General features: G+C 44.9%; 2 protein-coding genes across 2 annotated transcripts in view; one reads left to right on the plus strand and one right to left on the minus strand.

Annotated features, from left to right (window-relative positions):
* Nucleotides 1-2,663: 2,663 nt before the first annotated feature.
* On the plus strand, nt 2,664-59,582 carry LOC127569694 (transmembrane protease serine 3-like). The gene is made up of 13 exons (XM_052014494.1): nt 2,664-2,872; nt 3,639-3,870; nt 8,903-9,053; nt 22,648-22,764; nt 24,905-25,028; nt 28,922-29,038; nt 33,453-33,493; nt 42,484-42,649; nt 49,971-50,140; nt 53,049-53,144; nt 55,313-55,455; nt 58,367-58,519; nt 59,484-59,582. Exons 1-13 carry the CDS (start codon nt 2,664-2,666, stop codon nt 59,580-59,582), a joined length of 1,818 nt encoding a protein of 605 aa, XP_051870454.1.
* A 30,496-nt stretch (nt 59,583-90,078) lies between these two features.
* LOC127570032 (ATP-binding cassette sub-family G member 1) overlaps nt 90,079-144,179 on the minus strand; it is a 60,020-nt gene continuing 5,919 nt past the window's right edge. Inside the window, exons 3-15 of the mRNA XM_052015244.1 lie at nt 124,856-124,973; nt 119,952-120,084; nt 114,161-114,211; nt 113,609-113,754; nt 111,592-111,715; nt 108,113-108,227; nt 103,154-103,302; nt 99,970-100,071; nt 96,270-96,438; nt 93,931-94,031; nt 92,654-92,812; nt 92,324-92,442; nt 90,079-91,457 (exon numbers count right to left, since the gene is read on the minus strand). Of these exons, the coding sequence (XP_051871204.1) occupies nt 91,229-91,457; nt 92,324-92,442; nt 92,654-92,812; nt 93,931-94,031; nt 96,270-96,438; nt 99,970-100,071; nt 103,154-103,302; nt 108,113-108,227; nt 111,592-111,715; nt 113,609-113,754; nt 114,161-114,211; nt 119,952-120,084; nt 124,856-124,973 (1,715 nt within the window). The 3' untranslated portion in view covers nt 90,079-91,228. The remainder of the gene's footprint in view (nt 91,458-92,323; nt 92,443-92,653; nt 92,813-93,930; nt 94,032-96,269; nt 96,439-99,969; nt 100,072-103,153; nt 103,303-108,112; nt 108,228-111,591; nt 111,716-113,608; nt 113,755-114,160; nt 114,212-119,951; nt 120,085-124,855; nt 124,974-144,179) is intronic.

A 144,179-nucleotide genomic window follows, 5' to 3' on the forward strand; every position in this document is an offset into this window, starting at 1 on the left:
GATGAGCGTGTACCTACAAAAACAGTCCGCGTCTTCCCCAACCAGAAGCCCTGGCTGAACCAGGAGATTCAAAATTTGCTGAGGGCTCGATCTGTGGAGTTTAGGGCTGGTGACCCAGAGTCATATAAGAAATCCAGGTAACTCGTCCATGCCAACTGTGTTGCCCAGCAAGCTAATCCCATCTGCCCGCGTTTGACCCATAGTCCTCTGAACCTCTCCTATCCATGGATTTATCTAGATGGCTTTTAAATGTTGCTAATGTGCCCGCCTCAACCACTATTTCTGGCAGCTCGTTCCAAATACGCACCACCCTTTGCGTGAAGAAGCTGCCCCTGATGTCCTTTTTAAATCTCTTGCCTCTGATCTTCAACCTATGCCCTCTTGTTTTTAGTACCCCCTCCCTGGGAAAAAGACTATGTGTTTTCACCCTGTCTATGCCCCTCATGATTTTATATACCTCTATCAGGTCACCCCTCAATCTCCTACTTTCTAGGAAATAAAATCCTAGTCTATGCAACCTCTCCTTGTAACTCAGGCCCCCAAGTTCAGGCAACATCCTGGTAATTCTTTTCTGTTTAACAATATCTTTCCTATAACAGGGTGACCAAAACTGTACACAATACTCCAAGTGTGGCCTCACCAACATCTTATATAACTGCAACATAACTTCCCAACTCCTGTACTCAGTGCCCTTATGGAAAACGCAGTGAATACGTAGATGATTTCATCACAAGATTAACTCTGGCTGTGCAGGAATGCAAATACAAGGACATCCAACCGAACAAATTCGAAGAAGCAATGCTTATCCAAGCATTGGTTATCGGAGTCTGTGACGAGAAGACACGTGAGAACCTCTTGTCTGAAAAGCACGATTTGTCCGGGGACAAAACGTGCTCCACAGCTCGTCACAGGGAGGAAGACAAGAGAGGCCTTGCACAGATTCATCCGACCCCAAAACCGGTTATTCAGACAGTCCTGGAGCGAGAGCCCCCTGCTGAAAGCGTCAGTGTTTGCCAGTGTTTGCAGACCTGCAGCTTCCAGTCAAAACCATGTCAGCCTTCACAGAGGTGCCATCGCTGTGGTGAACGTCATGTCCAAAGGTCCCACTGCAAGCATCAAAAGACCGTCTGCCAGTTCTGCCAGAAGGTAGGCACCTATCTTTGTTTTGCAAAGCAACGCGCCACGAGAAAGTCACAGAATTCGACCATCAACTCCACGCGAGGAGTCAGCATGCTGCAAAGAAGTGGACACTGTCTTCCAAAGCCATGAACTGGGCAACCAGAACCAGCCTCCATACTTGGATACGCTCACAGTGGACAACCGGCCGTAATGTGCCGGGCAGAAACTGGATTAAAAACATTCCATTGGTGCAATCCGACATCAATCGTACCAGGGGAAGCCCTGTATTGAATACTCTACTGCAAAAGCATCAGCGTGTATTCCAAGCAGAGGCTTTGGGTCAATACCGCGGTCCGGTGGCTAAGTTCAAATTTAAGGAGGACTGCCAGCCGAAGGTTTACAAGGCCTGCTCGGTGCCGTGTGCTGTGGGCCCCAAAGGGAGAAGAAGAACAAGACCGCCTACAGTGAGCAGATGTGACAGAGCCGGTGCAGTACTCAGAGTGGGTGGCTCCGATCGTGCCCGTCCTCAGGTCGGGTGGATCAGTGCACATCTGTGGCAACTACAGACTGACTGCAAACCCTACGACAAGACCGAACGCGTACCCACTGCCACAGATCGAGGACTTGTATGCATCCCCGTCAGGAGGCCAACACTTCTTAACGCTAGACTTGAAACACACCTACGATCAGGTCACCCTGGACAAAGACTCTCGGGATGTTACAACAATCAATACATAGAGGCCTGTTTCAGTACAAGTGGCTGCCATTTGGAGTGTTCTGCCCCTGGGATATTCCAATGCCTTATTGATAATTTAGTGAAGGATATTCCTCAAGTCTGTGCTTATCTTGATATCTTAGTAACCAGCACATCAGAGTCCCATCATCTTGAGACACTGGACAGAGTACTTTCCCGTTTAGAGGAAGCCGGCTTTATCTAAAGGAAAAATACACATTTTTGGCCAACTCATTTGACTACCTGGGCTTCAGAGTCAACTAAACAGGTGTCCATCCACAGGAGCACAAAATCAAAGCCTTAAAAGAGGCTCCACATCCACAAAACGTGACGCAGTTACGCTCGTTTCTGGGACTAGTCAGTTCTTAAATCAATCGGCTACAGTGTTAGACCCCCTACACCGACTACTTCAGAAGGATCAACACTGGGAAGGGTCGTGAGTTGAGCAACAGGCATTTGAACAAATAAAAACCGACCTCAGTTCTTTGTCCGTGTTGGTACATCATGATCCAGAGAAACCTATAGTCATGAAATGTGACACCTTGCCATGTGGGGTTGGGGCCGTCCTCCCTCATCGAATGCCTTGCGGAACAGAGGTGCCTATTGCATTTGCTTCAAGGGCAATGTCTCAGGTGGAGATGAATTATTCAAGGCTCGACTGAGGAGCCCTAGCTATTATGTTTGGCACCAAGAGCTTTCATTTACACATACTTGGGTGGCCTCTCGAAATCCACACAGATCATAAGCCTCTGCTAAGTTTAATGGAGAAGGCACGAGGTATCCAACAAATGTCATCACTGAGAATACAACGATGGGCATTAACATTATCCGCTTACTCCTACACAATGAAGTATACCCCCGGAAACAAAAGTGTCGTTGCCGACGCCTTAAGCAGATTCCAATTGTTGAGGGCACGGCATCCGGCACACCTCCGTTCGAGGTTGTTCACCCAGTACAAAGCCCAGATGAAACACCAATCAAAAGTCACCTCATTAGGACCATGATCCACTCCTATCACAGGTAAAGAGAGCACGACAGGTTGGCTGGCCCACCAGCCCTTCACCGCAATTTCAACCATTCACAAATCGCCAACATGAACTAAGCCTACAGGATGGCCGCATATTATGGAGCAGTCAGGCAGTGGCTCCCCCTCAAGGCCGCAAACGCTTACTCCACAATCTGCATGACGCTCACCCTGAGGTGGTCAGAATGAAGGCACTTGCGAGAAGCTGTGTGTGGTGGCCAAAAATTGACACTGATATTGAGGATACTGTGCGCGTCTGCCCTATTTGTCAGAAGGCGCAAAAAGCACCACCAAAGGCCCCCTTTAAACTATGAGCCCGGCCTGATTCTCCCTGGAAGTGCATTCGCATCGACTATTTTGGACCGTTCTGGGGACACGTTTCTGGTTATTGTGGATGCCCATTCAAAGTGGACAGAGGCGTTACCTACTTGTACGTCGTGTTCCTCAACAACTACTATAACTAAACTATAGTTGGACTTTGCTATTTGGTATTCCGGAAATGGTCGGATCACAATTTCACAATTGGCTTTCAGTTTGTAGAAAAGAATGGTATTGGGCAGCTGACAATGGCTCCATAATCACTCAGCATCAAATGGCCTGGCTGAGCAAGCAGTGCAAACGGTGAAACGAGGCCTTTCTCAACAAACACGTGTGACTTGATGAGGAATTAACCCGTTTTCTATTCCATTACCGAATCACCCCAAATGAATGAACAGGCACCTCCCCCGCTGATTTAATGTTCAAGCGCACTTTACGCACCAGATTGGAACTCCTGCAACCGGCTGTCCAAGGACGAGTTTGCAGTAAACAAGAGGCCATGAAACAAAACTATGGTACCCACACTAGGTCGCGAACAATTGGTGCCGATGACAAAGTCTACACTCGACTCGTGCATGAAGAAAACTGGCAACCGGCCGTCGCCCAACACTGTAACAGTCAAATTGAAGAACTTGAACTTTCAGATGGACGGATTGTCAGGCGACATTTGGATCACGTACGCCAGTGAACCAACAGAGGACCTGCAAAACCATGGACACGTCCCCTAATGACGAAGGTACTGTTTTGTTTCACTTTTTAATATACAAAAGTTTATTCGCCTAAAAGCACCACAGAAAGACATACGTAGTCAAAAACTGCAGCATCTATCACAAGGAAAAGAACTATATAGATGCATAACTACAGCAGATGCAAACTACATACAGGAAAACACCACTTCAAATCAAAATACCATTAGCACCGTCCACGAAACACGCGATCCCCTGGGGGTGGGGCCCACCGATCCCAGAATTCTCCCAAGGTGTCCGCGGCTGCCGCGTACTCCCTCTCCAATGAAGATACTGTTCAGGCAGATGAACCAATGAATGTTCCATCAAGAGAGGAGGACCTTCGCAGCCCACTGACCTTGGCATCGGCTAATCAGAGAGAGGAGCTGCCCTCCTGCAGCGGTCCATGAGGGTCCGTCAGCCGGTCGACTGATACCAGGCGGAATAATCCTCTCAACGTTTCCCAATATTCACCGAACCTATTTTCTTCCCCTGCAGTTCCCTTCTATGGTGGGGGGGAGGGATGATCCATACAGACGAACTGTATGGAGAACACGACAAACACAGTGAATGGGCATGCGCGCACCTGCACACAAGTGCATGCTGGTCGGTTGATCACCCAGAGGATCGATGGCGTGAATGCGGTAAGTACACAGGCGTGCACCAGCCGGTCGATCGCTCAGCAGAGCGACAACGCCCTCCTACGCACTGAACATCACTTTTGGCGCGGGACTACGGGGGCTCATGTGCATTTAGGTCTCCGTCGACCTTCTCGTTGATCTACAACTGAAGGTTGCTCAGTTTCTTTATTTTGATTAATATGAATCTGTAAAGGCATTTATTGTACCACACTGTTGTCGTTCTTGCTCCATGCATACGTAATACCCATGTCAGGCAGGAGGTACAGAAGCCTGAAGTCCCACACCACCAGGTTCAGGAACAGCTACTTTCCTACAACCATCAGGTTCTTGAACCGACCTGCAGAACCCTAACCCTACCTCAGCAATGGAACACTATGGACCACCTCTTGCACTACCATGGACTTGTCTCTGTTTTTTTTTCGCACTAATGTCTTGTTTTGTACAGTCTTTTTCTCTTCACTGTCTTGCATAATTTATATTCCATGTGTTGTCTGAATCTACATGCCTGTGATACCGCTCCAAGCAAGTTTTTCATTGTACCTGTACCTCACCGTACTTGTGCACATGACAATAGGAAGGCACGCCAGTGACTCTACTTCACGGGGAGTTTGAGGAGACTTGGTATATCACCAAAGACTCTTGCAAATTTCTATAAATGTATGGTGGAGAGCATTCTGACTGATATGGAGGCTCAGACGCTCAGGATTGTAAGAGGCTGAAGAGGGTTGTAGACTCAGCCAGCTCCATCACGGGCACAACCTCCCCCACCATTGAGGACATCTTCAAGAGGCGGTGCCTCAGGAAGGCGGCACCTATCACTAAGGACCCTCACCACCTGGCACATGCCCTCTTCTCGTTACTACCATCAGGCAGGAGGTACAGGAGCCTGAAGACTCACACTCAACGATTCAGGAACAGCTTCTTCCCCTCCGCCATCAGATTTCTGAACGGTCCATGAACCCATGAACACTACCTCGTTATTACTTTTGTTTGCACTATTTATTTATTTTTGTAATTTATAGTAATTTTATATCATTGCACTGTACTGCTGCTGCAGAACAACAAATTTCACATCATATAAGTCAATGATTATAAATCTAATTCTGATTCTGATAATCTCAACTTGACATTTCCAGAAAAGATTCGGTTGCATTGGAAGGACAACTTTCAGGACCATCTACGTGCATCATGGACCATTGACACAAGCATTCTGGTGTGCACCTTTTGTTATATTAAAGTATCAACTGCAAAGTGGTGTTGGCTTACCGCATGGTTCTTATCATAATGAGGAGTCCTGTGGTGATGCCTGGTTTCTATAGCCACCTGTTCTGTGGAGGAGAAACCTGATATTCACTAACTGAACCACCTGCCGGCTCTTGACTGTCATAGTTCCTCTCACAGGGATTACCAGGCAGCGACAGGCAGTAGTAGCTGTCCTTGCAGTTTCCTCCTGGATTAAGTCATGCATTCACCCTGACTTTGTTTCAATACCTTTGTAAGAAATGTCTTCCATGGAGGTGAGTTAGCAAGAAATAATTAGCACTGTAAAAAGTCGTTTGTTTTGACAATGCTTTGTGTGACAGCTGTGTATCTAGATCGGCCAAACTTTCCATGATCTCTTAGATTATACTGTTAAAAGAAGAAAGATGTCTTTATGCGCAGTACCTCAGGAATTCCCGGTGCTTTCCAACTGATGAAGAATTTTCTAAAGCATATTTGTAGTAGTACTCTGGGAAACACAGCAGTCTATGTGTGCTGAGCAAGCTCACGCAAGTATCTTCTTCTGAGGCAGTCCGTTGGGATTGAGGGTGATTTGCCAGTGCGGTGGGTTCTGAGGTGGATGATGAGCCCATTGTAGGAACCGCAGACGCTTCCACACGTTGGGCAGGAGGTGGCTGAGGGGGCGGACGGGTGGGTAGTTTGTGAGGTGGTCCACTCCTTCTGCCTTTACACTGGGCTTCTGAGTGTCCCCGATGCATCAGCTCAATGTTCTCAATACCAACCCAAAGGCTCCTCCAGTTTGACCGGTCAAGGGCCAGGAGTCAGTGGGGATGTTGCATTTCTTGAAGAAGGCTTTGAGCCACATCCTTGCATTTTTCCCCCTGCTAGAACTTGGAATAGAGAGTTTGTTTTGGGAGTCTGGTGCAGAATCTGTGAAAGACTTGGCCGAGCTGATGGTAATTAAGGCCTCATCGTTGGGGATGTTAGACTGAGAGAGGGCACCAATGTTGGTTTAGCTCGAGAGCATGCAGTAAGACTGCCTGGTAAACTATGTGCCAGGTCTGAGCGTTTGATTTTCAAGCACCATATTCCTCAATTGACCGAAGACTGTCGTGAGATTTAAAATCTTTTAAGAAGAGCCCATTTTACAGGTCAATGCCAGAGGTCAATATGGTTTCCCCTTCTCTTGCATCCAAAAACATAACAAAAGGCAGAATTCAAGGTTAATGGCAGGACTCTTAGCAGTGTGGAGGAACAGAAGGATCTTGGGGTCCACATCCATAGATCCCTCAAGGTTGCCGTGCAGGTCAATAGGGTTGTTAAGAAGGTGTATGGTGTGTTGGCCTTCATTAGTTGGGGTATTGAGTTCAAGAGCCGCGAAGTGATGTTGCAGCTCGTTTCGATGTACATGTGACTAATAAAGATCTTATCTGATCTTATCTGATCTGATCTTATCTTATCTTATCTTATCTTTATAGGAAGGATGTGGAAGCTTTAGAGAGGGTGCAGAGGAGATTTACCAGGATTCTGTCTGGATTGGAGAGCATGTCTGATGAGGATAAGTTGAGTGATCTGGGGCTTTTCTCTTTGGAGAGAAGGAGGATGAAAAGTGACTTGACAGAGGTGTACAAGATGATAAGAGGCATAGATCGAGTGGACATTCAGAGACTTTTTCCCAGTGCGACAATGGCTAACACGAGGGGGCATCATTTTAAGGTGATCGGAGGAAGGTATAAGGGAGATGACAGAGTTAAGTTTTTTACACAGAGAGTGGTGGGTGCGTGGAACGCACTACCAGCAGAGGTTGTGGGGGCAGATACATTAGGGACATTTAAGAGACTTTTAGATAGACACATGAATGATAGAGAAATGGAGGGCTCTGTGGGAGGAAAGGGTTAGATAAATCTTAGAGCAGGAGAAAATGTCGGCACAACATCGTGGGCCGAAGGGCCTGTACTGTGCTGTGGTGTTCTATGTTCTACGTAAAACACCTAATGCAGGGTTTCAACCCAAAACGTCGACAATTCCTTTCCCTCCCACAGATGCTGCTCGACCCACTGAGTTCCTCCAGCAGATTGTTTGTTGATCCCTTTAATATCATTACTGACAATAGTTTTATTAAAAACTAGTCCAGGTTTATTTAATTGCTTAATTTTAAACTTCCTGGCGGCCACAATGGATTTGAACTGGCATCTCTGGATCAATGGTCAAGGTCGCTGATGCTTGTCCAGTAGGAATCACTACACCTCCACACCTTTTGTCAGTGAAGCCCCATACCCTTTGGCCTTCATCAGTCAGGGCACTGAGTACAGGAGTTGGGACATTATGTTACAGTTGGTGGTGGAGGCAGATACATTGAACAGGTTCAAGGGCTTGTTGGATAGGCATATGGAGGAACGTGAGATAGAGGGATATGCGGGAGGAAGGGGTTAGGTAGTGTGAGGGTGGTCTGATGGACGGCACAACATGGTGAGCCGAAGGGCCCGTTTTGTGCTGTATGGTTCTATGGTTCTATGGTTGTACAAGTCATTCGTGAGGCTGCACTGGGTACAGTTTTAGTTACCCTGTTATAGGAAAGACGTGGTTAAACTAGAAAGAGTGCAGAAAAGATTTATGAGGATGTCACCAGGACTAGAGGGCCCGAGTTATAGGGAGAGGTTGGCCAGGCTAGGTCTTTATTCCTTGGAATGTAGGAGAATGAGGGGCGACCTTATAGAAATGTTTAAAATTATGAAAGGCGTAGATAAGGCGGATGGTAACAATCTTTTCCCCAAGGGGGTCCAAAACTAGGTGGCATAGGTTTAGGGTGAGAGGGAAAACATTTAAAAGGGATCTGAGGGGCAACTCTTTCACGCAGAAGGTGATGAGTATATAGAACGAGCTGCCAGAGGAAGTGGTTGAGGCAGGTACAATAGTATAGTTTAAGAAGCACTTGGATAGGTACATGGAGGGGCGGGGAAGAACACAGGAAATTGGGATAGCTGGGTGGTTACCGTGGTCAGCATGAACTGGTTGGGTCGAAGGGCCTGTATCCCTGCTGTATTGCTCTGTGACCCTATGACCCTGTTGAGCAGTACTGCTGTGACAATGTCAATAATTTTGTTTTCTATCTCACGGCCAGGTGCATTCTGAGACACCAAAGAATGCAGATGATGACGCAAAGGTTGAAATAGTGTCGGTGACAGAAGATGAGCTCCCCACCATCGAGCTCCCCCACACCACACAGAGGGTTCCTAACATCCTCGAAGCAAAAGTTTTGCCTGTTGAGGCAGGTAATATGCTTTCTTTGTTTAGTCCTGTGACATTTACGGTGAGATCGAAACTTAAGATATCTTTATCAGTCACATGTACATCGAAACACACAGTGAAATGCATCTTTTGCGTAGAGTGTCCTGGGGGCAGCCCGAAAGTGTCGCCACGCTTCCGGCGCCAACATAGCATGCCCACAACTTCCTAACCCCTACATTTTTTGGAATATGGGAGGAAACCGGAGCACCCGGAGGAAACCCACGCAGACAAGGGGAGAACGTACAAACTCCTTACAGACAGCAGCCGAAATTGAACCCGGGTCACTGGCTCTGTAATAGCGTTACGCTTCTCAGAGCAACAGCTAATGTCGATGCAAGGGACTGCAGATGCTGGAATCCAGAGCAACAAACAATCTGCTGGAGGAACTCTGCAGGTCGAGCAGCATCTGTGGGGGGGAAAGGAACCATCGACGTTTCAAGTCGAAACATTGCATCAGGACTAAGTTGAGAGAGGAGATGGCCGGTATAAAGAGGAGATGGGTTGTGGTGAGACAGGAGCTAGAGATGACCTGTGGGTCGAGAGTTAAGGGATGACGGACAGGTGGAGCCAGGTAGTGGAGAGAAACGGGTGAAATTGGGAGACAGGTGGCTGATGGATGGAGGCAACCAAAAAAGAAAGAGGAAGATGGAGTCAGGAGAGGGGAGGGGAGGGGAGGGTGAGGGCGGAGACGGCCGCTGGAGGGAGATGAGCAGGAACACAAAGGGCTACCAGTGCTGGACTCTTGATAAGTAAAGGAGGTGAGAGTGGGAACCATTAAGGGAGAGGTGTATGGCAGATGGAACCGGAACCAGATGGGGAAGGAGGTGAGGGAGAACCAATGGGTGAAATGTGTGGGTAGTGGGTGGATGCAACCAGGAGGGGAGGGGGACAAAAATGGATGATGGGGGGGGGGGTGGAAGAGTGTGAGAAAGGGGACAAAAATAGGGGAACAGAGAAGGATCAGAAGGGGGGGATCTAGAGGCAAGGGTTACCTGAAGTTGGAAAATTCACTGTTCAACTAATGTCCTCTGACACATTCAGTGAGTCAGAAAAAGCCCCTTCGGCCCATCATGCCTATGCAAGCCATCAGGCACCTCTCTTCACCAATCCCATTTCTTAGCACTCAGCCCATGATATTCTATGGTATGCCATTTCAAGAACTCTTTTTACCTCCAACACCCCAATGCACAGTATGGTCCATATTTCAGCCAAGTTCCTTCTCAAATCCCCTTTACATCTCTCCTACCCTGTACCTTACACCCCAGCTAAGAGGAAAAGTTTCTCACTATCTACTAGCTGTATATTTTGGGTGATTTTAAGCACAGACTATATTGTTATATGAAGGATTGATAGTTTTTCCCATTTCCAGGTGAAATCGGACCGATACTTTGACTACAATTTTATTATTAAACATACTACCCAACTCTCCCTTCTAATTCATCAAATACAATTTCCATGGAGTTTTTTTGCTGTTGGAGGGAGGAGTTTAATTTTAATACGTAAATCAATGTCAGCTGTAGGAACCTCATGTAATTATAACATCAGAAAATCCTTGAACTACTCGGCAAGTCAGGCAGCATCTGTGGGAAGAGTGAAAGAGAAGGGTCCTCGATCTGAAACTTTATGTCTCTCTCCATAGATGCTAAGTGTTTCCAACATTTCTGCTTTTATTTCAGATTTCCAATGTCTGCAGCTTTTGATTTTCATTTAATTGATGTAATTATGATGTGACAATAGGAAGAAGAAGCATCACAGGGGCTCTTCCATTAGCTACGTAGTAAGGAGACACAAGAGACTGCATCTGGAATCAGGAGCAAAAGAAATATAAGTGACTGGAGGAACTCAGCGGGTCGGGCAGCATCTGTGGAGGGAAATAGACAGGCAACATTTTGAGTTGAGACCCTACATCAGAATTGAGATAAAGGAGAGAGAGCCAGCATAAAAAGGTGAGGAAAGTAGGGGCAGGAGCTGGCAAGCGATAGGTGGATCCAGGTGAGAAGGGGTTGATGGTCTTGAAGAGCCATGACCCACATCTGGCTATGGAGCAGATGTTGGGAAGTGGAATGAGCCTAAGTAGCTTTACTTTTGATCAGTATAGGCAAGATGGGCGAAATGGCCTATTCTGATTTGGTAAATGAGTATTTGGCATTGAGTATAGGAGTTGGGACATTATGCTGTAGTTGTATAAGTTGTTGGTGAGGCCGCACTTGGAGTACAGGGTACAGTTTAAATAACCCTGTTGTAGAAAAGATGTGGTTAAACTGGAAATAGTGCAGAAAAGATTTACAAGGATGTTGGCAGGACTAGAAGGGCCTGAGTTACAGGGAGAGGTTGGGCAGGTTAGGTCTTTATTCCTTGGAACGTAGGAGAATGAGGGGGCGACCTTATAGAAGTGTTTAAAATTATGAGAGGCACAGATAAGGTGGACGGTAACAGTCTGTTCCCCAGGGTAGGGGAGTCCAAAACTAGGGGGCATAAGTTTAGAGGGGAAAAATTTAAAATGGACCCTGAGGGGCAATTTTTTCAAGCAGTGGGTGGTGAGTATATGGAACGAGCTGCCAGAGGAAGTGGGTGAGGCAGGTACAATAGTATCATTTAAGAAGCATTTGGGTAGGTACATGGAGGGGTGGGGCTTAGTGGGATATGGGCCAAATGCAGGAAATTGGGACTACCTGGGTGGGCACCGTGGTCAGCATGGAGTGGTTGGGCCGAAGGACCTGTATCTGTGCGGTATTGCTGTATCCGTGCTATGGAAACTAAGGTTTTATTATATACCAGGTCCAGATAACTACTCTTTATGATCCTTGTGAAGAAGATTGTGCTTTAGGTATAGTTCTTACATTCTGCAAGCAGGAGATCAGGACTATCAAGTTTGGATCTATCTCACGGTTCAGGTATGTTTTTGGGCTAACTTTTCAGTGTTAAATCACTTCCAATTCCTATTCAGCCTCAACTCTTCCATTGTCTATAATTAAACCAAGAAACTAAGAAACACAGGGGTCAACCTCGCTCAGAGGTCTAAGTAGGTAGTAGTCAAATATGATTCAGTAACACTCCGGAATTTCCAGCCAACAAGTTGATCTCTGTCTGCACACGGTAGTGTAGCGGTCAGCGTAACGCTATTACAGCGCCAGCAACCCGGGTCCAATTCCGGCAACTGTCTGTAAGGAGTTTGTACGTTCTCCCCGTGTCTGTGTGGGTTTCCTCCGGGTGCTCCAGTTTCCTCCCACATTCCAAAGACGTACGAGTTAGGAAGTTGTGGGCATGCTATGTTGGCACCGGAAGTGTGGTGACACTTGCGGGCTGACCCCAGAACACTTTACGCAAAAGATGCATTTTACTGTGTGTTTCGATGTACATGAGACTAATAAAGATGTCTTATCTTATAAAAACTCTGGGTCTCAAGCGCCAACACAGTCCTGAGTTGGTTGACCCCGACGGCAATGCATTATGCACATCTGCAGGTCCTTCTGTGCAGAACCTGTCTCACCAGAGGTGGGATGTGAGGGTCCCAGGACAAGCTCCACCCATGAAACAGCGGAAAAAACTATAATGTGACGCTAAGCCACATCTCCTGCCTAAATCAGTCAAAACATATAGAAATCAACACATAAAATCACTGAAATTTTTAAATGAAATAAAATAACTGAAGGTGTACATTAACTAAAAATTATCAGTGTTCTTTGCAGCTGGTCTTCTCCATTCAAATGAATGGCTGAGTCTTCCTTTGCAAAGTCAAAGCAGGCATATTATTGGGGCAGGAATGTGAATGCCAGAGAATCTGACAAATTCACATTCCATCACCAGAACCCACTAGGACTCCAACATCAGAGCACATTCCTGAAATAATCAGTGGTTCACCCGACTGAAATTTCAGGTCTCCCACGTTCTTGTGGAAATCCCAAAGTTACCGTCAATTGGATAGGTAGGTATCAACATATCCCCACAATATTTGAACCATTCTGATTGAGTAAAGGAATCTGTTTCCAATTTTGTTTAGGAAAACAGGACAGAACCACTTCAAAGTGCCACATTTTCACCTCCAGGAAGTTTCTGATATTAGTTATGGCTGGAGTGGCAATCAGCACTGTGTTAGTTATAGTAGCCATTACTGTGGGTGGTAAGTACACTCTCTTTACCCTAGCTGTATAAAATGTATGCCTTTAGGTATTTAAATGTCACATCTCTCCATATATGGTTTCAAATCCCTGTTTAACATTTTTAGTCTTCCCAGGGCTGGGCATAGGACGGAGAGGTGGAGCTGTGTCCTCTAACTGACTGTGGTGATATCAGTATTGTAGCATGTTAATCTACATTTGGAGATTCGAGTAGCATTTAAGAGTATTGAAGCCTGCTATCTCCATAAAGACATTAGGTTTCAGGTTCAGTCCTAAGAGCTGAGTCTAAACTTTTGGAGTGCTTTCTTAAACAGGATGATTTGCTTCCACTATAATTCTGTGAGAACTTCAGAAATAGAAGCAAGAGGAGGCCGTTCAGTTAGTCACCTGCTCTGCTGTTCAATGAGGTCAGGGCTCAGCACTATTCCTCTCCATCAACCCCATACCTCTTGATCATCCAGTCTCATAGTCATGGAGTTATACAGCACAAAACAAGCCTTTCAGCCCAACTCATCCATGCTGACCAAGTTGCCTACCTGAGCTAGTCCCACTTGCCGAATTTGGCCCATATCCCTCGAAACCTTTCCTATCCATCTACCTGTGCAAATTTCTTTTAAATGTTATAATGGTACCCACATCCACTGCTTCCTCTGGCAGCTCGTTCCACACACCCACCTCCCTTTGCATGAAAAAGTTGCCCATCATATCCCCTTTAAATCTCTCCCCTCTCACCTTAAATCTGTGCCCTCTAGTTCTGGACAGATCACTGGAAGTTAATTACTAGGTATACCAAGCAGCTAGTAAGGTACATGATTCATGGTTTTTATTGCAAAGGGGAAGTGTACAAGGTGGAGAACCTAACTGCAATTATATAGCGTCCTGTGGAGGTTGCTCCTGGAATATTGTGTATAAATCTGCTTTCCTTACCAAAGGAAGGATATTCTTGTAAGGGAGGGAGTGCACCAAAACTTCATTGGACTGATTCCCAAGATGGGACATATGTTCTATAAAGGGAGATTATAGAATATAGAACATAGAACAGTGCAACACAATACAGGCCCTTCGGCCCACAATGTTGTGCCGACCTTTAAACCTTACCTAACACTATCTAACCCCTTCCTCCCACATATCCCTCTATTTTAAATTCCTCCATATGCTTATCTAGTAATCTCTTGAATTTGACCAACGTACCTGCCTCCACCATCGCCCCAGGCAGCACATTCCATGCCCCAACCACTCTCTGGGTAAAAAACCTCCCTCTGATATCTCCCTTGAACTTCCCACCCATTACTTTAAAGCCAGACCCTCTTGTATTGAACATTGGGGACCTGGGAAAGAGGCGTTGGCTGTCCACTCTATTATAATCACGAGACTTAGGAAAAATAAGAGGTAATCGCGATGTTGTTTCCCCTGCTGAGAGGATTAGAACGAGGCCTCACAAATATCAGATTGGCCATTCAGGTCTGAGGTCAAAAGAAATTTCTTCCCCCAGAGGTGGTAAATCTTTGGAATTCTCCACCCAAAAGGGCTGTGGAGGTTTATAGAACATGAACGTTACAGCACAGTACAGGCCCTTCGGCCCACAATGTTGTGCCAACATTTTATCCTGCTCTAAGATCTATCTAACCCTTCCTTCCCACATAGCCCTCCATTTTTCTATCATTCATGTGGCTGTCTAAGAGTCTCTTGCTGGGTTGCTGAGTGTATTCAATATCAATACTGAGTTCAGTGGAAGTTGGGACGTTATGTTGCATTTGTATGAGACGTTCGTGAGGCTGCATTTGGAATATTATGTTTAGTTTTGGTCACCCTGCTATAGGAAAGATGCCATTAATCTGGAAAGTGTGCAGAGGAGATTTATGAGGATGTTACTGGGACTCGAGGGACTGAGTTATGGAGAGAGGTTGAGCAGGTTGGGACTTCTTTCATTTGAGTGTAAGAGAATGAGAGGTGATCTTATAGAGTTTATAAGATTATGAGGGGCATAGATAGGGTGAATGCACACACTTTTTCCCAGGGTTGGGGAATCAAGAAGGCATAGGTTTAAAGTGAGAGGGGAGAGATTTAATAGGAACCTGAGGGGCAACTTTTTCAACTAGAGAGTTGTCAATATATGGAATGGTTGAGGAAGTGGTTGAGTCAGATACAATAACAATGTTTTAAAGGCACTTGGACAGGTGCATGGATCGGAAAGATTTAGAGGGATATGGGCCAAACACAGGCAAATGGGACGAGCTTGGATGGGAATCTTGGTCGGCATGGACCAGTTGGGCCAAAAGGCCTGTTTCCATGCTGTATGACTCTATGACTCGATAATAGGGTTTTTGACCTTAAAGGAAACATGGGACTATAGTGCTGGAAAGTGTTGCAAAAAGACCGGCCATGGTTTTATTGAATGGCAGAGCATTCACAAGGCACTGAATGTCCTGCTTCTACATCCATTGCTTCTTATGGGAGCTTGCTGCATGCTAATTGGTTGTTAATTGGGAATCGAACCCCGATTGCTGGCACTGTAATAGCATCGCACTAACCACTACGCTACCGTGCCACCCCAAACAGAAATGCAACTGGGCAAGTTATAGAGTCAAACTGCAGAGAAAAGGGCCCATTAACCACCATGCCTATTGGTCTGTAGCCTTCCATGTGTTAGAACATAGAACAGTACAGCACAGGAACAGGCTCTTTGGCTTACAAGGTCTGAGTCAACCATGATGCCAATCTAAACTAATCCCATCTGCCTGCATATGGTCTGTATCCCTCTTATTCCCTGTCTGTCTAAATGCCACTTAATCATATTTGTTCCTACCACCTTCCCTAGCAGTGCGTTTCAGGCACCTATCACTCTCTGTGTACAAAAATGCCTTGCAAATCTCCTTTAAGCTTTCCCTCCACCTGTCACCTTAAAGCTATGCCCTCTAGTATTTGACATTTCCACCCTGGGATAAAGGCCCTGACTACCGTATCTATGCCTCTCATAACTTTATAAACTTTTATCAGCTCATTCCCCTCAGCCTCCGACGCTCCAGAGAAAACAGTCCAAGTTTGTCCAACCTCTCCTTATAGCTAATCCTCTTTAATCCAGGCAACATCCTGGTGAACCTCTTCTAAACTCTCTCCAAATCCTCCACGTCCTTCTTATCATGTGGTGACCAGAGCTGCACACAGTTCTCCAGTTGTTTAACCAATGTTTATTAAAGTTGTATCGTAACCTCTCTGTTCTTATATAATATGTCCTAGCTAATTAAGGCAAGTATCCCATATGCCATCTTCACCACGTTATCGACCTGAGGTGCCACCAGACATACTGTATCCATGCACCACCATGTGTGTTGAAGAATAGTTGAATACATCTCAAATAAAATGCCATTACCACTAAACCACCAAATTCCTCACTCTTGCCCTCTGGGGAAGCGAAATCAGCTATCCTAAACTAGTCTAGCCCTGGGGCAAGCGCAAGGAGGACACCCTCCCACACCCTTATCTAGACGAATGGCAGGGCAGGTGAATATCTTTGCCCCATTACATCACAGACACACACACGTCCTCCAAAACTTGATAAGTTAAGACAAGTTATTAGTCACATGTACACCAAAACACACAGTGAAATACATCTTTTGCATACAGTGTTCTGGGGCAAGCCCACAAGTGTCGCTACACTTCTGGCGCCAACACAGCATGCCCACAGCTTCCGAAGCCGTACATCTTTGGAATGTGGGCAGCACGGTAGCATAGTGGTTAGCGCGACGCTATTACAGCGCCAGCGATCGGGGTTCGATTCCCGTTGCTGTCTGTAAGGAGTTTATACGTTCTCCCGTGTCTGCGTGGGTTTCCTCTGGGTGCTCCAGTTTCCTCCCACATTCTAAAGACATACAGGTAGGTTAATTTGGGTTTAAAATGGGCGGCGCTGACTCGCTGGGCCGGAAGGGCCTGTTAACACGCTGTAAATAAAAAAAAACGGAGCACCCGGAGGAAACCCACACAGATACACAGGGAAAACGTACAAACTCCTTACAGACAGTGGCCAGTATTGAACCTGGGTCTCTGGTGCTGTAATAGTGTTACACTAACTGCTACAGTACCGTGCCTGCCTTAGATAGCTGCATACAGGCCTATATGGATCCATGTCTTAACTTCCTGTGAGAATGGACCAAAAAGCTACTCAGCCACTACAGAGGAACAACTACAGTTACTGCAATGGTTCAGGTAGGTAGCTCAGTCCAGTCAGGGATAAGCAATAAATGCTGGCCTTGCCAGCAACACCCACAGTTCTGTGAATTTAAAAGAAAACTTTCGTGAGGGTTCGACTGAAAAGCAAGGGGAACATTTTACACCATTTTGCAGAGTTTGACACAGATATCCAGGAGGCATCCCAACAGGCCAGAAAACTAACTAGGAAATTCCACTCCAAGTGATTATATGTTTCCTCACCTCCTGCATTCCTCTTACATTTATATTAAGTCTATGTTAACTTACGTTTGTTGTGTGTGTAATGTGCTGTGCTGCTGCTACAAAAAGATAACGTTCATGACATTTATACCTGGGGTATATATGCCTATGGCATTAAACTAAAACTTGAAACTTGAACTTGACAATGAACTTAAACCTGAACTTGAACTACTGCAACATTGAGTCCATCGCTTGTGCCTCATTCCCATAGTAATTTTCCAGGAGCTACAATGGCTAAGTTAGAAAGACTGTCTAATTTCCCTCCTCTGTTTCTGGTCTAGTAATTTTCCCATACATGTGCAAACCAACATTTAAGTAATCCTTTTCTAAAATACTTGGGATGCTTGCTTCAACGTTAGCAATTCTGTAAGCTGCATCCTGTTACCTTTGGCTCTCTGTCTGCCTTACTGCAGCAGGTTGTTAAATATCATCTCAGAGACATTAAACTTCAAAACAGGCTAAGTAGTCCAGCTGGCAAGGAAACGATGAAGCGGAGGGAGAGAGGAGGGTGGGAGATAGAGGTGCGAGAAGGGGTGTATTAAGGAACACAAAGGGATTCTAAATTTATCTAGAAAAAGACTGACTGATTTTAAATGCTGAAGAAAATAGATTATGCTCAGTTAGATGGGACAGTTAAGCTAAATGTTACGTTAGATGGACAGGAAATACTTTTCTTTACAGACATATGGCTCCTTCTGAGGCAAATTAACCCTCAGGGAGTAAAGATTCCATGCAATCCATTGTAAGGAAATCAGACAACATGGAGTCAGCTAATTCGGAACTTTAGCTTCTTCACTCCTTAATGACCGGACTCCTCACCCAAACAGATTGACCCCGGCTAATCAATCACCAAGTCCTATTGTTCTGGAGAACCCACTGTGGTTAAGTGGGGGGGGGGGGGGGGGGGGGGGCGGTTTATATTTCACAGAACAAACAAATTATCTCAGTAAGTTGCTTTCCTCTGAGAAATATTAAATATTTGTTAATAAAAGAGCTCCTTGAACATCGGAGAGTGGGGATACTGATTGAATTTTGACCTGAACATAAATTACAGGGGTGGGAGTAAAATATATTCAGCTAACCACAATAAGAGGTGTCAGCATTTAAAAAGTATACAGCCTTCTACACATTTTTCACATGACTAAAGGCATCTCCCAGAGGATTAGCAGAGTGCAGATGTGGCTCACATCTTTAAAAAAAGAGCAAGGATGAATAATCAGGATCACAGATCAATATGGCACTGAAGGAGGCCATTCAGCCAATCATACCTGTGCTGATTCTTTCAGAAAGCTCTCTATAATCTCGATTCCCCACTCTTTTTCCATACCACTGCCAAAACTCCAGTTATTGATTGGACTCTCTTCTGAAGGTTACAGTTAGCTCTGCCTTCAACAAACGTCGTGCATCACAGTCCAGATTCAACAAAAATAAAATGTACCACATTGGGGTCTCCTCTGAACTGGGAAACTAGACACAGACTGGGCGACTGCTTTGCAGACCAACAATGTTCAGTTCACAGGGCTGACCCTGAGCTTGCTGTTGCTGCCACTTCAATTCCCCATCCCACTCCCTCATGGACCTATTGGTCCATGGCCTCCTGAACTGTTACGACGAGGCCTGACACAAACTTGAGGAACAGAACCTCAGCTTTCTGGACTTTCCGACATAATTTACATGTAACTATCCCCCGCTCTACATTTTTTTTCTGGAGAAATTATCCAGCTTTTATTGGGAAAAGTTGCTGGAGTTTCTATTTGAATAAATTGTTTACTGAGTAACTTTACTTCTTCTACAGATACAATTACAATATTTAAAAGACATTTGGCAGGTACATAGAACGGTACAGCACAGAACAGGCCCTTCAGCCCACAATGTTGTGCTGACATAGCTATTCCCTCCTACCTACAGAATGCTCACATCCCTCTATTTTCCTCTCATTCATGTGCCCATCCAAGCCCCTCTTAAAAGCCCCCAATGAATTTGCCTCCACTGCCCTATCAGGCAACGCTTTCCAGGCATTCACCACTCTCCCAGTCTGTTCTGAACCTACCCCCTGTCACCTTAAATGCATGCCCTCTGGTATTGGATCGTTCGATAATGGGAAAAACATATTGCTTGTCCACCCTTTCTATGCCCCTCATAATTTTATACACCTCCAACAGATCACCCCTCAGCCTCCACCACTCCAGAGAAAAGAGCCCAGGTTTGTCCAGCCAAGCTTGTACATGGATAGGAAAGGTTTAGAAGGATTTAGCCAAATACAAGCAAATTAGATTAGCCTAGATAGACATCCTGGTCGGCATGGACGAGTTGGGCTGAAGGGCCTGTTTCCTGATGTATAACTCTATGAATTTCTAAAACAATCTGTTAGTCCTGAGTCATACACCCTTTCACACCCAAACTCATTGGTAAGCAAGATAGAGCCCTTCCTCTTGTGTTTGAAACTGAGACACAGTTATGATAAATCAGGAAAATTAAATTCAGCCTGTAGCTGACAACTTAAATTAGAACTGAGTCAATCAGACTAATGGTCAGGGAGTCATAGAGTCATATAGCACTTTGGTGCACAATGTCCATCTACACATCATTTGCACACATTAGGTCTGTATCCCTCTATACACCTTGCCTATTTAAGTGAGTGTCTAAATATCTCTTGGACCCATTCATTGTTTCTGACTTCATTCACCACCTCTGGCAGCAAGTTCCAGATATCAACCACTCTCTGTATGAAAAACCTTCCCCTCAGATCGCCTTTAAAACACCTTCCTCTCACCTTAAACCTAGACCCCCTTGTTTTTGATATCCCTACCATAAGAAAAAGATTCTGAATATCCATCCTATCTATACCTCTCATAATCACATGTACCTCTATCAGGTCACCCTTCAGCCTCCTTTGGTCCAGGAAAAACAAGCCCATCTGATCCAATCGCCAACCCATGGCTAAAGTCCTCCAATCCCGATACATCCTGGAGAATCTCCTCTGAACTCTCTTCTCGCTTCATTTCTGACCTGTGTTACATTAATACCCCTCACAGCATAAACAATGCAAGGGGTTGGGTGACCCAGGGAGGGGATATTATTTCAGTCCTCCAATCTTCGAGTGAATGCTGTTGGAAGCAGACATGTGGTGGTCCTCATGGTAGAATGTCCTTGCGATTATGATGCATGAATGCCAAGTTGAGTCAACTACATACAATGGGAATGTTTCAATGAAGAAGAACAAAGCCTATGTTAATCAAATTTCAAAATGAGCTCTTTGCTGGGTATTAGGTTTCTTTACAATGCAAAGCTAAACTTGATCTGTTCATCTAACCTTAGGAACTTATCATCTAGCCCTTCTATATAGCATTGTCCTGGTTAGGGTTACTCAATCTCTCTCACTCACGTTTCAAGAGAAACTCCATCAGCTTATTTTCAAAGCATTCAAAAAATCTGTATCATTTGCTTTAATTTTTGTGTTCAATACTTTCAATCGAGTCATTCATTTTAACAGCTAACCTCAGAACTATTATTTTATAATCTTAGACCACCCTCCCTCTCCCTCCCTCCCACTCCCTCTCCCTCCCACCCTCCCTCCCTCCCTTTCCCTCCCTCCCTCTCCCTCCCTCTCCCTCCCTCCCTCTCCCACCCTCACTCCCTCCCTCCCCCTCCCATCATTCCTCCCTAATCTAATCCCACATGCCTTCATTAATTCTATATCCCTCTGTGCCCTGCTCATTCAAGTACCTGTCCAGGTGCTTCTTAAATGTTGTTACTGTTCCTGCCTCCACCACTTCATCTGGCAGCTCATTCCTGATACCAGCTACTCTTTGTGAGGAAAATTTACCCCTCAGATCCCCATTAAACCTCCTCCCTCTCACATTAAACCTATGACCTCTAGTTTTAGACACCCCCCACCATGGGAAACAGACCCTGGCTACCTACCCTATCTATGCCTCTCATAATTTAAGATGGCAGGTGTTGAGAGCAAGATGGTGCAGGAGTGTGGGGACTCATTACAAGTGACTCTCTGCAGATCTACCCCTTACTTCTATTACAATTGTTCTACCCTTTTACCTCAGCGTACTGATGTGATGAAATGATCTGTATGCATGGCATGCAAAACAAAATTTTTCACTGTACTTCAGTATATGTGACAATAATAAACCAATTTGCCAGTGTATCTTCACTAACAGAAGCAATATAATGGAATATAATGGAATATTTCCTATTAACATTAGCCTAGTCATTGGGTTTTCCAGATCGGTATACCTGGAGGGCCAATGAGGCAAGGTGTGTAGGCTGACCATTTACAGAAGAATAGGTGAGCTTAAGAATGTTAAGGCTACAATCTGTCATTTCCATTAATGAAGAAATGTCAGTTTCCATGAGCAAAATAAATGTCCAATTAACTTAAACTTGAACCTGTATGTGTCCCATAAATTGCTTTCTCCTGTTTGAGATTCTCCAATCAAAGTCAAAGTCAAACTCAAGTCTATTGTCATCTGCACAAGTCCATGTATGCACAGGTGCAATGAAAATCTTACTTGCAGCAGTATCACAGGCACATAGCATCATTCACAAGAAAAGCATAAATTAAACATAAATTATACACATTATTTACAAGAAAGAACACAACTAGAACAGAAAAAAGTCCATTTTCGTGCAAAGTGATCAAAGTGGTCATAGTGTTGTAAACTGTAGTAATTTAGGGTTGTGCTGGTTGGTTCAAGAACCAAATGGTTGAAGGGAAGTAGCTGTTCCTGAACCTGGTGGCGTGGGACTTCAGGCTTCTGTACCTCCTGCCCGATGGTAGCTACGAGAAGATGGCATGGTCCGGATGGTGGGGATCTTTGATGATAGATGTTTGATGATAAATGTAGTGTAAAAAGTGACTTAGATCATCGATTTCAGAGGACGGAAAGCAAAGACCGTCACATATTTCAGCTAATGCCATTTTTAGGTTTTATCTCTCTGTAAGAGCATAGAATATTAAACACGGTAATGGATATTTCACCAATGTAAATCTTTTTAGTGACATTCAGCTGCATCGGCAAATTCCAGTGTCCAGCATCCTCATTGTGTCTCTGGTACTCAGCCCGATGTGACGGGGTTAAAGACTGTCCTTCAGGGGAAGATGAGCTGGGATGTGGTAAAGTAGTGAATTAAATTCCTTAACATGTGTATCTTCTAAAAGGGTCAAGTTTAACTGGGGAGTAAAATATAATGTGTGATTAATGCACAAATTGCTACCAAATTCATCAGAACCTATTAGTTGCTAATTGCACTTTACTGTTTGTTTCATGAAAACAACACCTTGTCTTTAGCCTCCTTTTCATTCTGAAGTAATTGCTGTATTTATAAGTTAACTGGGTGGCCCATATACTGCTAAGTAATTGCTGGTATTCTTTTGACAACGTGACCATTGTTGGTACAATACCAATGAAACTCCCTGACTCAGAAAGGGAAAATCTTACATAACTGAGCCTTATTCCTGCATATTGTGCATTCTTTTAACCATTACAAATCTTGCTTTTTCCTTCCTTATTTCAATTCACTATTTTGCTTTTCTCCTTTAAGGGTCTTGAATGACTGACTGTATACATTGAGATGTGACTCCCCTGGTTCTGGAAAGCCCAGCCAGTGGGAACATTGTCCTTATATTTAGGATGTTGAGCCCTGTAAGAATTCTGTACATTTCAGTGAGATCACCACCCAATCTTCTAAATTCAAGACTGATTAATCTCTTCCCATCTGACCAACCCACTATCCATCAATCTGGTGAACCTATTACAAGTATTTCATCCCCTGGGTAGAAGACCTGATCTACACACATTCTCTCCAGGGCCTTATACCATTGGAACAGGACTCAAAACCTCTTAGGATAAAGACCCAACATACCATTTCCTTTCCAATTGCTAGCTTAACCTGCTGTTGTGCTTCAGTGATTTGTGTACAAGGAGATGCAGGTTCTTCTGAACACCTACACCTTTTAGTCTTTACAATTAAAAATACTCTTCCCTTCTAGTATTTATAACCCTCAGCTTGGTTAGTTAAAGCACCTTTGAGACCTTTGTTGTGTTAAAACAGACTTTTGTTTCGATATCAACTCCCATAGAACAAGAGAACATAGAACAGTGCAGCACAGGAACAGGCCCTTCTGCAATTTAAACTGCACAGGGTCTGTATCCCTCCATCCCTTACCTGTTCATGTGCCTGTCTAAAATGCCTCTTAAATGTTGCTATTGTAGCTGCCTCCACCACCACCCCTGGCAGCCCGTTCCAGGAACCCACCACTCCCTGTGTAAGAAACTTGCCCCACACATCTCTTTTAAACTCCCCTCTCCCCTCACCTTAAAACTATGCCCTCTAGTATTTAATATTTCCACCCTGGGAGAAAGACTCTGACCGTTTACTCTTTGCCCCTCATAACTTTAAATACTTCGATCAAGTCACCCAAGGCTAGCTCATCCACAACACAGCTCCTATCCAGTTTGATACTTCCAATCAATTTGCCCATTGGGTTACTTTATATTTAAGCATTATTCTCAACTATTATTTTAATGTGACTAAACACAGTAGGCTCTGTGTATGGTGGGTTCTCTGTTCTCTGTGGTTTGGTGGGGTTACATCTGGTCCAGTTACCTTAAACTCTCCTCCTCTTGGGATGAGAAGATTGGGCATGACCATGAGGATTTTCTTCAGAAGCACGATGGAAGGTAACCTGATGGGTTGCATCTCAGCCCGGTACGGCAACTGCTCTGCTCTGGACTGACGGGACCTGCAGAGAGGGGTAAACACTGCCCAGTCCGTCACAGGCTCCTCACTTCCTTCCATCCAGTCCACCTTCACCGTGCGTTGCTTTAGGAAGGCTGACAGTATCGTCAAGGATGCCTGTCACCCTGGCCATTCCCTTTTCTCTCTTCTACCTTTTGGGAGAAGATACAGGAACTTGAAAGCTCAGAAGTCCAGCCTCAAGAACAGCTTCTTCCCCACTGCTGTCAGACTCCTGAACCAGTCCCCTCTTTCACATCCCCTTCCCGATAGTGCTGCCACGTTCTCGGTCTCTTAATTCTACATTTTCCGTTAGTGTCACTTTAACATTTCTTTTTGCACTACCTCAGTTTGCACTACAGTCTTTGCACCATTCTGTTGCTTTTGCACTCGTTGCTGTAGTTATCGTTGTATTTATTATTAACATGTAAGCTGTTTACTCTGTGGGCTTCAAGTGAGCAGGGAACTTAATATGACAATAAACAAATTTACCTATCTACCAATTTTGTCCACACCAGTACGGGTTAGCGGGAAGAGTTCAGTGGTGCAGATCTACGCGGGCGGTGTGTGGAGGACCGTGTGCTGGGAGGGATGGAACACACTGCACGGGACCGCGGCCTGTAAACAGCTGGGATACAGCAGGTAAACTCACTCAGAGCCTTATTGATAGTCCTCCATCGTTCAGCCCTGTCTCTCCTCTGCTGAGATACTGTACAGTTTCTATCCCACTGTTATCAGACTCTTGAACTGACCTCTCATTAAGATAAGATAAGATCTCTTTATCAGTCACATGTACATCAAAACACAATGAACGGTACACAGGCACGGTTGTGTAGCGGTTAGCGTAATGCTATTACAGCACCAGCGACCCGGGTTCAATTCCCACCGCTGTCTGTAAGGAGCTTGAACGTTCTCCCCGTGACTGCGTGGGTTTCCTCCAGGTGCTCCGGTTTCCTCCCACATTCCAAAGACATACAGGTTAGGAAGTTGTGAACATGTTATGTTGGCGCCGGAAGCGTGGCGACACTTGCGGGCTGCCTCCAGAACATTCTATGCAAAGATGTATTTCACTGTGTGTTTCGATGTACATGTGACTAATAAAGATATCTGATCTTATCTTATCTTAAATGCACCTTTGCGTAGAGTGTTCTGGGGGCAGCCCGCAAGTGTTGCCACGCTTCCAGTGCCAACATAGCATGCCCACAACTTCCTAACCTGTACGTCTTTGGAATGTGGGAGGAAACCAGAGCACCCGGAGGAAACCCACGCAGTCATGGGGAGAACATACAAACTCCTTACAGACAGTGGCCGGAATTGAACCAGGGTCACTGGCGCTGTAATAGCGTTACACTAACCGCTACACTACCGTGCCACTAAAAGGTGAACTATTGATCTCCTTCTTTACCCTGTCGTGGCTCTTGCACTTTATTTGTCTGCCTGCAGTGCACTTTCTCTGTAACTGTAACACTATATTCTGCATTCTGTTTTCCTTTTTACTACCTCAATGTGCTTATGTATGGCATGATCTGTATGGATTGCACACAAACAAAATCTTTCCATTGCATCTTGGTACATGTGACAATAATAAACCAGTTGCAATAACAATAACAAGCATTAACCCAAAGTCCTGCCTGTGTATTCAACCCTAACCCTCACCCCCAGAAGGATTTGGGGGCTGTGCTATTATGTATTATTATCTAGTTATAATAAAGAACTACAGTTCCCAGTAGGCAATGCAAAGGGTCACATGGGGGAACAAGAAATAACTGTAAAAAGAGAGGGAAAGCAAGCCACTCGGGTGTTGGTTAATAAAATGTTCAGATGTTAAAACCACGTGAAGTTTGTCTATTGATGAAGAACAAACATAACAGGGGCTACATCACCAGATTACTGTATGGAGGGAAGGTGATTTATTGATGAGCAGTTCCCCTCAAAACATAACACCTTCAACCCCGTTCCCAAACTTGTGAAAGGTGACAGCATCTTAGAGTCATAGGGTCATAGAGAGATACAGCAGGGAAATAGGGCCTTCGGCCCACCAATTCCATGCTAGCTATCCACCACCATGAGGTGTACCAAATATTTAGAGGAATAGATAGAGTGGACAGCCAGCGCCTCTTTCCCTGGGCACCAATGCTCAATACAAGAGGGCATGGCTTTAAAGTAATGGGTGGGAAGTTCAAGGGAGATATCAGAGGGAGGTTTTTTACCCAGAGAGTGGTTGGGGCATGGAATGCGCTGCCTGGGGCGCTGGTGGAGGCAGGTACATTGGTTAAATTCAAGAGATTACTAGATAAGCATATGGAGGAATTTAAAATAGAGGGATATGTGGGAGGAAGGGATTAGATAGTCTTAGGTGAGGCTTAAAGGTCGGCACAACATTGTGGGCTGAAGGGCCTGTATTGTGCTGTACTGTTCTATGTTCTATGTTCACCCAATTACACCAATCTTACATTAATCCCATTTTATTCTGCCCAAATTCCCATCAGCTTCCCCACACATTCCACTACTCACCTATATACAACTGGCTATTTACAGTGTCCACTTAACTTAGCAATCTGCACATCTTTGGGATGTGGGAGGAAACTGGAGCACCCGGAGGAAACCCACGCTGTCACGGGAGAACGTGGAAACTCCAGACAGTCAGCACTGGAGGTCAGGATTGAACCCGGGTCTCTGGTGGTGTGAGGCAGTGACTCTACTACTTGCCCCACTGTGCTACCCTTGTATAAAAGAGTAGGTATTATGCAGGGAATTTCCCATTTGGGATGAAAAAGTGGAAGGCAGTTGATATGAGGTGAGGGGTGGGGCATGGTGGGAGGGAAGGGTCAGAATTTCTTTTCCTTAAATTAACCTGTGTTTGTATCCAATTCCCCCAACTCCCCTGAGAGGTTTGGTGTTTGATAGTCGAGTGGACATGTGTTTGACCAAAGGCCTCCAAAGTAATGGGACAGACTAGATGAACAAGAATATGGTTGCCTCCCCACCCTCAAGGAGAACTTCTATCATGCTGCTATTAGGTTCTTGAATGGACTTCCTGTATGATAAAGTTCTCTCAATCTACCTCGTCATGGCCCTTACACCTTATTGTCTGCCTGCACTGCACTGTAACTGTAACACTATATTTTGCATTCTGTTTTCTTTTTACTACCTCAATGTACTTATGGAATGATCTGTTTGGATGGCATGCAAACAAAAGCTTTTCACTGTATCTCAGTACATGTGACAATAGTAAACTAATTACCACTTCTCATTTGTTCAACACCCTGGGTTGATCCCAGAATGTCACCTGGTACCCCGTCCCTGCCAGAATACAGTCCTGATGCAGGGTTTCCCCCACAGATGCTGCTCGACCCACTGAGTTCCTCCAACATGTTGATGTTTGCTACAGTTTTCACAAGTTGTGTTTGCACACAGCACAATTCATACCTTCTTTGAGGGTAGGACTTTAACAGTGAATGGTAGGGCCTGGGCAGTGCTGTAGAACAAAGGGAGCTTGGAGTACAAGTAGACAGGGTGGCAAAGAAGGCTTTTGTCACGCTGGCCTTCATCAGTCAAGAGCATTGAGTGTAAGATATTTATTTATTAGTCACATGTTCATCGAAACACACAGTGAAATGCATCTTTTTGCGTTACCAAGAATGATCTGGGGTGCAGCCTGCAAGTGTTGCCATACTTCCGGCACCAACATAGCATGCCCAGAGCTCCTAAGCCAAACATCTTTTGAAATGTGGGAGGAAACCGGAGCACCTGGAGGAAACCCATGCAGACACGGGGAGAACGTACAAACTCCTTACAGACAGCGGTGGGAACTAAACCCGGGTCACTGGTGCTGTAATAGTGTTATGCTAACCGCTACACTACTGTGCCACATGGAAATCGGGATGTTATGCTGCAGTTGTACAAGACGTTGGTGAGGCCGCATTTGGAATATTGTGTTCAGTTTTGCTCCCCTTGCTATAGGAAAGATGCCATTAAGCTGGATAGAGTGCAGAGGACATTTACGAGCATGTTGCCAGGACTCGAGGGACTGAGTTAGGGAGAGGGGGAGAGCAGGCTGGGACTTTTTTCATTGGAGTGTAGGAGAATGAGGGGTGATCTTATAGAGGTGTATAAAATCATAGGGGCATAGACAGGGTGAATGCACACGGTCTTTTTCTCATGGTTGGGGAATCAAGAACTAGAGGGCAGAGGTTTAAGGTGAGAGGGGAAAGATTTAGTAGGAAACTGAGGGGCAACTTTTTCACCCTAAGAGTAGTCAGTATATGGAATGAGCTGCCAGAGGAAGTAGTTGAGGCAGGTACATTAACAACATTTAAAAGGTACTTGGACAGGTACATGGATGGGAAAGGTTTAGAAGGATATGGGCCAAACACAGGCAAATGGGACTAGCTTAGATGGGAATCTTGGTCGACATGGACCAGTTGGGCTGAAGGGCCTGTTTCCGTACTGTATGACTCTATGATTGTTTGTTTGGGTTGTGGTAGAGTGCTGTTGGTTCAACCTTTCTTGCCTTCCCCCTTTTGCCTTCCCAGCTACATAAACTCCACGGAGCTTCCCATCACATCCGTCGAGGAGACGCTGAGGCACAACTTTGTGGAAGTAAATTTCAGCCGGCGTGTATTCCAAGTACAAATGGTCGTGTCCCTCAGGTACATCGGAACGTTTCGTTGGATTTGCTGCGTGTTATTGGTTCATAACATGCATGTAAGTTACTTCAAATGATGGAACAGTTCCATCACAGAATGAGGCCATTTGGCCCATAGTCTCCATGCCAACTTTCTACCAGAGCTACTTACCAGTCCACTCCACAGCCTTGCAAATCTTTCCTCACCACATATTTATCCTGTTCCCTCCTGAAGACCACAATGGAATCTGCCTCCGCCACATCTGCTGGCAGTGAGTTCCAAATTCCAACCACAGCTCATTCCACACTTACATGCTCGGGGAAAATGAAGGTGTCTGGAATGACCCAAAGGTCAGGTGTCGGCATAAGTGACCTCCCGCTCACCACTGGACCCAGTCTGCATCTGCCCTTCAGCTTTGCGCTAAGGATGTGTGGTGCAATGAATGTAGAACATAGAACAGTATTGGTATTGGTTTATTATTGTCACTTGTACTGAGGTACAGTGAAAAACTTGTCTTGCATACCGATCATACAGTTCAATTCATTACACAGTGCATTGAGGTAGTACAGGGTAAAAACAATAACAGAGTAAAGTGTCACAGCTACAGGGAAGTGCATTGCAGGTAGACAATAAGGTGCAAGGTCATAACAAGGTAGATTGTGAGGTCAAGACTCCATCTCATTGTATAAGGGAACTGTTCAATAGTCTCATTACAGTGGGATAGAAGCTGTCCTTGAGCCTGGTGGCATGTGCCCTCAGGCTCCTGTATCTTCTGCCTGATGGGAGAGGAGAGAAGAGAGAATGACCTGGGTGAGTGGGGTACAGCACAGGAACAGGCCCTTCAGCCCACAATGTTGTGCCAAATTAATTAAGCTAGTAATTAAAAGCCTACTAAACTAGTCCCTTCTGCCTGCACAACCATATCCCTCCATTTTCTGCACATTCATGAGCCTATCTAAGAGCCTCTTAAATGCTTCTATTGTATCTGCCTCCACTACCACCCCAGCAGTACATTCCAGGCACCCACCACTCTCTGTGTAAAAAAAAAGTTGCCCCGCACATCTCCTTCGAACTTACCCCCTCTCACCTTAAATTCATTCCCTCTAGTATGAGACATTTCCACCCTGGGAAAAAGATATTGGCTGTCTACTCTATCTACGCCCCTCATAATTTTATCAGGTTTCTAATGAGGGAGGCCCTTCAGGGAATGGTTGCGGCCAAGTGTTTGAATTATTTTTAATTAAGAACAATAATGCTGAGAGCGCTCAGCATCTGTCAACATCTGTAGAGAGAGAAACAGACTCAGTCCTTCACATTAATAAACCTGCATTATTTGGTTGGACAGGTACATGGATAGGAAAGGCTTTGGAGGTTATGGGCCAAACGCAGGCAAAAGGGACTGGCTTGGATGGGCATTTTGGCCGGCATGGACCAGTTGGGCCGGAGGGCCTGTTTCCATGCTGTATCATCTATGACTCCACATTCACTGCCTGTCCCGTTGAACATTTCCAGCATTTTCTGGTTTTATCTCATTTGCTACATCTGCAATGTTTTTTCTTTTGAATTATTTTGTTTTAATTCTTTTTTTTTTAGCTTTTGTAGTGTTGTAATACTCTTATACGTTATTTGGAAAATTACATTTATTTTGAAAGTTATTCAAATATTTATCAATAATTTATCGATGTCTTTGAGCCTCAGACACATTTAAAAGTTGTTGAAAAGCCTTTGGGATGAGGCTTCAGAATCTGACTCCTGTGGCCTTGTTGTTGCTGGAAAGTCATTGCAACTCACGAGGACTGAAGGTCAACTTGCTCAATCCTTCACATCCGAGCAGGCAGCAAATCTGAGCAAGGTCCTGGTTCCAGGACAATGTGGCCTTTTCCTTCTGTGATCAGAAAGTCGGAGGTGCAGTAGGGATGAAGGAAGTTAAAGGCTATGATATCAAGGGACTGAAGATGCTGGAATGTGGAGCAAAAAGCAAACTGCTGGAGGAACTCAGCGGGTCAGGCAGCATCTGTGGAGGGAAATGGACAGTCGACGTTTCGGGTCGAGACCCTTCATTGAGACTGAAGGAGTAGACGGGAGGTAGCCAGTATAAAGATGTGGAGGGAGGGGTGGAGCAAGAGCTGGCAGGTGATAGGTGGATCTGGGTGAGGAGGGGTTACAGGCAGATGGGGGAGGGAAGGGTGGAAATGGTGACAGAGGCTGGGAGGTGATGGGTGGAGGTAGCAAAGGGCCGCAGATGGTGGAATCTGATAGGAGAGGAAGGTGGAGCGTGGAACCAAATAAGGGAGGTGGGGAGTGCAGATGGGAACAGTGGGGGGAGGGGTGCCAGTGGGAGGAGTGTGTGGGTGATGGACAGATGCAGTGGGTGGGGCAGGGTAAAGAAACAAAGTGATAGGAGACTGGGGGTGTGTCGGAGGACCTGGGTCGATCAGGAAGAGAGAGGAATTGACAGAGGGAGAGTGGGTTACCTGACACTGGAGAATTCAATGTTCATGCTGTCGGGTAGTAGACCACCCGGGGGGATTATGAGGTGTGGTTTGAGGTGCAGCAGTCTGTTTTTTGCTATTTGATATCAGTCTTGAAGAAAGTTGGAATTATTTCCAGCTTGTATTTAAATGTGTTATACAGATGTGGTGGGGATGTTTGTGGTGGTTGCAGTTGGTGGCCAGGGTTGTCTAATGGGAACTCCAGAGACATCTGTAATTCTAACATCATAGAGTAGATGTGGAAGTGAACTGGTGGCCTGAAATGATGGAACATAGAACAGTACAGCACAGGAACAGGTCCTTCAGCCCACAATGTTGTGCTGAACTAATTAAGCTAATGACAACTAATCCCTTCTGCCTGCACGTGGTCCGTATCCCTCCATTCTCTGCACATCCATGTGCCTATCTAAAAGCCTCTTCAATGGCTCTGTTGTATCTGCCTCGACTACCACTCCTGGCAGCCCGTTCCAGGCACCCACCGTTCTCTGTGTAAAAACCTTGTCCCACACTCTCCTTTGAACATAGAACATAAAACATAACAGCACAGTACTGGCCCTTTGGTAGATCTTAGAGCAGGATAAAATGTTGGCACAGTTGGTACTTTGAATTGGAGTGATGCTCAGCGCTTTGAACATAGAACGTAGAACATTACAGCACAATACAGGCCCTTCGGCCCACGGTGTTGTGCCAACATTTTATTCTGATCTTTCTAAGATCTATCTAACCCTTCCCTCCCATATAGCCCCCCATTTCTCTATCATTCATGTGTCTATCTAAGAGTCTCTTAAATGTCCCTAATGTATCTGCCCCCACAACCTCTGCAGGTAGTGCATTCCATGCACTCACCACTCTCTGTGTAAAAAAATTACCCCTGACATCCCCCTTATATCCTCCTCCAATCACCTTAAAATTATGTCCCCTTGTGTTAGCCATTGTCGCCGTGGGAAAAAGTCTCTGACTGTCCACTCGATCTATTGCCTCTTATCATCTTGTACCCCTCTATCAAGTCACCTCTCATCCTCCTTCTCTCTAAAGAGAAAAGCCCGAGCTCACTCAACCTATCCTCATAAGACATGCTCTCCTGGTAAGTCTCCTCTGTACCCTCTCTAAAGCTTCCACATCCTTCCTGTAATGAGGCAACCAGAACTGAACACATTACTCCAAGTGTGGTCTGACCAGAGTTCTATAGAGCTGCAACATTACCTTGCGACTCTTGAACTCAATACCCTGACTAATGAAGGCCAACACTCCATATGCCTTCTTAATAACCCTATCGACCTGTGCAGCAACCTTGAGGGATCTATGGACATGGACCCCAAGATCCCTCTGTTCCTTCACACTGCTAAGAGTCCTGCCACTAACCTTGTATTCTGCCTTCAAATTCGATGTCCTGAAGTGTATGACTTCACACTTTTCTGGTTTGAACTCCATCTGCCACTTCTCAGCCCAGGTCTGCATTCTATCAATATCCTGTTGCAATCTACAACAACTTTCTACACTATCGACAACACCACCAACCTTTGTATCATCAGAAAACTTACTAACCTACCCTTCCACATCCTCATCCAAGTCATTTATAAAAATCACAAAGAGCAGGAAATCACAAGAAATTTCCCTCTCTCACCTTAGATCTATGCCCTCTAGTATTAGACATTTCAACCCTGGGAAAAAAGATACTGGCTGCCTACTCTATCTATGGCTCTCATAATCTTATTAACTTCTATCAGGTCTCCGCTCAGCCTCTGCTGCTCCAAAGAAAACAACCCAAGTTTGTCCAACCTCTCTTATAGCACATGCCCATGCCATAAAACCCCTCAAAGTTTATGTCCTTAGGAATAATTGAAACTTCAGGGAAACTCAATTTTCTTTTACTGCAGTGTTATTCCTAATCTCGATGTCTTAATACAAATATATTTTTGATTTTTGTCTCTTTATTCTCCCCACAGTGAGTGTAATTCAGGGAGGGTGACCTCACTGAAGTGTCTGGGTAAGTCGTTTTCAGGTTAAATGATGTTCTATCACTAAAAACATTTTGCATTGACATGGTTGTTTTAACCTTGAATAGAAAAATACCCCACATCACGTTGAAAAATCAGTGGGCCATGGATAACTGAGGAAAAGATAGAGGGCCGCACAATGGCAGAGCTGCTGCCTCACGGCTCCAGTGACCCGGGTTCAATCCTGCCCTCTGGTGCTGTCTGTGTGGAGTTTGCACGTTCCCCTTGTGTGGGTTTCCCCCAGGTGTCATGGAGTCATAAAGTTGCACAACACAGAAGAAGTCCCTTCAACCCACCACAACCATGCTGAACTTTCTGCCCATCTACCCTAATCCCACTTGCCCTCCCTAGTAGTGTTCCCTTCCATGCCTTGCCTATTGAAGTGTCTGTCTAAATGCCTCTTAAACATCGTGGTAGTATCTGGTTCCACTGCCTCCTCTGGAAGCTCGTTCCAGATACAGACCATCCCCTGGATAATGAACGGGATCTGTTTTTACAGACATCCATAAGTCGATCTGCCCATATGTTGGAAAATACACAAACATCACTCGATACGGCAACCATACGTCCTCAGTGTTGTAAACAACAACATCAAATGCACATGACTGATAAGAAAGAACAATCACTAAAAGTGGAGAGAGACCAGGAAACCAGTTCTGCTGTTCATAGGAACGAATGTTTGTACCTACGTCGGACTTTTGAATTTAATAATATTTGAACATAGAACATAGAACATTACAGGAATGCACAGGCCCTTCAGCTGACAATGTTGTGCCAACATTTTATCCTGCTCTAAGATCTATCTAACACTTCCCTCCCACATAGCCCTCCATTTCTCTATCATTCATGTGTCTATCTAAGAGTCTCTTAAATGTCCCTAATGTACCTGCCCCCACAACCTCTACCGGCAGTGCGTTCCACGCACCCACCACACTCTGCGTAAAAAAACTTACCTCTGACATCCCCCAATCACCTTAGAATTATGCCCCCTCATGTTAGCCATTTTCGCCCTGGGAAAAAGTCTCTGACTATCCACTCGAATATTACGGGAGCTCGTTCGTATGTAGGGGTGTCCGTAAGTCAGGTATTCGTATCCCGAGGACTGCCCGCGTCAGCTGGGCGCTTCGATTTCATCCCTCATCCCAAAGAAGTGCAGGTTGGTAGGTTAATTGGCCACTGTATTTTTTTAGTTAATTGTTTCATTTATTTTTTAATTGCTAATTGATTTTTTTAATTAAATTAAAATTTAATTGTTAATTGCCCCTAGTGTGCAGGTGAGAGGTTGAATCTAGGAGGAGTTGATGGGAATTTGGGGAGAATAAAATGGGATTATGTAGGATTGGTGTAAATGGGTTCTAAAGGAGCTGTTTCCTTGCAGTATGACTCTGTGAGAGCTCACCCAAAGAGGTGAGTTTGCAAGGTAAAGAATTGGGTCGAGAGAGAGAATGGGGCATGTCGATGGGAAGTACAGGTATCAGTGATTTGATGGTGGGTGAAGAGAGAGGGGGTGCAGTAGCAGCCAAAGTCTGAGGAGAGAGAGTCCAGGGAGGTTCAGAGTTGGAGGAGAATACAGAGATTTAAAGGGGATCTGAAAATGAGGATGAGAGGTATTGATGTGTGTCGATAAAGTCAAACTAAAAGTCGAGTTTATTGTCATATGCATCACAAGCACATAGTATTAGATAAACAGCATTCACAAGAAAAACATAAATTAAACATAAATTATGCACAATTTTTCCAAGAAAGAACACAATTAGAACAAAAGGAAAGTCCATTGTAGTGCAAAGTGGTCACAGTGTTGCTATACTGAGGTTGTGATTAGGGTTGTTCAAGAACCAAATGGTTGAAGTAGTATTGAAAAGTTAAATGGTAGCTGTTCCTGAACCTGGTGGTGTGGGACTTCAGGCTTCTGTACCTCTTGCCCGATGGGAGCTGCAAGAAGGTGGCATGGCCCAGATGGTGGGGATCTTTGATGATAGATGCTGCCTTCTTGAAACAGCACCTCCTGTAGATACTACCGAGAAGTGAAGAAGCAGAGTTCTGGGGGAGTTCCAATGTATTGGTGTGGACATTGAAATGTACTGGTTGTGCTTGTAGCTGTAAGCACTGCGATAGCGAGCACCCGAGGAATGTCAACAAGGGGGATAAACTTAACTATGGACTAACCACAACCAAGAGAACACACGGTGCTTACTTCATTATACACACGATGAGACCATTGCGTTGTATGCCCACATGATCTATTTACATAAATACACCAGTTGTTCATGGGTTGAAGGTTAATAAATCATTCAGTGTTGGATGGTAGTCACCTTTCAGTGGAAAGAGGCAGCTTAATACAGGGTCATGATGAATGGCCCTCTGACAATGCAGGAGAGGTAATGCATCCAAAATCCCGATCCCCACCCCCCTGCCTTTATACCCAGAGGCTCCCTGTTGAAGAATTCAAATGGAAGCAAGCAGCATAGCAATGGAGGCAAATATCTTAACGTGGAAGATATCAGATCATCTGAGGCAACATCATGAAGTTCCTTGTGTTATTTTCTGTTCAACAACACAAACTGAATAGGAATGTTCTCAACATGTTACTCGGGGACACTGTTGACTCTGAGCTCCCCACGAGACGTTGGACACAGGAGGCCAGCCTCATTCTCCACTGTATTATTTCTCCAATGATAAAGAAATGGAGGGCTATGTGGGAGGGAAGGGTTAGATGGGTCTTAGAGCAGGATGAAATGTCGGCACAACATTGTGGGCCAAAGGGCCTGTACTGTGCTGTAATGTTCTATGTTCTATGTAGCACCGAAAGAGATCAGTACTGTAAAAGGTGTTGCCTCTCGGATGAGATATTAAACTCAGGTCCCACCTTGCCTCTGTTTGCTCTGGTATCCCATTCTATAGAAGATCGGGGTGTCTTGCAGATTCCAGACCCAAGTTATCTCTGTGTCAATATACCTAAGATCAGATTATGTAGTCACTGTCGCATTTCAATTTAGGGGATCTTGCTGTGTGCAATTTTGATGGTTGCATTTTTTATGTAGTAACAATAAGTGCCTTTTACTTCAGTGAACCTAAATCACTTCAGGATTACCTGGACCATGATGCATCCTATATCAATGCAATACCTTTTTCATTAGGCCTTAAATTTCACTAGGGCAATTTTTAATATATATATCATATTTTGGGATGTGGGTATTGCTGGCTTTTATTGCCCATTCCTAATTTCCCTTGAGGAGGTGGTGGTGAGCCACCTCCTTGACCTGTTACAGTCGTTTTGGTGAAGGTGCTCCCACAGTGCTGATGGGGAGGGAGTTCTGGGGTTTAGACCCAGTCCGAGAAAGTCCGGTGACAATTTTCCAAGCCATTATGGGGCGTCACTCGGAGGGGAATCTGCAGGCGGAGGTGTTCCCATGAATCTCCTCTTCTTCTGGGGAGTAGATATCACGTTTTTGGGAGATGCTGTCAGAATGGCCAAGGTGAGTCACTACCTGGCATTTTGCAAATGGTACATACTGCAGTCATAATGTACCGGTAGTTGGTAATTGGTAAATTGGTTTATTATTGTCACATGTACCAAGGTACAGTGAGAAACTTCGTTCTGCATGCAGATCATTTTATCACATCAGTACATCGAGGTAGTATAAAGGGAAAAGCAATAACAGAACACAGAATATGGTGTTACAGTTACAGAGAAAGTGCAGTGCAGACAGACAATAAGGTGCAAGGTCATAATGAGGAAGATTGCAAGGTCAAGAGTCCAGCTTATCTTACTAGGGGACTTGAACCTGGTGGTACGTGCTTTCAGGCTTGTGGTTGATGAGGTGCCAGTCAAGTGGACGGCTTTGTCCTGGGTGACATCAAACTTCTTGAAAGTTTGTTGCACTGAGCCAGGCAAGTGGAGAATGTTCACTCACGCTCCTGACTTGTGTCTAGTAGATGGTGGAAAGTATTGGCGCGTCAGGAGGTGAGTCGTTTACCATTTGATTCCCAGCCTCTGACCTGCCAACAATTTCCAAGTGTAGAAATTTCAAATACTACACTTAAGGTGAGAGGGGGAATGTTTAAGGGAGGTTTACCAGCATGTGGTTTGGATTAGAGGGTATTAGCTATAAGGAGAGGTTGGACAAACTTGTGTTGTTTTCTCTGGAGCGTCAAAAGCTGAGGGGAGGTTTATAAAATTATGAGAGGCAGAGATAGGGTAGACAGTCAGAATCTTTTTCCCAGGGTAGAAATGTCAAACATGTATTTAAGGTGAGAGGGGGAAAGTTTAAAGGAGATGTGTGGGGCAAGTTTTTTTTACACAGAGAGTGGTGGGTGCCTGGAACGGTCTGCCTGGGGTGGCAGTGGAGGCAAATATGATAGGAGTATTTAAGAGGCTTTTAGATAGGTATATGAAAATGCAGGGAGTGGAGGGATATGGATCGTGTGCAGGCAGATGGGATTTACTTTAGTTTGGCATTGTGTTCGGCACAGACATTGTGGGCCAAAGGGCCTGTTCCTGTGCTGTACTGTTCTATGTTCTATGCTCTTGTAGTCATGGTATCTGTATGGCTGGTCCAGTTGAGTTTCTGGTCAATGGTGACTCCTGTGATATTGCTGGTGGACACTCAATATTGGTAATGCCATTGGATGTCAAGGCTAGGTGGTTAGTCTCTCCCTTATTGGAGATGATCATTGCTTGTCACTTTTGGTCAACCTACTGGTCAACCCTTGCCTGAATATCGTCTAAGTCTTGCTTCATGCAGGCACCGACTGCTTCATCTCTAGAGGATTTGTGAATGTTGCCTGGATTGGAGAGTATGAGCTATAGGAGAGGTTGGACAAATTTGGGTTGTTTTCTCTGGAGCGTCAGAGGCTGAGGGGAGACCTGAAGATTATGAGGGGCATAGATAGGGTATATAGTCAGAGCCTTTTTCCCAGGGTGGAAATGACATATACTAGAGGACATAGGTTTAAGGCAAGAGGGGGAAAGTTTAAATCAGAATCAGGTTTATTATCACTGACGTATATCGTGAAATTTGTTGTTTTGCGGCAGCAGTACAGTGCAAGACATAGAAATTACTATAAGTTACCAGACAAATAAATAGTGCAAAAGAGGAATAATGAGGTAGTGTTCATGGGTTCACGGACCATTCAGAAATCTGATGGCGGAGGGGAAGAAGCTGTTCCTGAAACGTTGAGTGTGGGTCTTCAAAAGGAGATTTGCAGGGGATGTTTTTCACACAGAGAGTGGTGGGTGCCTGGAACAAACTGCCAGGAGAAATGGTGGAAGCAGATACAATAACAATGTTTAAAAGGCATTTAGACAGACGCAGGAGCAGGAAGGGAATGGAGGGATATAGACCACGTGAAGGCAGACATGCAGTTTAAATTAGCGCTATGGTCAGCACAGACATGGTGGGCAGAAGGGCCTGATTCTGCGCTGTACCATTTGGTGTTCTATGAATGGAAGTGAACAGACATGAACATAATATATTGCCAATATCTTCAAACAAACTTGACCTAAGACTTGGAAAATTACTGACATTTCTGTACCGTTAAATGATTCTGGATTCAATACTACTCATTGGCTCTGAGTGTCACTGTTGAGACTTTTAACATTGGTGGAACATCAGTGCCACCTACTGGAATATGGATTTAACTGACAGCAGCTTTAACATTGTATTTCTGATTGCAACTCAGAGGCTATTCGACCTTTCAGCTCAATACTGGCTCCGCTCCCCAAAGCAATCCCATCATTCCTATTTCCCCATACACTTGCAACTTACTCTCCTCCTATCAATTGTCCTCTGATTCCCTTGCCACTGACAACATTAGAGACACAAGAGACTGCAGATGCTGGAATCTGGAACAACACACAAAACACTGGAGGAACTCACGGGGTCAGGCAGCATCTGTGGAGGGAAATGGACAGTTGACGTTTCGAGTCAAGACCCTTCATCTGGACTGATCCTGATGCAGGGTTTCAATCAGAAATGTCAGCAATTCCTTTCCTTCCACAGATGCTGCTCGACTCGCTGAGTTCCTCCAGCAGATGGTTTGTTGCAAAGAAATATAAGGTTTAGAGGGGATCTGAAGAAGAACTTTCTTCCAGAGGGTGGTTGGAATCTGGAACACACTTCCTGAGGGGGTGGTGGAGGCAGAGGCTCTTAGAACTTTGACGAAGTACCGAGACAAGCACTGAATCTCCAGTGAATGGACAGCAATGGACCAAGTGTTGGTAAATGGGATTGGTATAGAACATAGAACAGTACAGCACAGAACAGGCCCTTCGCACCACAATGTTGTGCTGACATAGCTATTCCCTCCTATCTACAGAATTCCCATATCTCTCTATTTTCCTCTCATTCATGTGCCCATCCAAGCCCCTCTTAAAAGCTCCCAATGAATTTGCCTCCACCACCCTATCAGGCAACGCATTCCAGGCATCCACCACTCTCTGAGTAAAAAAAGTACCCCTCACATCTGTTCTGAACCTACCCCCCTCTCACCTTAAATGCATGCCCTCTGGTATTGGATCGCTCAATAATGGGAAAAATATACTGCTTGTCCACCCTATCTATGCCCCTCATCATTTTATACACTTCCAACAGATCACCCCACACCCTCTGCCGCTCCAGAGAAAAGAGCCCAAGTTTGTCCAGACTCTCCTGCTAGCACATGCCCTCTAATCCAGGCAGCATCCTAGTAAACCTCCTCTGCAGCCTCTCTAAAGCCTCGACATCCTTCCTATAGTGAGCTGACCAGAATTACACCTATATACAGATGGGCTGAAGAGCCTGTGCTTTATGACTAAGAACTGTACCCGGAACCGGTGCTGAATCCAGGGATAGAACACCAGTCTATCCCATTCCCCAGTACGTTCCACACCGCTGCAGTACATTGGACCAGATTGGAAGTGTACTGATGCATACACTACAGACAGCAGTTGCTTCTCAGTGAAACCATCAGCAGTCTCCAGCCCAGTAACAGGAACTAATATGGTCAGCAGAGAAACTAGGCGGGAGTCTGGGACCAGGCAGTGTTTCAGAAGCTTGTAGCATTGTGAACAGCTTCAGTCACCTGTTATAGGAAAGGTGTCATTAAGAGTGCAAAGAAGATTTATGAAAATGTTGCCAGGACTCAAGAGACCGGGTTATAGGGAGAGGTTGGGCAGGCTAGGACTTTGTTCCTTGGAACATAGGAGACTGAAGGGTGACTTTATAGAGGTGTATAAAATCATGAGGGGCAGAGATGGGGTGAATGTGCACAGACCTTTTTCCAAGGGAAAGGGAATCAAAAACTATAGGACATAGGTTTAAGGTGAAAGGGGAAAGATTTAAAATCTGAGGAGCAAGTTCTTCACGCAGAGGCTGATGAATATGTAGAATGAGCTGCCAGAGGAAGTGGTTGAGGCAGGTATATTAACAACATTTAAAAGACATTTGGACAGGTACATGGATAGGAAAGGTTTAGAGGGATCTGGGTCAAACGTGGGCAAACTGGACTAGCTTAGATGGGCATCTTAAGATAAGATATCTTTATTAGTCACATGTACATCGAAACACACAGTGAAATGCATCTTTTGCGTAGAGTGTTCTGGGGGCAGCCCACAAGTGTCACCACGCTTCCAACACCAACATAGCATGCCCACAACTTCCTAACCCGTACGTCTTTGGAATGTGGGAGGAAACCGGAGCACCCGGAGGAAACCCACACAGACACGGGGAGAACGTACAGACTCCTTACAGACAGCGGCCGGAATTGAACCGGGGTCGCTTGCACTGTAATAGCATTACACTACCCGCTACACTACCGTGCCTGCCACATGGACCCCCTTTAATTAGGCTGAAGGGTCTGTTTCTGTGCTGTACATCCATGTAAAATAGGAAACATTCCTAACACAGGCCTAGGTACTGGTTTAAACTCTCATCTAAAAATGACAAGCAATGCTGGCTCAATTATCAGCTTCAAATCTGAGACTGATGGATTCTTGCCAAGAAGGTTATTCAGCGATTAGGGGAAATGTTGGTGATTGGTACTTGGGCATGGAAGAATCACACTCATGTGGGATGGTAGAGTGCATGAGGAGGTGAGTGGCTTCCTTCTCTGTTAATGCAGTCATTGGTTATTGGTTTATTAAAGTCACATGTACCAGGATACAGTGAAAAGCTTTTGTTTGTGTGCCATCCAGACTGATAAGTCCGTACATCGAGGTAGTACAAAACAAACACAAACCAGAATGCAGAATAGCATGTTACAGTTACAGAGAAAGTGCAGTGCAGGCAGTCAATTAAGGTGCAATGAAGCCATCTCGCAAAGAGTCATCTTTGAACGAGCAGAAACACATAGGAGAAGGTATGAGTAAAGGGAGGTGGAGAGAGAAAGAGGTGGAGTGAGAGAGGGTGACTTCATAGAGCAATCAGCATGGATACAGGCCCTTCGGCCCAGCGGGTCCATGCTGACCTTGGTACACAGCCATCTAATCCCAATTTCCTGTGTTCAGCCCATATCCCTCCAAGCCCTGCCCCTCCATGTACCTATCTGAGTGCTTCTTAAATGACACTGTTGTACCTGCATCACCCACTTCCTCTGGCAGCTCTGGGGGAAAGACAGCGACCATCCACCGTATCTATGCCCCTCATGATCTTATGAACCTCTCTAAGATCACCCCTCATTCATGGGGGTGATGGAAGGAGAGATGGATTGGGAAAGGGATGGGAGGGGTGGAGTTGGAGGGAGTGGGAGTGAAAGAGGGAGGGAAAGATGGACTGAGAAAAAGAGAGAAGGAAAGAGCGAGAGAGAGACGGAAAGGAGTGAGAGAATGGAGCGAGGAGGAGGACGAGTGAGCAATGAGTGAAGGAGGGACAGTGTGCAGAACTGTGAGGGACACAGATGGCAAAAGGGGGAGGGGGGGAGAAAAATCAATGGATTGAGGAGGGAGAGGAAATAAGAATGGAAGAGACTTTGTCCTGACTCACACTTGGCTTCCCTTGTGCAGAGTGTGGCTCCAGACCCAGATACTCGCCTCGGATTGTCGGTGGGAATCTCTCAGCGGCCGGCCAATGGCCTTGGCAGGTTAGTCTTCACCTGGACGGGCAGCACCTGTGTGGAGGATCCATCATATCCTCGCTGTGGATAGCGACTGCTGCGCACTGTGTCGTCGAGTAAGTCTCTTCCTCGCAACTCAAACTTAGCGGCAGGGACCTGACTTGGTGTGTGAGTGTGGGACCGACGGCTCTTGATGGTATCGAGAAAGGAGTGTTCCCTCAGGGAAGAGGCAAGCAGAGGACATACCTAGCAACTCTCCGCTCTTTCACAGAACACAGAACAGTACAGCACAGGAACAGTTCCTTCGGCTCACAATGTCTGTGCTGAACATGATGCCAAATTACACTGAATCTCTTCTGCCAGTACATGATCCATACCCCTCCATTCCCTGCATGTTCATGTGTCTACCTAACAGCCTCTTAAACACCACTATCAAACCTGCTTCCACCCCCACTCCTGGCAATGCATTATCGGCATCTACCACTCACAGTGTAAAAAACTTGCCCCGCACATCTCCTTTAAATATCAAAATATATTTGACATTTCTACCCTGGGATAAAGTTTCTGAGTGTCTACCCTATCTATGCCTCTCATTACTTTATAAACTTTATCAGGTATCCCTTGACCTCTGACGGTCTAGAGAAGACAGCCCAAGTTTGTCCAACCCCTCCTTATAGTTCATACCCTATAATGCAGGCAGCATCCTGGTGAACCTCTTCTGCACCCTCTCCAATGCCTTCACATCCTTTCTGTAATGGCGTTACTGGAACTGAACAGAATATATTCCAAGTGTGGCCTAACCAAAGTTGTATATAGCTGCAACATAACTTTACGACACTTGTACTCAGGTCCCTGACCAATGAGGGCAGGCATGTCATACGTTTTCTTTAGCGCTCTATCTACTTGCGTGGCCACTTTCAGAGAGAAAAAAAACAATGATCCTTCCTTTCACCTCGTTTTCTATACATTTTATTTTAGCTCCTTTTATTCCATGGTCTGCACTCTTGTCCATTATGTAACTCCTGATCAAATGCCATTTGGAAGTCCATACATACCACATCAATCACATTTCACTCATCGACACTCCCTATTACTCATAGAGTGATGGAGTAGTACAGCACAGAAATGGGACCTTTGGCCCATCACGTTCATGCTGACCCTTTTGCCCATCTGCACAAGTCTCATTTGCCCGCATTAGGACCATATCCTTCTCAGGACCACATCTTTTAGTTTCTCTTTGCCGTTCCTATTTAAGTGTCTGTCTAAATGCTTCTTAAATGTAATAATTGTATCTGACTCAATCACCTCCTCTGGCAGCGTGTTCCAGATATCAACCACTCTATGCAAAAAGTTCCTATTTAAAACCCTTCCCTCTCAACTTAAGCCTATGCCCTCTTGCTTTAATATCAACTGCTCTGCCCAAGACGGCAAGAAATTGCAGAGAGTTGTGAACACAGCTCAGTCCATCACTAAAACCAGTCTCTCCTCCACTGACTCTGAATACACTTCTCAATGCCTCGGGAAAGCAGCCAGCATAATCAAAGACCCCACCCACCCCGGACATTCTCTCTTCTCCCCCCTCCCATTGGGCAGAAGATACAAAAGCCTGAGAACACCTACCACCAGGCTCAAGGACAGCTTCTATCCCACTGCTATCAGACTCTTGAATGAACCTCTTGTACGATAAAGATTAACTCTTGATCTCTCAGTCTATCTCATCATGGGCCTTGCACCTTATTGTCTGCCTGCACTGCACTTTCTCTGTAACTGTAACACTACATTCTGCATTCTGTTAATGCTTTTTCCTTTGTACTACCTCAATATACTGATGTTTTGGAATAATCTGTATGGATGGCGTGCAAACAAAGCTTTTCACTGTATCTTGGTACATGTGATAATATTAAACCAACTACCAACTACCCTACCCTAGGAAAAATATTCTGCCTATCTGCTTTATCTATGCCTCTCATAATCTTATATAATTCTATTAGGTCGCCTTTAAGTCTCCTCCACTCCAGGGAAAACAAGCCCAGCCTATCCAATCTCTCCTCATAACTAAAGTTCTTCAATGCAGGCAACTTGCTGGTGAATCTCCTCTTCACTGTCTCCAGAGAACTTCACCAAAAGCTTGCATCAACTTGGTAAGGGCATGGTTTGCCTTTTGCAATTCCACGCCAATATTCCTTATACTATCCGCTCTTGTCTGGCGCACTGCTAATTCAGTGGCTGTTTATTGTTTCTGGAATCACTGACTCACAAGCTTGTAGTTACTGGGTTTATCCCTGCAAATTTATTTTCGAACAGGGTTGTAACATTTGCAACATCCCAGTCATTAGGCACCAGTTCTGAAGCTCTGGATGTTTGGGAGATTGTCACCAGGGCCCCTGAAACTTCTTTCCTTCCTTCCCTCAGGAACCTAGGATACATCCAACCTGGAGCAGGTGACTTATCCACCCTAAGTGCAACTGGCCCTTCTGAAGCCTCCCCTCAATCAACTCTTAACCTATTCAGGATCTCAACTACATCTTCCTTTGCCTGCAGCATCATCTACCTTGAGGAAGATTGATGCAGAGCATTCATTTGTTACCTCTATCTCGAGGAACAGATTTCCTTTTTTGGTCTTTGGTTCTTGGTCTCCTCTGTCGGATCCGGTTATTTTCGAATGCGCAGGTTCTTTCAGGAGTCCAGGAATGAGTTGAAAACAACTTGGTGCTTCACAAAGTTTTATTGGAAAAGTTTAAAACAAAGAAACAGTCACAGAGCACATGGCACTAGCTTTACTACTGGGAGATGAGCCGAGACAAAAGGAACTAAAGATGAGCTAGGGCCAGGGGTGGGGGGGAGAAAGAGCAAGAGAGATAATCAAGAGTGAGATGGGAGGCAAGAGAGAGATTAACAAAAAAATGACCCCTTTTATACCCGAGATAAGAGGTACTCCTTAGCAACAATAGTCCAATCTGGAAACCTATTAGATACCTGTGGCCAAACCAAGCAGTGAGAAAACACACATTCACCTGATGGACGAATCAATAAGCTAGGAAGTGGCCATTCCTTGTGCAGCCACTTGAGGTGTATTAAACACTATACATGCTAAAAAACTGATTAAAACAGTTGAATCCACACCTCTTACAACCTTTTTTCCTTTTCATGTGCCGATAACAGCTTATTTTAGATTATTTGTTATATGTGGGTCCCTCCCCCCTCTTTCCCTTTCAGTTCCATTTTTTTTTGCTCCCTCTTTGAACATCCTGCAATCAGTTTGGTTTCCACTTGTGTTAAACAACCTGGTGGTCTGTCACATACAACAAGCTGCTGGAGGAACTCAGCAGGTCGAGCAGCAGCTGTTGGGGGGGGGGGGGTGCAAAGGAATTGTCGAAATTTCGGGTCGACACCCCTGCACCAATCCTGATGCAGAGGGTTTCGACCTGAAATGTCAACAATTGCTCTCCCCCCTCAGATGCTGCTCGACCCGCTGAGTTTCTCCAGCAGCTTGTATGTTGCTCCAGATCGCAGCACCTACAGTTTCTTCTGTCCGTCATATTCTCTTTATTTCCACTTTGAGGAGATTTGGTATAGAACCGTAGAACACTACAGCACAGAAAACAGGCCATTCAGCCCTTCTAGTCTGTGCCAAAACTTTATTCCGCTAGTCCCATTGACCTGCACCCAGTCCATAACCCTCCAGACCTCACCCCTCCATGTATCTATCCAATTTATTCTTAAAACTTAAGAGTGAGCCCGCATTTGCCACATCAGATGGCAGCTCGTTCCACACTCCCACCACTCTCTGAGTGAAGAAGTTCCCCCTAATGTTCCCCCTAAACCTTTCCCCTTTCACCCTAAAGCCATGTCCTCTCGTACTTATCTCTCCTAATCTAGGTGGAAAGAGCCTACGCGCATTTATTCTCTCTATGCTCCTCATAATTTTGTAAACCTCTATCAAATCTCCCCTCATTCTTCTACGTTCCAAGGAATAAAGTCCTAACCTGTTCAATCTTTCCCTGTAACTCAACTCTGTTTTACTCTCTGCCATCTTGGTCATCCATGGAGGTCCATCATTCATTTCTCTACCTTTCTGCCTCATGGCAATGTACCTCAGCTCTAGCTGAATAATCTCTACTGTATTTCGATAACAGTTTTGCCTTCCAAGCTTTGTTTCCATTTTAACCAGACTTGAATATTTCTCATCCCATTGAAATTTTCCCTTCTCTAATAGACTATTTGTTTTTATCTTGGAGAGGTCTTCATCCTTTTCCATAGATATTCTAACCATATGATATGATTGCTGTTTCTTAGATGCTCCCCCTCTATAACTCAGTCATAAGAGTTATCGCATGAAAACAGACCCTACAGCCCAAAGTCCATGCCAACCAAGTTGCCTACCTGATCTAGTCCCATTTGCCTGCATTTGGCCCATACCCCTCTCAACTTTTCCTATCCATGTACCTGTCCAAAAGTCTTCTAAACATTGTAATTGTATCCACTGCTACCGCCTCCTCTGGCAGCTCATTCCATATACCCATCAAGTGAAAAACTTGCCTCTCAGGTCCCCTTTTAAATCTTTTCCCTCTCACCTTAAATCTTTGACCTCTAGTTTTAGACTCCCCTACCCTGCAAAAAAAAAACACCTGTGGCCAGCCACCTTATCTCTGCCCCTCATGATTTTATAAACCTCTATAAGGTCACCCCTCAGCCTCCTGTGCTCCAGGAAAAACAGTCCCAGCCTCTTCTTATATCTCGCCCTCCAGTCCTCACAACAACCTTGTGATTACTTGCTCTTTTCAGCTCATTCCTTGCAACCACATCCGGTCATGCCATCTCCTAATTGGGCCAGAAATGTACTGATCAAGAAACTTCTCCTGAACACATGATGCAACATCGTTCTTTCCTTGTCCTTCTACTCTTGCCATTCTTATCTATGTTTGAAGATTTGAAGACCCACCATTACCACTACTTCTGTATATCTCTGTGGTCTCCCTCATCAAAATCTTATGGGGCTTGACAGAATAGATGTGGAGTTGATAGGATGTCTAGAACAAGAGGTCGCAGGCTAAAACAGTGGTTGACCATTCAGGACTAAGGGGAGAAGAAATCTCATCACTCAGAGGGTGGTGAATTTTTGAAATTCTCTACTCAACAGGGGCATGGAGGCTCAGTGTGAAAGTCAACCTGCGCTCTGTAATAAATCAGACAACAGCAGAACTAAAGAACTTACGATTAATGTTTTATTAGTTTAACGCTAGTGGGAGTGAGGGATACAGAGAGAGTGAACAGTGTAACCCAAGCTCTGTACTGATCCCCACTCAGAGATTTGCAGGTTAATGTCCCTACTTTTATACCCAATTCGTGGGAAACCTCCATGGGAAATTGCACTTACTAAGGCAATTGCTTACAGCAAGCTTTTAGCAAAACAAGATATGTCTTAAAAACTTTTCTTTCTCACCAGCACCTGGAGACTTTACAGTCACAACTATAATCACATCATGGTTGAGGCAATATCACTCCATGGGAAGAGTAACTGCACACTATTGACCCTTACATTTCCGGTCATTAACCCTTGCATTTCCAGATCTTTTACATCGGTGGCCACAGATATTCAAGACAAAGAGTGATAAATTTTTGGATATTAGGGGAATTAAGGAATATGGGGTTAGTATAGGAAAGAATAGGTGAAATCACATAGTTTTCCCAGGGAGGAGGTGCTAAAGCAAGAGGGCATAGGTTTCAGATGAGAGGCGGGAGATTTAAAAGGGACATCAGGGGCAGCTTCTTCACACAGAGGGTGGTGCGTATTTGGAACGAGCTGCCAGAAATAGTGGTTGAGGTGGGCACATTAGCAACATTTAAAAGCCATCTAGACAAGTACATGGATAGGAGAGGTTTAGAGGGCTATGGGCCAAGCACGGGCAGATGGGACTAGCTTGTTGGGCAACACAGTTGGCACGGACGAGTTGGGCCGAAGGGCCTGTTTCCATGCAGTAATTTGCCCCTCGATATTGTCCCTACTAATTGGCAGCCGATTGAACAGTCCAACTAATGTATTCACACCTCTGTTGTTTCTTAACTCTGAACAGATACATTTTCTCCTTGGTCATTCTAATTTATCCTCTCTTTCCAGCAATATTCTCTGTAATCAATGCTGCCAATCCATCTCCATACTTCCCATCTCCATCCATCCCAAACACCTTGTATCCAGGTATATTTAGAACCCATAGCAACAACAAAGATGCTGGAGGAACTCAGTGGGTCAGGCAGCATCTGTGGAAAGAAATGGACAGTTGACATCATATTCATATTACAGTATATTCACTATAAACAGCCAAAATCAAAAGTGCTAGAAACCCTCAGAAGGTCAGACTGAGACTGCAGGCCAAGGACTCTGTCTTATGACCAAAAGATGATCAAGTTTTAAGATGCCGAGGGAGTGTGAGCAGGGAAGGAGAGAGGTGAGAGAGTAGAAGGACCTTTACTCTTATCCAGGCTCCAGAGTTGCGCTACAGATGAAACCACTGGTGGGTTCTCCATGGCTGACATCAGTGGGAACTCACTGAGTGACCCAGGCAAGTTTCCAAGACAGAGACTGCAGGCCAATTTTCTCTGTAATCAATGCTGCCAATCGATCACCTCTCTCCTTCCCTGCTCCCTCTGCATCTTAAAACTTGGTCATCTCTTGCTCATAACACAGAATCCTTGGCCTGCAGTCTCTGTCTGACCTTCTGAGGGTTTCCAGCACTTTCGATTTTGGCTGTTTATAGTGAATGTATGGTAGACAGCCAGAGCAATGACGTCAACTGTCCATTTCCTTCCACAGATGCTGCCTAACCGTCTGAGTTCCTCCAGCATCTTGTTTGTTGTTATGGGTGCTAAATATGCCTGGATACAAGGTGTTTGGGATTGATGGGGATGTGAAGCATTGGGATTGGCAGCATCCGTCACTGTAGAGCAGGATCAGGAGAAGGCATGGAATCTGGAATTTACAGAGGCCCAGTCCTGGTAGATGGAGAGTGTGGAAGGCAGGAGGGATTAAACATTGCAAGTCATTGGAAATGGGAACAGGACACATGAAGAAACGAAATGCGTGTCTAGAGATGATGCAAGTAAGAACTGCAGAATCAGTGGGTTCACACAGACACAGGAGACTGCAGATACTGAAATCTGGAGCAACAAACAATCTGCTGGAGGAGCTCTGTGGGTTGAGCAGCATCTGTGAGAGGGAAAGGAATTGTCGATGTTTCAGGTCGAGACCCTGCATCAGGACTGGATTCATTGTATTAACTAATTTATCAATTCAAATATTGATTTTATTCAGCTAATGCTTGACTTAAAATGACTTTCTGCTTCTATGGGATTCACATTCCTCTGAATCCAAATTCTTGTTCTGGAGAGAGATTCTTGCAGAAACTAATGGCTTATTTCACTTCACCCCACTGGTTTCAGGTTTATATTTCTCTCCTCGTGGAAAGTATATGTTGGCATCATAGAGCAGCCTCTGACGGAAAGTTCGTCGTACATTGTGGAAAGAATCATACACCACAAGAAATACAAAGGCCACACTTACGATTACGACATTGCACTTATAAAGCTGGAAACACCACTGACGTTTAACGGTAACTTTGCCCACTCATGAAAAATACCTCTAACTTTGTTGGGTTCTTTCTGGAAGTTATAACTAAAACCAATTGTGTTATGGACTGTGCTAGCAATCTGCTCTTTCTCACTGGTAGTCTGGATCAAGGATAAGTCCTGATTCTCAGGATCAGGTTCCCTTCTCTCCACATATTATAGATTAGTTATCAAAAAAATGAGCATAGTTCCATTTTGGACATAGTTGCTTCTAAGTCAGGCCCCATCATACAAGGGTTATTCATAACTGGCATAACAGAGGAAACACAAAAGGTTACTGCTGGAAAACAGCAAATCACAACTGTTCCCAGGTTAAGAGGGGAGAAAATTGTTTTTGATCACCAGAGCTAAATGCAGTTTAACTGCTGAAGAAGTGTTTAAGTGTTTAGGAATAAAACTAAAATACTGCAGATATTGGAAATCCAAAATTAAATAGAAACATGCTGGAAGTACTCAGCAGGTCAAGCAGCATCCGTGGAGCAAGAAACAAGAGTTAACATTACAAGTTGAAGGTATTTTACCTGAAATATAACTCCACGTCTTCCTCCACCGATGCTGCCTGACCTGTTGAGTACTTCCAGCATTCTTTGTTTGATTTGGGACAAGTGGTTGTTGACTGTACTCTCCTCCTGGGATATTACTCTATTGATTAGTATTGGTTCATTATTGTCAGTCGTACCGAGATACAGTGAAAAGTTTTTGTTTGTGTGCCATCCAGACAGATCATGCCATACATAAATGAATCAAGGTAGTAAAAAGGAAGAACAGAATGCAGAATATAGTGTTACAGTTACAGAGAAAGTGCAGTGCAGGCAGACAAATAACGTTCAAGAGCCACAGCAAGGTGGATTGGGAGATCAAGAGTTCATTTTTTAGTGTATGAGAGGTCCATTCAAAAGTCTGATAACAGCGGGATAGAAGCTATCCTTGAGCCTGGTGGTTCATTCTCTCAAGATTTTGTATCTTCTGCCCAACGGGAGAGGGGAGAAGAGAGATGGGTTGGGAGGGGTCCTTGATTATGTTGGCTGCTTTCTTGAGGCAGCAGGAAATGTCAACAGCCAATGCCCTCACAAATTTTAAGCCAGCGTTCAGAGATGAGTTTCACCCCTAAGGAGAGTTGAGCCTCAGTTCAGATCAGTCAGAGATGCAGAGGGTCCTCACTTCTGCAATTATCATTCCTTACCCAAGACTGGTGGTGAGAGGTGGCAGAGTAGAAGGACTTTTAGTCTTATCCAGGCTCTAGAGTTGTGCTACGGACAAAACCATTGGTGAGTTCTCCACCACTAACGTCAGTCTGAGCTCACTGCGTGGCCCAGGCAAGGTTCCAAGGTCCTGATTCCTCCTGGCATCTCACTGGAGTGCAGGATTAGGAGAAGGTATGGAGTTACCCATCTGGTCTTCCCAGAGGCTCAGTGCTGGGAGATGGAAACTCAGCTCCTGATTTACCAGTTCTAAAACTCTCTGCCTTGTTTTCAGACATCGAACATAAAACAGTACAGCACAGGAACAGGGCCTTTGGCTAAGCATAATGCCAAATTAAACTAATCCCTTCTGCCTGCACATGAGCCATATCCCTCCATTCCCTGCATATTCATGTGCCTATCTAAAAGCCTCTTGAACATCACTATTGTATCTGCTTCCAACACCACCCCTGGCAGTGCGTTCCAAGCACTTATCACTCTCTGTGAAAAGAAAATTGCCCCACACATCCCCTTAAAACTTTTCCCCCTCTCCCACCCCTTGGAATCTGTCTTTGCCTCTTGTTGTCTTGGTGTAGCAGCCAGCATTAATCAAAGACCCGACCCACCTGGGTCATTCTCTTTTCTCTCTTCTTCCATTGGGCAGAAGATACAGGAGCCTGAGGGCACGTACCACCAGACTTAAGGACAGCTTCTACCCCACTGTGATAAGACTATTGAATGGTTTCCTTAGACAATGAGATGGACCATGACCTCACGATCTACCTTGTTGTGACCTTGCACCTTATTGCACTGCACTTTCTCTGTAGCTGTGACACTTTACTCTGTACAGTTATTGTTTTTACCTGTACTACATCAATGCACTCTGTACTAACTCAATGTAACTGCACTGTGCAATGAATTGACTTGTACGATTGGTTCGTAAGACAAGCTTTTCACTGTACCTCGGTACAAGTGACAATAATAAACCAATACCAATAAATCTCTGCCCTCTAGTATTCAACATTTCTGCCCTGGGAAAAAGTACTTGTGTCCCCTATCTACGCCTCTCATAATTTTATAAACTTCCATCAGGTCGTCCCTCAGCCTCTGATACAACAGAAAAGAAACAATTTAATTTTGTCCAACCTCTGCTTGTAGTTAATACCCTCTAATCCAGGCAGCATCTTTCAATTCCGGCCACTGTCTGTAAGGAGTTTGTACGTTCTCCCCGTGTCTGTGTGGGTTTCCTCTGGGTGCTCTGGTTTCCTCCCACATTCCAAAGACGTACGGGTTAGGAAGTTGTGGACATGCTGTGCCCCCAGAACATTCTACGCAAAAGATGCATTTCACTGTGTGTTTCAATGTACATGTGAGTAATAAAGATATCTTATCTTATCTGGGAGAACCTCTTCTGAACCACCTTCAAAGCCTCCACATCCTTCCTGTAACGGGGAAACCAGAACTAGAACTGCATGCAATTCTCCAACTGCGGCCAACCTAAAGTTTTATGTGCCTTCATAGTCATATCCCCACCCATCTCTGTAACTTCCTTCAGCATTGGCATCTGTCTGCCAATTTCCATCTCTCCACCATTGGTTGCACCCTCAACTGCCCTAATGTCCCTCTACTCCAATTATCTCGTTGTGCTTGGAGACTCTAGTTTTGAAACACGCTCTCAGGAAATGATCTCCGCATCTTGTTTCAAATGCAGATTGGATTCAGCCCATCTGTCTCCCAAATTCTGGTCAGGAATTTCCGGATGGCAAAGCCTGCTGGATCTCAGGCTGGGGTCTGACAAATGAAGGAGGTAAGGAGAGCTTATGTGATTGCAATCAGTTATCTAGGGGTGGCAGGTGAAGGGTCAGCCAGTGTCACCTCTGCTGGGTATAACAACACGTTCAAGTGTTTAACGAATGGCACAGTGGTGTAGCTAGTAGAGCTGCAGCCTCCCAGCTTCAGTGAGCCAGGTTCATTCCTAACCTTTCTGTAACCAAGTCTAACCATTACCCGCACTCCACCATTACCACTTCAAACCAGAATATCAATGAGAATTCAATGAGTGCAGGGAGACATACTGAGAGCAGGGTAAGGCATACCTTAAGCTGTAGTACAGGACTATATGTGTGCTTATGAGTCGTAGAGTCATAGCGTTACACAGCACTGAATCAGGCCCTTTGGCCCAACTTGTCCATGCCAACCAAGTTGCTGACCTAAACTAGTCCCATTTGCCTGCCTTTGGACATATCCCCCTAAACCTTTCCTATCCCTGCACCTGTCCAAATGTCATTCAAACATTGCAATTGTACCCGCCTCTACCACTTCCTCTGGCAGCTTGTTCCTTATACCCACCACCCTTGGTTTGAAGAAGTTTCCTCTCAGGTCCCCTTTAAATTTTTCCCCTCTCACCTCAATTCTATGTTTGAGACTCCCCTACCCTGGGAAAAAATACTGTTATCATTCACCTTATTTGTGCTCCTCATGGTTTTATAAACCTCTATAAAGTCGCCCCTCAGCCTCCTCGGCTTCAGGAAAAATGCCCCAGTCTATGCAGTCTCTCCTTATAACTCAAGCTCTCCAATCTGGTAATATCTTTGTGAATCTTTCTGCTGTGGCGACTCACCGTCTAGTCGGGCGAACCGGCTCGGCAGTCGGGTCGCGCGGCGTCGGAGCGACGAGGCCCAAGATGGCGGCGGGCCTCGTCTTTCCGAGCGACGGGGAGAACCCGCGCGCGGGAAAGTCCTGATGACGTAGGACTTACGTCATTGCCGGTTTTTTGGGCGGGAGTTTCTCTCCCTTAAAGGGCCCGCACAAGGCGGGAAAATAAACCAGTTCTGTTTGGCGATCCTCCGAGTAGAGTCTTGTTTTATTCCGCGGTAGCAACCGCTACACTGCACCCTTTCCAGCTTAATAATGTCCTTTCTATAGCTAGGTAACCAGAACTGCACACAATGCTTCAAGGTTTGTCAAATCAATGTTTTGTACAACTCTAACTTGATAACCGAATTCTTGCACTCAGTGCCCTAACCAATGAAGGCAAGTGTGTCAAACGCCTTCTCCACCACTCTGCCTACCTGTGTCGCCACTTTCAGGGAACTATGTACTTGTATCCCTCAGTCTCCATGTTCTATAACACTCCCCCGCCATTTGTAAGTCCTGCCCTAATCTAACTTCCCAAAATGCGACACTTCACACTTATCCAAGTTAAATTCCATCTGATACTCCTTTGCCCATTTTCCCAGTTGATCTCAATTTTTAGTGTCGTTCACAAACTTACTAACCATGCCAACTATATTCTCATCCAGTGAGCTATGGACTTGCAACCCAAGGAATCTCTGTACATCATTGCTTCTTAAGGTCCCTGCCATTTACTCTTTACTGTATATCCTACCTAAGCACATTCCTATATTTTGCGGCAACTTTCATTGGCCAATGTCCAAATACAGCAACTTTGTAGAATTGTTTTCAGGAGTTGCAAATTGTGGCAATTTGCAAAACATGGGAGTAGCCAACTGTTGTCACAACTTGCTGTACAATTTATCCATTAGTGACCACATAAAACTGATTGTTACTCTGGGAGTAAAATAGAACATAGAACATAGAACAGTACAGCACAGAACAGGCCCTTCGGCCCACAATGTTGTGCCAACATAGCTATTCCCTCCTACCTACAGAATGCCCGTATCCCTCTATTTTCCTCTCATTCATGTGCCCATCCAAGCCCCTCTTAAAAGCCCCCAGTGAATTTGCCTCCACCACCCTATCAGGCAACGCATTTCAGGCATCCACCACTCTCTGAGTAAAAAAGCACCCCTCACATCTCTTCTGAATCTACCCCCTCTCACCTTAAATGTGTGCCCTCTGGTATTGGATGCCTCAATAATGGGAAAAAGATATTGCTTGTCCACCCTAGAAAATCTAGCAAAATGCTTCAGATGCTGAGCTCCATCCTAACACCATGCTTTTGTAATCCAGCAGACGAAATTTCCCTCAGTCTGAGAGAGGCTGAGGTTCCCCTGATTCCCAATCACATCTGCAGCCAGCCTGATGTTTACTACAAGAGAATAAGCTCCAGAATGATTTGCGCTGGCTACCTGCAGGGAGGTGTTGATACCTGTCAGGTAAGGTTCTAACCCACACAAGGAATCTGTTCGAAGGTGCACTGTGATTTCTGCCGGTTCCTCACTAGTGCAGGCACACCACAGGAGGTCCTTTCAACTGTGGTCAGCCTCAGCTCCATGTCTTGTTTACTCCTCCTAATGCAATCATTCAACAGTACAGCACAGGAACAGGCCCTTCGGCCCACAACGTCTGCACTGAACACGATGTCAAATTAAACTAAATCTTTTCTGCCTGCACATGATCTACATCCCTCCATTCCCTGCATATTCATGTGTCCATCTAACACCACTATTGTATCTGCTACGATATCAGATATCCCATCTAAGATATCGTATCTGCTACGTACCAAACCAACCCTTGGTCTGGATTTCATTGTATTTTGGTGGGAATCCATGGGAATTGTCAGTACTTATCCGGGCAAATGCCAGCAGGTTTGGGATTTCTGCACATGCATATCCAAACATTGCAGTCCCAAACCCCCGGACCAGTTCCTGTGGGTGAATCTGTTACCACTTTCCACTCCCGACTCATTGTGGAGTTAAACTGCAGTGCGTGAAATCGCTGGAAACCGCCACTGGAAAATCTGCTGGGATCCTGCTCTGGGTCAGCCTTGAGACAGGATCCATGACCCCATTCATTGGGAGAGGGATTTTACAACTGCAAAGGAGAAAGGTAGAAGTAAAATCAAGCACTTCTTTTGATCATTAATAGCATGAACATCTTTTTGAGCATTTGTCTTGTTTTAGGTGTTTTTTTTATTCTCTTTATTTGTTTTAGTTTTTAAATATTTTAATATTTAATAATCAGTTCAGAAAGAGTGAAACTACTCTACACCTTTGACAGACAACTTTGCCATATGTCAAAGGTATCATCAGCGGTTCTCTGGGCGGATCCTAGTCTCCCCCCCACCCCCCACACGACCCGATTGTACGAGCTGAGGTCCTGCGGTCTCTCAGGACCTCAAATCCAGGAAGCTTCCAATGGGTTCATCCCAAGGTAAGTGTGGCCCAATATATACCTTTGCACTGAGCACAGCCAATGAACTAAATTCATCAAAATCCTGCCCATTTGGACATTTAATTCCATGTCTTTCAGTTGAACAATAAATTATTAGCCCCAAATTTCCTCAGGATCATAAACGTACATGGAGAATGACATCATCACATGCGTGTCTGACACTGTAGTTACATCAGGGTCTTAAGGGTCACTCACAGCAGGAGTTACCCAGTCAACTTTCTGGGGTGAAGCAAAACAACCTACAACTGATCATAATCAGTTTCTTTCTGGAAAAATCAACATAACACTGAAAAAATGGTTTTAAGCATTGAAGTTCCAGACCAGTGTGCCTATCGAAGTTTCCCCATCCACTCTGTGCCCACTTACACTTGGATGGTGTGGATGTGAATCTAGATATAACAGAATCATACACTACTAAAACAGGCCCTTCAGCCCACCTTGGATAGAGTGGACGTGGAGAGGAGGTCTCCATCAGTAGGAGAGTCTAGGATCCAAGGGCTTAGCCTCAGAGTAAAGGGACATCCCTTTAAAACTGAGATGAAGAGGAATTTCTTCAGCCGGAGGGTGGTGAGTCTGTGGAATTCGTTGCCACAGAGGGGTGTGGAGGCCAAGTCATTGGGTGTATTTAAGGCAGAGATTGATAGGCTCTTGATTGGTAAGGGGGTTAGGGGTCACTGGGAGAAGGCAGGAGCATGGGGTTGAAAAAAAATCAGCCATGATTGAATGGCGGAACAGACTCGATGGGCTGAATGGCCTAACTTTACTCCTATATCTTCTGATCTTATGATCTTGTCCATATTGACCATCAAATATCCATCTATACCGTATTCTAGCACTTGGTCCATTGCCTTCTCTGTGTCTTGCTCCTCTACATAATTCTTAAATGTGGTGACAATCTCTGCCTCCACCATCCCCCCAGGCAGTGTGTTTCAGATTTCAAAGGGAAGCAATACTTCCTCAGATCCCTTCTAAACATGCTGCTCCCTGCCTTAAACCTATGACTTCTAGTTTTTAGACACCACTGCCATGGGGAAATGTTTCTCACCATCTGCCCTATCTATGCCCCTTGTACTTTTGCATACCTCTGTTGTTGGGTCCCTCCTCAGCCTCCTCTGCTACAAGGAAGGCAAACACAGCCTATCTAGTCTGTCCTCGTAACTGAAACACAAAACCTAGCCATAGGCAACTCCCTGGTGAACCTCCTCTGCATCCTCTTCAATCCAATCATGTCCTTCCTATACTGTGGTGATCAGAACTTCACACATTACTCCGGATGTGGTCTGACCAATGCTTTGTGAAACTCTTGCTCTCTCAATCTACCTCGTCATGGCCCTTGCATGTTATTTGTCTTCCTGCACTGTACTTTCTCTGTAACTGCAACACTATATTGGGCAGGCACAGTAGTGTAGCAGTTAGCGTAACGTTATTGCAGCACCAGCGACCCGGGTTCAATTCTGGCCGCTGTCTGTAAGGAGTTTGTACATTCTCCCCGTGTCTGCGTGGGTTTCCTCCGGGTGCTCCGGTTTCCTCCCACATTCCAAAGACATGCAGGTTAGGAAGTTGTGGGCATGCTATGTTGGTGCCGGAAGCGTGGCAATACTTTCGAGCTGCCCCCCAGAACACTCTACGCAAGAAGATGCATTTCACTGTGTGTTTCGATGTACATGTGACTAATAAAGATATCTATCTAATATTCTGCATTCTGTTTTTTTTCTTTTGTACTACTTCAATATACTTGTGTATGGGATGATGTATGTAGATAGCATGCAAACAAGAGCTTTTCACTGTATCTCAGTACATGTGACAATAATAAACCAATTGCCAATTCTAAAGGTGTATCCAATGCATGGCTTTTCCCTTGACCTTGGAACTGTCCATTTGGATTTCACACAGGGAGATAGTGGAGGGCCACTTGCCTGCAGTGAAGAGAGTGGATGGAAATTGGTCGGGATCACAAGCTGGGGAGCAGGCTGTGCGAACCAGAACAAACCCGGGGTGTATGCCAGGGTGACCGAATACCTGGACTGGATCCATGAGCAAATGGAGGTACTGGCACGGCTGTATGCCAGCCTTGTATTGTGTGTGTCTCCCTCTTTCCTCGTTCTGTGACAAAAGCCAGGAGGTGAGTGTGTTGGGACGCCGTGGGGAGGTGGAAGTCAGGAAACTCGGAAGGGCGGGGTTTCCTGAATGTCCTGTGGAATTGGACCACAGGGTCCCTTTAAATGGCATTCAGGCACCCAAGAAGTCTGGAGGCCTCTTGGGACAAAGTCTTCACCAGGCCAAAGCCTCCCGGAGCCATTAGGTGCATTACAGGAGGGAGGGGGATTCACAGCATTGCCAACAGTCGGACAGAAAATCAGCCGTGATCGTATTAAATGGCCATAAATGTGCCAAAGTGCAAATGTTCCCATGACCTCCCTGTTTTTATACTTTATGCCTCAGTCACAAGGGCAAGTTCTGCCTTCATATCCAGCTGTCCTGCTTCGTTCAAGAAGAGGGTAGAGGGGTGGGGTTTGGTGATGGGAGGTGTAATGTACTGTATGTACCTGCGTCTGCATTCCTGACTTTGACAGAGAAACACAAGCGGATAACAGAGAGTATTCACAACTTATGTTCAAGTTCAAGTTCATTGTCATAGAACATACAACACTACAGCACAGTACAGGACCTTCGGCCCACGATGTTGTGCCGACATCTTATCCTGCTCTAAGATCTATCTAACCCTTCTCTCCCACATAGCCCCCCATTTTTGAACCATTCATATGCCAGGGATTTAAGCCATGAAAATTGCAGTAGCACGGTACATCATAAACATGACAAAATTACCGAAACTTAAATTAACATAAATTATTCATAACTTACACGACAAAACAAAATACAAAATAAACATGACGACACTCATTGCAAGTTGAGGGAAATAGTGTCCGAGGTAAAATTAGGGTTCTTCAGAGTTCAAGAACTTGATAGCAGAGGGGAAGAAGCTGTTGTTGACGACTGCTTTATTCAACAGCTATCTACCCTGTGCAAGCGCTTAAATAAGAGCGTCATACATGTACAACTTACACCCAGTACACACGACTACTTTCTCTTTTTTGAAATAAAAGAGTAATTATATCTCCAGGGCCTCATACATGCAAAGCAGGCACTCTCCCACTGAGCTACATCCCTGACGAACCATGATTTCAATACTGTGGAGGTTTCATCCTTATGGTTTCTTGGGAGAGTTTTGCTTCAGTCAAGAAGTGACACCTCGAGAGTTGCTTTAATAGAACCATAGAACAATACTGCACAATACAGGCCCTTCGGCCCACCATGTTGTGCTGACCTTCAAACCACGCCTAAGACTATCTAACCCCTTCCTCCCACATATCCCTCTATTTTAAATTCTTCCATATGCTTATCTAACAATCTCTTGAAATTGACCAACATACCTGCCTCCACCACCGCCCCAGGCAGCGCATTCCACGCCCCAACCACTCTCTGGGTAAAAAACCTCCCTCTGACATCTCCCTTGAACTTCCCACCCATTACCTTAATGCCATGTCCTCTTGTATTGAGCATTGGTGCCCTGGGAAAGAGGTGCTGGCTGTCGATTCTATCTATTTCTCGTAATATTTTGTATACCTCTATCATGTCTCCTCTCATCCTCCTTATCTCCAACGTGTAAAGCCCTAGCTCCTTTAGTTTCTCCTCCTAATCCATACTCTCTAATCCAGGCAGCATCCTGGTAAATCTCCTCTGCACCCTTTCCAATGCCTCCACATCCTTCCTATAATGAGGCGACCAGAACTGGACACAGTACTCTAAGTGTGGTCTAACCAGAGTTTTGTAAAACTGCAACATTACTTCACGGCTCTTAAACTCGATCCCACGACTTATGAAAGCTAACATCCCATAAGATTTCTTAACTATCCTATCCACCTGTGAGGCAACTTTCAGTGATCTGTGGATATGAACCCCCAGATCCCTCTGCTCCTCCACACTACCCAGAATCCTGCCATTAACCTTGTACTCCGCCTTGGAGTTAGTCCTTCCAAAGTGTACCACCTCACACTTCTCCAGATTGATCTCTATCTGCCACTTCTCAGCCCAGCTCTGCATCCTATCAATATCCCTCTGTAAGCTTCGACAGCCCTCCACACTATCCACAACATCTTTGTGTCGTCTGCAAACTTGCTAACCCACCCCTCCACCCCCTCATTCAAGTTATTAATAAATATCACGAAAAGTGGAGGTCCCAGAACCGATCCCTGTGGGACACCACTAGTCACAGCCCTCCAATCCGAATGCACTCCCTCCACCACAACCCTCTGCTTTCTACAGGCAAGCCAATTCTGAATCCACATGACCAAGCGTCCCTGGATCCCTTGGCCTCTGACCTTCTGAAGAAGCCTACCATGCGGAACCTTGTCAAACGCCTTACTAAAATCCATATAGACCACATCTACTACACTACCCTCATCAATCTTCCTGGTCACCTCCTCAAAGAACCCTATCAGGCTTGTGAGGCAAGATCTTCCCTTCACAAAGCCATGCTGGTTGTCCCTAATTCGTCCATGATTCTCTAAATGCTCTTAGATCCTATCTCTTAGAATCCTTTCTAACAGCTTGCCCACCACAGACATAAGGCTCACTGGTCTGTAATTCCCTGGACTATCCCTACTACCTTTTTTGAATAAGGGGACAACATTCGCCACCCTCCAATCCTCCGGTACCATTCCCGTGGACAACGAGGACTCAAAGATCCTTGCCAATGGTTCAGCAATCTCCTCCCTCGCCTTGCAAAGCAGCCTGGGGAATATTCCGTCAGGCCCCGGGGACTTATCTGTCCTAATATTTTCTAACAATTCCAACACATCCTCTCTCTTGATATCTACATGCTCTAGAACATTACCCTTACCAACACTGTCCTCAGCGTCATCAAGACCCCTCTCCTTGGTGAATAGTGAAGAGAAGTATTCATTGAGAACCTCACCCACTTCCACAGCTTCCAGGAACATCTTCCCACCTTTGTCTCTAATCGGACCTACCTTTACTCTAGCCACCCTTCTGCTCTTCATGTACGAGAAAAAAGCCTTGGGATTCTCCTTAACCCTACTCACCAAAGCCTTTTCATGTCCTCTTCTTGCCCTCCTCAGCCCCTTCTTAAGGTCCTTCCTTGCTACTCTATATTCCTCGCGAGCCCAGTCTGATCCTTGCTGCTTACACCTTATGTATGCTGCCTTCTTCTTCCTAACTAGCAGTTCCACCCCTCTCATCACCCACGATTCCTTCACCCCGCCATTCTTTCTCTGCCTCACTGGGACAAATTTATCCCTAACATCCTGCAAGAGATCCCTGAACATCGACCACATCTCCATAGTACATTTCCCTTCAAAAATGTCATCCCAATTTACACTCTCAAGTTCTCGCCTTATAGCCTCATAATTTGCCTTTCCCCAATTAAATATTTTCCCATCCTCTTTGCTCCTATCCCTGTCCATGATAATGCTAAAGGTTATGGAGCAATGGTCACTGTCCCCCAAGTGCTCACCCACCGAGAGAACTGTCACCTGACCCGGTTTATTTTGATTCATTACCTTGACTTTGGGCTGGCAAGCTGACGTTATGTGCCCTTTCTTCTGACCATTAAATTAGTTGCTACCTTGAATCAGTGGATGGTTTCCATTATACCTGACATAGATGTTTGCAGCAGTCTCAATCACGTGCTTTAAACTCTGGTTTTGAACTGTAGCCTTTTGTTTTTGCTCTGTGACAGTGAACTGCAGTCGCACTTGTAACATCCTCTGGCTGAAGTTCTTTGGAATCCCTCAGTGTCACACCTGTAGCCATCACACTTTTACACACAAGGTCAAATATGAGATTCTGTGTCTTTAATAACTGAATTTGCTGATTGATTAAAACACAATCAACTGTCATACAATGCATGCTCGAAAATATTACTGGAGTCACAGAGCTGAGACTGAGACAATGTACTTGCTGACCTATGATTCTCAGTTCCAAATCAGCAGTGCCCACAATCTCTGATCACTTAGGACTGAAACGATCCAATAACATTTCTACCAGTTGACGAAACAAAACACCTTTTCTCTTTCTATGGTGAGTAAATATTTGCTGGTGTACTGTCGGTTTTGGAGCTTGCTTCAGTTGGCAGGATGGCTCCCTTTTGGGATCATTTTGTGCAGACGCAATCCCATATTCACCATCAAGTTCCACCATGTTACTTGCTCTGAAAAATATTTCCACATGTTCTGTGTTTGAACTGAAAGCCTCTCGCACCCAATCATAGACACCAAGACTTGAGCGTAAGCACCCATTGTTCCTGTCTCTGCTTTTACAGTGACCCCGTTCCTGCCTGTGAACTAGCACACATCATGTCAGCATTGCTTCTCTGTTTTCTGTCCAACTACTCTTGTTCTGAACAACTTTTGCTATGGACTTAACAGACCTCTCTGCACAATGTTATAATTAGTCACTCATGCCCATCGGCAGACTTAAAGAATTAATTTCTTTTTCAATCTTCTACCACTGTTCTTTCTTGTGTCCTCATCACCAGCATGCATCGTGTCTGCATAGATTTCTTGTTACTGAGCTGGACATGGCAGGAAGATAAGACACAGAGAGCCATCAGAATCTGTGTAACTGGTTTATTCAACTTGGTTGAACATGGGTGCACATATGTACATACCACACATATGTTCAGACATCCTACAGGAGGGTTCTAGGAAGAAAGGCTAATTCAATGGAAGGGTTCAACATGAATGAGTTGTAGGGAGGTTTCTACAGCAGGAGCTTCCTACTTTGCTGCTACTTTACCAAAGAACATTGGAACATACATACAATATACAATTTAAAAGCAGAGGTAGACCACTTAGCCTCTCAAATCTGCTCCACCATTTAATAAGATCACGGCTGACCTGACTTGAATTTTAACTCCACATTCCCATCAAGTCCTGGCAACCTTTCATCCACTTGCTTATCAAGAACCTATCGACCTGTACTTCAAATATATACAGAGACTTTGCTGCCATTGCCCTTGGAGGGAGAGACCTCAAAAGACTCATAACCCTGTTATAAATGACTGGCCATTATCTTAAAATAGTTCATGATTCTCCCACAAGAGAGGAAATGCTCTCCACATCCACCTTGTCAAGACCCCTCAAAATCCTATATGTTCCAATCAATCGTCTCTCATTCTTCTAAACTCCAGCTGATACAAGCTGAGCCCGTTCACCATACCTTCTAAGACAACCTATCCCTTCCACATACTAGTGTAGTAAACCTTCTCTCAACTGCTTCCAATGCTTCAACATCCTTCCTTATGTAAGGAAATAAAAACTGTACCCAGTACTCCAGATGCAGTCTCACCAATTCCCTATATAACTGAAACATAACGTCCCAATTTGGTATTCCCCTAGAGTGGAAAGGTTAAAAAAAACATGTTAATATAGTTAATCATGTTTTTAATTTACTTTCATTTACAGAAGGAAGAGTCACATGACAGAAGGCAATAAAAATAAAATATTTTAATAAAATCATGCCTAAGTTTGTGTCCTAATTATAAAATGAGTCACATCTCAATGTCAACATTTCATTTTAGCATCTCTAGGTGCTTTTCGCTGGGGAGAGGGTGTGAATTAGTTATGTATTCAAAAGCTGCCAGCTTACCGGCCTGAATCTGAATACCCTTGCAGTCAGCAGCCCTCTAAAGTGGAAGGATATTATAGGCTCCTACATCTTGAGTACGTGGCTGGATGTTGATCCAGAGCCACCGGGAATCTTTAAGAGACTGTTTAGGAATGATTACTTTGAATTGGAGTGATGCTCAGCGATTTGAACATAGAACATAGAATATTACAGCACAGTATAGGCCCTTTGGCCCACGATGTTGTGCCAACATTTTATCCTGCTCTAAGATCTATCTAACCCTTCCCTCCCACATAGCCCCCTATTTTTCTATCAATCGTGGCTATCTAAGGTCTCTTAAATGTCCATAATGTATTTGCCCCCACAACCTCTGCTGGCAGCGCGTTCCACACACCCACCACGCTCGGTGTAAAAAACTTACCTCTGACATCCCCCTTATACCTTCCTCTAATCACCTTAAAATTATACCCCCTCCTGTCAGCCATTGTCGCCCTGGGAAAAAGTCTCTGACCACCTTGTGCACCTCTATCAAGTCACCTCTCATCATAGAATCATAGAACAGTACAGCACAATACAGGCCCTTTAGCCCACAATGTTGTGCCAACCTTTAAACCTCGCCAAAGACTATCTAACCCCTTCCTCCCACATATCCCTCTATTCTAAATTCCTCCATATGCTTATCTAGCAGTGTCTTGAATTTGACCAATGTACCTGCCTCCACCACTGCCCCAGGAAGCGCATTCCAGGCCCCAACCACTCTCTGGGTAAAAAACCTCCCTCTCATATCTCCCTTGAACTTCTCACCCGTTACTTTAAAGCCATGCCCTCTTGTATTGAGCATTGGTGCCCTGGTAAAGAGGCGCTGGCTGTCCACTCTATCCATTCCTCTTAATATTTTATACATCTCTATCATGTCTCCTCTCATCCTCCTTCTCTCCAAAGAGTAAAGCTCTAGCTCCCTTAGTCTCTCCTCACAATACATATTCTCTAAACCAGGCAGCATCCTGGTAAATCTCCTCTGCACCCTTTCCAATGCTTTCACATCCTTCCTATAATGAGGCGTCCAGAACTGGACACAGTACTCGAAGTGTGGGCTAACCAGAGTTTTGTAGAAACCCGTGTCTGCATGGGTTTCCTCTGGGTGCTCCGGTTTCCTCCCACATTCCAAAGGCGTACGGGTTAGGACGTTGTGGGCATGCTATGTTGGCGCCGGATGCATGGCGACACTTGCGGGCTGCCCCCAGAACACTCTACGCAAAAGATGCATTTCACTGTGTGTTTCGATGTACATGTGACTAATAAAGATACCTTATCTCATCTTATCCGCCTTCTCTCCAAAGAGTAAAGCCCTAGATCCCTTAGTCTCTCCTCATAATGCCTGCATTTGGCCTGTATCCCTCCAAACCTTTCCTATCCATGTACCTTTTAAATGTTGCTATTGTACCTGCCTCAACTACTTCCTCATGGCAGCTCGTTCCACATACCCACCAACCTCTGTGTGAACCAGTTGCCCCTCAGATCCCTTTTAAATTTTTCCCCTGTCACCTTAAACCAATGCCCCCCAGTTCTTGATTCCCCAACCCTGGAGATTGGGGAGTTGTCTTGGTAACAAAACATTCTGGCAAACAATTATGCGTTGACAATATCACCCACCAACTCGTTGAATTCAATTAAAAGCACTTTATTTGGTATGTTATTATATTTGTTATAACAGTGCACAATCTTATGACTGTGCATTCACCTGATCTATGCCCCTCATGATTTTTCACACCTCTATAAGGTCATCCCCTCAGTCCCCTACATTCCAAGGAATAAAGTCCAAGCCTGCCCAACCTCTCCCTATAACCCAGTCTCTCGAGTCCTGGCAACATCCTCGTAACTCTTTTCTGCACTCTTTCCAGCTGAAAAGAGACCACTGACGTCTCTTGCAAGAGACACTCCGTTTTCCCACTTGGCTTTGCGTGGATGGACCCTCTTCACACCATGTGAGTTTGTGAGGGCCAGATCCTGTCAAACCTTAGCAACGCCCTTCACTCAGTTAGTTTGTGTCAACATCCATCGATGTGTAATAAACAGGAATCTGGAGATGATTATATTCATTTCTGAAAGAAGGGATTCTGCAGTGTGGTGAGTTCAGGTGACAATGGATGGCATTGATTGATGTGGAAAGGACAGGTAACTGGAGCCTGTGTACTCTTCCCCATGTTACACAGCAGTGTAATTATCAGCATGAGTCTCAGCTCTCATTCGATACACTCCACCGCTGTCATTAGCGCTTGAAAATGAAGTTAGCTGATATTTCTGGGTGACTTCTGACAAGCTGGTTTTAAAATATAAAGCAAAAGAGAAGTATCTTAGTGCTTTCATCAGGTGTTTGTGTGGAAACCTTCACCTTTGGAAATGTGTTCGTTGTTTTACTATTCCCATTCTCCTCCCCAGAACTGTACCTCTTACCCTCATTTCAACATTGCCCACCAATGTTGTCATGGTAACAAAACATTCTGGCAAACAGTTATGCATTGACAATATCACACTCTTTAAGGATATTGCCCTTTTTAATGTTTACTGTTTTACTTGAGGTCATTAGCAATGTATTTACTAAAATGCCTGGGAATAAATTCAAATGGAGAGAACAATGAATCTTCCTGTGTTGTATAAGCAACCAAATGAGAAATGGAATCAACAAATGAAAGGTTAGTTGAAAAGTGTGAGATACAAGAGCAGTGATGACTAAGTCAAGCAGAATAACATCACAACCACACCATATCCTTTTGAAATAAATAATTGGCCATAGTTTTACAGATAACACCATCATTAATGTTTTTTTTGTGTATGTCAGTTATTTGTGTTTGGGAGCACCATGGGAATGATAATAAATGTTTGGAATCTGATGACCTTAGCTAATTTGCACCGTTTATTCAGTGATGTGTCTCATTGGCGAGGGTTATGTCTTTTGTCACTTAGACACTCCGTGTGCTTTCTTCAGGTGCTTGTGTGGAAGCCTTCACCTTTGGAAACGTGTTCATTGTTTTACTGTTCCCAATCTTCTCCCCAGAATCGTACCTCTTACCCTCATTTCAACGTTGTCCACCAATGGAAGAATGGGGGAGTTGTCATGGTAACAAAACATTCTGGCAAACAATTATGCACTGACAATATCACCCACCAACTCATTGAGTTCAATTCAAAGCACTTTATTTGTTATAACAGCACACAAGCATAAGAAATAGAAGAAGGATTAGGTCATGCAGTTCCTCAAGCCTGTTCCGCCGTTCAATGGCTGATCTGAAGGATCTCCTCTGCTGTGTTTCTCTGCCCATTGCTCACAACCCTAGACCTCCCATAACTCTCTTTGGGGAGTCCAAGATGGCACCTTTGGTGCAATGCTATAAAACTTTGGTTAGGCTGCATTTGATGTATTGTGTGCAGTTCTGGTCGCCCCCTTACAGGAAGGATGTGGAGGCATTGGAGATAATCCAGAAGAGGTTCACCAGGATGCTGCCTGGATGAGAGAGTATTAGCTATAAGGAGAGATTGAACAAACTTGGCTTGTTTTCTCTGGATCAGCGGAGGCTGAGGGGAGACCTGATGGAAGTTTATAAAATCATGAGAAGCATAGATAGGGTAAGCAGTAAGAGTCTTTCTCCCAGGGTAGAAATGTCAAATACTAGAGGACGTAGCACTAAGGTCAGATGGGGGAAAGTTTAAAGGAGATGTGCAGGGTAAGTTTTTTACACAGGGAGTGGTGTGTGCCTAAATGTGCTGCCAGGAGTGGTGGTGGAAGCAGATATGATAATGGCATTTAGGAGGCTTTTAGACAGGCACCATGAACATGCACGGAATGGAGGGATATGGATCACGTTTTGTTTAATTTTGCATCATGGTCAGCACAGACATTGTGGGCCGAAGGGTCTGTTCCTGTGCCGTACTGTTCTATGTTCTATGTTTAGTCCTTAATATTAAAGGGCAAATCCACTCGATTGTCCATAACACAACCTTATTGCCATATTTTCTCATGACATTGAGATCATTTCACCCCATTGAGATCGATGCCAGCTCATCAGATCAGTTCCATTCCCCGATAATTTTTCCCCATAACCTATTCTCCCCACATTCTCAACAACTCCACCCAGATTCAACCACTCACCACACACTCAGGGGATTTTAAAGTGGCCTACTTAACATACCAACCCTCACGTCTTTGGGATGTGGGAGGAAACCGGAGCACCAGGGAGAAACGAACGTGGTCACGGGGAGAATGTGCAAACTCCACACAGACTGCACCCAAGGTCAGGATGGAATCCGGATCTCTGGAGCCGTCAGCATGAGGTCCTTTACATTCAGTTGGGAGAACAGTCAGGGCCCCAGTTTCACCTCATCCAAAAGACAGCACCTTTGACAGTGTGGCACTCCCTCAATGCTCCACTGGAGCATTAGCCTGGATCTCGGTGGGTGAGTCACTGGAGTGGGAATGAACCAAGAATCTTCAGATTGTGCTACACACCCACAGTCAGCTCCGAATCAGGCCTTCAGCCCCATAAAGGGGAGGAAAAATGTGATGGGGGCGCATGCTAACTGCCTTTGTGGCAGGGAGGAAATGGGTCTGAGTAACCACCAATCCACAGCTCGACAGGTCAACGAAGTGAGGCCTGATCACCAACTTCAATCAGGCCACAGGCTTCAACTCTGCCCCGGCTGAGTCCTCAGCAGTCCTCTCCCCCTACCGGCTGAACCACCATCACTGAGAAAGATGCTGGGACACACACACAAGGGTTGTGGCCCTCTGTGCAGCAGCTTCACAAAGGGGCCCATTCCAAGAGTTGGGACTTTGATTTGCTTTGGCCTTAGGCACAGACACCCAGAGAACCTCCAGGTTCCCTAGTCAATAGAAGCATCCAGTACACATTTAGGGCAGGTGGTGTAACTGGTATTTGGCTTATTCATGTACTGAGATACAGTGAAAAGCTTTTTGTCTGCATGCCTTCCAGACAGATCATTCACTGAGGTAGTACAAAAGGAAAAACGATAACAGAATGTAAAATATAGTGTTACAGTTACAGAGGAAGTGCAGTGCAGGTAGACAATCAGGTGCAAGGGCCATGACGAAGTGGATTGAGAGATCATGTTAATCTCTATCATACAAAAGGTCCATTCAAGAGTCTTATAACAGCGGGATAGAAGCTGTCCTTGAGCCTGGTGGTACGTGCTTTCAGGCTTTTGCATCTTCTGCCCAATGGGAGGGGGGGGAGAAGAGAGAATGTCCGGGGTGGGTGGGGTTTTTGATAATGTTGGCTGCTTTATTGAGGAAGTGAGAAGTGTAGACAGAGTTAATGGAAGGGAGGCCGGTGTGAGAAGTGTAGACAGAGTTAATGGAAGGGAGGCCGGTTGCATGGGTACAATACAAGTACATTGAACCAGATGTCCATCTTTTACCCCAAAGAGTGGCTCTGGGTAAGCAAACAGATGCCAATGGCATTACGTGGAAAAACACTTCATTCCGATGGAACATCATGTTCTCTAACTGTGACTAACCCTGCTGCCTGTGGAAAGGTTCCATATACGTTTTATAAAGGGAAAGTTATTACTGAGTTATGTGACTGCTTTCCTTTTGATGCAAATTAAGGGTGACGGGCAAGTAACACCTATCCTACAACTAAACAGTATCACACTGCCTGCCTCCTGATTGAACAATTCGCAGCTCGTCTTGTCCACAGAATAACAATGCTCACTTTCATGTAATTGGATGGTTATTCATATTTATTTACATATTATGACTTAGGTGGAGGCCATTCAGGCGGTCCATGCTAGCCAGAAGAACATTCAGCTCTCAGTCCCATTCCCTCTCTGTATTTCCCTGTACTCCTGCAACTTATTCTTTCTCACACGTCCGTCAGCTGCCCGTTGATACTTTTCCCATTTGCTTGCACTAATGAGTAACTTACATTAACATGCCTGTAGATATTTGGGATGTGGGAGGAAAATGGAGTGCCCAACAGAAACCCACACAGTCACGGAGAGAACTTGTAGATCTCATGTATACAGAGCATGCACAGTCCATCAAGCAAACATGCCTCCCCTCCACTCACTTAGGCTACACCTCCTGCTGCCTCAAGAAAGCTGCCAACATAATCAAGGACCCCTCCCACCCCGGTCATTCTCTCTTCTTCCCCCTCTCATTAGGCAGATGATACAAAAGCTTGAGAACACGTACCACCAGGCTCAAGGACAGCTTCTATCCCGCTGTTATCAGACTCTTGAATGCACCTCTCATACGTTACTGATGAACTCTTGATCTCTCATGTACCTCACCATGGCCCTGTACCTCGGTACACATGATGATAATAAACCAACTACCAGAAGTACTGATTGAACCTGGGTCCCTGGAGCTATTGGATAGCAGTGATGATGCTGTATTACCATAACACTGAGGCTCATCATGTGACCATTTGCCATTGCTTCACTATGAAGTGAAACTTCAGTCAAGGCAGGTAGAAGCAGAATAATATTGAAGCAATAGATAAGAACATAGAACATTACAGCACAGTACAGGCCCTTCAGCCCACAATGTTGTGCCGACATTTTACCCTGCTCTAAGATCTATCTAACCCTTCCCTCCCACATAACCCTCCAGTTTTCTATCATTCATGTGTCTAAGAGTCTCTTAAACGTCCCTAACATATCTGCCCCAACAACCTCTGCCGGCAGTGCGTTCCACGCACCCAGCACTCTCTGTGTAAAAAACTTACCCCTGACATCCCCCTTATACCTTCCTCCAATCACCTTAAAATTATGTCCCCTCGTGTTAGCCATTGTCACCCTGGGAAAAGGTCTCTGACTGTCCACTCGATCTATGCCTCTTATCAGATGGATGAAGGTGAGGGAGACTCCATGCATCTATTAGGTTGAAGGGATAAATGGAAGTCCCAAATATCTACAGGACTGTTAATGCAATGCTCCAAAGATCAGCGTTTGTTGCATTAATGCTTCCAATTTAGTCAAATATCGCACTGAATAAAACATTTGGAAGAGGAGCAAACTTAAATCTCATGGAGCAGTTGTGGAGTGCAGAAAGCATAGGTATAACTGTGAAAGAAAATGGCAGATGAGGACAAAAACATGCTCCTATTCAGGAGCCTGAAGACCCAAACTCAACAATTCATGAACAGCTTCTTCCCCTCCGCCGTCAGATTTCTGAACGGTCCATGAACCCATGAACACTACCTTGTTATTCCTCTTTTGCACTATTTATTTATTTTTGTAACTTATAGTAATCTTATGTCTCTTCACTGTACTGCTGTCGCAAAACAACACATTTCATGGCATAGTCAGTGACAATAAACCTGATTCTGATTCTGTGTAGTGAGGAAAGGTTGAGAGAGGAATTCTCCTTTGATGGGTGAAAATGTGGGCTGTGAGGAGGATGCAGAGAGGCTTCAGGAGAACATGAATGGGCAAAGTGAACAGGCAAAGACAATGTAGATAGAATATAATGAGGAAACCTTGTGAGGTGATCCACTGGTAGAAAAACCAATGCTGCTTATGCACTATGTGCCTGTGATACTGCTGAAAGTAAGGTTTTCATCACACCTGTGCATACATGAATTGTGCATATGACAATAAACTTGACTTTGACTTTAATTGTCTAGATGAGCACTTGAATCATCCGGGGATCATCTTCCCGGTGGTGCTGCCTTGTTCTTGAACCTTTAATTCTACCTCTTCCATTATCGTCACCTTAGCATTTCATTTTGTGCTACTTCAGACTGTATTGCTATACTTTGCACCATTCTGTTGTTCTGTATTTACCATTCTATATTTATTGCTGTATTTAGAGTCATAGAGCAATACAGCATGGATACAGGCCCTTCGGCCCAACCAGTCCATGCCAACCATGGTGCCCACCCAACGATTCCCAATTTCCTGCCTTCGGCCCATATCCCGCCATGTAGCTATCCAAGTGCTTCTTAAATGATACTATTGTACCTGCCTCAACCACTTCCTCTGGCAGCTTGTTCCATGTAATCACCGCCCTCTGCGTGAAAATGTTACCCCTCAGGTGCCTTTTAAATCCTTCCATTTTCACCGTAAACCTGTGCCCCCTTAGTTTTGCACTCTCCTACCCTGGGGAAAAGACTGTTGCTGTCCAATTTGTCTCTGCCTCTCATAATTTTAAGCACTTCTATAAGGCTGCCCTTCATTCTGCTACGATCCAAGGAATAAAGACCTAGCCTGGCCAACCTCTCCTTATAACTCAGGCCCTCTAGTCCCGGCAATATCCTCGTAAAAATTTATTACCATGCATACCGTTTACTCTGTGAGCTTCATACAAGCAAGTACAAATGGTATGCAAGTTTTTCACTGTATCTGGATACATACAACAATAATAAACCAATTCTAATTCCATTGAACCCTGGTGTATATGATAGTAAACTGATCTGATCTGACCTGAGGTGCTGGAAGATGGAAGTAATGCAGATGGGTCCCTACTATCCAGTGTGCACATGGTGGGCCGAATGGCCTGTTTCCATGCAAAAGAGCGTCTTTAAAATGGTGAACAATGGAAAGGAGATGGGGTTCAGAGGTTCATTGCACACAAATCACTGAAAGATAATGTGCAGGTTCAGGAAACACTTAGGAAAGGAAAAGGGATGTTGGTCTTCATTGCAGGTGGCTCTGAGTGCAAAGGATGTTTCTTTCCCATTATATTGGGCCCTGCTGAGACTAAATCTGGAATATCATGTCTGGTCTGGTCTGTCTACCTGAGAATGGAGGAAGTGTAGTAATGGTTCCCCACTCTGCCTTCAACTTAACAACCTCAACGTCAGTAAAACTAAAGAGCTGAGGATGGGGAAGGAGGGTGAACATGCGCTAGTTTACATTGATGGATTGGTGGTGGAGAGAGTCAACAGCTTTAAATTCTTGGGCGTTAACATCTCAGATGATCTGTCCTGGGCCCAGCACATAGATGGGATCATAAGGAAGGCATGCCAGCCTCCTCACTTTCTTAGAAGGTTAAGGAGGTTTGGCTTGTCACCAAACACTCGAACCAACTTCTACAGATGTACTGTTTGAAATATTCTGATTGGTTGCATCATGGTCTGGTACAGCAATTCAAATGTGCAGAAACGTAAGAAGCTGCAGAGTGTAGTGGACTTTGCCCAATACATCACGGGCACATCCCTCCCCACCATCGGTAGTAGCTACAGGAGGCGCTGCCTCAAGAAGGCAACATCCATCATCAAGGATCCCCACCACCTGGGCCATGCCATCTTCTCGCAGCTACCATTGGGCAGGAGGTACAGAAGCCTGAAGTCCCACACCACTAGGTTCAAGAACAGCTACTTCCCTTCAATCATTCGGTTCTTGAACCAACCTGCACAACCCTAATCACTACAGTTTAGCAACACTATGACCACTTTGCACTAAAATGGACTTTGTTTTTTTTTGTTCTAGCTGTGTTTTCTCATAAAAATTGTGTATAATTTATGCTTAATTTTTTTTCTTGTGAATCCTGCTTCTTTGATGCTATGTGCCTGTGATACTGCTGCAAGTAAGTTTTTCATTGCACCTGTGCACACATGGACTTGTGCAGATCAGATGATAATAAACTCAACTTTACTTTGAAGCTTATTTTGTCTCCTTTCCAGTCTGATGAAGGGTCTTCAACCTGAAATATTGACTCTATTTCTCTTCCCAAGGATGCAGCCATGACCTACTGAGTCATTCCCAGCATTTTCCGTTTCTACTTTAGATTTCCAACATCTACAGTTCTTTTGGGTATTCTCACTGTAGTGTTGGTTCCACATCTTTATTCTTGGCATAACTGGTTAGCTGTGGAAGGAAAGATTAAGCAGTCCAGGTCTATATTCTATTGGGTTTACAAGAATGAGAGATGATCTCATTGAAACATACGAAGTTCTTACGGTAGACGTTGGGTTAATGTTTCCCCTGGATGGAATCAAAGGTCAGATTCTCAAAATAAAGGGTGAGCCATTCACGACAACGTTGAGGATGGTGATCTTGGTAAGTCATTAGCCAGAGGGTTCATGGAGGATCAGTTGCTGAATATATTCAAGCCATTGATATTAAAGGTAGGGGGTATAGGGTTTGTGGAGGAAAGTGGCACAGGTAAAAAGTCAGCCATGGTCAAACATCATCTACAAATTCACTGATGACACCACTGTTACGGACTCAGTGAAAGTCCCTTTAAGATAGAGAGTGTGTGTGTATGTGTGTGTGGGGCGTGCTTACGTCAATAGAAGATAAAGGACGTAATGACGTTGTTGAAGAAGAAGAAGAAGAGAGAGAGAGAAGGGAGAGAGACACCAGCCTGCTTGTTTTCTCTATCGATGGATGAGAAACAATAACTGTGTTTGCCACTGAAATCCATGTATGGAAGTTGGAAGTAATCCGGTGGAGTTCACTTTGTTGCTGACCTGTAGAAGGAAACAGGTATTTGTGTGTGGACGACCACGGTTCGGATGCTTTTCAGGGTGAGCAAGTCACTACCGAGTAAACACTGAAGTGTCGTTTGGGTTCCATCGTGGAACATTTGGATTTCGTATGTACTCTCTCTATGTTTTTCTACATCTACATCTTATCTTCAGACAACGGTGGTTGTTGAAGAAGCCCTTGCTCATGTTTCACCTTATGGCTTGCGGAACTGAACTTTAAGAACCATTCCGGAACTGGGAGTTTTGGACTTTGTCACACACACACACGAAGAGTTTAGTTTTGGGGTTAACGTTCGAGGTTTAACATTCTTGAATTCTAACATACTAACATTTTTTTTTTACTTTTATTTTACGTATTACCATAAGTAGTGATTAATAAAATAGTTTTTAACACTAAATCATGCTCAGTGTGTTTCTTTTGTTGCTGGTTCGTGACAAAATTGGGGGCTCGTCCGGGATAGTTCCCAAGGTTAACGAGTGTCATCTGGGATAGTTTCCCAGATTGACGAAATTTGTTCGAGATTCAATCCAAAGATTTTGAGGGAGGTCTGATAAATTCTTTTTAATTGGCTTGTGTGTGTGGAAACCAGCAGCAATGGATATTAAGGCATTTTTGGAGTCACCAACCCAAAAGGGATTGGAGGTGGCGAAAAAGGATGATTTGATAAAGATTGCTACAAGGCTAAACCTTACAGAAGTAAAGCAGTCTATGAGAAAGGCAGATATTCAGAGACTGATAGCTGGCCATTATGTGGAAAAGAAAGTGTTTGAGAAGGAAGTGTTAAAACAGTTTCCTGGCAGTGAAATAGCAATTTCTGAGGCACAGGTGCAGCTGGCAAAGATAGAGGCTGAACGAGAGCAAAATAAATTAGAAGCTGAACGAGAGCAAAAGAAATTAGAGGCTGAACGAGAGCAAACCCAGTTAAAGATAGAGGCCGAACAAAAGCTAACTCAGATGAAGATAGAGGCTGATCTAGCAATGAAGCAGATGGAGCTGGATAACGAGGAGAAAAAGAGGCAGCATGAGTTACAAATGAAGCGTAGGAGTTCGGAATCTGATTCTGATGATGATTTTTCAGCCAGCAGGGAGGTTCGATTAGTCCCTCCGTTTGAAGAAGATCAGGTTGATCAGTATTTCCAACATTTTGAAAAGGTTGCTGTGAGTTCAAACTGGCCAAGGAAAGGATGGGCTCTTATGGTACAGAGTGTGATTAAAGGTAAAGCTCAAAAAGCTTATTCTGCTTTGTCTGTTGAGGATGCAGCTGATTATACCAAGGTAAAACAAGCTATATTGAAGGCCTATGAATTGGTCCCTGAGGCTTATAGACAAAAATTCAGAGACTTGAGGAAATCTGCAGATCAGACTTATATGGAATTTGCCAATGGAAAGAGAATATGTTTTGAACGATGGTGCCTGGCTAAAAATGTAGATGGGGATTATGATAAATTGACAGAATTGATACTGGTGGAAGACTTTAAAAGATGTGTTCCAGCTGAATTAACAACATATTTAAATGAAAAGGCAGTGGAAACTTTACAAGAAACTGCTAGGTTGGCAGATGATTATGCTTTAACCCATAAATCCAAATGGGGACAACCTAAAACCTTTCAAAAGAGTTACAAAGACAATCCAGGTAAACCAGAGATTAAATTGGGAGGTAATCAAAAAGGAAAAGATGAAAAGAAGCCAGGGCTGGAGAAACCTGTTGAGCGTACTTGTTATTACTGTAGGAAACCTGGCCACGTGATATCTAATTGTGCCCTTTTGAAGAAAAAGAAGGAAGCTGGGCCCAATGCTTGCTTTCAGGCAATTAAAAATCAAAAAGGTTTAGGAGATGCTGTTAAAGATCAGTCCTTGCAAGAGGGAAAAGCGGAAAAGTTGGAGGAGGTGAGAAAGGAATTCCGTTCGTATGCATCAGAGGGTTTTGTTTCACTGAATGATGAGTCACCCCAGGTGCCAGTGAAAATTCTTAGAGATACTGGGGCTAGTCAATCTCTCTTGCTGGACAGTGTTTTAAATTTTGGTGAAGAAAGTGACACTGGTGAGGTAAATCTAGTACGAGGCGTTACAGGTGAGACCATGTCTGTCCCTTTTCACAGGGTGATTTTAAAGTCAAAGTTCGTAGAAGGACCAGTCGAGATAGGGATAAGACCTAGTTTGCCAGTGGAAGGAGTTTCTTTGTTATTGGGAAATGACCTTGCAAATGGAGAAAGTGATCCTGTGGTACGGTTAACAACCAAACCAAGGATTGATGAGTCTGAGGATGATTCAGATGTTTACCCATCATGTGCGGTGACTCGAGCTAGAGCTAGAGAATTAGCCAAGACAGACAGTCCGGTGCAGTCTGATGTAGTTCCTTGTGACAGTCCTAAACAGGAAGAAAATTTTGATGCCTTATCTGAGACTTTTCTGTCTTCACTGGAGGATCAACATCCTTACAGTGAGCCTGAATTTAAAGATTTGTCTTTGTCAAGGAAGGATTTTATGGTGGAACAGACAAAGGACCCTGAGTTGACAGAATTGAAAGAAAAAGCTCTCTCATGTGAGGAGATTGAGAAAGTGCCAACTGGATACTATGTCAAAAATGGAGTGTTAATGAGGAAATGGAGACCTCCTCATGTCTCTGTTACTGAGGAATGGGAAGTTATTCATCAGGTTGTTGTTCCAAAAGTTTATAGGGATGAGATTTTAAACCTGGCCCATAGTATGCCTTTGGGTGGTCATTTTGGGGTGAATAAAACTGTAGGGAAGATCTTGAAACAATTCTATTGGCCTGGTTTGAGAAAAGATGTGGTGATGTTTTGTCGAACCTGCCACACATGTCAGATGGTAGGTAAACCAAATCAAAAACCCCCTGTGGCTCCTTTGAAACCAATTCCTGCTTTTGGTGAACCCTTTTCGAAGGTGATTGTGGACTGTGTTGGCCCCTTACCAAAGTCTAAGACTGGAAATCAGTATTTGTTAACCATCATGTGTGCCACTTCTAGATTTCCAGAGGCAATACCCCTTAGAAATATTAAGGCCAAGACGGTGTCAAAGGCTCTTGTAAAATTTTTTACCTTGTTTGGTTTGCCAAAAGAAATCCAATCTGATCAAGGTAGTAATTTTATGTCAAAAATTTTTCAACAAATAGTCTATGAGCTGGGAGCAAAGCAGATTGTATCATCTGCATATCACCCAGAATCTCAAGGAGCTCTGGAGAGATTTCATTCTACTCTCAAAAATATGCTGAAGACTTATTGCTTTGAAAACACCAAGGATTGGGACGAAGGTATCCATTTACTTTTGTTTGCCGTTAGAGAATCGATCCAGGAGTCAATCGGATTTAGTCCTTTTGAGCTTATGTTTGGACATAGGGTGAGAGGACCTTTGGAGTTGTTGAGAGAGCAATGGGTTAATGAGGAAGTTCACTTGAGTCTGTTGGACTATGTCCAAAAATTTAAAACTCGGTTGGAGAGAGTCTGCCAGCTAGCGAGAGAGAATTTGAAAACAAGCCAGATAAGAATGAAGACATATTTTGATAGACGTGCTCGGCCTAGGACATTCGCAGTGGGGCAAAAGGTGTTGATATTTTTCCCTAGCCAAAATAATCCCTTGCAAGCTCGTTTTTCTGGACCCTATGTTATTGAATCTCGAGCGACTGATCTAACATATATAATCAAAACACCAGATAGACGCAAGAAAACACAACTCTGTCACGTAAACATGCTAAAACCTTATTATGAGAGGGATTCAGCTGTGGCCTTGGTGGATGGTGTAAAGGTTGTTTCTAGAATGCCTGATGTTGATGTTGAGGAAGGCCAATTTAGACCAAATATTGTTCCATCGAAACTAAAAAACCAAAATATCCTGGAGAACCTTGAAACGAAGTTGGACCATTTACAAGTTTCACAAAAACAACAGATGAGAGAATTAATTTTAAAATTTAAAAATCTGTTCCCAGATGTTCCAAACAGAACATCGATAATTACCCATGATGTTGATGTTGGGGATGCAAAACCAATCAAACAACACCCATATCGAATGAATGTGGAAAAAAGTAAACTTGTTGATCAGGAACTAAAGTACATGTTGGAAAATGATATTATTAGACATTCTACTTCAAATTGGAGTTCGCCCTGTGTTATTGTACCTAAACCTGATGGAACTGTTAGATTTTGCACAGATTACAGGAAAGTGAATGCTGTAACAAAGTCAGATGCTTACCCTATTCCTAGGGTGGATGATTGCATAGACAGAGTGGGAAAGGCAAAATTTCTTACAAAGATTGACCTATTAAAAGGGTACTGGTGTGTTCCATTAACAGATAGAGGACGGGAGATTTCAGCCTTTGTAACCCCTTCTGGATTGTATGAATACAATGTTTTGCTATTTGGAATGAAAAATGCTCCGGCAACATTTCAAAGAATGATTAATTCAGTGATTCATGGGTTAAAACATACAGATGCCTACATTGACGACTTAGTGACTGGGAATGATACTTGGGAGGATCACATCTCTGCGTTAGAAAGGTTGTTTGAAAGACTTTCCAAGGCTAACCTTACAGTTAACTTGGCTAAAAGTGAATTTGGCCATGCCACTGTGACGTATCTTGGTTATGTTGTAGGTCAAGGCAAGCAAGCTCCTGTTCAGGCAAAAGTTCAAGCAATATCTGAGTTCCCTATTCCCACAGGTACGAGGACTGTTAGAAGATTTTTGGGAATGGTTGGATATTATCGAAAATTTTGTAAAAATTTTGCTGATATTGCTCTTCCCCTAACTAATCTTCTGAAGAAGGGAGTAAAGTTTGTTTGGACAGATTCTTGTCAAGAAGCATTTGAGAAGCTGAAAGCCATTTTATGCTACGATCCTGTGCTCAGAACACCTGACTTTGAAAAGCCATTTTCATTAGCAGTAGATGCCAGTGATGAAGCTGCAGGAGCTGTGTTGTTGCAGAAGGGTGACCTTGATGATATTGACCATCCTGTAGCTTACTTTTCAAAGAAATTTAATGAGCATCAAAAGAATTATTCCACCATAGAGAAAGAATTACTGTCGCTTGTTTTAGCCTTGCAACATTTCAGTGTATATGTTTGCACCGCTCAGAAACCATTGACTGTGTATACCGATCATAACCCATTGGTGTTTCTGAGCCGAGTCAAAAACAAGAACAGAAGGCTGTTAAACTGGAGTTTAATTTTGCAAGAGTTTGATCTCATGATAACTCACATTAAAGGCAAAGATAATGTGATTGCTGATTGTCTTTCCCGATGTTAAATGAGAAACATGTATCTGTACTAATCTGATAGTCTGTAGTTGTGTAGCATGATAATTATTAACATTACTAACTCTATGCGCGGTTAAAATTTTCTTGGGAAAATTTTTTTTTTAGGTGGGAGGTGTTACGGACTCAGTGAAAGTCCCTTTAAGATAGAGAGTGTGTGTGTATGTGTGTGTGGGGCGTGCTTACGTCAATAGAAGATAAAGGACGTAATGACGTTGTTGAAGAAGAAGAAGAAGAGAGAGAGAGAAGGGAGAGAGACACCAGCCTGCTTGTTTTCTCTATCGATGGATGAGAAACAATAACTGTGTTTGCCACTGAAATCCATGTATGGAAGTTGGAAGTAATCCGGTGGAGTTCACTTTGTTGCTGACCTGTAGAAGGAAACAGGTATTTGTGTGTGGACGACCACGGTTCGGATGCTTTTCAGGGTGAGCAAGTCACTACCGAGTAAACACTGAAGTGTCGTTTGGGTTCCATCGTGGAACATTTGGATTTCGTATGTACTCTCTCTATGTTTTTCTACATCTACATCTTATCTTCAGACAACGGTGGTTGTTGAAGAAGCCCTTGCTCATGTTTCACCTTATGGCTTGCGGAACTGAACTTTAAGAACCATTCCGGAACTGGAAGTTTTGGACTTTGTCACACACACACACGAAGAGTTTAGTTTTGGGGTTAACGTTCGAGGTTTAACATTCTTGAATTCTAACATACTAACATTTTTTTTTTACTTTTATTTTACGTATTACCATAAGTAGTGATTAATAAAATAGTTTTTAACACTAAATCATGCTCAGTGTGTTTCTTTTGTTGCTGGTTCGTGACACCACTGTTGTTGGTAGAATCTCAGATGGCGATGAGGAGGTGTACAGGAGTGAGATAGATCGGCTGATTGAGTGGTGTCACAGCAACAACTTTGCACTGAATGTCAGCGACACCAAGGAACTAATTGTGGACCTCAGGAAAGGGAAGTCGGGAGAACACACACCAGTCCTCATTGAGGGGTCAGCGGTGGAAAGGGTGAGCAGCTTCAAATTCCTGGGTATCAACATCTCAGAGGATCTATCCTGGGCCCAACACATTGATGCAATCACGAAGATGGCACGCTGGAGGCTCTACTTCGTTAGGAGTTTGAGGAGATTTGGTACGTCACCAAAGACACTTACGAATTTCCATAGATGTACGGTGGAGAGCATTCTGACTGGTTGCATCACTGCCTGGTATGGAGGCTCTAGTGCACAGGATCTCAAAAGGCTGAAGAGGGTTGTAGACTTACCCAGCTCCATCATGGGCACAACCCTCCCCACCATCTGGACATCTTCAATGGGAGATACCTCAAGATATCTTTATTAGTCACATGTACATCGAAACACATGGTGAAATGCATCTTTTGCATAGAGTGTTCTGGGGGCAGCACGCAAGTGTCGCCACGCTTCCGGCGCCCACACAGCATGCCCACAACTTCCTAATCCTTACGTCTTTGGAATGTGGGAGGGAACTGGAGCACCCAGAGGAAACCCACACAGACACGGGAAGAATGTTCAAACTACTTACAGACAGCGGCCAGAATTGAACCCAGGTTGCTGGCCTGTAAAAGTGTTACGCTAACCACTTCACCTGGTGGTGTATCCATCAATAAGGACCCTCACCATCCAGGACACACCCTCTACTACAATCAGGGAGGAGGTACAGGAGCCTGAAGACCCACACTCAATGATTCAGGAACAGCTTCTTCCCCTTCACCATCAGATTTCTGAACGGTCCATGAACACTACCTCATTATTCTGTTGTTTTTGCACTATTTATTTTTGTAATTGATAGATTTTTATGTCTTTGCACTGTGCTGCTGCCGCAGAACAACTTTCACATCATGAGTCAGTGATAATAAATCTGATTCTGATTATTGAATGTGAAGCTGCCTAGAGGGGCTGAATGATCTCCTACTATTTCTTGTGTTCTTTGGTTTTCAGTGGTAAGTGCTTGACAGAGTATTGGCCAACAATTGTCAACATTCATTGAAGTCTCAGGGATTAAGTGCTTGCGAGACAAGTACAGTCAGTGGCTGGTGCTCATGCTCAGGCACGGTAGTGTAGCAGTTAGCATAACGCTATTACAGTGTTAGCGACCCAGGTTCAATTCCTGCCATGGTCGGTAAGGAATTTGTATGTTGTCCCCGTGACTGCGTGGGTTTCCTCCGGGTGCTCCGGTTTCCTCCCACATTCCAAAGACATCCGGGTTAGGAAGTTGTGGGCATGCCATGTTGGCGCCAGAAGCGTGGCGACAGTTGCGGGCAGCCCACAGAACACTCTACACTGCATGTTTCGATGTACATGTGACTAATAAAGAAATCCAATATAATCCTCCTCAGTAACATATTACAAAGACGCAGGGATCTGTATCCAAGAAGGGCAACATCACAAAGGACAAGATATCTTTGAAGGCAAAAGAGACAAGTTTCTTAAAAATATTATCTTTTATTTAACTGATCCTATTATAAGCAAACAAAATAGAACTGACCAACATCAGCACATATATCCATTCCCTGCAGCCTGCTTTATACTAAAACATTTGACATCTCAAAGAGCATTAAGACATATATTGTACTGAATATTGTACTGCCTAATAATAGGAACCATTTTGTTGCTGGGTTGGTGCCAGCTGGTTGGTGAAACAATACAAATTTTAAACAACTCTAAATACCTGGAACTTTTGAAAATCCTGGGTAAGAACGAGCTGAATTTTTTTTGAAAGGAGCAGGGATAAATCTCAATACTGTCCCTGCTACCCCATACTTAGACTGCACAGATTCAGTGGAAGGCCTGTGAACTCGGAAAATGTTTCTGCTCTCAAATGCGAGTGAAAACCTGAAGAGGGAACACCACCTTTCAAAAGATTAAGCTACTGTCATGATAGTATTGGCAGGCTGAATGGACAGCAATAATATGGGGTCCATTAACATAGATATGAATGCTTGTGGACTCATTGGGATTGCCAACTCTCCCTGATAGTCCAGGGAGTGAAGATTAATCTTCAGGCTATTGCTTCAAGGAACTCAAAGGATTACAGAAACATACAGCACAGTAACTGGCCCTTTCAGCTCACCTTGTCCATGCAGACCACGATGCCTATCTACACTAACTCCGTTTGCCCGCATTAGACTCGTATCCCTCAACTCCTTTCCTATCTCTGTACCCGTCCAAATGCCTTTTAAACATTCTAATTGTATCCATCTCCATTACCTCTTCTGGCAGCTTGTTCCAGGTATTCACCACTCTCTGTGTGAAAAACTTAGCCCTCAGAGCAATACACAAGAAGTGCTGGAGGAACTCAGCAAGTCAGGCAGCATCCATGGAGGGAAATAAACAGTCGACATTTCGGGCTGAGGCCCTTCATCAGGACTGGAAAGGAAGAGGGCAGAAGCCGGAATGAGAAGGTGGTGGGAGGGGGACGAGTACACGCAGGCAGGCGACAGGCGAGTCCAGGTGAGAGGGGGTAAGTAGGTGGGTGGGGGAAGGGGAGAAGATGTAATAAGCTGAAAGGTGATGGGCAGAAGAGGCAAAGGGCTGAAGGAGGAATCCGGTCAGAGAGGACAGTGGACCATGGAATAAAAGATGAAGGAGGGGAGGAGAGGAGATGGGCAGGTCATTAGGCGGGGGAAGAGACCCACAGGAATCAGGGAAGACAAAGGAGTGGGGGGGGGGGGGGGTTACCGTAAGTTAGAGAAATCGACGTTTACGCCATCAGGTTGCAGACTCCCAACGCAGAATATGAGGTGTTGTTCCTCCAACCTGCGTCTGGCCTCAACGTGGTAGTAGAGGAGGCCGTGGATAGACATGTGGGTATGGGAGGGGGATGTGGAATTGAAGTGGGTGGCCACCGGGAGGTCTTGGCTGTTGCGGCAGATGGAGCAAAGGTGCTCGACGAAGCGGTCACCCAATCTGTGTCCTTGGATCTCCTTTAAATTTCTCCCCTCACCTTAAACCTGTGCTCTCTAGTTCTAAACTCCCCTTCCCTGAGAAAAAGATTCTCTATCCTATTTATGCCCCTCATAATTTTGTGAACCTCTAAGGTCTGAGTGAGAATAAACCCAGCCGATCCAATCTCTCATTGTAGCTACAGCCCTCCTTCCCAGACAACATCCTGGTGAATCTCTTCTGCACTCTCTCTATTGCTACCACATCCTTTCTGTAGTGTGGTGACCAGAACTGTACACAATAGTTTAAGTTTGGTCTAGTTAATGTTCTGTATAGCTGCAACAAGACATCCCAACTCTTATACTCAGTGCCTCAATCTATGCAAACAAGCATACCAAATGCCTTGTCCAACACCCCATCCACCTGTTTCCTCTCTCAGGGAGCTACGGGCTTGCACTGCAAGGTCGCTCTGTACATCATTACTCAATATGCCCTGACAGAGTTTGACCTCTCAAAGTGCATTACCTCGTATTTGTCTGGATTGATTTCTCTGCCCAACTTTCCAGCTGATCTGTGTCCTATAAGACATAGGAGCAGAATTTGCCCCATCAAGTCTGCTCCACCATTCGATCATGGCTGATTTACTTTTCCCTCACAGCCCCATTCTCCTGCCTTCTCCCCGTAACCTTTGACGCCCTTACTACTCAAGAACCTATCAGCCTCCGCTTTAAGTATACCCAACGACTTAGCCTCCGCAGCCCTCTGTGGCAATGAATTCCACAGATTCATCAGCCCCTGGCTGAAGAAATTCCTCCTCATCTCTGTTCTGGAGGGATGTCCCTTTACTCTGAGGCTGTGCCCTCTGATCCCAGACTCTCCCACTGCTGGAAACATCCTCTCCACGTCCACTCTATCCAGGTTTTCCAATATTCGGTAGGTGTCCTGCTATATCCTTAGACAATCTTCTTCATTATGAACAACTCCACCAATGTTCGTATTTTCTGCAAACTTACTAATCATACCCCCTATATTTTCCTCCAAGTCATTTACATAACTTACAAACAACAAAGGTCTCAGCAGCAACTCCTGCGGAACACCACGTTACAGGTTTCCAGTCCAGAAAAACACCATCCACCACTACCTTTTGCTTTCTACCAACCAGCCAATTTTGACTCCAGTTTACCAACAAGATTTGGATCCCTTGTGCCTTAACCTTCTGGATCAGCCTACTATGTGGGACCTTGTCAAAAGCCTGACTAAAATCCATACAGAAAGCATCCACTGCACTCCCTTCATCAATCTTCTTGGTTACCTCCTCAAAACACTCAGTCAGATTTAGGAGACATGATCTCCCCTGCACAAAAATGCGTCAACTCTTAATCACTCCCAGCCTTTCCAAGTGAACATAAATCCTATCCCTTCGAACCTTTTCCAGCAACTTCCCCACCACTGATGAAAAGCTCACACCTTTCTGAAATCTGCCCTCATATCTGCCCTTCTAATTCCTGCTGACTATTGGGAGGTCTATAGTATAACCCCAAAATGACCACACTTTCTTACTTCGGAGTTCTACCCACATAGTCTCTTTGGCTAATGCCTCAAGGGCATCCTGAGTATTACCATAATGCTCTCCCTATTCAGCTGTGCAACACCCCCTCCTCTCTGTCATGCCTGGAACTTCTATACCCTGGAACATTGAGCTGCCAGTCCTGCCCTTCCCTCAACTGCTTCCATAATTTCTATTTCATAATCCCATGTGCCGACCCACATTCTCAGCCCATCCATCTTATCTGCGAGGCTCTCTGCATTAAACTCAATGCTGTTAAGCCTACCAGCCCTCGTGCTTCTCTTCCTGTCCCTGCCAACTCTTCCCACTGGACTTTCCCATTTTATTTTCTGCATCTGGCAGCTTCACTAACCTGCTGCACTGCCATTCTAGGTCCTACCCCAGTGTCTCACTTGTTTCAACCCTCCTGAGTAGCTCCAGCAAACCTCCCTGCAAGGATATTGGTCCCCCTCCAGTTCAGGTGCAACCCATCCTTCTTGTACGGGTCATCCCTGTCCCAGAAGAGATCCCAATGACAGTGGACAGTCAGAGACTTTTTCCCAGGGCGACAATGGCTAACATGAGGGGACATAATTTTAAGTTGATTGGAGGAAGGTACAAGGGGGATGTCAGGGGTAAGTTTTTTTTTACACAGAGAGTGGTGGGTGCGTGGAACGCACTGCTGGCAGAGGTTGTGGGGGCAGATACATTAAGGACATTTAAGAGACTCTTAGATAGACACATGAATGATAGAAAAATAGGGGGCTATGTGGGAGGGAAGGGTTAGATAGATCTTAGAGCAGGATAAAATGTCGGCACAACATTGTGGGCTGAAGGGCCTGTACTGTGCTGTAGTGCTCTATGTTCTAAAAACCTGAAGCCCTCCCACCTGCACCAGTTCTTCAGCCATGCATTCAGCTCACTATCTTCCTATTTCTATATTCACGGGCACTTAGTACAGGGAGTAATCCTGAGATTACAACCCTGGAGGTCCTGCTTTTCAACTTTCTACCCAACTATCTAAATTCCCTTTGTGGGATCCCAGCTCTTCTTACCCATGTCATTAGTACCACGAGATAAACCATCTTCTCAGGAGAAAAACTACTGGGATTTTCAAAAAAAAAATTGGTTTGATTTTCAAATTTTTATTAGTTATAAAAATATTCAACCATGAACAGATCAGCAAGAACCAACCAATTGAGTAGCAAGGAATTCTCCAAAGGTGGTATCCAGTGAAATTGGAAATTCTGGGGAAGTGATGGCAGGATTGGGTGAGCGGGGCATTCAGAGAAAGAATTCACTGTTGGCAATTCCTCTCCAGTTTGGGAAATCATGTTCTTAAACTAATACAATAGCTGTTTCTTCATGACAATGTTCCCCATGCACCAGCAGCATAAACCCCAAGAGAGGGCTGAAAGGTTTTGGATTTGGGTGCATGTTATTGGTTTCCTACAATAACCTGAACTATAATCACTATGTCACTGGGCGTGGCGATCAGAGGCAAAGTTCTTCTAACATTTCTCCTAACCTACGTGGTGTGGAAAGGAAATACCACAAGGCCCACTGTATCGGTGCCAATTTGGCAACCAATTCTTCAAAGACAGTCATTGCTCCAAGAGAGCAAATTTTAATAAATAAATAAATAAATCTTACATGGAGCAATAACACCCTGTGGAAGTTTACACTGGATTTAATGTTGGCATACACTTGACCCTGATGAAGCATAAAGATTTCTATTCAGTTGTCTGCCTTCTGGTGTGACTACTGGTGTCTATGAGATAGAGGTGCAAAGGAGCAACAGAACATTGTGGTCTGGCAGCATATTGGTGAAGTTACTGGACTAGTAACCCCGAGCCTGGGTCACTATTATGGCCAAATGAGTTCAAAGCCTCTCACACAGCAACTGGGGAAACTAATTGAGGTAATTAAATAAAACTGGAATTAAAAAGCTGGCATCAGGGCTTTATGGTATTAAAAATGATACCCATCTGGTTCACTAATGTTATTCAGGGGAGGAAACCTGCCATCCTGCCTTACATGTGACTCGAAGCACCAATGGTGTTGAATCATAATTGGGGGGTATTCAGGGAAAGACAGTAAATGCCGGCTTTATCAGTGATGTCCATATCCTGTGAACATCAAATGTAAAATGAATGAGAGGAGCTGAAGACCATTGATAAGGTACAAGATCTGCAAATACCTGATCTTTATTTATCGTCCATCTCTAGTTGCTCCTCACTTGAGCAGGATGTTAAGATGTTAACCATATTGTTGGGTCTGGAGTCACATTTTGACCAGAGCTTCTACCCCCCCCCCCCCCCCCCGAAAGACAATAGTAGCCAAACTGACCTTTTATGATAATCTGGTAGTTTCATCATCCATATTGCTGATACCAGTTTTATTTATTCCAAATTTATTTAGTTACAACTGTGTAGGATGTTGGTGAGACCACACCTGGAATATTGTGTGCAGTTCTGGCCGCCGTAGTATAGGACGGATGTGATTAAGCGAGAGAGGGTGCGGTAAAGATTCACAAGGATGTTGCCAGGACCGGAGGGCTTGGGTTATAAGGAGAGACTGGATAGGCAGGGACTGTTTATCCCTGGAGTGAAGGAGGCTGAGGGGTGATGACATCGAATAAAATCATGTGAGGCAAGGAGAAGGTGAATGGTCACATTCTTTCTTCCAGGGTAGGGGAATCTAAATCTAGAAGGCATAGGCGTAAGGTGAGATGGGAACCTGAGAGGTACATTTTTCCCCCACACAGAATGTGATGGGTATACGGAATAATCTGCCAAAGGAAGTGGCAGAGGCAGATGCAATTACATCTAAAAGGCATTTGGACAGGTTCACGGATAGGAAAGATTCAGAGGGATATGGGCCAAATGCAGGCAACTGGGATTGGCTCAGGAAGGCACCTTGGTTTCCGTACTGTACAACTCTGTGACTCTCTGAATATATATCCCCTGAATTGCAGTGGTGGGATTTGAACTTAAATCTCTGAATCAGTGATCAACAGCCAAGGCCTTGGTTACTAGTCCAGTAACAACCACAATATCATCTTACCCATTCTGGATAAAGTGTCTGGATAAAATCCTTGCTCCCGCAATGCCTGAAAGAGTTCATCCAATGCACCGCATCTCTCTGCAAAGATGTCCCCGCAATCTTCACAAAGGCTTCCAGTGAGCTGCTGGAAGGAACAAGTCACACCAGCTGACCTGACGTCCTCTTGCACACCAACACGGCTTCAAAGTATAACCATCCTGAGCAGATACAACCCCACCGTGCAAGCCTCTGACGAGACAATGTTCCATCTACAATGACACAACTGCATTGGAGCGTGCAAGAGATTCAAGTATGTTGAATTCTAGGTATTTAAACTATTTACAATAACTTAACAATGCCTTTCCTTCCTTCTCAGAGGAGGAGACATGATAAAGAATATTTCTACAACATCACTACAGTCGTTTAACAGAAAGTAGGTTTCATCTTAATTTAATGTTTGGTTTGCATTGATTTTTGCTTGTACCTTACTGACTGGCAAACATTCTCAGGCAAGGTTCCATGTGAGGAGATGCAGCAGCTGACCCTACAGCTGACTGAAGATGACGGTTGCACACTCTGGGCGTGGGTTTTGGCTGAGTGGCTCCACTCCATCCAATTGTCTTGGTTCCACAACCATCAAGGGCACTGGTTGACTACAACTGAGATCAGAGGGGAAATCGGGAAACTACCCCACTTCACAGCAACCTTCTTCCAACTGAAGGGCCCTTCAGTCCCACGTGGTCACAGCTAATCACTTTCTGAAGAGACCGTATTTAATCTAATTAGGGTTGGCAATCAGAATGGCTGCAGCCCTGTGGAAGTGCGTGGTAGTGTTTTACAGTTGAGAGAGGGAAATACCAGAGGTGGAACAATGGGCCAGGAAGGTTGTGGGGGTGAGGAGATGCTGATGGCAGCCAATCAGATATTGCTGCTTTAAATCTGTGTCAGTGGCTGTTACTCTGTCTTTAGCCAAGAGGTCTTAAAAGCAAAGGTGTCAATTGTCTCGGGGCAGGAATGTGGAAAGAAACATTCATTCGTTGTTAAGTGATCACCCAGCAACTCAGCGCGGAGGTTGTATCGGACATGTGGAGATAATTCACTCCCCCCACTCCCTGCGCATGTTGCCCCACTTCTGGTCAAATCCCCTTTCAGGCCCAAGACCGACAGGAATCTGTCCAATCCCGAGCCTGAGGTAGGAGGAGAGGACAGAAAGCACAAGACGCTTGGCTCCCAATCAAATCACCCTTTTGTAGAGCTGACATGTGGGATGGCTGGTGAGGGAGGGGCGAAATAGATATTCTAACCTCACCTGCCCCTGACACACACCGATTGTCCACGTGCAAAGAGAAATGGGTAATTTCAACTCAAACCCGACAGGGTAGATCATGTACTGGATTTAATCTCAAACTTCAAACTCTCTATCCTCCACTGGGAATCGCAGGCCAAGAGTTCCTGGCTTGGGATCAAGTCAGTCTTCCCAAGGGTTGGAGCTAACTTCTTGTCCACTCGTTACAAATTCTAAATGAGGACACAGACGAGACTGCAGATGCTGGAATCTGGAGCAACAGATAATCTGCTGGAGGAACTCAGTGGGTCGAGTAGCATCTGTGGGGGGAGGGGAAAGGGAATTGTCGATGTTTTGGGTTGAGACCCTCCATTGGGACTGAGAGTGGAGAAGGGAGGTAGCTGGTATAGAGAGGAGAGGGGGAGTGGCGACACGGGGACCAGTTGGTAATTGGTGGACAGAGGAGAGGTGAGGGATGGAACCAGGTTGGAGAGGGGAGGGGGTGGAGCTGGGAGACAGAGGCAGGTGGATGATAGATGGAGGCATACAAGAGAAAAAACAAAAGCAGTTGGTGCCAGGTGCAGGGAGGGGAGGGCGAAGGTGGAGACAGCCGATATCTATTCGAAATGAAGTTCAATCCCGAGTCCGTAAATAACGGACACAAGTTTCAGGCCTCCAGAGAGAGCCAACATCCTCTGTTAAAGCAACAATCTGCTGGAGGAACTTAGCAGGACAAGGAGCATCTGTAAGGGGAAAGGAATGGTCAACATTTCGGGTCCAAACCCTGCATCAGGACCTGAGGAATTCGTTGCCATAGAGGGCTGTGGAGGCCAAGTCATTGGGTGTATTTAAGGTTCTTGATTGGTAAGGGGGTTAAGGGTTACAGGGAGAAGGCAAGAGAATGGGGTTGAGAAAGAAAACAAGCCATAATTGAATGATGGAGCAGACTTGATGGGTCGAATGGCCTAATTCCGCTCCTATATCTTATGGTTGACAATTCCTTTCCTCCCACAGATGTTGCCTGACCCACTGAGTTCCTCAGGCAGACTGTGCGTTGCTCCAGATTCCAGCTGTCTCTTGTGCCTCTCTATTTAAACACCTTTCCAACGGCACTGTAACTTGCTGCCATTATAAAATGAAGCAGCAATTCTGGATTGAAATATTACCCCGATAATCCCATTTCCCCTCCGACCACCCTCATCCAAACCAATACCAAAACTGCCAGCAGCCTTCCTCCTGAATACCGCCCTTCCCCTGAATACACAGTAACAGCGACAATTTTGCTCAGGCTACCTCCAGTATCAATTGACACTGCGCGATACTCCTGTGTCACATGGTTGTCCCACTCAGACAGAGGAGAAACCTGCCTAATGGAGAAAATATTTGGCACATCAAAACATCTGGAGAAAGAAACTTTGCCAGCCAGGTGAATTTTTTGACCGTGGACAAGACCAAGTAGCCAGATCCCACACTTGGAGCTCAGCGCCAGAGGGAATTTTGCCATTTTATTCTCATGGCACAGTGTCCCCGAGGTCCAAAGTCACGGCAGTGAGACAATCTGAACTGCCTACCATTGCCATCCAGCTGTGTGGTCAGGGTTTTATCTCTCAGCCCGGATCTTATACCTTAACACAAAGTAGGCAATGAGGCGGAGAGAGATGAAGAAGATTCCCAGGACGATGAAATCAAGGTAAAGTTTGGCGTGTTCCACGTCAAGCTCTTTCAAAATGGCCTGCGACTTCTGGAAGTGGCAGGTCTCGTCCTTCTCGCAGTGGAGGTCCTCACGGCCCAGACCGTAGATGGATAGGATGACGCCCTCAAAGCCGTATCTGTGGGGAGACAACCCGTTCCTGTCAGTGTCCAGAGTCCAAGAGTCAATACAGTACAGGCCCTTCAGCCCACCATGACTGTGCCAGCCATCAAGCACTAGTCCCCATTTTATTCTCCCCACATCCTCATCAACTCCCCCCAGATTCTACCACTCACCTACACAATAGGCCATTCAATCCAATGACCCAAAACTCAGTCCCATTGAAGTCAACACAAGGGAGTTACAGAACCATCAAGCTACCACTGCGGGATCTTATAGAAACATATCAAATTATGAAAGGGATAGACAAGATAAAAGCAGGAAGGTTGTTCCCACTGGTAGGTGAGACTAGAACGAGGGGACATAGCCTCAAGATTCAGGGGAGTAGATTTAGGATGAAGATGAGGAGGAACTGCTTTTCCCAGAGAGCAGTGAATCTGTGGAATTCTCTGCCCAAGAAAGCAGAAGAGGTTACCTCATCAGATATATTTAAGACACAGTTAGATATATTTCTGCACAGTAGGGGAATTAAGGGTTACAGGGAAAAGGCAGGTAGGTGGAGCTGAGTCCACGGCCAGATCAGCCATGATCTTATTGAATGGTGGAGTAAGCTCAACGGGCCAGATGGCCGACTCCTGCTCCTATTTATTATGTCTTATGTTGTACACTTAGTGTCAAGCATAGAAGAACCATAACCCATCAACATTTCAGCACCAGGTCCCAACTGTAGACTAGTCTCATTGTTCAAGCCCTTCAACTCCTCTTCCTGGAACATTTGCCCGAATGGACAGTGTCAGCATTAGGTGCAGTCTTATAGTCTACGTTATCAAAATGGATGCTCCTTTGACGTAGAAAGCACCTTCATGTACGGATGCATTGAACTACCTGACATAAGATATGTACGACATCCATTGGAGATATTTGGGAATGGTATCAAAACTGACGAAGAATCCGGAGAAGAGCAGCACTGGGATGGCCGTAACTGGACCCACAAATGTGGCCACCTGGGGATGGAAAGGAAAGGGTTAATTTACATTTGGGAATAAGACAGAGGCAGTAGTGTCGGTGGGGGGGACGGGGAGGACAGAGGGAGGGACAAAAAAGGGAAAGCGAGAGCGAGGGATAAAGTGAGAAAGAAGGGAGAAGATATAAAAAGTAAAGGGAGGGCAGAGAGCGAGGGAGTGATTGAAGAGGATTCACAATTTGACCTCTGACCTGAAGGGATGTGGAAGCTGCTCCTATCAGGAGGCCCAAGGATTGGGCGACCAGTGACGTCATCGTCCCCAAAGCAGCGAAGAGAATGAAGCGGAGAGCGTCGCAGGGCTGAGAGGTCATCCAGTACACGATGCTGCAGTAGGCCACGGGGAACATCACCTGTACACAAAACAGGTGTAACTGGACCATTCCTGACACCATTCCATCGAGTCAGGCCCCTCCACCACCCCAGGATCACCGTCTGCCTGCCCTGGATCAGGGCATTAGTTACAGTGAGGCTCCCGCTGCAGTCTCCACAGGGAGTTCAAACCCCAGCACCCACCATGGAGCAGTCCCAGTGTAGCAGCCTGACACACTCACACAACAGCTCTGACAGCCAGCGAGGCCCCACTCCCCAGATCAACCACTGCCAAAGTCGACAGAGTTCCCTCTCTTCCTCCCTCTTTGACATTCACATTCAGCATCACTTTGAAGCCCCAGAAAATCTATAAAGTAATTAAAACAGAAGACCCCACCCACCCCAGACATTCTCTCTTCTCCCCCCTCCCATCGGGCAGAAGACACAAAAGCCTGAAAGCACGTACCACCAGGCTCAAGGACAGCTTCTATCCCACTGTTATAAGACTATTGAATGGTCCCCTAGTACAATAAGATGGAGTCTTGATCTCACAATCTACCTCATTATGACCTTGCACCTTATTGTCTGCCTGCACTGCACCTTCTCTGCAACTGTAACACCATTCTGCATTCTGTTATTGTTTTCCCTTGTACTACCTCAATGTACTGATGTGATGAAATGACATGCAAAGGAAAAACATTTTCACTGTACCTTGGTACATGCGACAATAATAAACCAATTTACCAATTTGGTACACACTGGGGTGAAAGAATTAGGAGCAGTGGTTATTTAACTGCCTATAACTGTCGGGTTCTTGAACTGACCTGCACAACCCTAACCCTATCTCAGCAACGGAACACTACGGACAGCCTCTCACACTACCATGGACTTGTCTTTGATGCTGTCTTTTATTTTGCACCGTCTTGTTTTTGTGTAGTCTTTTTTTCTCTCTCTCTTCACTGTCTTGTATAATTTTATGTATAATTTATATCCTGGGTGTTGTCTGAACCTACCTGCCTGTGACGTTGTGGCAAGCAAGTTTTTCATTGTACCTGTACCTCAGCGTACTTGTGCACATGACAATAAACTCGACTTTACTTGCCCTGGTAATTCAGGGAACTGGTGTGCTGTCAGAAAACTGAGCTTCAAGCTTCAGTACCTGAAAGGGGACATCAGCCATCGTCTTTGCCATGTAGTAGGCCTTTAGGCTATACCAGTAGTTCAGATGCTCCCGAAGAAACACCCCCATCTCCAGTGGAACTGCAAGGAAGAAAGAATCCGCACAAGGGTTAGATGAAGAGTTGAATGACCCTGGTGTCACCCACAGGCTCAGATCCCACAGCTCACGGCTAATCTGGCATCACTATTGGTCCAGGAGATGTTAACCACTGAGCTCAGGGCATAAAACAGGTGCAAGTAGCATCTGTTCGTTGGCCCATTGGGACAGACCCAGTAATGTGTAAGCAAAACCATATTTTGGGTTACAATGACAGTAATTGTAGACGAGGAAGCTATTCTTCAATAGATTGGCAAATGGCTTTCAATTTGGTCAAGTGTAAAGTCTTGCATTTTAGGAAGTCAAACCAGGGTAGGACTTATACAGTGAATGGTTGGGCCCTGGGGAGTGTTGTGGAACAGAAGGACCTTGGAGCACAAGTACAGAGTTTGCTGAAAGTGCTCTCACAGGTAGATAGATAATGAAGAAGGCGTTTGGCACGCTGGCCTTCATCAGTCAGGGCACTGAGTATAGGAGTTGGGACGTTATGTTAAGATATCTTTAGTCACGTGTACATCGAAACACACAGTGAAGTGCATATTTTTGCGTAGTGTTCTGGGGGGCAGCCCGCAAGTGTCGCTGTGCTTCCAGCGCCAACATAGCGTGCCCACAACTTCCTAACCTGTACGTCTTTGGAATGTGGGAGGAAACCGGAGCACCCGGAGGAAACCCACGCAGACACAGGGAGTACAAACTCCTTACAGACAGTGGCCAGAATTGGACCCGGGTCGCTGGCGCTGTAAAGCATTACGCTAACCGCTCTGCAGTTGTACAAGATGTTGGTGAGGCTGCAGTTGGAGTACTGTGTTCGGTATTGGTCACCTTGACATCATTAAACTGGAAAGAGTGCAGAGAAGATTTACGAGAATATTGCCAGGATTCGAAGGCCTGAGTTATAGGGAGAGATTGGGCAGGCTAGGACTTTATTCCTTGGAATGGGGAGATTAAGGGGTGATCTTACAGAGGTGTGAAATCATGAGGGGCATAGATAGGGTGAATGTGCACAATCTTTTTCCCCAGGGAAGAGGAATTAAAAACTAGGGGGCATAGGTTTAGGGTGAGAGTGGATAGATTTAAAAGGAACCTGAGGGTCAACTTCTTCACACAGAGGGTGGTGCATATATGGAATGAGCTGCCAGAGGAAGTGGTTGAGGCAGGTACAATAACAACATTTAAAAGACATTTGGATAAGTACATGAAAAGGAGGGGTTTAAGAGGGATATGGGCCAAACACGGGCAAAGGGACTAGCTTGATGGGCACCTAGTTCAGCATGGGTGAGTTGGGCCGAAGGCCAGTTTCAGTGCTGCATTACTCTATGATTCTAATAGATAGAGGTGCAGGGCTCAATAATTTGCCTGCAGACAAAGTCTGAGAGATGAGCAAGCATAGTAGTTGCAAACATTTTCCCCTTGCAACGTGAGATAGTTCAGCTCCCCCCAACTCTTCCCCCACCCAAGTAGAAAGGACACAATCTTTTGTTAACATGTAACTGTGGGCTGTGGTATGTTGGCCTTCAATAGTCGGGGTATTGCGTTCAAGAGCCATGAGGTAATGTTGCAGCTCTATAGACCTCTGGTCAAACCACACTTGGAGTATTGTGTTCAGTTCTGGTCACCTCATTCTAGGAAGAATGTGGAAGCTTTAGGGTGCAGAAGAGATTTACCAGGATGCTACCTGGATTAGAGAACACATCTCATGAGGCAAGGTTGAGCGAGCTACGACTTTTCCCTTTAGAGTGACGCAGGATGAGAGGCGACTTGATAGAGGTGTCTAAGATTATGAGGGACCTAGATAGAGTGGAAAGCCAGCACCTTTTCCCCAGGGTGGCATTGGCCAATAGCAGAGCACATACATTCAAGGTGAGTGGAGGAAAGTTTAGGGGAGATGTCAGACGTAGGCTTTTTTTTTTATACAGAGAGTGGTGGGTGTCTGGAATGCACTGCTGGGGGTGGTGGTAGAGGCTAGTACAATAGGAACATTTATAAGATTCTTAGATAGGCACTTGGATGTAAGAAAAAGTGGGAGGGTTATGGGCTGTGTAGGAGGTCAGATGGATCGTGGAGTAGGTTTATGTAGGTCGGCACAACATTGTGGGCCAAAGGGCCATACTGTGTTCTACTGTTCCATGTCCTACGTGGTGTGGACCAGACAGGATGCTCAGAGGGGTAGCACGTGGTGCAGGGTGGCTCAGGCAGGGCAGTGCAGAGACAGAGACACTCACAGGTGAGAACCGTTGGCATCAGTGCTGCAAACATCAGGAATAGCATGGAGAAGAAGAGGAAGCCGGAGTTGCTCAGCACCTTCTTTGCCTCGTTGCCGATTCCCAAGTAGAGCAAACCGATCAGCAGGCCAATCCCAATGTGCGAGGTGATGCGTAGGTGAGTGAGGACCTGGCAAGACAAAAGGGCACGCCGAAGATCCATTTACAAATGAAACATGTCTGGTGGTAACGATGAGTGTTTTTCATGGCCAAGTCTCTCAAACATCTGAAGATCATTCTTGTCACCACAATCTGCCAACTGGGGTTGGATATCCATGCATTCATAATCCTAATGTCATTCACATTTCCTTCTTTGTCAATATTTTTACTAATTTCAAGTAAGTACAAAATGCATGAAACAAAGGAAAAAAAGAAAATGTTACAAAATAGATTGTATTGAATCACACAAGAAATCACAATGCTTCATATTGATAAACAAAAAAAAATCAATGATATTGATAAATTTGAATAATTTTATTACATAAAAAAATCTAACCCCACTACCAAAACCAAAGCTGTTTAGTAACATCCTAAAGACATAGTAGTATTGGCCAATATCTGTACATTTAGCACCAAATCAGTAGTTTTGAAAGTAGTTCAAAAAAGGTCCCCATAATATTTGGAAGTTCAGAACAGATCCAGAAATAGAGCAACGGATCTTCTCTAAATTTAGATATGACGTAACATCCCGTAACCATTGAGCATGTGTAGGGGGAATAGTTTCCTTCCATTTAAGCAATACAGCCCTCCCGGCTATAACAGAAATGAAGGCTAATATGTGTAAGTCGGAAGTCTCCAGAATTGTATCTTTTTCTCCAACAATGCCGAATAATGCAGTTAAAGGATTTGGCTTAAAATTTATTTTAGGAAATACGGAAAACATTTGAAATACCTCTATCCAGAATTTCTCCAAAATCAGACATGACCAAAACATATGGATTAAGGAAGCCTCTCCATTATTGCATTTGTCACAATAAGGAGATATATCCGAATAGAGACGCAATAACATTTCCAAAAGCACTACTGTCCCAGTACAAGATTCAATCCTTAATTTCAGGCCCATCACTCTCCAAAGTGTGGTTCAGGTCAAGAACAAGGGAGGAATGTATCTGGTTACAGAGTAAGTCCCCGACAAACCAAAGTCAGTGGGTTGTCTTCCCTTCTCCCCTACTGACTCCCCCACTTCCCTCCCAGATAACTGCCCACTAGTCAAGCAAGTTCATCAGGTCAAGAGCTAGTACAGTCAAGCTCTGTCTGCATCCCATGAGTGAATAAATAAAACAAAATCGACTTACTTACTGGTCTTAATTATTCATGATAATTGTGCCCTATTTATTATTGAAAATATAGAGTGTTTTGACTAATCTGAGCTGACTGGAGAGAGCCAGCACAAGTTTGTAAATGGTGAAAGTTCAAGTTCAAGTTACTTTATTGTCATTCACCCACATGCTGTAAAACACATGGAGGAACGAAATGTCGTTTCTCCCAGACTCACACAACAGAGGACATAGAAGAGAGAACATACAATAAACACAGACAGAAAAATTGTGCAAGCATAAATAGTGCAAAAAAATGGTATATACAGGATACAAAATTAGTGCAAGGTTAGTCCAAACCGAGTTGGACGAAGAAAATACAGAACTTTGTGTTGCACTAAGTGTATAAACATGTTCAGTAGCAACCAAAGTTCTTAGGCACCGTTGTGCAAACCAGGACTTTTGATGTGGCATTTGTCTGAGACTGCCTTCAGGGTATTCAGGAGCCTGAGAGAGAAAAAACTGTTGTACAGTCTAGTAGTTCTGGCCCGGATGCTCCGGTATCGCTTGCCAGACGGCAGTGGGACAAATAGGTCGTGGGAGGGATGAGAGGGGTCATCTATGATTCTGCAGACCTTGCGGGTGCATCGTGTGTTGTAGATGTCCAGGATGGAGGGAAGAGGTACTCCAATGATCTTTCCAGCTGTGCTTGCAATTCTCTGCACAGTCTATAGATTCTATAAAGGCCATAGAGTTTACTGTTGGGAAGAGCGAGGTCATGCACCTCAGAAAGAGGAATCAAAAGGCGGATTATTATCTTAATGGAGAGAGGCTGCAGGTGAGTGAAGTTCAGAGGGACCTTCCCGTTGAGTGCTTGAATCACAAGAAGTTAGCAGGCAGGTCCTACAAGTAGTTAAGGAGGCATAAGACATGTTAGCCTTTACTGCAAAGGGGTTGGAGTTTAAGAATAAGAAGGTTTTGTTACATTTGGACAGGGTGTTGGTGAGGCCACACCTGGAGTACTGTGCGCAGTTTGGTGCCCTTAGCTAAAACAAAAATATAGTAGCATTGAAGACAGTCCAAAGGAGATTCACCACATTAACTCTTGGGATGAGTGGGTTGTCCTATCAAGAGATACTAGACAGTTTGGGTCTGTATCCCTTAGAGTTTAGAAGAATGAGGGGATGACCTTACTCAAACATGTAAGATTCCAAGAGAGGTTGACAGGGTAGATAAGGAGATGTTTCCACTAGTGAGAGAGTCACGAACAAGGGGACAGAGCTTCAAAGTAAGGAACAGGTCATTTAAAACTGAGGGGTGTAGAAACTTCTTCTCTCACAGGATAGTGAATCTGTCCAAGGAGACCAGATCACTAGATGCATTTACGGCCGAGGTAGATAAATATTTGGAAGATCAAGGAATTGAGGATGTAGGGAATTGGCACAGAGGAGGAGCAGATCAGCCATGATCATATTGAATGCTGGGGTCACGTGGCCTACTCCTGCTTTCTCTTTTTTTAAGATTTCTTTATTAGTCACATGTACATCGAAACACGCAGTGAAATACATATTTTTGTGTAGTGTTCTGGAGGCAGCCCGCAAGTGTCGCCATGCTCCCGGCACCAACATAGCATGCCCACAACTTCCTAACCCGTACATCTTTGGAATGTGGGAGGAAACTGGAGCACCCGGAGGAAACCCACGCAGACACGGGGAGAACGTACAAACTCCTTACAGACAGCAGCTGGAATTGAACGCAGGTCGCTGGCGCTGTAAATAGCGTCACGCTAACTGCTACACTACCGTGCCTGCCCTTGTTCTTGAGTTCTAGCAAATATGAAGTGACCATGGATATTCTTTAGACTTCCTGAAACATGGAACCTTGTCAAACATTAAGAGGCAGTCAACAATAATGAGAAAATCTGGAACTGGATACAACTTATTGGACGGATTGGGAATTGGTTAGGCACAAAAGGCCAAAGAGTGGGGATAACAGGAATAAATTCAAATCATCAGGATGAAACTAGTCTCATCTCCCAGGAAGCAACGAACAACATGCTTGAGGAATTCAGTGAGTCGAACAGCATCTGTGGGGGTGGGGAGGAAGGAATTGTCAATGTTTTGGGTCAAAACCCTGTATCAGAGATCTGCACAGGGACCTCAGGGTTCAAGAGTTTCCAATGAAGCAGATGAAGGAACCGAGAACAGTGTCTGCAGGTGCCAGTCAGTGAGATCACAAGGTAATGGTGCAGCTGGGAGCAGGAAGTTATGAGGACAGACTGTGAGAGAACAAATCTAACGAACATAAGAGCTGTGCTGGAGCATGCTAGATCATCCACTTTTACCCAAGGACAATAAGCCCATTATTACCCAGTTATGGGCACCGTGATTGCACAATATTATTACCGAGTCTCTCATGATGCTGAGGAAGGTCCTTTTGAAGAGAATACAGAATTGGGTCAAGCAGCTAGCTGAGAAACTGTGGCAGCCTTCCGATGGTGATGGATCCTGGAAAAGATAAAGATAGTGTTCAGCGAGCTACTAGAAGGAACTCCTGTCAGCTCAGCATCAGACACAGCCAGGTCATGGGACTGGGCCATACCATACATTTCCATACAACATGGAAGGTGGCAATTTAGCCCATCAAGTCTAGGTTGGTGCACAGAGCAGTCCCATTCCCCCACTATTAATTTATTCTCCCAACACTCCCATCATTGCCTCCAGGATTATCCTGCTTACTTGCATCAGGGGCAATTTACAGTAGCTAACCCACTTGTTTTTTGGATGTGGGAGGAAACCGGACCACCTGAGAGAAACTCATCCAATCACAGAGAGAATGTGCAAACTCCACACAGACAGCACCGGATGTGGATAAGGTAAGCAGCTTCAAGTTCCTGGGTGTCAACATCTCAGACGATCTATCTTGGGCCCAACACATTGATGCAATAAGCAAGAGGGCACGCTAGTGGCTCTACTTCACTAGGAGCTTGAGGAGATTTGGTATGTCACCAAAGACCCTTACAAATTTCTACAGATGTACGGTGGAGAGCATTCTGACTAGCTGCATCACAGCCTGGTATGGAGACTCCAATGTGCAGGATTGAAAGAGGCTGCAGAGGGTTGTAGACTCAGCCAGCTCCATCACAGGCACAACCCTCCCCACCACTGAGGACATCTTCAAGAGGTAGTGTTTCAAGAAGGCGGCATCCATCATTAAGGACCCTCACCATCTAGGACATGCCCTCTTCACGTTACTACCATTAGGGAGGAGGTACAGGAACCTGAAGACCCACACTTTATGATTCAGGAACAGCTTCTTCCCCTGCGCCATCAGATTTCTGAATGGTCCATGAACAATACCTCGTTATTCCTCTTTTGCACTATTTATTTATTTCTGTAACTTATAGTAATTTTTATGCCTTGCACTGTACTGCTGCTGCAAAACAACAAATTTCACAACATATGTCAGTGATAATAAGCCTGATTCTGATGTCAGGATTGAACCTGGGTTGTGGGAGCTGTAAGGAGCAGCTCTATTAGCTGTGTCACCCTGTACAGTATAATATCTCGTGATACATTCCATTAGTTTCCATTTTCGCATCCTGTCTTACTTCAGTCCAACGCGTACTGAAGATGTCAGTTTCCAGACCGTGGGATGTAGGCTGGTTTCAAAGTTAAGTTCCATCAATAATTTTTTTTCCAAATGAACAGTTGCCCAGAAATTAGATTTCATCTGGTTTTAGTGAACTCAGTGGGTAGTGCATTTCATCCTGATGCTCAAATTTGGCTCCCTCTCACCTTACACACCTCAATTAAAACTCTCCTCAGTCTTTAAAGAAAATATCTTCAGCCAATCCCACTTAAAGCTATAATTCTCCAGATCTTGATAAGTTAAGATATCTTTATTAGTCACATGTACATCGAAACACACAGTGAAATGCATCTTTTGCGCAGAGTGTTCTGGGGACAGCCCACAAGTGTTGCCACGCTCCCGACGCCAATATAGCATGCCCACAACTTCCTAACCCGTACCTCTTTGGAATGTGGGAGGAAACCGGAGCACCCGGAGGAAACCCACGCAGACACGGGGAGAAAGTACAAACTCCTTACAGACAGTGACCAGAATTGAATCCGGGTCACTAGCTCTGTAAAGTTTTATGCTAACTGCTACACTACTATGCCTGCCCTCTTGAAACATCTTTCACGTAGTGGAAGGACACCATAGAGATTTGGGAAAATGAAGGGTAGTACCATTGACTATCGTCCTTTTCCCCTCCCTATGATCACTAACCTCTGTGGTATGAGTGGTCCACACCACTATGAGGTCTGGGCTCATAGCCATGACCACTGTTGTGAAAAGCTCCTGTAGATACCGGCACACCAAAATGATCTTCACAGTCAGATAGGCATGTAAACCAATCTACTCAAAAGCTGTCCATTACTTCACCCTATTATAGGCATTCCCTTTGTTCCAAGCTCGCCTACTTTCTCTGCTACCCAGACTAACTTGCTTTGCCTCTTGGAGACACAAGTGACTACAGATGCTGGAATCTGGAGCTACAGCAGATTGTTTGTTGCTTTCTCTCGTTCTCAGTTCTGATGAAGGGTCCTCAAAGTGAAATGATAACTGTTTCACTTTGCACAGATACTGCTTGACTAGCTGAGTTCTTTCAGCGTTTGTTTTTGCTTCGGATTCCAGCTTCTGCAATTTTTTTGTTTTCCAGTTAGATTGTCCACAATCAGAGGACAAAACATTGAGTTTTAAATAAAAGTTGTTGGAGGAACTCAGGCTGCATCTGTTAGTGGGTTAGGCAGCATCTGTAGAGTCTTGACCAGAAACACTGACTGTCCACTTCCCTCTCCAGATGCTGCCTGACCTGCTGAGATCCTCCAGCAGTTCGGATTTTGCTCCAGATGCCAACTTCTTCAGTCTCCTATGTTGGCAAAATACTGATGTCCCTACAAGATCATTTTAATTCATATGGTTGGAAACTTGACAAAGGGTTTGCTTCTTATTTTATGCTGAGTGAAAAACGCAGGTAGTAGGTTGCACTCCATTGGTTAAACTTCTGCCAATAAGGTAGAGTGAGTGTCAGGCATATTGATAAAATCAAGTCATGTGCATGAATTGCTTGGGGAAAGCACTTCTGCATGTCAACCATGTCCAAAGATGTGCAAGTTGGTAGATTAATTGGCCAATGGAAGTTGCCCTTAGGTGTTGTATTAGATTAGATGGGAATATCAGAAGAATTGGCTACAGGGAAAGTTCATTGGGGAAGGGGATTGCTCTGTGCGCTAGCTCAGACTCAATGGGCCATCTAAGTCATAAAAATATGGAAATCAAGGAAGAGTGTGTACGGCTAAGTTAGTTGGAAAATCAATTAGCAAGGGAAAGGTGGGAGTTGTATGACAAAAGACACAGCTTCCCTACTCCATCAAGACAACTGCCCAACTTCATCATTACTGAGCAATACCAATACAGAAGTAAGAAGAACTAAAGAAGATTTGACCAAGGAGGGCTGCATTAGTGGAGGACAGTACAAGGCTACAACAGTAGCAGCATCACTTCACTACGAAGGGGCTCGCCTACCTCAATGGATGGTCTGTGCCAAAGCATGGGGTTTAGATCCTTCTCTTCAATCTCTCGAGCTTTGCAGTCGGTATCGCACTTCCCATCCTGCACTGCTTTCACCAGTCTTGGGTTCTGGTCTCCGTGCTCCCCAGACGCAATCTCCATCACTGCGGGAGCAAGCACAACTTGTTAGGCTGGACGCCAGCTCATCTCACATGAGGGAACATGTTGTTGAAAGCTACTGTGAAGGTGCAGCAGGCAATTAGGAAAATGAAAGGTAGGCTGGCTTTAGCTAAGATCTTTTACTCTGACTGCGTGGGGCCTTGGTGAGACCACACTGGAGCACTGTGTAAAGCTGTGATATCCAAGAGAAGGCTATGGATGTCAGAGAGAGAATACAAACTTGTTCTCGAGATGGCAGGTCTGTGATACGAGGAGAATTTGAGTACGGAAGGCCTCAACCCTCTCAAGTTTAGAAGGATCGAAGTCAAAGTCGACTTTACTATCATATGCACATGTACATGAGTGGGTGCAACATAAAACCTACTTGCAGCAGAATCACAGGCACATTGCATCAGATATGCAACATTCACAAGAAAAACATAAATTAACAACATAAATTATGAGAGGCATAGATAAGCTAGAGAGCAAGAATCTTTTTTCCCCAGGGTAGAAATGTCGAATACTAGAGGGCATAGAAGGGGAGATGTGGGGGGCAAGTTTTCTTTTTAAAAACACAGAGTGGTGGGTGCCTGGAACAGGCTGCCAGGGCTGGTGGTGGAGGTGTGGACTGAAGAGCCTGTTCCTGTGCTGTACTGTTCTATGTTCTATCCCAGAAAACCACAGAGACACAGTCACTGAGTTCTTTCAAAACAGATTGATAGATTTCTAAATATTAAGGGAATCAAGTGATATGGCAAAAGAGCCATGGTAAATGGAGATAACGTTGAGAAAAAAAAATCATCCATGATCTTACATGATAGAGCAGGGTCGAGGGGCCAAATGGCTTTCTCCAGCTCCTACTTCGTTTTCAGGTCTACAGACATGTAGAAGCTGCTGCAACAACTTTTGCCAGTGACCCAAATCCTTTTCATTTTCGTAATGGAGGTTAAATTCTTCCTGGTAATAATTTTAATGAAAGAAACCATCGAGAGGACCAAGGGGATTTGTTTCCGAGATGTGGCCAAGCTGCTAGTTGAGCCTCTTGATACAGCTCCTGTGTTGCATTCTCTAGCACTCTCCAGATTAATATTCAATGAAGGTTGGCTCCCAGGCCAAATGTATCCACAGTACAGCACAAGCTGTGTGTTGTAAACAAAATCCGGGGTAAGGTGGCTTTACAGTGTCCATCTCGTCTCTGGGTTGCTGGGACTGGAGGGCTTGAGTTATAAGGAGAGACTGGATCAGCTGGGACTGTTTTCCCTGGAGTGTAGGAGGCTGAGGGGTGACCTCATTAAAGGTTCATAGAATCACAAGGGGCATAGATAAGGTGACTGGTCACAGAGAAACAAAGGACTTCAGATGCTGGAATCTAGATGAAAAACAAGATGATGCAGGAGGAACTCAGCAGGCCAGGCAGCATCCGTGGAGAAAAGCAGGTGGTCGACGTTTCAGGTCAGGACCCTTCTTCAGGACTGAAGATAGGAAAAGGGGAAGCCCAATCTATAGGCGGGAAAAGCAGAGCAGTGATAGGTGGACAAAAGAGGGGAGGTGGGGTGGGCACAAGGTGGTGATAGGTAGATGCAGGTAAGAGACAGTGATAGGCAGGTGCGGGGGAGGAGGGAGGAGCAGATCCACCGGGGGATGGGTCAAAGGTAAAAAGAGAGGTAAAGAATCTTCTTCCCTTTCCTAGCCTCCTTTTTTCTCCCCCTCTCTCCTTGTCTTTTACCCATCCCCTGGTAGATCTGCTCTCCCCTCCTCCCCCGCACCTACCTATCACTATCTCTTACCTACATCTACCTATCACCACCCTGTGCCCACCCTGCCTCCCCTCTTTTGTCCACCTATCACTGCTCTGCTTTTCCCTCCTATATATTGGGCTTCCCCTTTTCCTACCTTCAGTCCTGAAGAAGGGCCCTGACCCGAAACACTGACCACCTGCTTTTCTCCATGGATGCTGCCTGGCCTGAATGATCACAGTCCTTTCCCCAGGCGTGGGGAGTCTGTAACTAGAGGGCACAGGTTTAAGGTGAGAGGGGAAAGATTTAAAGGGGACCTGAAAGGCAAGTTTTTCCCACACAGAGAGTGGTAGGAATATGGAACGTGCTGCCAGAGAAAGTGGTACAGGCAGGTATAATTACAACATGTAAAAGATAATTAGACAGGTACACGGACAGGAAACGGTTAGAGGGATATGGGCCAAATGCAGGCAAGTGGGACTAGCTGAGACAGGTATGAGTTGAAGGGCCTGTTTCCATCCTGTATAACTCTATGACTGTGACAGGTGTGGCCCACATTTCCAGGCAAACCTTGTATTAACTGTGCTAAGTAACTGGAATTGGGATTGGTTTATTATTGTCACGGACCAAGGTACAGTGTCTTGCATACTGTTCATCCAATCAATTCATTACACAGTGCATTGAGATAGTACAAGGTAAAACAATAACAGATTGCAGAACAAAGTGTCGCAGCTGCAGAGAAAGTGCAGTGCAGGCAGACAGTAAGGTGCAAGGCCATAATAAGGTAGATTGTGAGGTCAAGGGTCCATCTTATTGTGCTGGGGAACCGTTCAACAGTCTCATAACAGCAGGATAGAAGCTGTCCTTGAGCCTGGTGGTATGTGCTTTCAGGCTTTTGTATCTTCTGCCCGATGGGAGGGGGGAGAAGACAGAATGTCCAGGGTGAGTGGGGTCTCTGATTATGCTGGCTGCTTTACCGAGGCAGCAACAAGTATGGTTAACAGTTGAGAATGGACAACGTCCAGTGGCTCCAGATCACGACCAAAAGAATGTATTAACACCAGAGCTCTCATACATATTGGGAGCTGGTGAGAGTACGAGCGACTGGCCTGGGACCTTGGCTAGCCCAGGACCTGGGCCCTACTGACCTTGTTTACAATGGGTTTTGAACTACCATTGGCCCGTGTAGCTGGGAATGAATGTTAGAAGCATGAGGATACATCGAAGATTCTTGGGAATAGTCCCTGGAAACTGGGAGCAGGGACTGGGGGGTTGCTGAGGAAAGGCAGTTGAAAGGAGAGAGAAAGAGCACATAAGGGGCAGTGGGTGGAGAGTGTTGTAACTGGTGTTGGCGGGGAGGTTGAGATCAGAAGAGGGGCCACAGTGTTGAGGAGGGTGGGGTGGAGAGGGGAGAGCAGCTGTGTTGGATTAGCAGGTGGAGGGTGGTTGGTAGTCAAGGAGATGCAGTGCTGGGGAGGGGAGAGGCTGCAATGAACGTTGGAGTTTGGGTCTGGGGCCATGTTCTCTTTCTTTAACTTCTCCCCATTCCCACCTGCTCATTGTGAGGTGTTACGGTAGAGTTAATATTGAGGACAGGGTGTGGAGTACGCAGTTGGCACGCTGGTCTTCATCAGTCAGGGCATCCAGTATAGGAGTTGGGACGTTATGTTGCAGTTGTAGAAGACATTGGTGAGACCACACCTGGAGTACCGTGTACAGTTTTGGTCACCCTGTTGTCGGAAAGACGTCATTAAGTTGGAAAGAGTGCAAAAAAGATTTACAAGAATGGTGCCAGGAGTCGAGGGCCTGAGTCACAGGGAGAGGTTGGGCAGGCTGGAACTTTATTCCTTGGAGCGTAGGAGACTGAGAGGTGACCTTATAGAGGTGTATAAAATCATGAAAGGCATAGATTAAGTGAATGCACAGTCTTTTTTCCAGGGAAAGGGAATCAAAAACTAAAGGGGATTAGTTTAAGGTGAGAGGGGAAAGATTTAAAGGACAACAGAGGGGCAACTTCTTGCCGCAGAGGGTGGCGAGTATATGGAATGGGCTGCCAGAGGAAGTGGTTGAGGCAGGTACAGTAAAGTACAATAAAGACTAATTAAAAGACACTTGGACAGGTACATGGATAGGAAAGGTTTAGAGGGATATGGGCCAAATGCAGGCAAATGGGACTTGCTTAGATGGGCATCTTGGTCAGCATGGATGAGTTAGGCTGATGGGCCTGTGTAAGGAAAGAGTTAAATTGGCCAAAAGTCATTTCTGATTCCTCCTTAGTACGTGCAGTAGTGTGCAACACAAAATGGTGTCAGCTCGGACTGTGGGAACGTTCTGAGAACTTATGAGAGTACAGATGCACATCCTTGAGATCAGATACCGGTGAAGGATGTTTTCTTCTTTAAAGTCCAGTTGTCTCTGTTTCCAAGTTAGGTATTTAGGACAAAGGTCACGAGTGATGAGGTGGTATAGGCTGGTACCACTAAGGAATGGAAAAGTACTGGGGTAAAAGTCACGTTTTTGAGGGGTATAAAAGGGGGCACCTTCTCTGTGCAAATCCGGACCTTCCCTTAGGCTGGGTCGCGACCAGTGCTAAGACACAGACAGAGGCTGTGTGAAAGGCTGTTGGACACCTGAGGTTCCCTCTGGCATTGTATAGATCAATTCATTGTTTGGTTGATAAGTAGTATTTAGCTTCCTTCTGTATTTTAAGTATTCTTCTTCCTTTTTGCATTTTATTTTTCATATAACTATAATAGTTTCTATAACCTTTTACACATGTACAGCACCTCCTTTGTTTGCAAATCCCTCTTGCTGCTGAATCAGGAAAGAACAAGGAACTAATTTTAAAATGTTTTCATTACAGCCCGTTTCCGTGCTGTGTTACTCTAAACCTGGGCATGCGTTCAAGTCACTCTCCAAAGAACTGAGCACAAAAGCCCAGGCCGATGCTCCAGTGCAGTACTGGGGGAATGCTGCACTGTCGGACGTCCCACCAAGCCCCCACCCATTCTATCAGGGGTACACAACATATCGCACGGCTCTGTTTCATGGGGAAACCCTTCATGGCATTAGACCTCACCAAAGTCGGCAGGGTTGTGGTAAGTCGGACAGTGTAGACCAATCTCTTTAAGATAAGGAACGAGACTGCAAACATTTCCACGGTAAATGCACTGTCCCTGGCTCAGAACGTACAGCTGGATAAAAAGAAAGGAACAAATTATGAATTAATGGCAATTATCCCCCTCCAACTGCCCACACACCCTGCTGAGTCTCGTTTCTGAAGACTGTTTTTTGGACTGAAGAGTGCAGCCTGCTTTGTTCTGCCTGGTTCCACCTACGTACAGTATAAGTGGGTCTGAGACCATGCTGCTTATTAACCTCCACATAATACTTGATGCCACCTCATTAATCCACCAGCATGCTCCAGTCTGAGGGAATGCTTGCCTTTATTGGTCGAGACACTGAGTTCAAGAGTCACTAAGTTATGATGCAGCTTTATGAAACCTTGGTTAGACTACATCTGGAGTATTGCATTCAGTTCTGGTCGCCCCATTACAGAAATGACGTGGAGGCTTTGAAGTGGGTGCAGAAGAGGTTCACCAGGAGGGCATGTGCTATAACAAGAGGCTGGACAAACTTGGGTTGTTTTCTCTGGAGCGGCAGGGGCTGTGGGGAGACCTGATGAAAGTTAATAAAATTATGAGAGGCATAGGTAGCGTAGACAGCCAGTATCTTTTTCCCTAGGGTCAAAATGTCTAATACTAGAGGGCATGCATTTAAGGTGAGAGGGGGAAGGTTCAAAGGAGATGTGCAGGGCAAGGTGTTTTTTGTTTTTACAGAGGGTGGTGGGTGCCTGGAATGTGCTGCTAGGGGTGGTGATGGAGGCAGATACAATGGAGGTATTTAAGAGGCTCCTAGGCACATGAAAATGCAGAGAATGGAGGGATATGGACCACGTGCAGGCAGAAGGGATTAGGTGTCATTAGAGCATAGAACGCAACAGCACAGTACAGGCCCTTTGGCCCACAATGTTGTGCTGACATTTAGCCTGCTCTGAGATCTAGCTAACCCTTCCCTCCCACATAGCCCTCCATTTTTCTATCATGCAGCTTAATTAGTTCTGCACAGCCTCGTGGGCCGAAGGGCCTGTTCCTGTGCTGTACTGTTCTATGATCTAAACGGCTGCTAGTCTTTCTAGCCACCAGTATCATGTGGCGAATCCACTCTCCACACTCCCAACGTGACATCCACTGGGTCTGGCTAGTTAGCTGCATTCAGAGCGATTCACCAGTTCTGGAGCTGGCTCTCACTCAACGTAGGCAGTGGAAGGAGCGGTGGAGGGGAGCGGGACAGTGGTGGATGGTGGGGGAAAACCAGGATGAGAAGCAGAGTGTTCATACTGCCATTACAAACCAAACGGAATAAATTCAAGCACAGAGTCCGATCTGCTTATAGCTGTCTATGCAGGCAGGCAAACACCCTCCATCCCCAAAGGCACTCTGGAGGAGATGATTGTTCTCTCCATGCAAACCTTCCTATCTGAAGGTAGTCTGTGGCTTCCAGTCCGAGTAGGATTCCAGTCACCAGCACTCCACCAACAGGGCTCAAAATCACTTCGGTGGAATGCGAATGCTCCCACTCACTGCGTCCTCCATTTATTGCTGTACCTCACGGTCTAAGTTGGAGAGATTCAGCACACTAACAGGCCCTTTGGCTCACCAAGTCTGTGCTAACCATCAAGGATCCATTGATATACTATTTCTAACTTGACGTATTTCGTTCTTCCCACAGTCCCATCAACTTCCCCCTAAATTCTACCATTTATCTACACACGAGGGGCAATTCACAGTAGTCAATTAACCGATCAGCCTACACCTCTTTGGGATGTGGAAGGAAACCGGAGCCACCAGGGGAAACCAACCTGGTCACAGAGAGAATGTGTAAACTCCACACAGACAGCACCTGAGGTTGGGATTGAACTCCGGTTGCTGGACCTGTGAGGCAGTGACTCTACACACCGTGCCGCCTGTCTGGGGTACCAGCGTTGTTCAGGGAAACTGGACACACTTCCTCTGATCTGGTCCCTAGCCGGTCCTGTGGCGATCGATATTATCTCTCAGCTTTTCCTCACCATAGTAAGTACAGCACAGGAACAGGCCCTTCAGCCCACAATGTCTGTGCCAAACATGAAACCAAATTTAATAAGATAAGATTTCTTTATTAGTCACAGGTACATCAAAACACACAGTGAAATGCATCTTTCACGTAGAGTGTTCTAGGGGCAGCCCGCAAGTGTCGCCACGCTTCTGGCACCAACATAGCATGCCCACAACTTCCTAACCCACATGCCTTTGGAGTGCAAGAGGAGACCCACGCAGACACGGGGAGAACGTACAAACTCCTTACAGACAGCAGCCAGAATTGAACCCGAGTCGCTGGCGCTGTAATAGTGTTACGCTAACCGCTACACTACCGTGCCTGCCCTAATGAATCCCATCTGCCTGCACGTGGTCCACATCCCTCCATTGCCTGCAAGTTCATGTGCCTGTCTAAATGCCTCCTAAACATTGCTGTGCTATCTGCTTCCACTTCTACTCCTGGCAGCACATTCCAGGCGCCCACCACAAAACTTGCCCCACAAATCTCCTTTAGATCTTTCCCCTCTCACCTTAAACCTATGCCCTCTAGTATTTGACATTTCTCCCCTGGGAAAAAGACTGATCATCTATCCTCTCTTTGCCTCCCAAAACTTTAGATACTTCCATCAGTTCTCCCTTCAGCCTTGACACTCCAGAGAAAACAACCCAAATTTGTCTTCGGTGTTGATTCTGAACTGGTTTCTTGAATCAGGGGCATTTGTGGGATGGATGGCAAATTCCAGCGGCGTTCACATCCATGACTGAAATAAAAACTATTCCAGCGTTATCAACCAGGATTCCCATCCTCCAGGAACCCTGCTGAAAGCATCTGCTTGAGTCAAGTGTGAAGGAAGGATGATGTAGTCGAACCAGTTGTTGCTGTGCATGGCCAAGGGTCACCTAACATTCATTGCAGCCCGCATCCATACCACCAAAGTAGGGCAGGAGAACCACGGGTCATAATACAGAAGGAGCCCAATTGGCACCTTGAGTGCGAGAAGGGACAAGCCTGGTAGAAGAACCATCAGGCTTGCCCCACTCTCTCCTCACAGCCCGACACATTCTTCCCTTTCAGATATTTATTCAGCTCCCTTTTAAATGCTATAGCTGATTCTGTCTACACTATTACCCTTCGCAGTACATTCTAGTCTCCAACCATATGTCCAGTGAGAAAGCTTCTCCTCACGTCAGACCTTTGCCAGTTATCATTCTCTGTCACGTGGGCGGCCAACCTTCCCACCAGTGGAAATACATTCTCTGTGTGTTCATTCCAGAAACAGAAATCCCTCCTAGTATCCTTCGACTCACTCTGGATGAGGAACTCTCTCACGCAAACATGAGTGAGGGGCAATCATGGACAGCTGGGATTAGACTATCACTGGGGCAAGGCCAGCAGAAGGAGATGCAGTAGGTGTCTTACCTTGTCAAACAGCTCGAAAAGCTTGGCACTAGGCTGATGTATGGTACAGATTACAGTCCTCCCACCCTGGGCCAACGATTTCATCTGAGATAGAACCTGGAAACACGAGGAACTGTCCAGGCCACTGCAACCAAACAAATGGACAATGAAATTAGTCCCGTAGAAGATGCAAGAAATAAGAGCAGGAGGTGACCATTAAGCCAAACAACTTTACTCAACCATTTCATGGGATCATAGCTGATCTGATTTCTCAACTCCACTTTCTTGTCTGTTAGATCCTGAGGGGTGGGCATGTGTGCTTGAGGATGCTTCCTCTTGTGGCAGAATCTAGAACTAGGGGCCAATGTTTAAAAGGTGTCTGCCATTAAGACTGAGATGAGATCTGAACTTTTCTTGGAGATGAGTCTTTAGAATTTGTTCCCTCAAAGCAGAGTCTTTGAATATTGTTAATAAAGAGGTAGATGTTTGATAAGGTGAGAGGGGAAAGGTTTAAAGGGGATGTGAGGGGCAAGTTTTTCCACAGAGGGTGGTGGATATATGGAACAAGCTGCCAGAGGAAGTGGTTGAGGTGGGTACAGTTATGACATTTAAAAGGCATTTGAACAGGTACATAGATAGGAGAGGTTTAGAGGGATAGGGGCCAAACACAGGCAAATGGAGGCTCAGATGGCCGGCATGGACGAGTTGGGCTGAGGGGCTTGTTTCCATGCTGTATAACTCTATGACTTTAAAAAGGTGAAAAGTTACTGTGGGTAGATGGGAATGTTTTGATGAATTTACAAGCAGATCAATTGTGATCTTATTAAATGGTGCAGCAGGCTCGGTGGAGTGTCCTACTCCTGCCCTTCATATTATGCTTATCAATTGTCCTGACTTGCATTAAGTCCTATCCCTCCATCACTCTGCGTGTACACTGGTCTCTAGCCCGGTAAAACCCTGAAATTAAAATTTCTGTACTCGTTTAAAAATCCTTCCAAGTGCTTTACACATCACTAAATCCTTCATTGTTGCTGGGCCTAAAACTCCAGAACTCCTGAGCCAACAGCGCTACAGACTGTAGCAGTTCAAGGCGGCAACTCAACACCACATTTTCAAGGGTAACTGGGGAGGAACAATAAATGACGGCCTTGCCACAGACACCCAAATCCTGAAGATGTATAATAAAAAGATTCCTGGCCTTCACACCCGTTTTTCCATTGCGCCTTCATTAGTAGCCGTGTTTTCACCTGTATGGCTCCAAAAAATTAAGGTTATGCATTTGGTAAGAGGAATCTAAAGGCAGGCTATAATCAAAATGGAGAAAGACTGTAGATAAGCAATTTATGATTCTTGTGCAGAAGAGTTAGCAGGCAGGGGCAGCAGGTGGTAATGAAGGCAAATAATACCTCGGTCTTTTTTTTAAACAAGAGGACTGAAGTTTAGAAATGGAGAAGTATTGCTTCTGATGAAGCCATACCTGGAGTACTGTACACAGTTTCAGTCCCCTTTTTAAGAAAGGACATTCACAGATGCTGAGCACTTCTTGCGAGTTCTGTTTTTATTTCAGATTCTCAGCATCCTTGGTGTTTTGCTTCTGGACCAGTTAATATTGGGAGATGTCCCATCCAGGTCAAAGCACTTCCACCCATCAGTACCTCCTAACTCTTTGGATTACAGTTTAGACTTTCCAAATAAGTGTTGATTCAAATAAAGCAACAAACAAGATGCTGGAGGAACTCAGCGGGTCAGGCAGCATCTGTGGAGGGAAATGGACAGTCAATGTTTCAGGTTGAGATGACGGGCTGTGACCCAAAATGTCGACTGTCCACTCCCTCCCTGCCCCATAGACGAGTTCCTCCAGCAGATTGTTTGTTGCTCTAGATTCCAGCATCTGCAGACTCTCGCATCTTAATTCAACTAAAGCTGGTCCAAAAACACCTGCATACACCTCCACCCACACCCCAGGTCCACAATTTTAACACGTTACACCGATTTTGCAAAGAGAGTGTTAAAGTTTATACAAAAGAGCAAAATCTACCTGGTCGGCTCATCGAAAAACATGACGGGAGGGTTGTTCACCAGTTCAAGGGCAATGGCAAGACGCTTGCGTTGGCCTCCAGAAAGGCTACCTGTCCGAATGTTAGCACACTCCAGCAGTCCAAGAGCAGTTAGAATCTCCTTCACCTATCAAGATGTGAGATCATAAGGTCAGATTAGAAGGGTTGTTGGCTTTCCTGCCGAGGTCCCAAGTCCTAAATTCCCTCCCTGATCCTCCCGATCTCTCCACCACCTCTAGGATAGCCAATGAGGATTTGAGGCCCCAAGTGCAGTTTTGTCACCAAGCCCAGGAGCTACAGGGAATGAGGGGATTACCCCAAAAGGAAAGGCTGAGCTGTTTGGGTCAGTATTCCCTGGGGTTTAGGAAAATATGTAGTGATCTGCAGTTATTTTTACTTCTCGGTGGTTGAACCGGTGTTTGTGAACCCGAGATGCATGCCATCTAGACCAGGTGACTTCTCCATTGTATGTGCAGCCAATGCAGGGTTAGGATAAGGAAGCAGAATCAGGACAAGCCCAAGACGGGGCTCACCATCTCTTTCCGGCCTTCGTCTTTCTCCTGGAGCTTCAGGTTTGCCGAGACCTGAAAAATAACAAACACTAAGTTACAAAGAGGCTCAGGTGTCAGCTGCTGTGCACAGATCCCATGTTAATCAACTGCAGGGAACAGAAACGTAGCCCAATGTAAGAGACGAAAAACACAATGATGCTGGAGGAACTCAGCAGGCCAGGCAGCAGCTGTGGAGAAAAGCAGCCAGTCAACATTTCGGGTCAGGACCCTTCTTCAGGACTGAAGATAGGAAAAGGGGAAGCCCAATATATAGGAGGGAAAAGCAGAGCAGTGATAGGTGGACAAAAGAAGGGAGGCGGGGTGGGCACAAGGTGGTGATAGGTAGATGCAAGTAAGAGGTAGTGATAGGCAGGTGCAGGGGCCCAATGTCAGGCCTCCTCACGATACACCACCCCAGCTCAGCAATCATCTGCTGAAACTGTAGCTATACTGCCACTCTAAAACACTGGATACCTCTCCGTATCAGCGCAAATGTAGCAAGATATTCTGTAAAACTGGATGGGCTGAGCCACCACACATCAATTATTTCAGACCCCTCAGTGAAAACCAATGTTTCAGAATCACATTTATTATCACTAACTTATTCAACATGAAATTTGTCATTTTGCAGCAGCAGTAAGGTGCAAAGATATAAAATTACTATAAGTTACAAAAATAAAATTCAATCCGGAGAAGTGTGAGATGGTACACTTTGGAAGGACAAACTCCAAGGCAGAGTACAAAGTTAATGGCAGGATTCTTAGTAGTGTGGAGAAGAGGGATCTGGGGGCTCCATATCCACAGATCCCTGAAAGTTGCCTCACAGCTGGATAGGGTAGTTAAGAAAGCTTATCGGGTGTTAGCTTTCATAAGTCGAGGGATCGAGTGTAAGAGCCGTGAGGTAATGATGCAGCTCTATTAAACTCTGGTTAGACCACACTTAGAGTACTGCGTCCAGTTCTGGTCGCCTCATTATAGGAAGGATGTGGAAGCGTTGGAAAGGGTGCAGAGGAGATTTACCAGGATGCTGCCTGGTTTAGAGTATGCATTATGAGGAGAGACTAAGGGAGCTAGAGCTTTACTCTTTGGTGAGAAGGAGGATGAGAGGAGATATGATAGAGGTGTACAAAATATTAAGAGGAATAGATAGAGTGAACAGCCAGCGCCTCTTTCCCAGGGCACCGATGCTCAATACAAGAGGGCATGGCTTTAAAGTAATGGGTGGGAAGTTCAAGGGAGATATCAGAGGAAGGTTGTTTACCCAGAGAGTGGTTGGGGCAATGGAATGCACTGCCTGGGGCAGTGGTGGAGGTAGGTACATTGGTCAAATTCAAGAGATTACTAGATGAGCATATGGAGTAATTTAAAATAGAGGGATATGTGGGAGGAAGGGGTTAGATAGTCTTAGGCGAGGTTTAAAGGTCAGCCCAACATTGTGGGCTGAAGGGCCTATATCGTGCTGTACTGTTCTGTGTTTAAACAGTGCAAAAAAAATAACGAGGTGGCATTCATGAACCATTCAGAAATCTGATGGCGGAGGGGAAGAAGCTGCTCCTGAATCTGTTTCTGCACCAACGTTACAAAGATAGCTTACCTGGTCGAACAGGGAGAGGGCAAGGTTGAGGTATTAGGGGTGGCACAATAGCACTGTCGTTAGTGCTGCTACCTCACAGATCCAAGGACCTGCAGTCAATCCCGACCTATGCTGTTTGCGTGGAGTCTTCCCTGTGGTTTCCTTCAGGTGTTCCGGCTACCTTCCACATCCCAAGGATGTACTGGTAAGTTAGCTGGGCTTTTTCCCCAGGCTGTCAGGCTCCTGAATACCCTGGACGCAGTCTCAGACAAATGCCGCGTCAAAAGTCCTGGTTTGCACAACGGCGCATAAGAACTTTGGCTGCTGCTGAACATGTTTATACACTTAGTGCAACACACTGAGTTCTGTATTTTCTTTGCCCAAATCGGTTTTGCACTGACCTTGCACTAATTTTGTATCCTGTATAACTTTTTTGCACTATTTGTGCTTGCACAATTTTTCTGTCTGCGTTTATTGTATGTCCTCTGTTGTGCAAGGCTAGGGGAAACGACATTTTGTTCCTCCATGCATTTTTATAGCATTTGGGCGAATGACAATAAAGTATAACTTGAACTTGAACTGTAAATTATCCGAGCACAGGTAAGTGGCAGAGAGTCAAAGAGGGGAGTTGATGGGCACATGAGAGAATAATTTGCAGGAAAGCAAGTGAGGAGGATTGAGACTATGGCATTAATATTTTGGAAGCTGACAGGGCCTGATGAGCTGTATGCAACATCAACATTGATCCAACTAGAAAAATGGAACAGCTTTGAGGGGTTGAATACCCTTCTAATCTGTGCCCGGCTCCTGCACTACAAGAGTGTTTTGGACTTTGAGTGTGCCCATTGTTCAACAGACTCTGGATTAGCATTCCAGAATTCCAGATCCACGAGGTCTATAGGGAGCTGTGTTTTTCTGGCCCAGGAAGCAGGGAGCTGCAGGGCAGCTGTGAGGGCTAACTTTGTCACCAATCCACATGCTCCAGTGGGGGATTCCAGAGCACCATTGCTGGTCAAGAAAGCTCTCTAGCACCTCTGCATCCTCAGGAGGCTAAAGAAATATGGCACGTCCCCTTTGACCCTCACCAGTTTTTATTGATGCATCCTATCCGGATGCATCATGGCTTAATATGGTAACTGCCCTGAACGAGACTGCAAGAAACTGCACAGAGATGTGGAGACAACTCAGCATATCACGGAAACGATCCTCCCCTCCATGGACTCTGTCTATACTTCTCACTGCCTTGGTAAAGCAGCCAGCATAGTCAAAGACCCCACCCACCCTGGACATTCTCTCTTCTCCCTCCTCCCACTGGGCAGAAGATACAAGGAATCTTCATTAGTCACATGTACATCAAAACAAACAGTGAAATGCATCTTTTGTGTAGAGTGTTCTGGGGGCAGCCCACAAGTGTCACCACACTTCCAGCGCCAACAGAGCATGCCCACAACTTCCTAACCCATACGTCTTTGGAATGTGGGAGGGAACCAGAGCACCCAGAGGAAACCCACACAGACACGGGGAGAACGTACAAACTCCTTACAGACAGTGGCTGGAATTGAACCCGGGTCGCTGGCGCCGTAATAGCGTTATGCTAACTGCTACACTACCTTGCCTGGCCACCTGAAAGCATATTCGGCCAGGCTCAAAGGCAGCTTCTATCCCGCTATTATACCACTATTGAACAGATCTCTTATACAATAAGATGGACTCTTGACCTCAATCTACTTCCTCATGGCCTTGCACCTTACTGTCTGCCTGCATTGCACTTTCTCTGTAACTGTAACACTATTCTGGCTTCTGCCCTCTTCCTTTCCAGTCCTGATGAAGGGTCTTGACCTGAAATGTCGACTGTTAATCTCCCTCCATAGATGTTGCCTGACCTGCTGAGTTCCTCCAGCATTTTGTATGTGTTGCTCCAGATTCCAGCATCTGCAGAATTTCTTGTGTCTCCATTCTGTTATTGTTTTCTCTTGTACTACCTCAATGTACTGATATGATGAAGTGATCTGTATCGATGGCATACAAAAAAATGTTTTTCACTGTACCTCGGTACATATGCCAATGATAAACCAATTCACCAATTTATGATGCAGAGGTGAGCAGGTTGGGCCAGTTTAGAAGAATGATAAGTCAGGATCTCAATGAAACAAGATACTTGAGGGAGCTTAACAGGGCATTTCTGAGAGGAAAGTTTCTCCTTCGGGGGGAATCTAGTGCATTAATTCAGAATAAAGAGCTACCCACTTACAATGGAGAGGAGGAGAAATAGCTCCTCTGACAATGTTGTGATTCTTTGGAATTCTATATCACTCACTTTGGAAGTCGAGTCACTGATATTCAAGACTGAGGAACGTTTTTACATACGGACATAAAGGAAAAGGAGCAGAAGGTGGCCAGTTGGTTCCTCAAGCCTGGTCCGCCATTCAGTAAGATCACAGCTGAAAACCAATCTTAGCCTCAGCACCACTTCCCCTCTCTCCTCCCATACCTCCTTCATTCCCCTGTTGTTCAAGTGTCTGCCAAACTCTACCCTGAATATATTTAATGACCACTGCACCACAGCTCCCTGGGGTAGAGAGTTCCAAAGATTAACGGCCCTCAGAGAAGAAATTCCTCTTCATCTCCATCTGAAATGGGTCAGCTTATTCTGATACCGTCACCAATGCAAACATCATCTCAGCGTCCACCCTATCAATCCCTCTCAGGATCTTACACATTTCAATAAAATCTTCTCTCACGATACTCCACTGCGCACAGGCCCAAACTGTTCAAACTTTCTTCACACATCAACCTCTTCATACGAGGAATCAACCCAGTTTGAAACCTACTGGATACTGAAAGGCCTGGAATAGAGTGGACATGGAGAGGATGTTTCCATTAGGAGGGGGGTCTAGAATCCAAGGGCACTGCCTCAGGATAAAGGGACATCTCTTTACAACTCAGATGAGGAGGAATTTCTTCAACCAGAGGTTGATGAATCTGTGGAGTTTGTTGCCACAGAGGGTGGTGGAGGCCAAGTCATCGGGTGTACTTAAGGCAGAGATTGATAGGTGCTTGATTGGTAAGGGGGTTAAAGGTTACGGGGAAAAGGCAACAGAATGGGGTTAAAATAAAATCAGCCACGATTCACAGGGTGCAAGGGACACAACGAGGTAGATTGTGAGGCCAAGAGTCCATCTTATTGTACAAGAGGTCCGTTCAGTAGTCTTATAACAGCGGGATAGAAGCTGTCCTTGAGCCTGGTGGTACGTGCTTTCAGGATGTTTGTATCTTCTGCTTGATGGGAGGGGGGAGAAGAGAGAATTTCCAGGGTGGGAGGGGTCTTTGATTATGTCGGCTGCTTTACCAAGGCAGAAAAAGTGCGCTGTATGACTCTATAACCCACACAATGGTAGGTCAATCAACCTATAATTACAGTGGTCAATCAACCTGCTAATTGGCACATTTTTGGAATGAGGAAGGAACCAGGATTTTATTTTAAAACTCACAGTCCCAGGGAGAATGTGCATGCTCCGTGGTTATGAATGAACCCAGGTCACTGAAACCTTGAGGCAGCAGCACTAACAGCTGCACCACTGTGTGGACCTTAATTCCAGTGATGTGCATTTTGCTGTTTTTAAATCACTCCAAGACCTTGAGCTCTGGAATTGCCTTCTGAGACCTTAACTGCCTCTTTATAGCTCTCTCCTCCTCTGAGATGTTCTTTAACCATATTGGCCAAGTGATTGGTCATTTGCCTCATATGCTGGAGTCTATTAGTTTCTGATGGCAGGAGAACATCCCAAGGTACTTCCTAAGTGGAAGGAGCCATGTGAATGTAACTTGTTACAACACACAAAGGAGTTGGAGGAATTCAGTGGGTCAGGCAGCATCTGTGGAGGGAAATGGACTTTAGACGTTTTGGATCAAGACCCTTCATCAGGACTGGAAAAAAAAGAGTAATAGCCAGTTTAAAGAGATGAAGGGGAGCAAGAACTGGCAGGTGAAAGGTGATATCTCCCCTCCTTCTTTCCAGTCCAGATGAAGGATCTCGACCTGAAACGTTGACGGTCCATTTCCCTCCACAGATGCTGCCTGACCCGCTGAGTTCCTCTAGCACCTTTGTGTGTTGCTCCAGATTCCAGCATCTGCAAAATCTCGTGTCTCAATGTAGTTTGTCATTGTTGTCATACATAGCATCTTAGAGCATTGACCTACCATCATTGCCTCCTGAACGGTGAGATGGGGGAGCAACATGTCATCCTGCATGATGTAACAGGACACTTTGCGGAAGGATCGCAGATCTCGAGGTCGCCCGTTTATCAGGACCTGTCCTTTCATTCCCGTCTCTCTAGAATCGCAAAAACAAAGCAGATCAGTAAGAAGAACCCATGAAAGGATTATTAACTCCAATAACTGGATTTCCAATAAACTGCAGATGTCAGAAATCTGAAATAAAAACAGGAAAATGCTGGAAACACTCAGCAGTTCCAATAAACATTTCTACTTAAGATTTGATGTACAGAGGGATCTTGGGATCCAAGTCCACAGCTCCCTGAAAGTGGCTGCACATCAACAGGGTGATAAAGAAGGCGTGTGGCATCCTAGCCTTTACCAATTGAGGCATTGAGTTCAAGAGTCAGAAAGTGATGCTGCAGCTTTATAAAACTGTCGTTAGGCTGCATCTGGAGTATTGCATTCAATTCAAGTGGCCCCCATTATTGGAAGGATGTAGAGACTTCAGAGAGGGTGCAGAAGAGGTTTCGCAGGATGCTGCCTGGATTAGAGGGCATGAGCTATTAGAGGTTGGATAAACATGGGTTGTTTTCTCTGGAGTGGCAGAGGCTGAGGGGAGACCTGACAGAAGTTTATAAAGTTATGAGAGGCATAGATAGACAGAATCTTTCTCCCAGGGTCAAGTTGTCCAATACGAGAGGGCATGCACTCAAGCTGAGAGGGGGAAAAGTTCAAAGGAGATGTGCAGAGAAAGTTTGTTTCTAAACACACCCAGAGAACAGTGGGTGCCTGGAATGTGCTGCCGGGGGTGGTGGTGGAGGCTGATATGATAGGCTTTTAGATTGGCACATGGATATGCAGAGAATGGAGGGATATGGACATTGTGTAGGCAGATTGTCTGATTGATGGTGAAGGACCATAAAAATTGCAAGAGCACAAGGAAATAAGAACAGTAGGCCATTCAGCCCCTCAAGTCTGACCTGCCATTCAATATAATCATGGCTGATCTACCCAAAGCTAAGAAGCTGCAGATGGTAGTGGACTCTGCCCAATACATCACGGACACATCCCTCCCTACCATCGGTAGTATCTACAGGTGGTGTCCAAGAAGGCAATGTCCATCACAGAGAGTGGTGGGTGCGTGGAACACACTGCCGGCAGAGGTTGTGGGGGCAGATACATTAGGGACATTTAAGAGACTCTTAGATAGACACATGAATGATAGAGAAATGAGAGAGAAGTGTTAACATTTGGGAGGGAAAGGTTTGATATTAGAGCAGGATAAAATGTTGGCACAACATCATGGGCTGAAGGGCCTGTACTGTGCTGTAGTGTTCTATGTTCTATCATCAAAGATCCCCACCATCCAGACCATGCCATCTTCTCGCAGCTACCATCGGGCAGGAAGTACAGAAGCCTGAAATCCCACACCACCAGGTTCAGGAACAACTACTTCCCTTCAACCACTGGTTCTTGAACCAACCGGCACCACCCTAATCACTACAGTTTAGCAACACTATGACCACTTTGCACTGAAATGGACTTCTATTTTGTTCTAATTGTGTTCTCTCTTGTAAAAATTGTATTTATATTTTTCTTGTGAATGCTGCTTACATGACGCTATGTGCCTGTGATGCTGCTGCAAATAAGTTTTTCATTGCACCTGTGCATATGTGTAATTGTGCATTTGACAATAAACTCAACTTTGACCTCAGGCCTCAACATCTGTGGGTCAGGTCCCCATTACCACTAATCTTTCAAACTTTTCCCCAAGTTAAATACTTCCAATAATCTAGTTTCCAAACACCCTCTGGGGTACAGAATTCCAGAGAGTTACCACACTCAGAGAAGCAATGTGTATGTACCTCCATTTTAAATGACTAGCCCCTTCTCTTGAAATTATGTCCCCTCGTTTGAGACTCTCCCACTAGTGGAAACATCTTGACATCTGCCTTATTATATAAAATCCTAAAGGGACATAACAAGATCACCCTCATTCTTTAGACCGCAAGGAATATAGACCCAAACTGTTTAGCCTCGCTTGATCAAACAACTCTCTCATTCCAGGAATCAGCCTGGTAAATGTCTTTTGGACTGCCTCCAATGCTAATATACATTTTTTCTTAGGTCAGGGGAACAAAACTGTAAACTCCAACCCTTCAACAACAAAGGCCATTGTACCACTTCCCCTTTCACTACTTGCTGTACCCACCTGCTAGATTTGTGAGATTCACCCATAATAACCCTCTGTACTTCACTCTTACAGTCTTGTTCCAGTTAGATAACCCTTTCCGATTGGTTGCACAGAAGATTCCACACCATGAGATTGACATATCAGGTGACCTATGTTTGGAAGTGGAACCAGAAAAGCTGGAGGAGGGAGGTCAGCTGGAGTAACTCTGCACTAACGTAGACTGTGTTTTTTTTTGTTCTAATTATGTTTTCTTGTAAAAGTTGTGTACAATTTATGTTTTTTTCTTGTGAATGCTGTGCATCTGATGCTACGTGCCTGGGACGCTGCTGCAAGTAAGTTTTTCACTGCACCTGTGCACACATGGACTTGTGTGTATAACAATAAACTCGACTTTGACTTTTGACTTTGAGTTAGCAACTCTCTCACACCAGTGTAACGTCTGGGCTTCCCATACTAGACATCACCATGGTCTCTGGCCAGTAGTGGGCACTGGGCAGACACCACCTTGCTTTGTGAAAATGGTGGAAGTGTTGGGACCTTTTATGACCAAGTGGTCAAAGACCAGTGCAATCGTCAAACGCCTCCCAACGAAACACTTGACCCAATTAATAGATCATTAAAGGTCACATGTAAATCATGCCTCAAAGAGAAATCAAGAAATGGATGCAGGAGTCAGCTTCTATCCCGCTGTTATAAGACTATTGAATGGTCCTCTTTATGATGAGACAGACTCTTGAGCTCACAATCTATCTTACCGTGGCCTTGCACCTTATTGTCTGCCTGCAGTGCACTTTCTCTGTAACTGTAACACTTCATTCTACATTCTGTTATTGTTTTCCCTTGTACTATCCCAATGTACTGATGTGATGAAATGATCTGCATGGATGACATGCAAAACAAAGTTTTTCACTGTACCTCAGTACATGTGACAATAATAAACCAATTACCATTCAGCTCAAGCCTGCTCTGTTATTCAATAAAATCACTGTTTATCTGATCTTTGTCCCCCACTCTCCTATCCCCATCACCCTTCTGTAATTCAGAGTTATCAGTCTCAGCTGAGGTAGAGAATTCCAAAGACTAACCACTATCTGGGTGAAGGAAGTCCTTTTTGTCTCAATCTTTGAGAGTATCTTGAGAGTAAAGCTCCCAATTCTATATTCCCCCATAAAGGAAACTTCTTCTCTGTGAAGCCTTTACCCTGTGAAGATATTTCAGAAACTCATAGTTCCATAAGATCACCTCTCATCCTTCTAATCTCTGAACAGTATGTGCTCAATGTTCCTTGTAATGGATGGAGGATAACAAAAGTTCATCAGATATAGGTGGGGAGGGATTGTCCTATGAGGAGAGATTGAGCAGACTCAGCTACGCTCTCCAGACTTTAGAAGAAAGAGAGATAATATCCCAAGATCGAAATGTCTAATACTGGACGTCATGCATTTAAAGGTAAGGGGAATAATCTCAAAGGTGTGCAGGGCAATTTTCACCACCACCGCACACCCCCCCCACCCCCCCCCAAACACACACACACACACACACACACACAGAGTGGTGGGTTCCTGGAAATATGCTGCCAGGGGTGGTAGTGGGGGCAGATATGATCAAGGTGTTTAAGAGGCTCTTAGATAGGTACATGAATGTGCAGAGAACAGAGGGATATGGACATTGTGTAGGTAGAAGGATTAGTTTAGTTAAGTATTTAATTACTCATTTAATTAGCTTGGTGCAACATCATAGGCCAAAGGACCTGTTCCTGTGCTATGTTCTATCTCCTTGAGATGCACAAAATCCTTACAAGGTCAGGACTGTTGCAGAGATAATAATTCTCCCATCTAGGTTGTCTAGGGGTCAGCCATTCGGAAAAATTTCATCAGCTTGAGGGGAGTGAAACTGTGGAATTTTCTGCCCAAGAGGGCAACAGGGGCTCAGTTGTTGCATAAATTCAAGACAGAGGTCAACAGATCCTTGGATATAAAGGGAATCAAGGTTCACAAAGTTAGTGTAGGGAAGTGACACTGAAGTAAAATGTCAGCCACGGTTTTACAGAATGACACAGCAAGCAAGAGATTGAAAGGCCATCTCCTGTTTCTACTTTGTACATTCTTAAATCTTTTTCACCTGCTTAATCTTTCCTCATTAGACAACCTTTTGTGAACCTTCTCCACACCACCTCCAAGGCAAGTACACACTACTTATTTTACACAATAGAGCAATGCACGTTCATAAGCCTATCTAAGAGCCTCTTAAACACCTCTATCAATTTACAAAATGGGCTACATGGCAAATTGGAAGGCAAGCTGAGCAAGATTAGCCTACTGTAGACAATATGCATCCACAATGGACTTTCCCAGCTGATTCCATATTTATTACAATAAGTTTTTGTTTTAAATTGCACTTTTGTTGAATGCATAGCTACTGGGAAAATGTGGGAACATCACAGGCAATCTTGGCCATTGCCAGAACTTGTTCAATCCCTCCTTGCCCTTCCTGCAAGCACTGCTTCCTTTATGGAAGACGGCAGTTGAGGATTGTCAGGGCCCAAACAGTCAGACAGTGAGGACTAACCTAATATTCTTCTACCTGGTGCGCTACCACCTACCCACAATGAAATATGTTCAAGGTGCGTGTATTTTATGGCGATTACGGTACCTGTACCATTCAATTGTATGCTGGCCTAAATTCTCCTTACCTGTATCCAGCCAGAATATTCATGAGTGTTGACTTCCCAGCTCCCGAGGGACCCATGATAGCGATGAGCTCTCCACTGTTAAACTGACCCGAGATACCCTTCAGTAAAGTCTTGTAACCTTGCAAATCAGAAACACAAGGAATGTGACGCTAACAGACTCTTAAAAAATGGTTAATTTGTTCCTTTTCAAGGTAATAGATGCCAGTGGTGACATAAATACCCACAAGCAATCAACGATAAAAATTTCCCTTCTCATCCAGGAACAGGAATTTCCCCATATGTGGAAAATGATTAACATTTTTCTTAAGGATGTCAGTTCACAACATAACCAAAGAAGCCTTATTAACCCTTTACATGACCTCAGTATCTCCCCGACTAGTTTATAGCTAATGATGTACTTTTGAAGTGTCTTCACTGCTACAATAGCCACAGAGCGATGCAGCACTGAAACAGGCCCTTCAGCCCATCGGTCGTACTAACTCTCATGCATTCATTTGCACTAATCCTTCATTGAGGATTCTACCACTCACGCACACTAAGGGCAATATACAGTCAGCCAATTAACCACCTGACCCACGTCTTTGGGATCTGGGAGGAAACCTGACCAATCCCATTCCGACACTAATTTTCCCCATAACCTATTCTTCCCCACATTCCCATCTACCCACCCCCCATCCCGACACTACAGGTTGAATGACAGGCTGAAGACCACAGGAACAAGGAGTTCTTGAGGCTGTTCCACCATTCAGTGAGATCACAGCCGATCTGTGACCTAAGCCCATCTACTCATCTTTGCCAATGAAAAAATAATTAAGGTCAGATTTAAAAATCAAATAACTCCCCAGTATTAATTTCTGTTAAGGGAGGGAAATCTACACCTTATTTCCGCACCCCCCCCCCCACCCTTTTCAAAGGTACTTGGACAGGTACATGGATAAGAAAGGTTTAGTGGGATATGGGCCAAACGTGGGCAAGTGGGACGAGCTTCGATGGGAATCTAGGTCAGCATGGACCAGTTGGGCCAAAGGGCCTGTTTCTGTTCTGTATGACCCTATGACTCTCTGCCTCTACCCAACCCTAACTTCATTCCTACCAACTCTGGCTCTAAACTTTTGGACAATGCCCAATGTTGGATCATTTCCCTGTCAATCAATCTCAGAAACTACATTATTGCATCCAACTAATATTAATTTTGTGCAATCAAGACATACATAGCTATCCTCAACTAACTGCATTTTCCTGGAAAATTTACCTTGCTATTACCTGAAGTTCCTGCAATTTCTGTTTCTTCTGCTCTATTTTCGGAGTGAATTGACTCTATTTGATGTGCCCTGGACTTGTTTTCTGTGAGCTGTGCACCAATATTTCTTTCTAACCACTTTTTCAATTCCCCTAATGTTCTGAAAACTTCAAATCAACTTCCCCTGAATCTTTTAAATTCCAGGGAATAAAACTCAGATTTTCCTGACCATTCTGGTAAATAGGAATCACACTTACTCTAAGGCCACACATCCTCAGTAGGATTTGGTGCTTGGAACTCCACAGTATACCAGTTGCGAGCTAACCAAGGCTTGCTTTGTTTCTTTGCTTGTTAGGAGTTTGGCGAAATACCAAATCTCTTCAAAGACTTTTACAAGTTTCTACAGATACGGTGGAGAGCATTCTGACCGGTTGCATCGCAGCCTGGTATGGAGGTTCCACAGGATCGCAAGAGGCTGCAGAGGGTTGTAAACTCAGCCAGCTCCATCACAGGCACAACCCTCCCCACCATTAAGGACATCTTCAAGAGGTGATGCCTCGAGAAGGTAACATCCATAACTAAAGACCCTCACTATCCCAGACATGCCCTCTTCTCATTACTACCATCAGGGAGGTGGTACAGGAGCCTGAAGATCCATACTCAATGTTTCAGGAACAGCTTCTTCCCCTCCGCCATCAGATTTCTGAATGGTCCATGAACATTACCTTGTTATTCCATTTTTACTGAACTATTTCTTTTTGTAATTTTTAGTAATTTTATGTCTTTTCTCTGTACTGCTGCCTCAAAACAACAAATTTCACATCATATAAGTCAGTGATAATAAATCTAATTCTAATTTATATGGTAGTAGTAGGACTTCCTTGTACTCCAGTCTCCCAGATATAAAGGCCAGTACCCCATTGGTCTTTCATTTTTTTTTTAAATGACATTTTAATCATTAACATTCATGGATCCCTTCCCCAATCTCTTTGGGCATCCAGCTAGATGGATCTACATACAGTCTGGCTGTGCCCACAGCAGGTTTTGGATTATATTGCAAAGTCCAATTAAGCCACAACATTCCTTAATCTCTTGGCCTTAGTCAGGCAGCTGGAAGTTAGTGTAGGACAGTGACCTATTTACGTTCAGCGTACTGTGTACTAGTTCCTTCTCACTGCATATTCAAGGGACGGTTTGCTGACTCACAGCTTACGGACAAAGTGGTTAAGTCGTGCAATTTAATGAAATCCCACATTTCATCTAGTGCGTATTAGCAAACAGCATCACGTGTAATGCTGGGGCTCAGGGGAAACCAAGGAAGAAATCGGCATTGGTAGTTTATTTGTGGAGGTGGGTGGAATCTGTTTTTAAAGCATGGAACATACATAAAACACAGAAAAGACACGCAACAGTACAGCACAGGAACAGGCCCTTCAGCCCACAATATCTGTGCCAACCAAAATGCCAAAATAAACTAATCTCATTCCCTGCATATTCATGCATCTATCTAAAAGCCTCATTAACACCACCACCCAATGTTTCCACCACCAGCCTCAGCTGCCTGTTCCAGGCACCCACCACTTTCCGTGTAAAAAAAAAAACTTGCCCCACACATCTCCTTTAAACTTGTCCCCTCTCATCTTAAAGCTATGCCTTTCAGTATCTAACATGTCTATCCTGGGAAAAAGATTCTAACCGTCTACCGTATAGATGCCTCTCATAATTTTATAAACTTCTATCAGGTTCTCCCCTCAATCTTGGACGCTCCAGAGAAAACAATCCAAGTTTGTCCAACCTCTTGTTATAGCTAATACCCTCTAAACCAGAGAGCATCCTGGTGAAGCTCTTCTGCACCCTCTTCAAAGCCTCCACATCCTGTAGTGAGATGACCAGAACTGTACATTACTGATCCCTCTGTGGACACATCTGCATTTGTACTGCAGAGTTATGCGGTGTATCTGCTTCTCAGTGATGTAATTCTTTCACAGATATTCAGTCTAGCTGTTAAGAGACAAATGTAGAGCTCTAGGTTTGGATATAATGGTGTCACTGGTGTCCAGTAGACTCTGAATTGTGTGCCAGGTCTGAAGTCTTGATCTTCAAACACCTCAACCGGCCAAAGTCTGAGCTGGTGAAGATGATGGTGAATTTCATCATTGACATGCATTATCATCATTAGACTATATGGGCACATTGATAGGTGAAAGATCCAATCATCTCCATTCCAACAGGCTGTCATGCTTTCACTGTAATGCAGCCCTTGCAATTGGTGGTGGTGTTTAGCCCAGCTTTGGAATGTTGCACACATCTTGAGGGTACAGAGATTGAAAGCCAACCCATTTCCCCACTCAATAAATCTCTGGAGAATCCCACAGTCACAAATTTATCACAATAAAAAAGGAAAATGCTGGGAATACTCAGCAGATCAGGTAACATCTGTGGAGACAGGAACAGTGTTAACATTTTTTAATTCTGCTCATTACATAGCTAAAGACAGAAAAACATCAAACCACTGGTTCGATTTTGTACCAACACCATTCGAACCTGTGACATGCAAGGATAAATGTAGGGTAAAGAATTTCAGGGGTTATTCTCCAAAACCACTGAAGGAAGTCACCCCACAAATACTGATGGCATTTCATGGACTGTTCATGTGTGGCGGTCTTTAACCTCACTGTTCAATCATCAGGTGGCAGGTACTTGAGGGCACTGACTTTCTGAAAAATGGGATCCCTGAACACAGAGGTCAGTGTTGACACAGAGTAGATGGACATCTTGGTTGGCATGGACGAGTAGGGCCGAAGGGCCTGTTTCCGTGCTGAACGACTATGACTCCTAATTAAGAAGCTTCATTTCTACAGGACTGAAGAGATCTACAGCCAATTAAATATTTCCCTTTGATGTGTCACCTCTTGCTGCATTGTAGGAACTACAGCAGCTGATTTCTCCCACGAAAAGGCACTATGATAACAATCTGATCATTCATGTTTTATTAATGACGTTGATTGAGAGAGAAATATCAGCCAGGACACCAAGGATAACTCCCTTGTATGAAGGCACAAGAGACTGCAGATGCTGGAATCTAGAACAAACACAGAACGCTGGAACTCAGCGGGTCAGGCAGCATCCGTGGAGGCAAAAGGTGCAAGTCAGTGATTCAGGTCGGATCCTGCATAGGAATTGAGAGGGAAGAGAAAAGATTACCAGTCCATAGCAGTACGTTGGGAGGGGTGGGACAGAGGCTGGTAGGTGATAGGTGGAACCAGATCGTGGGGGGGGGGGGGGGGGGGGAAGATGATGGGCAGATGGTATCAGGTGGGGGTGGGAGGGTTGAACAAAGGGAGAAGAAATCTAGGTGGACAGGCGAGTGTGTGTGGGAGGAGAGCACTGGGGGTTTGTTGGTGACTTGAAATTGGAAAATTCAATGTTCTTACCATTGGGTTGGAAGCTACCCAAGAGAAATACAAGATGTTGTTCTTCTAATTTGCGTTTGGCCTCTTCGTAGCAATGGAGAAGGTTGAGCACAGACAGGTCGGTGTGGGAGTGGGAAGGGGGATTGAAACGAATATGCAAACAAAAGCTTGAGATGGCCGTTGTGGACAGAGCACAGGTCTCCACAAAATGGTCGCCTAGTCTACGCTTGGCCTCACCAAGGTAGAGAAACCACATCGCAAGCACTGAAAGCTGTAAACCTGGTTGGAAGAGGTGCAGATGAACCTCTGCCTCACCTGGAAGGGCTGTTTAGACCTCTGGATCTCTTGGATTCCCTTTCCTTAGGAAAAAGTGTGCGCATTCACCCCATCACTGCCTCTCATGATTTTATGCACCTCTATAAGAGGCACCCCCTCATCTCCTGCATTACAAGGAATAAACTCCAGCCTGCCCAACCTGTCCCTAGAACTCAGGCCCTCAAGTCCTGGCAACAAACTCATAAGTCTCCGCACTCTTTCCAGCTTAATGATGCCTTACCTCTAACAAGGTAACCAAAACTGTACACAGTACTCCAAGTGCAGCTTCACCAACGTCTTGTATAACTGCAACATAACACGCCAACTCCTATACTCAATGCTAAGAAAATTAAGAGGGGAGAAGGGAACAAATGGGACGGCAGGGGAGACGTGATGGTAGAGAGAGGTGATGGTACAAGAATCTCCTGGCCCATTATTTCATGCTCTCAGCCACCTCAAGGTTCAAAGCTTTATATGTTAACTCTGCACTCACAGCACAACCAGAACCCAGGCTACATGTCCCACTGAGGTCTGTCTGCAAGCTTGCTGTGTGTAAAATTAACCCTCGGCCTTAATAGACCCTTCAGATTTAATTAATCAGATTTAACTGGCTGGCATTCGACTCCGTTTTGAACCAGAGTAGAACAGATGGTTATTTAAACTTTCACCTATTTTTCCAGTAGGTTACTGAGTTTGAACACTTTAGTCTTTGCCTGCACTGAACTCCATTCGAGAGGGAGGAGGGTAGGGGAGCAAGGGTAAAAAGATGGAGCCAGGCTTTTCAAGAAACAGCTTTGAAAATAAAGAGTTTGGAACTCTGAAGAGCGACAACTAATGCTGGTTTAATTGTTAATTATAAATATGGGACATATAGATTTTTGTTATGCAAAAGATACAGCAAACTCAGTTCATCCTCCACACTTGGTGCTTTGATGGTGCTGGACTAGCAGACTTCCCGAATGTTATTCTTATAATGTTCCAACACTCATTTTTCCTTTAAATGTTACACAGTAGAAAAATAATTTTGAGTGAACCATCTCCCTCTCACCTTAAACCAATGCTGTCTAGTTTTAGACAGCCCTACCATGGGAAACAGACTCTGGCTATCTACCCTATCTCTGACCCTCAATTTTATATGCCTCTATCATGTCACCTCTTAGCCTCCTTCGCTTCAGGGAAGACAGACCTAGCCTATCCAATCTCTGCTTGTAACTCAAGCCTTCCAATCCAACCAACATCCTCGTTAACCATTTCTGCACCTTCTGTTGTTTAATCACATCTTCCCTGTAGCGTAGAGAGAACTGCACACACTACTTCAAATGTAGCCTAACCAACGTTCTGTATAACTGCAACATGATGTCCCAACTCCTGTACTCAATGCCGGCAACTTTCAGGAAACTATATACTTGTACCCCCAAGTCTCTCTGTTCATAAACACTCCCCTGGGCCCAACAATTCACGTGCATGTCCTCCCTGTATAACTTCTCAATTGCATCACTTCACACTTGCCCGAGTTAAATTTCATCTGCCATTCCCTTTCCCACTTTCCCAGTTGATCAATATCCTGTTATTACCCTGGATCCCATGCATTCTAACCTTCTGGATCAGCCTAACATCTAGAACCTTGTCAGAGGTGTTGCTAAAGTCTGTGTAGACCACATCTACCACCCTGCCCTCCTCAATCCTCTTGTCACCTCGTTAAACAACTCAACCGAATTTGAGAGACAATAACTTTCCCACCACTGATGCAAGGCTCACTGGCCTGTAGTTCCTTGGATTATTCCTGCTGCACTTCTTAACTAAAGGTACAACATTAGCGGTCCTCCAAAAATATGACAGAGTACACTTAAAAAGTTCAGTTGCTAAATTGTTGCTGTGACTTTTTGGCAGGCAGACTGAATGCCTGTGAAATAGATTCAGAGATACATGAAGTTATACAGCATGGAAACAGGCCCTTTGGCCCAACTCATCGATACTAACCAAGATGCCTATCTAAACTAATCCCATTTGTCTGGGTTTGGCTCATATCCCTCTAAACTTTTCCTATCCATGAACCTGTCCAAATGGTTCTTAATGTTGGTAATTGTACCTGCCTCTGCCACCTCCTCTGGCAGCTCGTCCTATATATCCACTGCCCTCTGTGTGAAAAACTTGCCCTTCAGATCCCCTTTAAATCTTTCCACTCTAGTTTTAGACTCTCCTACCCCGGAAAGCGGCTGTGACCATCTTTCCTACCTATGCCCATCATAGTTTTATATCCCTCTGTAAGGTCACCGCTCTGTACCAGGGAAAATAGTCCCAGCCTATCGAATCTCTGTTTATAACTCAAACACTCAAAACTGTTGCATTGTTTGAAAAGCAGGCCCACTATACAACTCTGCTGCCCAATAGGTTCATGGAGTTCTCTGTGAACACACAGGGGTTCTCTGTGAACACAGAGAGATAAAACGTGTTCAATGTTTAATGATACATTACCAATTCTCAATTAATGTTCCCAAGGATGGAGAGTCCAGAACACATTAAAATTTTAGGAGATTTAGGAGAGGGGGCAGGTTGTTCGGCTGTGGAATGAAATATTAAAACGAATGAAGCAGACTGCAAGATGACATTTGTAAATGATTACACAGGCTGTGATGGAAAACCTTCGATTCACTGGAAACAGGGCAAAGTTGTGGGGATAAGACTGTCGCATATGCAGTCAATAAACTCTTACAAGTCTATCACTAATGGTTGAGCATAGTGGTTGCTCCCTGCAAAGAAATTCTACACAATTCTGAAAGTATTGAATTTGAGGTAGAGCCATTAGCTCAAGACAATTCCATGACTGACTCATTTTTCACACGATAGAGTCACGAAGTCTGCAGTAAAAAATCTGTTTCAAAATGGGGATAACAACAAAGCTGACCCCATGAGAAATGAAAGTAAGTGACCTGATGGCAAGAGAGTTTGGACTGTCTTGCCTCCTGTCCAGAAAATTTAACAAATGTTTATAAAATCATGAAGGGGAGAATTTTTTTACCCCCATTGGAGACAAGGGTATTGTCAATGATAAGTGGCGATGAGTCAGCTTACTGGAGCAAGGTGGGACACCTGGTTGAGCAGTACCTCAATAACAACCTCTCATCCAATGTCAGCAAAACTAAAGAGCTGATTGTTGACTTCAGGAAGGGGAAGGAGGGCAAACAAGTGCCAGTCTATATTGGGGGATCAGTGTTGGAGAGAGTCAGCAGCTTTAAATTCCTGGGCCTTAACATATTGGAATTCCTGTCCTGAGTCCAGCATATAGATGCAATCGTAAGGAAAGTGTGCCTGCATCTTTACTTTCTTGGAAGGTTAAGGAGATTTGGATTGTCACTGAACACTAACAAACTTCTGCAGGTGTACTGTTGAAAGCATCTTGACTGGTAATATCATGGTTTGGGATGGCAATTCAAATGCACAGGAATGTAAGAAGCTGCAGAGTAGTGGACTCAGCCCACTAGATCACGGGCACATCCCTCCTCACCATTGGTAGAAGCTACAGGGAGCGCTGCCTCAAGGCAACATCCACCAAAGATCCCCACCATCCAGGCCGTGCCATCTTCTCACAGCTACCATCAGACAGGAGGTACAGAAGCCTGAAGTCCCACACCACCAGGTTCAAGAACAGCTACTTCCCTTCAACCATTTGGATCTTGAATCAACCGACAGAACCCTAATCACTACAGTTTAGCAACACTATGATCACTGATCACTTTGCAGTAAAATGGACTTTGTTTTTTTTCCTTCTAATAGTGATTTTTTTGTAAAATTATATGTTTAATGTTTGTTTTTCTTGTGAATGCTGCTTATATGATGCTATGCACCTGTGATGCTGCTGCAAGTAAGTTTTTCATTGCACCTGTGCACACATGGACTTGTACATATGACAATAAACTCAACTTTGAAGAAGAATGAGGAGGGATTTGAAGGTTTTAGTAATGATTCAAAACTTCAAAGTTTGCAAAATGCAGAGATAGCAATAGACTTTAAGAAATGGGGAGACACATGGCAGGTGATATTTGACACAAAAGTGTGAAGCATTACACTCTGGTAGAAGGAGTGAGGATTAGCAATGTAAATTACAGGACACAGTTCTAACAGGCATACAGAGAGATCTGAGAACATATGCTCATAAGTCATTGAAGATGGCAGGGCATGTTGACAAAGGCAGGACCGATCCTGTGTTTTATAAAAAGCTACAGAATATAACAGCAAGCATAATAAAACACTGACTGTCATGTTTGGAGTATCCAATTCTAAGCAACTCATGTTTAGAAAAGATCTAAAGGCTTTGGAAGGTGTGCAGAAAAGATCTACCAGAATGATTTTGGGGAACTTTACAGAAGCTTCTTCCAAAGGGGTGACCTGATATATACAAGATCATGAGGGGCATAGACAGGGTGAAAGCACACAGTCTTTTTCCCCCAGGGAGGGAATGTTAATAACAAAAGGGCATAGTTTTAAGATTAGGGGGAGAGATTTAAAAGGGACATTAGGGCAGCTTTGTCATGCAAAGAGTGGTGCGTACTTAGAAATGAGCTGCCAGGGATTGTGGCTGAGGCGGGCACATTACAACATTTAAACGCCATAAGTACAGGATAGGAGAGGTTTAGAGGGCTATGGGGCAAACATAGGCAGATGGAACTAGCTCGCTGGGCAACACAGTCGGCATGGATGAGTTGGGCCAAAGGGCCTGTTTCCGTGCTGTTGTGACTCCATGACACCAAGCCAGGATTGTTCTCCTTGGAACAGAGGAGGTCAAAAATGGGATGTGATGGATGTACTTAAAATCATGAAGGATCTAAACAGAATAGACAGAAACTGTATACTTTGGAAGAAGGGCCAATAGCTCAGGGACAAAGAACATGGAACAGTACAGCACAGAACAGACCCTTTGGCTCACAATGTTGTGCCGACATAGTTCATCCCTCCTATCTACAGAATGCCCATATCTCTCTATTTTCCTCTCATTCATGTGCCCATCCAAGGCCCTCTTAAAAGCCCCCAATGAATTTGCCTCCACCACCCTATCAGGCAACGCATTCCAGGCATCCACCACTCTCTCAGTAAAAAACACCTGTTCTGAACCTACCGCCTCTCACCTTAAAAGAACCTCGTACTGAATCTCTTCAAAGGTCTCTTGCATAACTTGAGCTATCTAGTTTATAATGAGCTGCATGAATTAGAGGAAGGGTTGATCCAATCTATCAGTGAACAGAAATAATGAGAACATGGATGTGATTTGTGTTGATTCCCAGTACATTGACATCATATTCCTTCAGCAAGCACCTTCACTGATTGTATTATGGGCAAGCATACAGTGCCCCCTTCTTTAATGGTATGGAGTACCTGAACAAGGAAGTGCTCGACTTCTTTGCCCCTCTTTCTCTTCAATCATGGTGCCCAGGGACATCAAAAGCAAAAGATTCAAGCTCTTACCACAGCTGTGTTGAGTCGGTCCAGACCACTTAACAAGGTGGCTTCCTGCAGCTGTTCTGTACAGACTGTGCACTGATACCAGGTACTGACTGCATGTGCAAAGAACGAAGGTGATCGACAAAAGAACCAACACGGCAAAACTTTTTCTTATGCAGGTGATTAAGACCTGGATTGCCGTGCCGGGGGAGAGCGGAGGTAGATTGAATATTTGGAGCTTGATAAGCATCTTAAAGGAAAACATTTGCAGGACTGTAGGGAGAAGGTGGGGGAGTGGGAGAAGGTGATTATTCATGCTTCAAGCCGACACTAACACGACGCCACACTCTGCAACCATTCTGTTATTCTGTGGAGGCAGCAAAGAATTCAGAGGACACTTTTTCACCCAGAGAGCAGTCAAAATGGGGAGCTTGGGTTTCACAGGGAGTGGTGGCAGCAAATAGATATTGTCAGATAACAATGGCTTGATGGGGTGAGATGAGGAAGATGGGTGGAAGCTCTTGTGAAGCATTAATACCAGCTCAGGATTGAGGCTGACTAGTCTGTTACTGCACCTTATGAAATTCAACATAAATGTTTGTATACATGGTGATGGTGCATCAGGGAAGGCACTGTTGGAAACAGAAATCATCCATCTGCACTGGATTGTCCTAACAACCCAATAGATTCAATAATGTTCTCATCTGCCCTGGTATAAAACACACACCAGGCAACCTGCTGTCCTTACTTGACCTGACTCCAATCCCTTGGTACATACTCATAACGCCCACCCCCCCCCCAAGCAAGCCAGTCGTTGCTATGTTTACAATTATTTGATGAGATCTATACAAGAAGCACTATTTGCTTTTTATGGGAAACTCAGCACCAGAGGGACATAACTGGAAGGCAAGGATGGAAACCAAGAAGCAGTTAGAACATAGAACAGCGCAAACAGGCCCTTCGGCCCACAATGTAGTGCCGAACTAATTAAGCTAATGATACCTAATTAAACTAATTCCTTCTGCTTGCACACTGTCCATATCCTTCTATCCTCTGCAGATGTTACATGTGCCTATTTAACAGGCTCTTAAAATGCCTCTATCGTATTTGCCTCCACCACCACCCTGGCAGCACATTCCAGGCACTCATCACTGTGTAAAAAAAACTTGCCCCGCACATCTTTTCACTTACCCCCTACTCACCTTAAAATGCATGCCCTCTAGTATTAGACATTTTGACCCTGGGGAAAAGATACCAGCTGTCTACTCTATCTATGCCTCTCATAATTTTATAAACTTCTATCTGGCCTCCCTCGCTCCAGAGAAAACAACCCATGTTTGTTCAACCTCTCCTTATAGAACATGCCCTCTAATCCAGGCAGTGTCCTGCTAAGCCTCATCTCCACCCTCTCCAGAGCCTCCACATCCTTCCTATAATGGGGTGACCAGAATTGAATGCGATACTCCAGATGCAGCCTAACCAAAGATTTCATAACGTTGCAACATAACTTCTTGACTCAAACTCAGTGGCTTGACCAATAAAGGCAAGTATGCCGTACACTGCCTTTATCACCCTATCGACTTGTGCAGCCACTTTCAGGGAGCTGTGGACTTGGACCCCAAGATCCATCTATACATTAACACTGTTAAGGATCCTGCCAATAACCGTGTACTGTCCCTTTACATTTGATCTCCCAAAGTTCAACACCTCACACCTGCCCGGATTAACCTCCATGGTTTGTCAAAGACCATGATAAAAATCTGATATTCTCTCCTTCAAAAGTCAGCAAAAGTTCCTGGACAATGGGGAGCTTTGAGATCAACAGATTTCTGATCAGCAAGATTCTCAAAGGATATGGTGGAGAAACAGAGTCCAGTTACTGGCCACTGTGGTCAGATCTAATTTCTGTCAGAGCAGAAATGAGAGGCTTCATGGCCAACTTGTGTACCTCAGGTTACCCTGTTCAGGTTCACTGCTGCCTGTGCACCGCCAATAACCAGATGCAGCTGGGAACCAATTACAGCCAGCTGTTCGTTAATGCTTCTCAGGTCAATACAAAAGCAATGAGGGATAATGAATAGACCAAGGTCCTGGGAGCTTAAATCGGAGATAAAAAGGTGGCAGATGGCTGTCGGAACTTTAGGCTGACACCCATCACACAGTTGGGGGTGACATCCAGTTTTACACAGCCCACTCATTTGCTTTACAGTGATTTCAATTATTCCTATTACTGCACAATTAAACGATCTGTCTTTAGTATAAAGGACTGTATGCCAACCCACTGCATGTGGTCTCTCAGCTCTCTAAAATACACTGCTGTGCTTGTGGAACAAATATCACAGACCCAGCGAAACATGCTTGCCCGTGTAAGGAAATGCCTCAACACCATCAACGTTCAATTCTGATCAGTGCAATTTACTTAGCCTTCCTCCCAGGATCAAGCACTACGTGGCCGAAGCCTGCCTGAATGACTCACAATGATCAAGTTAAAAATGGAGCAGAACAGAGGGAAACAAAAGCAAAAAATCTACAGATGCTGGAAATGAGAAATTGAAATAGAAAATGCTGGAAATATTCAGCAGGTCAGGCAGCATCTGTGGAGACAGAAGCAGAGCGAAAGACCTGATTAATCTCTCCACAGGTGGAAAACAGACGGGCTGCAGTAATCTATCACATTCATCATCCTTCTCTTTATCTCTATTTTCTCCCTACCTTTCTTTCACGGTCTCATTCAGAGACTTAATTGCCTCCACAGCCGGTTATCGGTTTTGTCAAGAAGTTCAAATGAAATTTTCTTGTGTTTCCTCATGTCTTATGGGGATCGGTTGTGCGAGCTAGGGCTTTCCTCTTTGGAGAGGAGGAGGATGAGAGGTGACTTGATAGAGGTGTACAAGATGAGGTATAGATCGAGTGGGCAGTCAGAGACTTTTTTTCCCAGGGCGACAATGGCTAACAGGAGGGGACATAATTTTAAGGTGATTGGAGGAAGATAATAAGGGGGACATCAGAGGTAAGTTTTTTTTTGACACAGAGTGGTGGGTGCGTGGAACGCACTGCCAGCAGAGGTTGTGGGGGCAAATACATTAGGGACATTTAGGAGGCTTTTAGATAGCCACATGAATAATAGAAAAATGGGGGGCTATGTGGGAGGGAAGGGTTAGCATGATATTACAGCAGGATAAAATGTCGGCATAACATCGTGGGCTGAAGAGCCTGTACTGTGCTGTAATGTTCGATGTTTTGCTTGAATTTCCAGAAAACTAATGTTCTCACTTCAGACTTGCAGCACTTTAATCCACAGTGTGAAGAATGTTAGCAAATCAAGGACTCGAATCAAAACATGCAAATCTTATTTGAATCCCTCCAGTATTAAAATTCATGTATCAGACTCCGATGTGGCGACTGAGATGTTTCTCAACCTGCCTGCAACTTCTGACACAGTTGATTACACCATCCTCCAATGGTCTTCTACAGCCACCCTGTTATGAGGGAACACACTTTTTCATCCATCAGGTTGTTATCAGAAAATAAAGGATCTTCAAAGGATACGGACCAGCTGAATGGTTGGGCAGAGCAGAGGCAGATGGAATTTAATCCAGCAGGCATGAGGTAATGAACATTGGAAATTAACTTCTGCAAAAAACAACCTTCCCCTCAATGTCAGCAAAACAAAAGACTTCAGGAAAGGGGGCAGTGTACATGCACCTGTCTACATCAATGCTGCTGAGATCGAGAGGGTTGAGAGCTTTAAATTCCTAGGAGTGAACATCACCAATAGCCAGCCCTGATCCAACCACGAGGACGCCACGGCCAAGAAAGCTCACCGGCACCTCGACTTCTTCAGGAGGCTGAAGAAATTCGGCACATCCCCTTTGACACTTATCAACTTTTAGCGATGCACCATAGAAAGCATCCTATCTGGATGCATCATGGCTTGGTATGGCAACTGCTCTGCCCAGGACCGCAAGAAACCGCAGAGAGTTGTGGACACAGCCCAGCGCATCACAGAAACCAGACTTCCCTCCATGGACTCTCTCTATACCTCTCGCTGCCTTGGTTAAGCAGCCAGCATAATCAAAGACCTCACCCAACCAGATCTTCTCTCCTCTCCCATCAGGCAGAAGATACAAGAGCCTGAGAGCACATACCACCAGGCTCAAGGACAGCTTCTATTCCACTGTGCTAAGACTATTGAACAGCTCCCTTATACGATGAGATGGACTCCTGACCTCACAATCTACCTTGTTATGACCTTGCACCTTATTGTCTACCTGCACTGCACTTCCCTGTAGCTGTGACATTTTACTCTGTATTCGGTTATTGTTTTTACCCTGTACTATCTCAATGAATTGATCTGTATGAACAGTATGCAAGACAAGTTTTTCACTGTACCTCGGTACAAGTGACAATTATAAACCAATACCAACATGCAGAGAAAATGGCAGGGACTTTGGAAGCTGCCAAATGTGATAGCTGTACAAAGAGACTGTGGGAGCAACTCCCAAAATGCAGCAAGATAGGGGGACAGGCAGTAAAAAAGGCATTTGGTTTGCTTGCCCTCATTGGCTGACACAATGAATATAATAAAGGTACATCACGTTGCAGTTGTACCAAATATTGGTTGGACTGCACTTGGACTATTGAGTACAGTGTTGGTTACCACACTACTGCAAGAACGTGGCAACAATTGAGAGTGCAGAAGAGATTCACCAGGATGTTGCCTGGAATAGAGGGCGATAATTACAAAGAGATTGGATAGGCTGCGTTTATTCTCACTGGAACAGCTTGGAAATGGCAACTGCTCTGCATGTGACCACAAGCAACTGCAGAGAGTTGTGGACACAGCTCAGCACATCACAGAAACCAGCCTCCCCTCCACGGACACTGTCTATAATTCTCACTGTCTCAGTAAAGCAGCCAGCATAATCAAAGACCCCACCCACCCCGGACATTCTCTCTTCTCTCCCCTCCCACCAAGCAGAAGATACAAAAGCCTGAAAGCACGTACCACCAGGCTTAAGGACAGCTTCTAGCCCGCTGTTATAAGGCTATTGAATGGTCCCCTAGCACAATAAGATGGACTCTTGACCTCATAATCTACCTCGTTGTGACCTTGCACCTTGTCTGTCTGCACTGCACTTTCTCTGTAACTGTAACACTTTATTCTGCATTGTTATACCTTGTACTACCTCAATGCACTGTTGTAATTAATTGATCTGTACGAACTGTATGCAAAACAAGTTTTTCACTATACCTCGGTACATGTGACAATAATAAACCAATTTACCAATTTATGCAGGAGGCTGAAGGGTGACCTTATAGAAGTTAATAAAATTGTGAGGGGCGTGGATAAGAAAGATAGTCAGGATCTTTTCTCCCCCGGGAGGGGAATTTAGAACTAGAGAGCATAGGGTTAGGACCATAAGAAAGAGGAGCAGAATTTGGCCATTCGGCCCTTCGAGTCTACTCCGCCATTTGATCATGGCCGATTTATTTTTCCCTCACAGCCCCATTCTCCTGCCTTCTACACGTAACTCTTGATGCCCTTATTAATCAAGAACTTATCAACCTCTGCTTTAAGATACCCAATGACTTGGGCTCCACAGCTGTTTGTGGCAATGATTTCCACAGATTCACCACCCTCTGGCTAAAGAAATTCCTCCTCATCTCTGTTCTAAAGGGATGTCCTTCTATTCTGAGGCTGTGCCCTCTGGTCCTAGACTCTCCCACTACTGGAAACATCCTCTCCACATCCACTCTATCCAAGCCTTTCAATATTCAGTAGGTTTCAATGAGATCCTCTCTCATCCATTTCAACCCCAGCGAGTAGAGGCCCAGAGCCAAACACTCCTCAGACATTAACCCTTTCGTTCCGAGGATCATTTTTGTAAACCTCCTCTGGACCCTCTCCAACGCCAGCTCATTCTTCCTCAGATATGGGGCCCAAAACTGCTCACAATACTCCAAATGTGGTCTGATCAACACCTTATAAAGCCTCAGCATTACATCCTTCCTTTTATATTCTAGTCCTTTCAAAATGAATGCAAACATTGTATTTGCCTTCCTTACTACCAACTCAACCTGCAAGTTAACCTTCAGGGAATCCTGCACTGGGATTTCCAAGTCCCTTTGCCCCTCTGATTTCTGAATTCTCTCCTCATTTAGAAATTAGTCTACGCCTTTATTCTTTCTACCAATGTGCATGACCATACGCTTCCCCATCTGCCACTTCTTTGCCCATTCTCCCAACCTGTCCAAGTCCTTCTGCAGACTCACTGTTTCCTCAACGCTATCTGCCTATCTTTATATCATCTGCAAACTTGACCACAAAGCCCTCAATTCCGTCATCCAGATCATTAACGTATAACGTGAGAAGTAGTGGACCTAACAATGATCTGTGGGACACCACTAGTCACCGGCAGCCAACCAGAAAAGGCCCCCATTCTTTGCCTTCTGCCAGTCAGCCAATCTTCTATCCATTGCTAGTACCTTTCCTGTCATGCCAAGGGCTCCTATCTTGTTTAGCAGCTTCATGTGCGGCACCTTGTCAAAGGCCTTCCGAAAATCCAAGTGAACAACATCCAGTTGCTCTCCTTTGTCTATCCTGCCTGTTACTCCCTTAAAGAATTCCAACAGAATTGTCAGGCAAGATCTTCCCTTAAGGAAACCATGCTGGCTTCGGCCTATTTTATCACGATCTTCCAAGTATCCTGAAACCTCATCCTTAATAATGGACTCCAACATCTTACCAACCACTGAAGTTAGGCTAACTGGCCTATAATTTCTGTCTTTTGCCACCCTCCCTCCTTAAAGAGTGGAGTGACATACTCCAAGCATAAAAGGAGTAGGGGGAAACCATTTAGCCCCTCAAGCCTGCCCCACCATTCCAAAAGATCAAAAAATTCCAGGCAAAGCCATCTTCTCGCAGCTACCATCGGGTAGGAGGTACAGAAGCCTGAAGTCCCACACCACCAGGTTCAAGAAAAGCTGCTTCCCTTCAACCATTCGGTTCTTGAACCAATCTACACAACCTTAATCCCTACCTCAGTACAGCAACACTATGACCACTTTGTACCTCATTGGACTTTGGGTTTTTGTTTGTTCTAATTGTGTTCTGCCTTGTATAATTTCTGTTTAATTTATGTTTTTCTTGTGAACGTTGTGTCTCCAATGCTATGTGCCTGTGATGCTGCTGCAAGTAAGTTTTTCACTGCACCTGTGCACACATGTACTTGTGCACATGACATTAAACTCGACAACTTGTGATCAAGACAGATCTTCTCCCTCATTGTTTTTCTGCACTTTGTCCCTGGATTCCCTTAATATCCTGAATTCTATCAAATTCTCTTTTGAATGCAAACAATGACTAACCCTCAAAACAGCCCTCTGGGATGGAGAATTCTAAAGGTTCAGTGCTGACTGAAGGAATTCTGCCTCATTTCAACCCTAAACGATCAAACCCTTATTTTGAGACTCTGATGCCTCGGTCTAGAATCCTTACCCAACAGAAACATCTTCCCCACATCGACCCTCTAAAGCCCTCCAGGTATTTTGTGCATCTGAATGAGGTAGCCTCTCATTTTCTCACTCAAGAGAACAGAGGCCTGGCCGACGTAAACCGTGACACAACCTCAACTCATCCCTGTTCCACCATCCTAGGAATCAAACTGGTGAATCTTCGCTCCTCTCCCTGGACACCAAGTCTATCTTTTCATAGAACAGTACAGCACAATACAGGCCCTTCAGCCCACAACGTTGTGCTGACTTTTAAACCTCGCCTAAGTATTTAACTCCTTCCTCCCACATATCCCTCTATTTTAAATTCCTCCATATGCTTATCTAGTAATCTCTTGAATTTGACCAACGTACCTGCCTCCACCACCACCCCAGGCAGCGCATTCCACGCCCCAACCACTCTCTGGGTAAACAACCTTCCTCTGATATCTCCCTTGAACTTCCCACCCATTACTTTAAAGACATGCCCTCTAGTATTGAGCATTGGTGCCCTGGGAAAGAGACGCTGGCTGTCCACTCTATTTGGGTAAGGTGACCCAAACTGTGCAAATATGCTCATCGTAGCTTCACCAAAGCTCTTCACAACTGTAGTGAGACTTCAATCTTCTGCAGGCAATTAGAAAGGCAAGTGGTACATTGGCTTTTATTCCCTCTTTCAATAAAGGCCAACATACCACCTGACTTCCTAATTGCCTGTTGCACCTACAAGTTAGTTTTCAATGGCTTGTGTGCAAGTACCCCAGGTCCCTTTGAACATCAGCATCCCTGTATAATATTCCCGTGATTCTATGACTCACCTTCACTGCATTTGCGACAACTAACTATTAATGTTCAGATCTTGCAGTCCATTGCCAGAATATTTTTTTTTGTTCCACACCCGAGTAATTAAATTTCCAGTAATTTGAGAGGCAGCCACTAAGGGCGAATTAAGAAATTAAGTAAATCAGAATTTGAATTAATAAAGGGTAGGAGGATGGTGATAATGTTGCAACTTCTCCTTTATGCATAACAGACGGCTAGATACAGGGATGGGTACAATACGAGGCTTGAATAAACCTCTGACCTTGGCCATCGTCATGGTAATAGGGTTGCAGGGTGATTGGCAGGCGCAGCCATCCAATCTCATTGATCCGGTGGGTCACAATAGCAGGTCTCTCTCTATTTATCTCTCTCTCTCTCGCAGACAACATTGCTGGGGCATTCAGTGCAAAAGACTGCTGTAATGCATCATTATTTTTTTCCACAACACATGAAAAGCACCAGCTTGTGAATTCGCACATACACTTAGTTCAAACCCCTCCCTTCTCAAAATACATCCCTGCTTCCCTTTCGCCTGGCAACAGCAACACAGGAAGCCAATCAGCTCCTGGTTGCTCGCTGAGCTTCAGCAAGAGGTTACTATCGG

The sequence above is a fragment of the Pristis pectinata genome, chromosome 4 (genome assembly GCF_009764475.1).
Source record: "Pristis pectinata isolate sPriPec2 chromosome 4, sPriPec2.1.pri, whole genome shotgun sequence".
Taxonomy (NCBI): Eukaryota; Metazoa; Chordata; class Chondrichthyes; order Rhinopristiformes; family Pristidae; genus Pristis; species Pristis pectinata.

What these genes read in the sequence shown, in the direction of transcription:
- LOC127569694 (XM_052014494.1), top strand. Translation starts at nt 2,664, where the DNA reads ATGGGCATTAACATTATCCGCTTACTCCTACACAATGAAGTATACCCC. An exon ending in ATGATCCACTCCTATCACAG is followed by an intron (nt 2,873 to 3,638) that starts GTAAAGAGAGCA and finishes TTTACGCACCAG; the next exon opens with ATTGGAACTCCTGCAACCGG. An exon ending in AAACAGCTGGGATACAGCAG is followed by an intron (nt 25,029 to 28,921) that starts GTAAACTCACTC and finishes TTGCCTTCCCAG; the next exon opens with CTACATAAACTCCACGGAGC.